Source organism: Bubalus bubalis, chromosome 11, assembly GCF_019923935.1.
Source record: "Bubalus bubalis isolate 160015118507 breed Murrah chromosome 11, NDDB_SH_1, whole genome shotgun sequence".
NCBI lineage: Eukaryota > Metazoa > Chordata > Mammalia > Artiodactyla > Bovidae > Bubalus > Bubalus bubalis.
This window is the reverse complement of record NC_059167.1, coordinates 59,588,070-59,728,981: the sequence shown is the minus strand read 5'-3', so window position 1 is coordinate 59,728,981 and position 140,912 is coordinate 59,588,070. Positions and strand designations below refer to the sequence as shown.

Here is a 140,912-nt window from a genome sequence, read left to right as displayed (position 1 = left end):
GAGCCAAAGCAAAAACAATACCCAGTTGTAGATGTGACTGGTGATAGAAGCAAGGTCCGACGCTGTAAAGAGCAATATTGCATAGGAACCTGGAATGTCAGGTCCATGAATCAAGGCAAATTGGAACTGGTCAAACAGGAGATGGCAAGAGTGAGCATCGACATTCTAGGAATCAGCAAACTAAAATGGACTGGAATGGGTGAATTTGACTCAGATGACCATTATATCTACTACTGTGGACAGTGGAGAAGTTAACTACATGATTATGATGAGATGGTAAGCCATGACATAAGCTGCCATAATTCTGAAAACTGGCCTCAAAAAATGTAAACAAACCAACCCTGGAACTGAAGACTAACTGAACTTAATCAAGATGATGCTGGTCAGACTGCCAATGTCCAATTTCAAGACGACTGTCAGAGCTGACTGTACTGTTTCTGCATGTAGCACCCCTCTCTGTCTATAATAGTACTTGCCTCAGATTGTCGGGTTGGGGGTGGGGAGCTGACCTTTGGACAGACATCCTCACCTCCTCCTTCCCCATTGCTGGTATCCAAAATAAAGCAAACCTACAAATTTTCCTTTCCACCAACCTTGCTCTTTATTGGCTTTTGAACTATGAGCAACCAGACCCTACTTTCGGTAACAATGTTAATAACTAATATTTGAACTGCTGGCACTACTGAGTATAGTTGAGGATCCATGGTTTGAATAGTTCAAATAAAGTACAAGCACTGTAACTTCTGTTACGGATATGGAGAAATTCCTTCTTCTAGGATCAAATCAAGATTTGGTCCCTCATGTGAATACTCCTTATAGTTGAATTCCTGTAAGCATTTCTTTGGATCAAACTCTTAGAGGCAGAATAGCTGAGTCAAAGAGTATATTAGGCTAGATAATGGCACCCCAAAGATGTCCACACCCTGATTCCTGGAACCTGAGAACATATTAACATAATAAAAAGGACTTCACAGGTGTGAATAAGTTGAGTCTCTAGATGAGAAGAGCAGCTTACATTTTCCAGGTGGGTCCAATTTAATTACAAGTGTTCCTAAGGTACCGAATTAAGTCATGTGGACTCTGCTCAGGACTTATCCTACTCGGGGCTCTTTGACTTGGTAGGAGAGTTCTTTTTCTGTTTAGGTTCGAGCAACCGCAAACAAAACCAAAGCTGAGATTTGACATAGCACAAGATTTATTTCATGGGCAAAGAATGAAGAAGTGGGAACTAAGTTCACAGATCAACTTCTCACCCACCTGGCAAGAGATATTTAAAGAGTAAAGATGGAAGGATGAGGATTGTGAAGCTAATGATGGGGAGGTATGTACACAAGTTTGTTGGGGCAGGGACAGTGTTTTTCCTGTTGTGTAGGGTGCCACCCACTTTAATCCTTTTTCTGGTGCTTAATATCTGGTCATGGCTACCAGAAGGTGTGTCATTTAATATGCTAATATAGTAAAATCAATAGAGATTCAGGATCTGTTGAAGGTGAGATTCGTCGCCATCGTGGTCTCAGCTGATTCCATTTTTGTTTGTAGTTTCCTTTCTTATGTCTGAATTATTTAACTTGAAGACTTATGTTAACCCCTACTAAGGTTGATATTGGAAGGTTCTGAGCAAGGACACTCTTTCTAAAGGTGGGGGTTGGCAGATTTTGAGCAAAGGTTTGGAGCAGCTCTGGCAACACTTACAAGAAGTAGGTGATATGATGATGAAAGTAAGAGGGTGCGAGTGATTGGAGGAAGGGGCCATGAGCTAGGGTGTGCAGTTAGCCTCCAGAAGTTGAAAAAGCCAAGGAAATGAAATCTTCCTTCGGAGCCTCCGGAAGGAACCACCCCTGCCAACACCTGGACTTTAGCCCAGTGAGACTGGTTTTGAACTTCTAATCTCCAAAACTGTAAGTAATAAATTTGTACTGTTTCATGCCCCTAAGTTTGTAGTAATTTGTTACAGCAGAATAAGAAACTAATGCATAGGGTTTGCAAATAGTTTCAACGCTTTAATTGTCAAATTTCCCATCAGCAGTGTATGAGAGTGTCTCTCTCTGACCTCTATTCTTTTCGCTTCATGTCCCTTCTCCTAAAGTAGTCTGTAAACTTTTCTAGGGTGTAGGCTATGTCCTCTATCTCTCTTTTCATCTCACAAAATATCCTGAACCTGATAGATCCACAAAACTCTATACTAACAATGTTAAATGTTAATGAATTTCAGTAGAGTAAGAAGGCATGAAAGAAATATTTGACCTGAATTTTTTGAAGAAAAATGTTCCACTTTGAGTCTTCTGAGTTAGGTTGAGTATCATATCATGTGTTTTAGAGTTAAAAGAGAAAAGCATCAAGTGGTAGGTATAAATATAACAGTTCAGTTCAGTCGCTCAGTCGTGTCCGACTCTTTGTGACTCCATGGACTGCAGCACACCAGGCCTCCCTGTCCATCACCAACTCCCAGAGTTCACTCAGACTCACGTCCATCGAGTCAGTGATGCCATCCAACCATCTCATCCTCTGTGGTCCACTTCTCCTCCTGCCTTCAATCTTTCCCAACATCCGGGTCTTTTCCAATGAGTCAGTTCACTTATTTCATGGTAAAAGGGCAGGCTTAACAGACCCAGTATGCTATTTTGTTACCAAAATGAGACAAGCAATTGGAAAAACATTATAGAAAATAAATAAATATACTAAAAATAAATATACTACGCAGATCTGTATACACCTGAGTATAGATTGTGATTAGCACATTCTTCCAAATTCTTTTTGCATCTGCGTTCTAACACAAACTTCTATCAGGTTTACCCTTCATTTTTTCTCAGTGGCTTTATTGAAATATGATTTACATAAAATTCACATGCTTAAAATTGTATAAATTTTATAAGTTTTTACATATGTATAAAACTGAGAGACCATCACCATGATGAAGACGATGAACATAGCCATCATCCCTATAAGTTTCCTTGTCTTCTTTTGTATCCTACCTTTCCACTCCTTCCCACAACCTTCCAACTTGTCAGCTTTATGTCACTACAGGTGATTGAAGTTTATATGAATAAAAACTTAGTTTGCAGGTGATTGAAGTTTATATGAATGAAATTATACATATATATTCCTTTCTCTGATTTCCTTTACTCGAAATAATTATTTTGAGATTCATTCATGTTGTTTGTACAATAACTCATTGATATTTATTAGAATATTCATTCTATGGACATACCACAGTTTATCCATTCATCTGTTGATGGACATTTCAGCTGTCTTCAGTTTTGGCCATCATAAATAAAGCTGCTATGAATACTCATGTATGTGTCTTTGTGTGAACATGTGCTTTCATTTCTCATGGTTAAATATCAGGAAAGTGATGACAAGGTAGACATATACTTAACTTTTTAAGGAACTGCCAAACTGTTTTCCAAAGTACCATTTTACCGTCTTACCATCTGTGTGTGCGTGTGTGTGAGAATTCCTGTTACTCTACATCCTTATCCACACCTGTTTTGTTCAGCCATTTTTCATTAGCCATTCTAGTAGATATTGTCAACTACAAATTGGCACTTGCCATTGGGACTTGCCACCTACCTCAACAACAATTAAATCACGTGCTGCTACAGTTACTGCTTTTCAACACCCCCTGAAAGGAGTTCAGGATGGAGAGCAGAAATGAGGCATTCTGTGCTGTGGCAGGGGCAGTGGTGAGGGACTGACAGAACAGGTCTTCAGATAGATAATTTTAGGAACAATTTTATGAGCCTAATTCTTGTATCACCTTATATCTAGAAAAGCTCTAAAGTGCTTCATGATGATGACTGCTTCTTGTGACTAGTTGACCTCCCCCCACACACCCCCACCCTCGCCTCTTTGGAGCAGTTTCTCAGAGCTATCTGAGGTGCTGTCTCCTGGGTTGCAGTCCTCGTTTTGCCCCCAATAAAACATAACTCGCAACCTTCATGTTGTACAATTTTTTACGTTTACTGTATGTAGTGATATCATATTGCAGCTTTAATTAGCCTTTCTCTAATAACTAATTATGTTGAGATTTTTTTCATGTGCTTCTTTGCTGTTCTTATATCTTATTTGGTGCCTGATCAAATCTTTGCCATTTTTATTGGGTTTATTTATTATTGAATTTTGAGAGTTCATCATACTTGGTAAAAGTTTTTTAAAAGAGATTTTATTTTATATGACTTGAATCCCCTTAAATGTATTGAGATTTGTTTTATGGTTCAGAACATGGTCCATTTGGTAAATATTCAATATGCACTTGAAAAAAATGTGTATTCTGCTGTTGTTGGGCTGAATGTTCCGTAAATGTTAATTCAAATTTGTTGAAAGTGTTCAAATCTTCTATATCTGTGGTATAATCCCCTTATAATCCCCAAAGATGCCCATATTCTAAGCCTCCAAATTTGTGAATATGTTACTTTACATGCCAAAAGGACTATGCAGACATGATCTTATAAAGGTATTGAGATAGACTATCCTAGATTGTTCAGGTGGGTCCAATTTAATCACAAGTCTTTAACAGCAGAGGACTTCTCCTCCTGTAATCATGTTAAGTCCAAGCTCATACTGCTCCCTGCACAACAGGCTAATACATCAAGAAGACAGTTGTTGGGATGAAGGATCGTGACTTTATTCAGAAAGCCAACAGACTGAGAAGATGGTAAAGTAGTGTCTCAGAATCATCTTACCTGGGTTTGGATGCTAGTTTTTTACTCTTTTATGGAGCAAAGAGTGGGAGGTGAGGAGGTAATATGAAAAAGGTGATAAATAGTTGCAAATATTTCTTGGTTCCCTGGGAACCTAGGGAATCTACTCTAGAGCACCTCTAGAGAACCTGTGTTAATTTCTTCTTTCCTACAGCCACTCATAGGTGGGCCTGGTCAGGATGTTTCCTGTGAGTAAACAAAGGTATTTCAGCTTAAGCTCTGGCATGGGAGGCCAAGTTCCTGGAGGTGGGTCATTATGTATATTTTAAGATATAGGCAACATCCCTTTAGAGATTCACTTGTAGCAAAAGCAATAGAATACAAAGGTTAATGTCAAAGAAACAGATCTAATATGGAGTCATATGTTCTACCCTGTTACAATCAGAGGGAGACATGACTATGGAAAAAGAATAAGAGAAATTCAACATTGCTTGCTTTAAAGATGGAAGAAAAGATTCATGACCAAAAATGCAGGTGACCTCTAGAAACTGGAAAAGAGCAAGAAATGGGTTCTCTCCTAGCAGCTCCAGAAAGGAATACAGCCCTGTCTTCATCTTGACTTTTAGTTCAATGAGACCTGTGTTGGACTTCTGATTTACAGAACTATAAGATAAATTTGTATTGTATAACCCACTAAATTTGTGCTAATTTGCTCCAGCGGCAAGAGAAGAATAATGTATTTGCTCATGTAGCTGGCATTTCCAGTGCTCTTCATTTTTTTTTTTGGTTAGATCCAGATTTCTAGTTGGTATTGTTTTCTATTAATGTAAAACTTTGGCACTTTTTGTAGTTCAGGTCTATTGATGATGTAATATTTCAGCTTGTTTATGTCTGAAAAAATCTGTTTCACTTTTTTTGAAAACAAAACACTGGTAAAGAATTCTAGGCTAATAGTTTTATTTTCTTTCATATGTTCTATTGGTTTATCTTTGGAATTTATCTTTATTTAAGTATTATTTTATGATCTTTTTTATGTGTTATTGGATTAGTTTGCTAATATTTTGTTGAGAAGTTTTGCATCTATATTCATCAAAGATATTAGCCTATTACTTTCTTTTTTGGTGGTATCTTTACCTGGTTTTGATATCAGGGTGAAGGTGGCTTCATAGAACATCTTTGGGAGTGCTCTCTCCTCTTCAATATTTTGGAAGAGTTTGAGAAGCATTGGTATAAGTTCTTTTTTTATATGTTTTGTAGAATTCACCTGTGAAGCCATCTGGTCCTAAACTTTTGTTTATAGGGAGTTTATTTTAATTACAGATACTATTTCATTTCTAGTGATGCTTATGTTCAAAATTATTTACTTCTTCTTGATGAAATCTTGGTGGGCTGTTTATTTCTAGAAACTTCTCCATTTCTTCTAGGTTGCCAAATTTATTGTCATATGATTGTTCATAGTATTTCCCCCCCCCCACTTTTTTTTGTATTTCTGCAGTCTTGGTTGTTATATCTCCTTTTTCATTTATTTTCATCCTCTCTCTTTTCTTCTTGGTGAGTCTGGCAAGATGTTTGTCAATTTTGTTTACCCTTTCAAAGAACCAGCTCTTGGTTTTATTGTTCATTTGTTTGTTTTCATTTTTTAATCTCTATTTTATTTATTTCCTCTCTGATCTTCATTATTTCCATCCTTCTGCTGACTTTGTTGTTCTTTATCTAATTCTTTTAAGTGGTAAGTTAGGTTGACTTTTGAGATTTTTCTTGTTTTCTTTTGGAAGGCCTGTATCACTGCTAGTAACTTCTAAGAAATCCTTTTGCTTCATCCCACAGATTTTTTTTTTTCAGACAGGGCTTTATTGGGACTCCTATCGGAGAAGGCAATGGCACCCCACTCCAGTACTCTTGCCTGGAAAATCCCATGGATGGAGGAGCCTGGTAGGCTGCAGTCCATGGGGTTGCTAAGAGTCGGACATGACTGAACAACTTCACTTTCATACAGGCTGCAGAAAGGAGAGAAACAAGTAGCAAGTTCCCTTGCTCATCCCCCAAGGGGGAGTAATATTGTTCCTTATGTGGGATGAGAGCAGGGGTGTTTCCAGGGGTTGGGCTGGTTTGCTTACCCCTTTGGGGTGTTGAGTGCAGGGGTCATGTGTGCATCTTATCGATTTTATGCAGTTGTATTTTTACTGTCTTTGTCTCAAGGTAGTTTTAAATTTCGTTTTCAATTTCATAGTCAATCCATTGGTTTCTTAGTATCATGTTGTTCAGTCTCGATGTAATAATATTTTTCTCATTTCTTTTGCTGTGATTGGTTTCTAGTTTCATGCCTTTGTGTTTAGAAAATGTGCTTGAGATAATTTTGTACTCTTAAATTAGTTGAGGCTTGTTCTATGCCTAGTATATGGTGAGTCCTAGAGAATGTTCCATGTGAACTTGAAAAGAATGTGTATTCTGTTTTTCCTGGATGTAACATCCAGAAAATATCGATTAAATCTAAATGTTTTATTTTATCATTTAGGATGTCTGTTGACTTACTGTTTTTCTCTCTAGAAGATCTGTCCATTGATGTGACTGGGGTGTCACATTAACACTTTAACACTAAAGTCTCCTGCTATTATTATATTCCTGTCAATTTATCCCTTTACATCTGTTAATATGTTATGTATTTGGATGCTCCTATATTAGATGCATATATGTTGACAAGTATAAAGTTCTCTTTTTATATTGATCATTTTACCATTATATAGTGTCCTTTATTTTTATAGCCTTTGCTTTAAAATCTACTTTGTTTGACACGAGTATTGTGATTCCCCACTCCTGTTATTTCCATCTGCATGAAGTATCTTTTTCCATCCCCTTATTTTCAGTCTGTATGTGTCATGTGCCCTAAAGTGGGTCTCTTGTAGGCAGGATATTGTATACTCTTGTTTTTTAATCTAATCTCCCACTCTGTTTTTTCCCTTTTATCTTTTAAAAAATATTATATTGGAATATAGTTTTTATATTGATTTACAATGTTGTTTTAGTTTCCAGGTGTACAGCAAAGTAATTCAGTTAAACATACGCATATATCTATTCTTTTCACATTCTTACTCCATTTAGGCTATTATAGAATATTGAGCACAGTTCCTTGTGCTGTACAGTAGGCCCTTGTTGGTTATGTATTTTAAATATAGCACTGTATATGTCAATCCCAAGCTCTCAATTTATTCCTCCACACCACCTTTCCCCATAAGTTTGTTTTCTAAATCTGTGTCTGATTCTGTTTTGTAAATAAGCTCATTTGTCTCATTTTTAATATTCTGTATGTAAACAATGTCAAGATACTTATCCTTCTTTGTCTGACTTACTTTACTTGTCTGCATCCATCAATATTGCTGCAAATGGAATTATTTCATTCTTTTTAATAGCTGAGTAACATTTCTTTGTATATATGTACCACATCTTCTTTATCCATTCTTCTGTCAATGGACATTTAGGTTGCTTCCATGTCTTAGATATTGTACACAGTGTTGCAGTGAGCATTGAGGTTCATGTATTCATGAACCATTTATCCATGTATCTATCTTTTGAACAATGGTTTTCTTTGAATATATAACCAGGAGTGGGATTGCTGGCTGATATGGTAGTTCTATTTTTAGTTTTTAAAGAAACCTTCATACTGTGCTCCATAGTGGCTGCATCAATTTACATTCCCACCAACAATGTACGAGGTTTCCTTTTTTCCCACAGCCTGTCCTGCATTTATTGTTTATAGACTTTTTGACAATGGCCATTCTGACTAGTGTGAGGTGATATCTCATTATAGTTTTGATTTGCAGTTCTCTAATAATTAGTGATGTTGAGCATCTTTTCGTGTGCCTCTTCGCCATTTGTAGGTCTTCTTTGGAAACATGTCTATTTAGGTCTTGTGCATTCAAATGTGTATATCTTTCTTTTTCTCCTTTGCCTTTAGCTTCTTTTCTTTTCTCAGCTATTTGTAAGGCCTCCTCAAACAATGATTTTGCCTTTTGCATTTCTTTTTCTTGGGAATGGTTTTGATCACCACCTCCTGTACAATGTTACAAACCCCTGTCCATAGTTCTTCAGACACTCTATCAGATCTAATTCCTGGAATCTATTTGTCACTTCCACTGTATAATCATAAGGGATTTAAGTCATACCTGAATGGTCTACTGGTTTTCCCTACTGTCTTCAATATAAGTCTGAATTTGGCAATAAGGAGTTCATTAAATGAGCCACATCAGCTCCTGGTCTTACTTTTGCTGACTGTATAGAGCTTCTCCATCTTTGGCTGCAAAGAATATAATCATTCTGATTTCAGAATGACCATCTGGTGATGTCCATGTGTAGAGTCTTCTCTTGTGTTGTTGAAAGAGAGTATTTGCTTTGACCAGTGCGTTCTCTTGACAGAAGTTGGTTAGCCTTTGCCCTGCTTCATTCCGTATTCCAAGGCCAAATTTGCCTGTTACTCTGCCGGTGCCAGCCGGCAAAGTCGATCAGGTCCCGAGAACGTGCACGGCAGGGCTGAGAAAGGAAACTATAGCAAGAGAAATCTACAACAAAGATGGAGTCAAGAGGTTCAGACATGTCTCCACGAAGGGACGCTGTCTGACACCAATTTTATTCAGCATCTCATATTTATACAGAAGAGCGTGAGAAAGACAAGACAGTTAACCTTTTCTTTGTTGACCTATACATCTTACAAACAGTCACAAGAAATCTTGAGAGCATGGGAATGGCACCCTGTTATTATTTCTTACACCAGATAACATTTCTCTGTGCGTGAGAAGTTTGCACAGAACTCCAGGTGCCTGCAGTAAATAAGCGCCTAATCTCTGGGGTGGCGGGACAGAGAGCTATGTTTGCAAGAAAACCCTCAAGGACTGAGGCAGCTCCCAGAGCTGTGTCCTTCGGACAAAGGACCCCGTTCTCATGGGCAGCTCCCCGCATCTCCCCCTTTCTTTTTATATAGGCACACGCTTATGTTCCTTTAACCGCAGACCATTTCCATAGATGGAAGCCTTTATCATCCATAGATCATCAATCAGTTTTTTAATTAAACAAGGTGCAAGAAATAAAACAGTTAAAATTATTAAGAATAGTCCTCTTATGGCTGTTTCCAAGTACCAAATACTATTGACGGTAGGTACATGTCGAAAAAGTTCTTTAACAAAAGACTCAGCTCTTTTTGCAACATCCAAATCAGGTCTGGGTGCATGTTCAATGTTCATTATTTCCTGATGTAGATGCAGCAAATCTAAGGAAATATTTTCATTATGCCAAATACCTTCTAAATGAGCTTTCACCTTATCCCAAGCAGTTTTACTACCATTATATTTTTTGGGGGTAACACAGATCCATCGAAAATCGGCATGACATTGTACCCGTAATCTCAACTTTATACTTTGAACCTCTTCACCTAAAAATTTTACAACATCATAAAGGGCATTCTATCGATCCTCTAGCTTTTTGTCAATATCTTCTCAAGTCCCCAGGGTAACGGATACATTTTGTGCCAGATTATTAACAAAAGTTGCAGTTTGCACTGATTGTACCAGGGTCAGGGCTGCAGTAATCAAGGAAGCAATAAGGGTTACCAAAGCTACAAATCCCAGAATTATTAACCCTATTCCCCTATGATAACACATTAAAGCACCCTCTACTTCTCTCCAAAGTTCAAGTCCTCTTTCATCATACCAAGACCCATTAATCTTTACAGGAACCATAACAAAAGCAGGCTGTCTTAAGACTAAAACCCTAGTTTGATTAGTAATTTCCCTAACGTAGTTAGTCAAAGTACAACTGTTACAAGTTACATTATAATTTCGTAACCCAGGTTGTATATTTACAGATCCTACTAGTAAAGCATAAGGGTGAGGCACACATGTACAAGGGTACCTCATGGTGAGATTCCATAAATAACCGTGTCTCACTTTCAATCCCACCTGAAGGTAGGAACCCTCACATCCAAGGGCAGCAGCTAATTTCCAGATTTCTGTTTGGAACACTTTAGAGCCGCCTAAATTCCAAATACGGGATGCAAAGTTTCTATTGTCCTGAGCTCCAGGGTTTCCGGCCGAGTCTGGAGACCAGTCCCACAGTGACTCATTTGTCCCAAATATGTTATAAACCATAGCAGTTCCATCTCGACACAGTTTCCATGGTGCAGCAGTGACTCTTCCCCTTGTTCCAAAGTCGCAGAAAGGGATATCTAAAGGACCAGTTCCATTACAACATTGAGGAGTTCCAGATTCTTTCGTTACTCCAGGAATATATAGGCTCCAACCATTGTCATAATCAGCATATCCTGACTCCCCAACAAAAAGACATCCTGTTGAATTTAAATATCTAGACAGACAAATAGGTAAGCGATCAAACACTCCATGATAAGAGAAATTAACTTGATTAGGAATAATATGTTTATCTGAAAAACCACCCAAAGCCACAGTATCATTAGTGTATATGGGAATGGACCGACCCTCCCAGCCCACTGGTTGGAGAAGGGGAGGATCGGGAAAATAAGCCCAGTAAGCATTTGAATATTCTTTAGAATGTGCAGTATTAATCTGATTTAAGATAATTAATAAGGTTATCAGGAAGCTTAAAGGCGATATCGGATCGCCCTGTACAGCAACACGATTCTGTGCCTCTCGCATCAATGCCTGAAGTTGTTGCAAGATGGTAATTCATCATGTTCTTGAATTGTCAATCTCCTCATCTGGTTTACTAGAGATCGTCTTTGCCGTGCGTACCAACCTTTCAGGCAGCCAGCTCGGAGCTTCGGCATCCTGTGGGAAAACACAAACATGCCCTCGTCCCCAGATTAGTACAGGATCTGGTCCATACCATTTTCCCACAAGTGGGTCTTTCCAAAAGACTTTAGGTCTTATTGTTTGCGCATCAAAATTCCAAAATCGCTGTGCTGCTGAACGGCCACTTATATCCAATTGTAAAAAATTTGGAACAAATAAAGCATGGTTTAGAGAGTTGGAGGTGGTATTGGGATACAATTCCCCCTTCTTGAGTTTTTGCAATTGATGTTTGCGAGTTTGATGTGCCCGTTCAATGATTCCTTGACCTTGAGGATTATAAGGGATACCCGTTTTATGTGAGATAGACAATTGCGCACAAAATAGTTGAAAATTTTTTCCAGTGTATCCTGGACCATTGTCTGTTTTTATGGTCTTAGGGGTTTCCATAACAGCAAAACATTTAATGCAATGAGCTATACAATGTTTGCTAGCTTCTCCGGATTGTAGAGAGGCATGTAAAAAGCCGGAGAAGGTGTCAGTAGTAACATGAACAAATTTTTGTTTACCAAATTCAGGAATATGGGTAACATCCATTTGTCATATGTCGTTTGGCAACAATCTTCGGGGATTAACTCTATAATGGGGGATGCTAAAAAATTGAGGACATGTTTGACATTGCTTAACAATCTGTCTGGCAGCTTCTTGAGTAATGCCAAATTGAAGTCTTAAGCTATTACTGTTTTGATGGTGTAAGCTGTGAGAAGTTTTTGCCATTTGTTCCAATGAAGGAAATATCATACGTGTAGCTTCGTCAGCCAAAGCATTGCCTCGTGCTAAAGGTCCAGGAAGTCCAGAGTGAGCACGAATATGACCAAAATAGCACTTATTAACTCTGGAGTAAATTAAATGTTGTATATCACGAAAAAGAGTTTGGGTAGTAGAATTCAGGGTACCAATAAATGGAACAGTCTCAATAGTGTTTAAGGCTCTTATGATATATTGACTGTCAGAATATAAATTAAATGGAGCAGAAATTTGTAATAGAGCCTGAAAAATGGCAAATAGTTCTACTTCTTGAGCTGACTTATAATTAGTACGCCAGGTGACGGTATTGTCTTGTATAATCAAACTAGCTATTCCATTAGAAGAGCCATCAGTAAATACAGTTAGGGCGTCAGCAAGGGGCTGAGAAACAATGATTTTGGGGAAGAGAAATTGGTGATAGTGAGCAAATTGCAAAATTTTATCCCTTATCTCGTTTTTGTTGTTGATACAGTACTTTTTTGATTGTCTTTTTTTGTAATGTCGTGGCCAAAGTTATGTCTTGGACATACGAAGGGCTGATATCGGCACAAATCTGTACATAATCGGATAAGCCTCCCTTTTTTCTGTAAGGTCTCAAGGCAGCTTGACAAGCCGAATTGGCATTTTCATAAGCAAGCTGTTTAGCCAACACCATCTCTGCCTGCTTATCCCCTATCATTTTACCAATTGCCTCAAGCAGGCGGGCAACAAAATCCTAATATGGTTCATCTGGCCCCTGGCGAATTTTAGATAAATCTTTAGTCTTTTTATCAGAATTTGGAAGCTTTTTCCATGCTCATAAAGCCGAAGCACTAATCTGAGGGTAGGCTCCAGGCAAATAATTGACTATTAGTGTCTCGATAATCTCCCTCCCCCACCATCATTTCATAAGTGGTGTTCAGTCCCTGTCGCCGATTGATATCAGCTGTGATCCCACACTGCTCAGCAAACTCAGATTTCCATAGTAAATAATCTCCTCCAGATAAACAAGCCCGAGCAACCTGTTTCCAATCATTAGGTGGCAGATTTTGATTTCCTAAAGCCTCTATAATAGCTTGAGTAAACGGCACAGTCGGGCCTTATTGTGCACAAGCCATTTTTAACTCTTTTAGTTGCTTAAAGGGCAGCGGTTCATAATACCTCTGCTGTTGAGCATTTTCAAATACCGGATAGATTTCTGAAAACCCGGGAATATGTTCTCCTTCTTCATTAGCTCGCTTAATCGCTTGTTGAAGAGGAGATAATAATATCTCACTTCTAATTTTTATGTTTTCACCGGGCAAAGAAGCAGGGATAGATATAAGCTCTCGCAGTTCTACGAAAGGCGGAGGTGGATCGAGTCCAGCAAGAACTGAGGGAGGATATGTTGGAGGCACAGGCTGGCTGGAGTGGGAGTCTCCCTGTGCATCCTTTTTTACTGCTATAACAATTTTCTGAATTAAATTCTCCAGCTGTTCTTCAGAAAGCCCTGAATGTTTTAATTCCCCTTTTCTCGAGGGGGATTGCATGTTAACCATCATTTCCCAAGGCATATCCTCTCTATGGTACTGAGCCGCTTGTTCATTTAACTCTTTCTGTTCATCAGAGCTTAACACATCATCACTCCCTCCAGCCTTACAAACTGTTCCCTCAGGCACAGCATAAAGCGGCACAGGTGGAGGGGCGGAAGGCTCTGTAACTTCAGGTTCTGTGGAATCCCTGAGAGCCGTTTGAATTTTATGTCCCTCATGTTCAGGATCCAGACAGTCTCTTATGAGAGTCCACAAAGAAAAAGCATCTACAGGGACACGATTGGGACCATGTAAGGAATAATATGTCTGTAATTATTTTCTTACTTTTTTTCAAGTTTCCAGACTGTTCCTTCCTCTGGAAACCAGGGACAAACCTCTTTTATAAAAAGTAAAAACTTCTCTAGCTGTAACTTATTTACATGTATTCCCCTACCTTTTAACATAGTTTTCAACATATGTACAAATAACTGGCAGCTATTGCCTTGTCCCATGATTTATTACTCTCGACAATAAGACTCCCTGCCCTTTACTTCATTTAATTAATTAGGAATTCCTTGTCACTTACCTCAATCTTGGCAGGCAGCGGCCGTCGTCGAGCTCTGATTCCCGAGTCCCTGTTCGGGCGCCACCTGCCAGTGCCAGCCAGCAAAGTCGATCAGGTCCCGAGAACATGCATGGCGGGGCTGAGAAAGGAAACTATAGCAAGAGAAATCTACAACAAAGATGGGGTCGAGAGGTTCAGACGCGTCTCCACGAAGGGACGCTGTCTGACCCCAACTTTATTCAGCATCTCATATTTATACAGAAGAGCGTGAGAAAGACAAGACAGTTAACATTTTCTTTGTTGACCTATACATCTTACAAACAGTCACAAGAAATCTTGAGAGCATGGGAATGGCACCCTGTTATTATTTCTTACACCAGATAACATTTCTCTGTGCGTGAGAAGTTTGCACAGAACTCCAGGTGCCTGCAGTAAATAAGCGCCTAATCTCTGGGGTGGCGAGACAGAGAGCTATGTTTACAAACAAACCCTCAAGGACTGAGGCAGCTCCCAGAGCTGTGTCCTTCGGACAAAGGACCCCGTTCTCACGGGCAGCTCCCCGCATTACTCCAGGTATCTCTTGACTTCCTACTTTTGCATTCCAGTCCCCTGTAATGAAAAGGACATCTTTTTTGGGGTGTTAGTTCTAGAAGGTCTTGCAGGTCTTCATAGAACCGTTCAACTTCACCTTCTTCAGCGTTACTGGTTGGGGCATAGGCTTGGATTACTGTGATATTGAATGGTTTGCCTTGGAAATGAACAGAGATCATTCTGTCGTTTTTGAGATTGCCCCCAAGAACTGCATTTTGGACTCTTTTGTTGACTATGAGGACTACTCCATTTCTTCTAAGGGATTCTTGCCCACAGTAGTAGATATAATGGTCATCTTGAGTTAAATTCCCTCATTCTAGTCCATTTGAGTTCACTGATTCCTAAAATATCGATGTTTACTCTTGCCATCTCCTGTTTGACCACTTCCAATTTACCTTGATTCACATGCTTAACATTCCAGGTTCCTATGCAAAAATTGTTCTTTATAGCATCAGACTTCACTTCCATCACCAGTCATATCCACACTGGGCACTGTTTTTGCTTTGGCTCCATCTCTTCATTCTTTCTGGAGTTATTTCTCCACTCTTCTCCAGTAGCATATTGGGCACCTAGCGACGTGGGGAGTTCATCGTTCAGTGTCATATCTTTTTGCCTTTTAAATAGAATGGGGAGGACTAGAGATCTGTTCAAGAAAATTAGAGATACCAAGGGAAATTTCCATGCAAAGATGGGCACAAAAAAGGACAGAAATGGTATGGGCCTAACAGAAGCAGAAGATATTAAGAAGAGGAGATATTAAGAGGAGGTGGCAAGAATACACAGAAGAACTATACAAAAAAGATCTTAATGACTTTGATAACCACAGTGGAGTGATCACTCACTTTGAACGAGACATCCTGGAATGCGAAATCAAGTGGACCTTAGGAAGCATCATTACAAACGAAGTTAGTGGAGGTGATGGAATTCCAGTTGAGCTATTTCAAATCCTAGAAGATGATGCTGTTAAGGTGCTACACTCAATATGTCAGCAAATTTGGAAAACTCAGCAGTGGCCACAGGATTGGAAAAGGTCAGTTTTCATTCCAATCCCAAAGAAAGGCAATGCCAAAGAATGTTCAAGCTACAACACAATTGCACTCATCTCACATGCTAGCAAAGTAATGCTCAAAATTCCCCAACCCAGACTTCAACAGTATGTGAACTGTGAACTTCCAGGTGTTCAAGCTGGATTTAGAAAAGTCAGAGGAACCAGAGATCAAATTGCCAACATACATTGGCTCATTGAAAAAGCAAGAGAATTCCACAAAAATGTCTACTTCTGCTTTATTGATTACACCAAAGGCTCTGACTGTGTGGATCACAACAAACTGCGGGAAATTCTTAAAGAGATGGGAATACCAGACCACCTCACCTACCTCCTGAGAGATATGTATGCAGGTTTCTATAAGCAGCAGCTAGAACTGGGCATGAAACAATAGACTGGATCCAAATCGGGACAGCAGTACGTCAAGGCTGTATATTGTCACCCTGCTTATTTAACTTATATGCAGAGTACATCATGCAAATTCCAGGCTGGAAGAAGCACAAGCTGGAATCAAGATTGCTGGGAGAAATATCAATAACCTCAGATATGCAGATGACACCACCCTTATGGCAGAAAGTGAAGAACTAAAGAGCCTCTTGATGAAAGTGAAAGAGGAGAGTGAAAAAGTTGACTTAAAACAACATTCAGAAAACTAAGATGTGACGGCATCTGGTCCCATCACCTCATGGCAAATAGATGGGGAAACAATGGAAACAGTGAGAGATTTTATCTTTTTGGGCTCCACAATCACTGCAGATGGTGACTGCAGCCATGAAATTAAAAGACACTTTCTCCTTGGAAGAAAAATTACAACCAACCTAGACATCATATTAAAAAGCAGAGACATTACTTTGCTAACAAAGGTCCGCTTAGTCAAAGCCATGGTTTTTCCAGTAGTCGTCTATGGATGTGAGAGTTGGACTGTAAAGAAAGCTGAGCACTGAAGAATTGATGCTTTTAAACTGTGGTGTTGGAGAAGACTCTTCAGAGTCCTTTGGACTTCAAGGAGATCCATCCAGTCAATCCTAAAGGAAATCAGTCCTGAATATTCATTGGAAGAACTGATGCTGAAGCTCCAATACTTTGGCCACCTGATGTGAAGAACTGACTCATTTGCAAAGACCCTGATGGTGGGAAAGATTGAGGGCAGGAGGAGAAGAGGACGACAGAAGATGGGATGGTTGGATGGGATCACCAACTCAATAGACATGAGTTTGAATAAGCTCCAGGAGTTGTTGATGGATAGGGAAGCCTGGTGTGCTGCAGTCCATGGGGTCGCTAGGAGTTGGACACGACTGAGCGACTTCACTTTCACTTTTCACTTTTATGCATTGGAGAAGGAAATGGCAACCCACTCCAGGGTTCTTGCCTTGAGAATTCCAGGGACAGGGGCACCTGGTGGGCTGCCGTCTATGGGGTCACACAGAGTCAGACACGACTGAAGTGACTTAACAGCAGCAGCAGCAGGGAAGCCTGTCATGCTGCAGTCCATGCAGTCATGAGTTGGACGTGACTGAGTGAGTGAACCAAACTGAGGTCATCTGCTCATTTTTTTTTTTCTTTTATATTGAGCTACATAAGGTGTTTGTAAAATATGGAGATTAATCCCTTGTCGGTTGCATTGTTTTCAAATGTTTTCTCTTATCCTGTGGGTTGTCTTTTCATTTTGTTTATGGTTTCTTTTACTGTGCAAAAGCTTTTAAGTTTAATTAGATCCCATTTGTTTATTTTTGGCTTTATTTCCATTACTCTAGGAGATGAATCAAAAAAGATATTGTTGCAATTTATGTCAAGAGTATTCTGCCTATGTTTTCCTCTAAGAGTTTTATAGTCTGGTCTTAAATTTAGGTCTTTAATAGTTTGAGTTTATTTTTGTGTATAGCATTAAATATGTTCTTAGTTCATTTACATGTGGCTGTCCAACTTTCCCAGTACCACTTGCTGAAGAGACTGTCTTTTTTCCCATTGTATATTCTGGCCTTTGTTGAGGATTAATTGATACTAGCTGTGTGAGCTTGTTTCTGGGTTTTCTATCCTATTCCATTGATCTATATTTCAATTTTTGTGCCAGTTTCATTGTGTTTTGATTACTATAGCTTTGTAATGTAGTCTGAAGTCAGGGAGCCTGATTCCTCCAGTTCCATTTTTCTTAAGGTTGCTTTGTCTATTCAGGGTCTTTTGTGTCTCCATACAAATTTTAAGACCTTTAGCTCTAGTTCTGTGAAAAATGACATTGGTAATTTGATAGGGATTGCACTGAATCTATAGATTGCGTTTGGGAGTATAGTCAACCCAAGAACATGGTATATCTTTCCATGTGTTTGTGTCATCTTTGATTTCTTTCATCAGGTCTTGTAATTTTTGGAATACAGATCTTTTGCCTCATTAGATAGGTTTATTCCTAGGTATTTTATTCTTTTTGATGTGATGGTAAATGGGATATTTTTTTCTCTCTGATCTTTCATTGTTAGTATACAGAAATGCAACAGATTTCTGTGTATTAATTTTGTATCCTGCAACTTTACCAAATTCATTGATGCGCTCTAGTCATTTTCGGGTAGCATCTTTAGGCTTTTCTATATATAGTAGTATGTCATCTGCAAACAGTGACCGTTTTACTTCTTTTCCAATTTGAATTCCATCTATTTGTTTTTCTTCTCTGATTGCTGTGTCTAAGCCTTCCAAAAGTATGTTGAATAAAAGAAGAATGGGCATCCTTGTCTTGTTCTTGATCTTGGAGGAAAATGCTTTCAACTTTTCACCATCAAGTGTGATGCTATCTGTAGGTCTGTCATATATGCCTTTAATATGTTGAGATATGTTCCCTCTATGCCTGCTTTCTGGGGAGTTTTTATTATAAATGGTTGTTGAATTTTGTCAAAGCTTTTTATGCATCTATTGAGATGATCATGTAGTTTTTATTGTTCATTTTGTTAATGTGATGTATCACACTGGTTGATTTGGGATGTTGAAAAATCCTTGCATCTCTGGGATAAATCCCATTTGATTATGGTTTATGCTCCTTTTAATGTGTTATTGGATTTGGTTTGCTAAAATTTGGTTGAGGATTTTTGCATCTGTGTTCATCAGATATATTGGCCTATCAATGTAATCAGTGATATTGGCCTATGATTTTCTTTTCAGTGGTATCTTTGTCTGGTTTTGGTATCAAGGTGATGGTGGCCTCATTGAATGAGTTTTGGAATGCTCCGCCTTCTGAAATTTTTTGGAAATAGTTTCATAAGGTTAGGTGTTAACTCTTTTCTAAATGTTTGATAGAATTTGCCTGTGAGGCCATCTGGTCCTGGATTTTTGTTTGTTGGGAATTTTTAAAATCACAGCTTCATTTTTAGTACTTATAATTGGTCTGTTTATATTTTCTATTTCTTCCTGATTCAATCTTGGGAGACTGTACCTTTCTAAGAAATGTATCATTCTTCTAGGTTGTCCATTTTATTGGCACGTAGTTGCTTATAGTAGTCTCTTATCATTTTTTGTATTTCTGTGGCGTCCATTGTAACTTCTCCTTTTTCATTTCTAATTGTATTGATTTGAGCCTTCTCCCTTTTTTTCTTGAAGAGTCTGGCTAAAGGTTTATCAATTTTATGTTTTCAGAGAACCAGATTTTAGTTTCATTGACCTTTTCTATTATTTTCTTCATCTCTTTTATTTCTGCTGTGATCTTTATGATTTCTTTCCTTCTACAACTTTGGGTTTTGTTTGTTCTTTCTCTAGTTGATTTATTTGTAAGGTACGGTTGCTTGAGGTTTTACTTATTTCCTGAGGTAAGCTTGTATTGTTATGAACTTCCCTCTTGGAAATGCTTTTGTTGTGTCCCATAGGCTTCGGATCATCATGCTTTCATTTCCATGTGTCTAGGTATTTTTGATTTCCATTTCTTCAGTGATCCATTGGTTGTTTAGTAGCATATTATTTATCCAACACATGCTTGTTTTTTTTGTTTTTTTTTTTTACATTTTTTTTTCTTTGTAGTTGATTTCTGACTACTTTGGTTTGTGGTCAGAAAAAATGGTTGATATTATTTCAAGTTTCTTAAGTTTACTAAGGCTCACTTTGTGGCCCAGCATATGATCAATCTTGGAGAGTGTTTCATGTGCACTGGAATATATATTCTACTCCTTTTGGATAGAATGCTCTATAAATATCAATTAAGTCCATTTTGTATAATGTGTCATTTAAGGCCTGTACTTCCTTATTTATTTGTTGGCTGCACTGGGTCTTCATTGCTGTGCAGGCTTTTCTCTAGTTGTGGCAAGTGGGGACTACTCTCTTATTGCAGGGAGCAGGTTTCTCACTGTGTTGTGGAGCATAGACTCCAGGGCATGCAGGCTTCAGTAGTTGTGGCACAATGGCCCAGTAGTTGAGGTTCCTGGGCTCTAGAGCACAGGTTCAATAGTTGTGGCACATAGGCCCAGCTGCTCTGCATATGGGATCCTCCTATACCAAGGATTGAACTTATGTCTCCTGCATTGGTAGTGGATTCTCCACCACTGAACCACAAGGGAAGCCCTGTATTATTGATTTTCTGTCTGGATAAAGTGTCCTAAGTCATGTTAAAGATCAAAGATTAAGCTTGAGGGCATGGGGAGCCACTGAAAGATTTTAAGCATATATGTGAGGTACAGTTTTATTCTTTTAGGACAACTTTTGGAGGCTGTGTGGAATAGGGCAACTTTAAAAGATTCACGATGGCATTGGCAGGCAGATTTGATGAAATGATGGGGACAGGCATCTGACAAGAAAACAGTTCCAAATCTTGGACTTTCAGAGCCTCAAACTTCCTATTTCAAGTCTGTACTCCCAAACACTGGCTCTGTCATGTCTCAATATACAGCCATCGCTCAGTTTCCATGGGATATTAGTTCTAGGACACAACACTTCCAACTCAGATACCAAAACCTGTAGATGATCACCACCTTTACAGTTGGGCCTCTGTATATCAACTTACATCTAACTTCTGTCCTCACTGACCTCTTTACCTAGCTTAGATTCCATGTTCCTTGTTAAACCTCTACCTTAGACACATACCCAATTTTCTTATCTTTTTCTCTTTATCATGACCATTGTTTCTGTTATTCCCTTCTTTTCCACTGGCATCTTCTCACAGCATTTAAACTCAAGCATTTCCTATCTGAAAAACAAGTCTTTTTCCCTAGGCCGTATCTCCCTCTACCACCTATTCTCCTTTCTCCATTTCACAGCCCAACTTATTTATGGCCTAAGCTCTTTAATTCCTCTGTTCTTGTCATTTACATGGAAATTGAAGTCACCAAGAAGGATAGGAGGGGCTCTCCTCATTGCTCAGTGGTAAAGAATCTGCCTACAAATGCAGGAGATGTGGGTTCAATCCCTGGTCTGGGAAGATCCCACATGTGTGGAACAACTAAGCCTATGTGCCACAGATATTGAGCCTGTGCTCCAGAGTCTGGGAACCACAACTACTGAGGCCCACACGCCCTATAGTCTGTGCTCCACAACAAGAGAGTCACTGCAGTGAGAAGCTTGTGCACTGCAACCAAAGAGTAGCCCCCACACTTCACAAATAAGGAAAACCCTTGCACAGCAACGAAGACCAAGCACAGGCAATAATAAATAAGTAAAATGATAGGAATATTTGTTGAAGACAGTGACACAGGTGCTAAACTCTTCAATAAACAAGGGTAGAGAAGGATGGTAGTTTAAAAGTCAGGAGATGGTAGTCTTATGCATTCTTAAAGAGGAGTAGGGCCATTCAATTATGCCCTATCACTGACATCAGAGTGAGGAACTTGAAGCCAGTTTTACACTACTTAAGGCAAATAATGTGACATTTTTTACATAGGTGGGGAAAACCATTGTGGAAGAAATCATATGTATATTTGTGTCTATAAGTGTGTATACACATATATGTGTGGTATCATTTATATAAAATTGTATAAGTATAAATGTGTGCATGTATTATATCTGTAAACACTGTAAACATAAAATTGTCTGCAAGAGAGTTCACCAAAATGTTAATAGTGGCTACCATTGAGTGGTAGAATTTGGGGGTAATCTTTCCCTTTTTTATAGTGCTCTTTTCAAATGCTTGAATATTCTTCTAAAGCATGTATCATCCTCGAGTGCTTCCCAGGTGATCCTAGTGGTAAAGAACCCATCTGCCATTGCAGGAGGCATAGGAGATGCAGGTTTGATCCCTGGGTCAGGAAGATCCCCTGGAGGAGGGCATGGCAACCCACTCAAGTATTCTTGCCTGGAGAATCCCATGGACAGAGGGGCCTGGTGGACCACAGTCCATTAGGGTCTCACAGAGTCAGACACGACTAAAGCAACTTAGCCCACATGCATATCATCTTTGAATTTAGAAAGATGCAAAGTTACTTATTATTTTGGAAGAAAATTTTAATAGATTGTTCTGAAGTGGCTCTGGTCCTTGCCCTGTCTTCTTCTATCTATATGTATCATGCTGCTGCTAAGTTGCTTCAGTTGTGTCCGACTCTGTGCGACCCCATAGACGGCAGCCCACCAGGCTCCCCCGTCCCTGGGATTCTCCAGGCAAGAACACTGGAGTGAGTTGCCATTTCCTTCTCCAACATGTATCATGAGGAGACTAGAAATAAAGAGCAGATTGGAAGTGGCTTAGTCTTCTTGTATCATGGGATTATTAGATCTAAGCAGGTGGTGATACTTTGTTGTAGGAAGATATTTAACTATCCAGACACAAATCTGGAAGCTAACCCTACTTCATGAAGTCAGAAAATGAACCAACTTTTCAGTTTTTGCATCTAGCAGAAAAATGATAATGTTGGAATTTATTGAGTAGCAAAAACTAAACATTGCAAGGTATGTGAGATAACATAAGCCAAGCACCTATACCAAAAAAAAAAAAAAAAAAAAGCCATTGAAATTTTGTCCTTTTTCTTTAAAAAAGCTGATATTTAACTTGTTACAGTTGTTACAAGCCACTAATCTGAGTAAATGTCATGGGTTTGTACTACTTATTGTCAGAGTTATTAAACTGTGATCTATGAGCCCAAAAGGGAAACGTACTCTTTCAACTTAATTTCTATCACACTGAAAGATGATTTTTCCTTTAAATTAATTGGAAAAATTTCTTAAACTTCTCACTAATACATTAAAAAAATTTTGATCCTTTAAAAATAATAAATACTATTATTAAATCATATACATAAAACAATTAGCATCTATACTCTCCTATGAGTGCCAGTCAGTCAGTTCAATTCAGTTGCTTAGTCAGTCGGACTCTTTGCAACCCCATGGACTGCAGCATGCCAGGCTTCCCTGTCCATCACCAACTCCCAGAGCTTGCTCAAACTCATGTCTATTGTGTCGGTGACGCCATCCAACCATCTCATCCTCTGTCGTCCCCTTCTCCTCCCACCTTCAATCTTCCCCAGCATCAGGGTCTTTTCCAATGAATCGGTTCTTTGCATCAGGTGGCCAAAGCATTGGCGTTTCAGCTTCAGCATCAGTCCTTACAAAGAATATTCAGGACTGATTTCCTTTAGGATGGACTGGTTGGATCTCCTTGCAGTCCAAGGGACTCTCAAGGTCTTCTCCAACACCACAGTTCAAAAGCATCAATTCTTTGGCGCTCAGCTTTCTTTATAGTTGCACTGTCACATCCATACATGACCACTGGAAAAACCATACAGGATGACATTCTCAAAATGTTCACACTCTTCCATCTGTATAATGAATACTGACCACCAGTTTGTTTCCAGCATTGAGCTGAGAACTGGGAACAGCACTGTGACTAAGACAGCAGTTATTGTCTTAAAAGATCTAAGTCTAATGGAGATCAGACAAGTCAGCAGGCCGTTACATGGAGTGGTATCTGCTTTACCTGGGAATGCGCAGGGTGCTCATGTGAGCACATAGGAAGGGCCCCTATCCCATTCTTCAAGAGTAAGGGAAGGTATCTTGAAAAAATTCAATATAATTTCTTTTATGCATGGTCTTAATACAAAATTCAAATTTCCTCTAATTATATTTTTTAAAAGACGTCTAACTTCTGCTTTCTCTAGCAATATTTGAAATAAGATATTGCAGAATTGTGTGACGTAAGTAGTATATGATAGGTGACATTTATTATACCCTCTGTGACTTGGATGAACATCTTGATGAAGCTCCATATGTGATATCTACAGAATATGTAGTAATCAGGACAAAGGATTAGGGGAAGGGGATAAGAACAAAAGATTGGATAACATGAGCAATTATGACATTTGTCACCAGGAGGCATTTTAAGATGGTGCTTCTCTTTGAGTAGCCATTATACTTCCATAAAAAATGTGAGTAAACAGGGAAATCTATCTTTGAGGTTTTTATACCCACTGTCTACACATCTTAAGTTTAGATTTCCATAACTGCTCTAACCCCTTATCTGTGAGAGTATTCCCTGTGATGTGGTGGCCTCTGAAGCTTGTACCCCCAAGACTCTAACCCTTAATGGCCATAGTTGATTGGATTATGGAAAGACTGCCTGGTCAGATTCCTTAAAATTTTGGAATTGTGACTTGGAAGTAATTGTTGGACTCTGGCACTTAAACAGGAAAGTCAGATAAAGCAGGAGAAACAAACAACAACCCCACCCCACTAGCCTTAACAAACAGGTACAGAGAAGCAAAAACAAAAGGCCAAGTGATGAGACATAGGGATAGAGGAGGAGGAAGGTAAGGAAGAGCATTAAAGTCTTTGTTTTAATGCCTGATGAAGTCTTTATTTCCTGCCCTTTGGTTCCATGAACTGAGTATTATTCCTTACAGTAAATCCCCTTTCACTTAAGACTAGCCAGAGCAGGTTTCTGTTTCTTTGAGTTAAATTCTTCCTAAGGTAGCAAGCACCACTTCATGGGAAATAGATGGGGAAAAAGTGGAAACAGTGTCAAACTTTATTTTTGGGGGCTCCAAAATCACTGCAGATGGTGACTGCAGCCATGAAATTAAAAGACACTTACTCCTTGGAAGGAAAGTTATGACCAACCTAGATAGCATATTCAAAAGCAGAGACATTACTTTGCCAACAAAGGTTCATCTAGTCAAGGCTATGGTTTTTCCTGTGGTCACGTATGGATGTGAGAGTTGGACTGTGAAGAAGGCTGAGTGCCGAAGAATTGATGCTTTTGAACTGTGGTGTTGGAGAAGACTCTTGAGAGTTCCTTGGACTGCAAGGAGATCCAACCAGTTCATTCTGAAGGAGATCAGCCCTGGGATTTCTTTGGAAGGAATGATGCTAAAGCTGACACTCCAGTACTTTGGCCACCTCATGTGAAGAGTTGACTCATTGGAAAATACTCTGATGCTGGGAGGGATTGGGGGCAGGAGGAGAAGGGGACAACAGAGGATGAGATGGCTGGATGGCATCACTGACTCGATGGACGTGAGTCTGAGTGACTCCGGGAGTTGGTGATGGACAGGGAGGCCTGGCGTCCTGCGATTCATGGGGTCGCAAAGAGTCGGACACGACTGAGCGACTGATCTGATCTCTGAAGGTAGTAAGCAGAGAAGACAATGGTACCCCACTCCAATACTCTTGCCTGGAAAATCCCATGGATGGTGGAGCCTGGTAGGCTGCAGTCCATGGGGTCGCTAAGAGTCGGACGCAACTGAGCGACTTCCCTTTCACTTTTCACTTTCATGCATTGGAGAAGGAAATGGCAACCCACTCCAGTGTTCTTGCCTGGAGAATCCCAGGGATGGGGAAGCCTGGTGGGCTGCCGTCTATGGGGTCGCACAGAGTTGGACACGACTGAAGTGACTTTGCAGCAGCAGCAAGGTAGCAAGAGAGAGAGTAAAAGACATAAAGTGTCTTTCACCTCAAGAAAAATACTTGTGTAGCTCTATTAGGTGTAGAGATAGAGGAGGGGGCACTGTATACTAGAGATCCTGAGCCTCCATTGGACTTTTATGTGTTGTTTCATGATGGTCATTTGTGTGGGTGTGTGGGGGAGATTCATTTGCTCAACAGCCCCTCCTGTACCTTATAGGCCCTCTTAATGCTTCCTTTTGGCTTTTAAGTCTGCCCAACTGCCTGTTTCCCCATTTTCTATGTGCCCAGGGAAGTAGAAAAGTTTCTGATTATGCCGAACTTTTCATCAGTTCATTTCAGTTCAGTCGCTCAGTCGTGTCTGACTCTTTGCGACCCCATGGACTGCAGCATGCCAGGCCTCCCTGTCCATCACCAACTCCTGGAGTTTACTCAAACTCATGTCCATTGAGTTGGTGATGCCATCCAACCATCTCATCATCCTCTGTCATCCCTTTCTCCTCCTGCCTTCAGTGTTTCCCAGCATCAGGGTCTTTTCAAATGAGTCAGCTCTTCACATCAGGTGGACAAAGTATTGGAGTTTCAGCTTCAACATCAGTCCTTGCAATGAACATTCAGGACCCCAGACATGTGGATAGGCTGCTATGGATGGTTTCTAGTGAGTTTCCTCTTCTGTACCATTAAAATATCATCTACTCTTCAGAGCTGCTATGAGTAAGGAAGGTAAAGTGCCTAGTACCACACTTCATAAATTTCTATAGCATTTTAAATGTTATAGATAACATTTCTATCTATAACAACACTTTAAATGTTATAGATAACATTTCCAAATTTTATTTGGAAATAATTTCAAACTTAAGATTGCAAGAATAAAGCAAATAATGCTTTCATACCCATTACCTATTTTCAAAAAACATTTTGCTTCCTTGATTTGTTTCTATGTAATTTTATTATGAATTATTTGAGAATAATTTGCATACATTATGGTTATATATTCCTAAATACTTCAGTGTGTACTTCCTTAGAATATACTGTTACATAAACACAGTACTTAAAAACTTCAGTAAATCAACAGATACAATACTATTTTATAATCTTCTATCTATATTCTAATATATTTATTGCTTGAGATCTTAAAGACAGATACTCAAACAAGAAAGAAAAATGATTGGTAAATGTTCATCTGGGCTGTAAGGACTATTCAGAGTGTTTACTTTGCCTTAGCTAGTAAAGTACATCTCATGTCATCATTTCTCAAAATTAAATATTATTTTAACATAAGGGTATCCTGTTCTATTTTTACACTGTTACCTACTCTTTATTTCACTGATTCAGTTTATAGTTCCTTTCTTGAAGTTTTAATTTTTTAATATGTCCATTTTTCAAAATTAGTCATTTTTCCTGATTGCAAATGAGGCAAAACGAAACAAAGAATAAACACTTTTTTGACTTGTAGTAACTATTGGTCTTTGGGACAAAATTCAATCATTATTATGGGAAAATGTGTATCAGGTATATATTGGAAAACTAAGACTTTTTTCAATGCAACATGAATAAGAGAGACTACAAAACAATGAAGTACAGTTATATTTAATGCTAGGTTAAGAACTTTCCCCATTTTCTGTGTTAAAATACCTGAGGACACTAATCTTGCTTATCTTAGTGCCTGTAGCACTGAGTCCATCAAGAAAACTGGATTGTTTTCTCATACTGATCTAATTTTTTCTATTTATTTTGTGTGTGTATAAATTTCACTACACTACCCCAGTTTATAAACAGAAAATCAATAATTTTTATATTTTTCTTTAGAGAGTAGTGCGCATGGTAGGTTTAATTGTTAATTATACCAATTAATTGAGCCAATTAAATGTTGTTTGCCAGAAGGAGAAATGGATACCTGTTACACTGCAAAATACTAGAACAGACAAACCTGCCTAGTGAGTCCTGAGTTCCTTACTGAGCTGGCTGTGTGGCCTTGAGTAAGTCATAACTTTGCTAATTTTCAGTTTTTTCACCTGTAAAATGGGGTTAATAATAGTTCCTGTAACATAAAGGCAGTGTGAGATTGGTATAAAAGCTTCATAAATAAAACATGGCTTGTGAGGTCTCATTTGGCCAATATTTCCATTCTATATTTCAGTACTCAGTATTATTAACTTAATGTGCTTTTAGGTCAATTTTTTTTTCCAGTAGTGGCAAATAACTGAAAATTATGAATCACCCATAAACATGGCCAAGTGAAATAAAGGCATGCCTGAAGCAACCAAAATCTCAAGTAGGGCTTCACCCGAGGTTGTCAGGATTTTAGAAGTAAATTATGAACCACCACAGGGGTCTCAAACTGGCTGGTGTGATGGTCGCTGATTCTGTGACAGAAATGGACAAGCAGTGCTCTAGATCACATACAAATCATTCTGGGATTTGGGGCGGCAGAGGGGTTTAAATGCAGGCTCTGAGTCAGTAGGTCTGGAGTGGGAGCTCCAGAGATGCTGCATTTGTAAAATGTGTTTAGTGCAATGTTTGGATGCTTTCACTCTAAAAACCGATGATAAACATACTGAAACTGTTTACAAAAGTTCAAGGTGTATAGAAAACAAGGGCCATATTTGCAAAATTATTTATTTACATTTTAAGCTCATGGTAAAATAATTCTAGGATAGAATGGCTAAGATGAAATATACCAAGTCAGTATAAACATACACACATTTATCTTTACATGCAAAGAATTCTAGCGATGGCTATGGATGAACTCAGGTTTTCCTTTACAAAACTAATGCTCCTTACAATCATGCTGTGATAATGTCTTCCAATAAGAACAGATTTAATGTATATCATTCAAAAAAAATCTGAGAAACAAAAAGCTGACTTGGATAGATTTATTATTAAACTGCTATCCATATGTCATAAAACCAAAAATGTTTTACAGGGCTGAGATGTTCAAATAGGTCCAAACATGATATAATTAATAACTTTTAAGTAAGGAATGCTTTGGCTATTAGGTTTTGACTTAGTTTTGGCATTACTTGCATAATTTATACCATTTCAGTTAGTCACTTGGTAATCCGTTCAAAACAAGACTTGCTTAATACTATCACAAAGCACTTAGCCTTACCTTGAGTGTGAATATCTTTAAGATCTGACAATAGCAACACATTTCTCTTTTCCTTCACTCAGAAAAAAAGAAATCACAAAAATAAAAAATTCATTTTCACATGTTGAAGTTTTACTCATTCTTAAAAAACCAAAAGTTCCTCATCATAATACCTACTCTGGGTATTGGTACGTTATCAAAATGCTAGACCTGTAAGAACTCCTCCTATACCTTGAAAGCCTATGACTTTGTGATCTACATATGTTTAAGGTTAAATATATAAACAATGCATTTGAAGCATCTGGGAAGAATTCACATTTACAATAGTTTTTAAAAATCTGGGTTTATTAAGTTTTAGAAAAATAAATACTGTGGTTGGTTCTACCCTCCCCATCTACTTTTCTCCCCTTACAAATTTGAGCTTCAGAGTTCAGGCTTCTAAAAAGCAGAAGAAAGCAAAATAGAACAATGTAGATTTTATAATTCACATTTCCCCTTTCTAAGGGTAACATATTATCATAATGGCAAACTTGATTCTCTTTCCTTGAAATGAAGATCCTATCTCCTAAAACTAATTTAAATAACTGTTCTTAAGAAAGCAAATGAATTTAACAACCAGTACTTTTAAATGACTATAAAATATATTACATGATTTTAAGGAGTTCTATTATAAAGTCTGAAAGCAAAATCTAAATATTTAATAGTTTAAATTTAATTTCTTTAAATTCTTTTAAAAGCTGTAAGCTATATTATAAATTGCCAGTTAAATTCCCACTCTAGTCTACAAAAATAATCTGCTGCACAAATATATAAATTTAAGGTAACTCTATTTCTTGTGTTGATCTTTTTTCCAGTCTTATAAGTTCAGTAAAACAAAAAGTAAGCACCTAGATATTAAATTAACTTTCATTTGAGCAGCATTTTGATTTTAGATAAAGGGATTCTAAATGTAGTCTAAAACTTTCCAGAAGTCATATTTACATGCATTGTACAGCACTTTATATACATATAAATACAGACTTATAAGAAATAAACAAATTAACCTACACTTTTCATAATGTAAAAAATAAAGATAAAAATACAACATATGTGATCATATGGTAAGCCATCTATTTGAGAAATATGCTTGGTTTTCAGTTCTGATGGCAAAAGCCTTGAATAACTTAAAGCATATCACATAAAAACACCACAGGTGCTTAGTTTATTTACGATCTTGACCTAGGCCTATCCACAGTTTTTAAGTGTTAGTCAATGCCATACAAGTAGTTGAGTTTACTAGAAATGTCTGCACTGGAGAAAAATGATTATGGAAGGTATGACAGCAGATATCAAATGTTTTTAAATATAACTATAGGGAGGGATTAAAATTAATTCTTTTCCGGGGGAAATCAGGGATTTCTGATAATAGAGCTTTCTTTAGCAGTTTGCTTCATGTTTTGTTCCTGCCCATAAGGTAGTGTTTGATTTTTGCTGTGATACCTCTTACAAAAAATTGATGGACTTGACTTTCCTCTAATGCAGCAGAGTGAATTTTTGTGATCTAATTACTCTTCCATAAAAACAAATAGGTGGCTGTGATAAGCTCTGTTTGCATCCCACACACAGTAAGTTCTTTACCAACCAATTCCTGGCTAGAAGCAGGGATTTTACCTGGGGAAAAAAAGTTACTCAGAACGTTTACTGTGCTATAATGTTCTAGTCTTGAGACTGATTGGAAAACTCTATTTGGCGCTCCTTTACCTCAGATGGCATGCCAGTTCTTATCACAGTATGAAATTCTTATGATCAGATTCAAGGTACAGAGGAATAGGAAGCATGGAAATTTTGACCCACATTAAACAAACAAGCAAATAATAACTCTTGCATAAGTTAAAAGAGGTTTTTAACTCTAAAAGCAAGGCCCTTTCCCCAGAAAATTAAATTCATTAAAAATGTAGAAATAAAAATCCCATTATGGCTCTAAATATACAACAAATAAATAGTCACGTATTTTATACATTTCAAATTTTTAAAGAGCCCTACAGTATTTCAGGAAGATGACTTAAAGTGTTGTTCCCTGAGTTTTTGATGCAACTCCAAATATAAGTTCACCAACTCCAAGACCTTAAAGAGAGAAAAATCCACATGGTTTGCTTCCTCTCTTTTAGGATTAGCTGTTTACTCCAAAGCAGTTCGTTCAGTGCTTACCCTATAGTTCAAATGCTTTAAGAATGTGGCTTTATCCATTTCTTAGAAGACAAACTCCCAAAGAAACTTCTCAGAAGGAAAAAAAAAAAAGATTGTTTAAAGAAAGTAAAGTTTTAACATTAGTTTACAGTGCAGTTGAGTAAATGAGTTTTATATCTGTAATACATCAAGAGTGGTAATACTGTCATATGTATTAGAAGGTAGAGTTCTATGAATTCTGCCTTTTCTGACCTCAGTGGTTATTGACTCTAGTTTCTGTTACCAAACAGAAAGTCTAACAATTAAAAAAAAACCCAAACTACTAGAAACAGAATGACTCTTCCATATTTAAGTGTATGAGAAGACATACATTTGGTATTAAAATAAAGATCAAAACAACCAATTAATAATATCTCAATTTTAAAAAATATTCAATTTATATAATAACTTATACATAATAGTAATTTTCAAAAACTCATTCAAAACTGGGGTTTTAAAATTCTTGAAGGTGTTTTCATATCACTTTCTTGATGGTTATTAAAATATTTTTTAAAAATTCAAAGCTTGGGAATAGTTCAGTGAAATAAATATTTGTTTGCAACTTCCATTACAGTCTATTTATAAAAACTAATTACAGTGAATAGGGACTTGAATTCTATTCCTGGAAGTTTTAGGTTAGGCTTAACTTTAAGCCACTAAAGGTTCCTAAGAAAATAACAACAACAACAACAGTTGAGAGAACATCTGAAATGTCCCGTCCATTTCAGTAAAGTGCACAATTGTTCATCCTTTGGCTTGGCTATGACCTCAAGGGAGGTGTAGAAGTCAGTGGTGCTGGTGTCAGATTCCTGACTATATTACTGAGGCTGGCAATCTTCTCTTCTAGGAGGTAATTTTTCTTCTCTGCTGTTTTTTGTCGCTGTTCAGTCATTTCCAGAGCTTTCAACAACTGGGCATTTTCCACATACAAATCCTTCACTATTGCATCTGCTTTAGTATTCTTGCAGAGCTGGAAACAGAACCAGAAACATCTTGACTCTATTTCTGTTATTCTTTTAAAAGATCCGACATAAGGACAGTTGTTTATAAAGGCAAATGGCTTCTATCAGTTATATTCTTTTATTTTACAATACAGCTTTAATATCAGACCTGGTACCAGGTATACAGGTAAAACAAATCCACTTATTCCAGGCTGTTTCTTTGCATAATTTGTTTGTAGAAATCACTAATAAAAGAACAAATTGATATTTGAGGGCTCAAACATGAAGGTATTTTTCAGTCTAGGTACTATTTCTTTATTCATTCTCTAAAAATATCACAATACTTTTATAATTTAAATTTCTGAGGCTGTGAACTGTTTACCTGTTATTAACAATAGATGCTTGTCTCCCATTCATAACTACATACAACCTACTGATTATTTTAAAATGTAGCTCATGTATTATAACACAAAGATTCAGCAGTTACTTCCTTTTAAAATAAAACCTTGTCTAGAAGAGATATTCTAATCTTTATGGTTAAAATATATAGTCTTGGTTAGGGTGGGAACACTCTTCAGCAGAATAGGATAATTTGATTTTTGGTCTCCTTAGTTAATATCTTCCAATCCCCTTTCCCTTATTATACCTTTAACTCCTCATTTTACACCCAGTTTCAGGCAATGCATCTACAAGTATGAAGGTTTAAGGTAATAAAGAAAACTTAAGGCATGGCTAATTTACATAATATCATTTCAAACAGCAATGCTAAAGACTATCACACAGAAGCCCAGGACCTAGGTGACTGGCAAGTTTAACATAAAACTAACATTATTTTCTATTAAACTGTTTTAGTGTATAACCTTTCCTCTTTCCCTTCTATTAAAAAACACTTCAGTGACTCTTATCCACTACACAACAAAATCCAAACTCTTGTGGTTTAGCACTAAGACCCTCTACTGTCTACTCTTCCCTCTCTAGTTTCTTTTGCTTCTCCCAGAATAGGATGAACTGTTAATGCCAAAGTGTTTGTAGATGTCCACACCCCATGTTACCCATTTTCTTTGTTTTTGAACTGCTACTGGAAGTACTGCCAAATGGTCAGTACCATGTACGTGAACTACACTCCATATTATGGGCAGGGATTTTGCTAGTATTTCTAGTACTTGGAACAGAACCTGGCATGTAGTGACTATGTGTTGAATAAATGATTAAGGGACTGAATCAATAAATGTAAGAACAGGACTTTCTCTTTCTCTCCATTCTGTATACTAAGATTTAGGACACAGGAAAGTTCCTGTCCACCATTCTTCTCAGATTCTACATGTCTAAAAATCCAGGTTGGGCAGTTTCTACCCTCCTACCCCCTGCCACAGTTTGTCTCAATCTCAGATTTCAGAGAGGTTATAACATTCCCTAGAAAGTAGTCTTTTCTGTTATGTCTCTTCAGTGGATGCACAAATAATTTATAAGCACTCAGGCCACATCTGCTGCCAGCAGGAAAAAAGGATCAGCCTACTTGGTGGTCCTGAATTTGAGAGTCCAGATTTTTATTCAAAACAGAGCCTTTTGGGGTCTGGCTATAGCCACAAGTTAGATTTTGAGGTTGTCATAGTTGCTGCAAACAAAAAAGCTAAAGTTACATTTATTATCCCCCATTTTTTACAAATATAAAATTTCTGTTTATTTGGGGGAAAAAATCTATAAAAGTTCAATTTGGATTGAAGCTCATTAGAAATGCTTTAGAAATTCTTCTAATTTAGGAGTTTATAATAGAGTTTGCCTTTATTAGACAATAAAAGTTAGCAAGTTAGTAGCAATAAAGGAATTTAAAACTGGAGTTAAAGCAGAAGGTGAGATGGGTGGGCAGATATGACCTGGGAAGCTCACTTGTTCTTTGAGCTGATTCACTTTCTCCTGAAGAAGCCTTTTCACCAGTTTCAATTTCTGTTCAACTTCCAACATTCGTTCCTCCATGACAGTTACCAGGTATTCCTGGTTTCCCTGAAGGAAAAGAAAAAAAATTGTATTGTTATTTGAAAATCATGCCATGAGAAAGCACTAGTAGCTAATTTTCCCCATAAGATGCCTAGAGAAAGGACAGCAAATGTTTGCTTTTGAATAGCAAGGGTGGATTTCTGAACAGTGCATGTGTTGCACAGGTTAGAAAGGTAACCCTATCAGAGAAAGAAATCAAAGATAAAAAAAGGACTCTTACCTGTGCTACCATCTTCCCCCGAGATAAAGCAAAATTCTTAAAACCAATACTTTAAGATCTATGTGTACTTATTATAGTAAAATAGGTATCCAAAGTAAATTAAAATATGGTTATCAACCTTTCATCTGTGATTTGGGTCTTTGCAATACTGTGGGACTTTCAACAACAAAATGAATAAAAACTGAGTTTATTCAGGATCAGCTAACATTTCCAATCAGCTTGCAGTATGTGTGTCTGTTTTTATCTTTGAAATGGCTGGTTACTGTGAGGGTGTTAGTGTTTCTAGTAGCCTCTTCCCACTAGTTCTTCTAATTATTGGTTTCCTAATTTGACTTGTCAATGTGCAGCAAATACCTGAACTGGAAGAGGGACTTATCATTAGAACATATTTAAAACTGAAAATTTTCTTCCCATAAAGAGCTCCTAGATGAAACAATAGGGCAGAAAAAGGACGCTGGCTTCTCCTCCTCTCCTTATACCACAGTGATGGATTAAGGTGTGTGTGGGTTTTGGAGTGCAGAGGGACCTAGAACAAGATTTAGAGTGCAACTGACTACCCCTTCTCCCGGTCTACCAAAATGTTCACATAAAGAATTTCAGATTCTTTAAAAGGTTTAAATTAAAAGATTCTTCAAATGTTTACGCAAGACTCAGGTGTTAGTAGCTGATGGCATAACCTGTCCTTAAAAATATACCCCAAAGTGTCCTTTAAAAAGCACAAAGAATGACCAAATGTGAGGTGAAAGCCAACAGTTTGTGTATTAAATAATAGCATTTATTCAAACATAAAAGAAACAACTAAGCCATGCAACTAATTTAAAGATAAAAACTGTAGTAGGGAAAAGAATAATGCAGAATTTTTAAGAAACCAGGTCCTAAGAGCATCTAAAAATCCTATATTTTAAAAGGTACAATGGCTTTTTAAAATTCAAACATAAATGGAAAATGCCAGATTTCCACTTGCCTTAAAAAAAAGAAAAAGCAAAACAAAGCAAAAAACCTGGATAATTAATTCAAAGAACATGGGGCATGGCAAAAGAGTGGGGAAAGAGGAAAAAAAAAGCAGTCATATATTTAAAATTTATTTTATTCCATCAAAAATTTCCTTTTTCCTGTCAAAAAAGTATTATACATCTTATATAAAACATTATAAATAATCCTGATTTTCTTCAAATTCCATATATAAAAGCAGTACCTTTTGTTAAAAATATTTACAATGTATGGAATGAGAAAATATATAGAATACATCAAGAATCTCAAATCTACACTCTTTAGATAGTATAAATAATTAAGTGTAACAAGCTGAGATTTGTGAATTTGATTCACATAAATAAGAAACATAATACTGCAAAGGCTTAATAATAAAACTTAAAAGAGCACTTGATTCCAAAACATTTCTCAGCTTATGTCTATATTTGTGTGGTGTGTGTGGGTGTGTGCATTTGAGTATCTGCCATGGTAAGAAATGCCATCAATAACAGCCCAGTTTTCACAGGTGCCCAATCCTTCTGTAGGAATCTGCATGCACTGCTCGCTGCTCCGGTAGCAAGGCCTAGAGAAAGAAGGCAAGTGGTACACTTCACCCTGATGTCAAGATTATGCTTTTGGGGGGAATCTAAATTCACACGTTTATAATGCAAACAATTTTTAAAAGCACACAGCAATACTACACATGCAAGCGAAGCAACACAAGGCAGAAGAAATCATATCACTCCACACACAGAGACAACATGCAGATTCTAACAACATTCTGTATTCTTAAAATCGGTGTCAGCTCAGTTACCAGAAACAAAGAGAGCCTGCCGTCACCTTCTCGTGAGAGCAATAAGCAGTCCACTCTGCCATCTGGCTGGAGAAATTCTCTCTCTTTTTAAGTACAAAAGTCTTAACAGTTTTTGTCTATCTAATCCTCAAGTAATTGAAGTAAAGGGATACTTTTTAAACACTGGTAGGTGGGTTGGGAGGAGCATGTTTTTAAAGTAGTATATATGAGAATAATGAATAGGATCTTTGATCATTTGATTTAAAATGTCTATTAAAAACTGAGGTCAAAAAAAATAAATAAATAAATAAAAATAATAATAAAAACTGAGGTCAAGTTTTACGATTCACTTCTATAATGAAGCATCTGTCCAATACCTACCATCACAATTTTACTTCTGGAATTAACTTTTAGTACTTGGAAATTGAATGTAGGAAGCTTCCAAAAACATGGATTTTAAGTCTTTGTTAGAAAGAATAGATGATGACTACATCATGCAAAAGCATAGATATATATTAGTAGGCAAAGAAAACAAAATTGCTCCAATGTACAATTAATGGTGCTAATATGACTTTGCAAAGCCAGTGTGACCAGATTACAGGAAAAGAGTTGGGAAATTCCTTGTCAAATGTCACCTGATAGGCAAGGTACATTTTGAAAACAGAAGAGTTATTCAAACTAGAATGAACTAATCTAGAATTCTGCAAATTAAGGAGTGTTTTTAATTTTATTCCTAATTCTGAGGAAGAATTAAGAGACTTCTGAAAGAAGAGAATCATGAATGAAGCACTAAAAAGAAAATTTAACTATTTGAAAACTTAGGTAATATAAGATAGTGTCTGGTAGTGAGCTGGGATAATGCTAATTCAAAGGGAAGAAGAAGAAGATCTTTATTTTCTTAAAAATAGTTTTTCAAACTAGATCATTTAAAAAATAAGTTAAATGAACTTTGGTCAACTTAAAAAAGTCACTGATGACACTTTCTACTTTAATAGTTGTGAAAAGTCCCCATTTGTGAATTCCAAGGAACTCAGCAGGCCACACCCTCTAGTACAAGAAAACCCAGGATGCTTTGTTAGTAATACATATCCTAGAGTTGCACTTGAATTCTGTAATATTTTTGGCATCAGACAAGAATGTTAGGTCAATTGCACAGTATGCTCAAGTGAGCCTGACACTTCATCATCGCTTAGCAACTTGCATGAGACCCAGAACTCTTAATTACCCAGCTTAGAAGCTGAGAGCTCAAAAGTAGCACTACAAAAACCAAGATCAAAGCCAAAACAGCACTGAAGTTCTGTGGATTTGTAATACAGGTAAGGTGTAACTGACAAAAGATTGAGGTTCTTCATCCCCACCTTTGAACTGGTGTAACTTCCAAATAGGTAAAATTGAATTAGGTGATCTGCGTTTACTATTAGAAAAAGGTCATCATACCTGTGGTGTGCTGGTTTCAGAAGTCCTATTTTCAAGTTCCTCCTGCAGGCACTGGTTTATCCTTTCTGCCTGCAGCAGCTGACGTTGAAGCTGCAGAAACTGCTCCCTGGGAACCACTGGACAGGCTTGCTGCTGGAGCAGTTGCAGTTCCCAAGCATGAGGGGATGGGCTAAGCATCACAGTGGACCTCAGGTGCTGCATCTGGAGAATAAGAGCAAAGCCCTAGTCAGCTACCATGCCTTCAGTCACAGAGCTGCCTTGAAAGTAGCCGGCAGAGAGAAAGGAAGTCTATGGATTCATATTAATGGCCTCTCAGACTTACTGATAACTTGAAAACAGGCAGCACATGATCCCAAGTAAGAATAAAAAATCATTTTGCAAAAAAAAAAAAAAATCATTTTGCTTAGGAGGTAATACATTTAATGAACAAGCAGGCCTTAAAAGTTTTAGACTTAAACTGTACTTCCTCAATCTTAAGCGACAATTGAACATGAGGTACATGGTGCACATGTCTGGATTTTCCTTTTTTCTTCCCACACTAGAACATTAAATTAACCCTCTTTAAAAAAAATGGTGGAATACGCAAAGGGCAGAAAGAGGTTATGCTCTAGAGTTTTGCCACTTACCATTCATAAAGATTCTTAAAAGCAGTTCAATGACTACTTTTTTTCTAAGTTAGCAATTTGTTTTAAAAATCTCACCTTGCATCTCAAATTATTTTAATCTATCTTAGTTTATCAGACAGGCAATTCTGGGACATAAGGTGATATTCCAGAATATTTGGGAATCGAAGTACATGGAATGAAAGGATTTATTCAAGACAATGAGGAAATGGTATGTGTATCACATGCCAATCAAAAGTGGGGCAAGGGAAAGAAGGCACTGCATTTGGTCAGTGAGGCATGCCACTTCATATCTGTGGACACATTCAGCAGACACAGAGCTCAATGGAAGACATGCAACAAATATGACCAATTACTAAACTCATGAGGAAGCACCCCCAGGCATGTGAGAAGGGAAAAAGGCCCTCCAAGACACAACTAGAATTAAATGTTATCATGAAACTTCAGAGCCACTATCCATTTCCTTAAATTTAAATTTCTGAGGTGGGTTGTTACCCATTTTGAAATATTTCTAGTTATAGATTTAGAAAACCCACCACTTTATGATCCCCTGATTTTGTATCAGTGGGATGATTTTCTTCACTATGTCTTTAAATACTGAGGAAAATCCTGATGGAAATGTAAACAGATGTATTCCAGAGTTAAATGAAATTGAATATTGGCTCTTAAGTATTTATTAACTGTCATAGTAGTAGAAATGATTACATGAAAAAGCGGTTTAATGAGATGTCTCCATGCTATGAAATTCATTGAAAGAGAATGTTCTACCTTCACACACTATCTCAGGCAGAGAACTGCACCCTTCTCTGCTAGTTCCAACCACAGAGTTCTAGGTACAGGTTAGCCACAGATAAAACAAAAACAAAAGAGAATTACAGGAGTTAGAGAAAGAAAATATGAGTTATAAAGAGAAAGAACAGTACAAAACAGGGTATATTATATACCTTAACACATATGCTCCAGTCAGTAGGAACTTAAAAAGACCAACATTTACATTTCTCTGTATATAAATTTTACAGATATTAAAATGTCAAACAGCTCTTAATTTTGTAGCCACTTCCTCATCTATTGTAATTTGGTTGGTTTATGAGCTTGCTTCTTTACCTCAATTCATTCCAATACAATAATTCAGAAGATTTCAAGTGCAGTATGGAATAGACCTGATGTTAAATACCTTGCCTTGTGGAGATGCAGGATATAAACCATAAAACATTTTTATTGTTAAAGTATCTGAACTATTGACTATCAGAGGTACACACCAAACTATAAGAACTGCTAACAGTCTTTAACTTTTTAAGTATTCAAAACAAATTGTTTATGGAACATTGCCTCATATAGTTGAAAAAACCATGGAGTGGGTGGCAAATTCTTCCATTTCCTTGTCTAATAATTTGGGATCTTTAATTGCCCTGGGGTAAGGGTATGTGTCGGAGAAGGCAATGGCAACCCACTCCAGTACTCTTGTCTGGAAAATCCCATGAATGGAGGAGCCTGGCAGGCTGCAGTCCATGAGGTCGCTAAGAGTCAGACACGACTGAGAGACTTCCCTTTCACTTTTCACTTTCATGCATTGGAGAAGGAAATGGCAACCCACTCCAGTGTTCTTGCCTGGGGAATCCCAAGGACGGGGGAGCCTGGTGGGCTGCCGTCTATGGGGTCGCACAGAGTCGGACACGACTGAAGTGACTTAGCAGCAGCAGCAGCAGCAAGGGTATGTGTTATATTAATCAGTGATTTTAAACTATCCTATAGGGGTGAGAAGAAATTCCTTCCCCCAAAGGAGTGCATACATCAGATAGAATCACTTAGAAAGCTTTCCCTAAATTCCTTGATACCAAAGATTCTGATGTAGGACTATCTCCCTGACTGCCTACTGCCCCTCCCCCAAACCTGATAAGAATCCATGCTGGAGTGAGAGGAATGTACCTATCCCCAGGTAAGCTGGGCAAAAAAAAATGGTGTGAAAAACCACTGTACATCCTCAAATTTGCCCTAATCTTTAGATATCACAGTATAAATAAAAATCCAATTTATAGGTCCAGTGGGAAGGGGACATGAAGAGTTATTGCTTAATGTTTAGAGTTTCTATTTGGGGTGATGAAAAGGTTTTAGAAGTAGCGGTGACATTGTGAATGTAATTAATGCCACTGAATGCCACTTAACAAAATTTGCCATTTTAATCGTTCATGTATATATATATTTCTATATATATATATATACACACACACACACATAGTATAGTTTAAAACACAATGTCATATACCCAAACCGCTGAATTAGACACTTTAATGAATGAATTGTGCAGTGTGTGAATTACATTTAATAAAGCTGCTAAAGAATTATATGTCTGCAGAGTTCACAGCTCAGTCTTATTTCAATGGAAGTTTCATTAGAATAGTGTATGAGGTGTTCTTTACAGTGTTTCAATTAAAAATTCATGCTTTTTCTTTTTTCAGCTCCGGTGCCAAGAACACTTAATTTCCTTCATCCATTACCAAATATTTACTACTAGATCAGGGAGAAAAGTAATGAGGGGAAATTGCTTATGATGACTAATCATGTAAAGTATGATTGGGAGAGAAGGGAGCATATGAGGCCAAAGAGAGCAGGTGGGAGAAGACTCAGCCTGTTGGAAGGACATTTGCAGAGGATCTAACAGTGATTAAGTATACCCTGTTACTTTTCAACTGGGTACTAGACATGTCATGTGTGGCTTCAGATATCTCATTCATTAGAGTATATAATTATTTCATCAGAAAAGCATTTCTACATATAAACACAGCCTGCAGCTCAGAGTTTTAATAAATTCATTTATTATATGCAGAAGGAAAAGCAAATATGGTTTGGATTTCATTCTTTATAGTTTCACTAATCTCCCTATTAGTAGATAAATCAGAGAACATAAAATTGACAGAAACTTTAGTGGTCATTTAAATGTAAATGCGATATGTTTGCCCATATTTCATATTTAAAAACCAAGCATCTATTGAAATGTAATTACCTTTGCATGTGTCCAGCTTCATGAAAGAAAATATTTATATATCTCTCTTCCTATGATTCTGGCTTTAAAATATTTGTATACACAGAACTTTTTTTTTCATTCATTGATTTCTTTATTAAGTGTCTTCATGAGCCAGACACTATTCAGATGCCTTATCTGACATATCAACATTTACAATCTATTTGGATAATAATTACACCCTTGCTGATTTAAATTTCTTTTCTTCTTTTCTTTCTCACTTGTTTGTTTCCAAAAATACAGCTGAGTTGGGCTTTAAAAAATGAAAGTTCAGTTCAGTTGCTCAGTCGTGTCCGACTCTTTGCGACCCCAAGGACTGCAGCACGCCAGGCTTCCCTGTCCATCACCAACTCCCGGAGTTTACTCAAACTCATGTTCAATTGAGTCAGTGATGCCATCCAACCATCTCATCCTCTGTTGTCCCCTCCTCTGCCCGCCTTCCATCTTTTCCAGTATCAGGGTCTTTTCAAATGTACACAGAACTTTATAATTGCACTCGGTGTTCAGAAAGCAATCTATTAGACTAGAAACTCAATGTCCAAGCTGACAAGTTTTACAAATCCAATTTTATATTTAACAGATGTACCTCTTCCAAGGCAGTGCTGAGTTAAAAATGTAGAAATGAACAATGGCAACACTGAAAAACTGTCTAAATGCTAATGCTCTTAAACTCCTGGAATGTACTTCCTAACCGAATAGGCTGTAACAGAGCACATCACATCTATAATACACTACACTGGGGGAGGTATCAGGAAACTATTAAAACCACAGCATTGGCAAGAGAGCTCTGAGCCTCTTGGTCAGTACTGGACAGAGTCCCTGCCACTTGAATTTGTTGAGGCACAAATCCTTGCATTTCAGGATAGTCAACATTATTATTATTATTCCTTCTTCTGTGAAGCAGTATATATCTCTCTGGCTGTGTAATTAGCAAAAATATCTATCAAACTTGGTAAGACAAACCAAAGAGTCCAGCCTGGCAATGTACTTAGATTTTCACTGTTTTCGTATAAGGAATTTAATGCTATGTTAGCCTCTCTCAACAAATGGGTCATTCATGGATTAAAATATTCTTCATCAGATCAGATCAGTAAGGTCATTTCCCTTAAAAACTTACCTCCATTAGCTGTTCATCCAGTTTTACTTGTTTCTTTTTCAGGCCTTCATTTTCCAAATGAATTGTTTCTAATTCTCGTTCAAGGGATTTCATCTGACTAACCTGTTGAAAAACATAAAACTCCCTTAAAAAAAAGAAAACAACCTGAATCTCTCTACTTTTTTTTGACAAATTTACTCTAATCAGAAATCTCAACTCTTGGAAGAAAGCTGAGTTCATTCATCAAGGGAAAACAACAAATAATTCAGTGCATTGATTATATTTTAGTCTAGCTTAAATCACCACTCCTCACATAGAACAGAGTCCTAAGGCAGGTAGCTTTCAAACTTCAGTGCCACTCACTGTAGGAAATACATTTTATCTTGCAACCCAGTACACCCACACCCCCCCCCCACCCCAAGTACATATGCATGCATAATCAGTTGTAAGTATACATCACTAAAAGAAAACTTCCATGAAATAATACTTATCCCTACTACAAGCCATGCACTTTGATATTTTATAGTATATTTTATTAAAGATGCTGTCACAACATTGTAAAGAAACTATAATAAAAATTTTTTGAAATGCTGGTATTTCATTAAACTGAATTCATGATCATCTACTATGGATCTGTAGTAGGGAAAAACGTCTGAAAACAGAGTACACAAAACCTGATTTATTTAACTCTTTTCTCAATTTTAAAGAAGAAATTTGAAAATTTTATGAGGATCCACTTTTGGAATTCTCTTTGGTACAGAATCTTATGAGAATCTAATGAGTTAGAGGACACTCAAGGATTCAGAATATTGCTAAGTAGAAAACATATGACACAATTCTAGAATGCTGATCTTTGCCTCCATCAAAACAGCTGAGAAGAGTAGCAAGAACTGTTAAATGGAATTCGGATGTATGCTTTCCAGACACACTTAAATTCATTGTTATTTTAAAACCTATCATTTGACTTTCCCCTTGGTGAGCAGCTGGATGAAACCCAACATCTTTTTGAAAAGTTTACTTGAATATAACCTAGACTTTAAATGACATAATTATGGAACCATAATTTTATTTGCACCGGGAAACTAAAAAATTTGTGTGACTCACTTTATTGTGGTTGTCTGGAACTGAACCCGGAATATCTCCAAGGTGTGCCTGTAGTGAAAACTCTTGAGATTTAGTTTAGAAAAAGAAAGAAAGGAAAACAAATACCAAGAACTCCCACAGTAACACTGGTCTAGAACTCAAACTTAATGTAACAAAGAATACAAAGCAAAGGGAATCATGTTACAGAGGTTTAACCATGTGGTAGCCAGCCTCTAAGCAGGTCCCCAGTGATCCCTATCTCACACCCTTGCCTGGTCCCCTCCCCCCACTATGCCTGAGTTAGTCTGTGTGACCTATAGAATACAGCAGTGATGTTGTGTGACTTCTGAGATTGGTTTATAAAACATATTACAGTTTCCATCGTGGTCTTCTGGAATCTCTCTCTTGTATCACTCATTGCGACATCCTGAGAAAAGGCCCAGGTAGGGAAGACCTGAGCCTCTGGCAATCAGCCAGCAAAAAACAGAAGCCTCTTCCTAACACGTTATCTGAATAAATCTGGAAGTGGATGATCTCTAGCACCAGTGAAGCCTTTGGATATTGCAGCCTCAGCTAATAATCTAGACAGCAACCTCAGGAAAGACCCTGAGTCAAAATCATTCCATTAAGCTGCTTCCAAATTCCTGACCTACAGAAACTGAGACATGAATGTTTTGTCTTTTTATTATACAGCAGTAGTTAACCAAATTAAAATGTTCCTAATATTCAGGTATATATGTTTTACTAACTTAGAAAGGTTTATATACTACTGAAGATGATTAACCATCTTCTTTATGAAAACTTAAATTGCTCCTTTTTAGCGATCATTCAATCAAAAAGAACTATGATACTGCTTTGACAAGATGACAAAAGTGCAGATAAAAGGAAGAACCAAAATATGCCATTAGTCATTTCTTTGGAAGCACTCAGGGGAAGAAACATACATTTAGGGATGCATCAGAGTCAGCATATAGCCACGTGGTATTAACTCAAAAACTCACCTTCCTATTAGTAGGAGATCGCTCCTTTTGAAACTGTTCACATTCTCTCTTTAAGCTCAACTTCTCCTGCTCTGTGGGCTTCACAGTACCTGATGAATTTAGATGTTTTTGGTGCTTAGGAGAAGGAAGGTTGGATTCCAGCTGACGAACCTAACAAGAACCAGTATAAGGGGAAGAAATGCTAATATAATCACTCAGCCAGGAAAAACAAAAAGCTAGCATAATGCAAGTTTTTATTCAGTGCTTGGGTTTTGTTGTATTAAAAAAGCTTTTTCCAGTCAAGTCTGCCAATTTTTGAAGCTTACTTTTTTGGATTTCAAAAGATCCTTTCTAGGTTAATCTATTTTTAGCCTGATCCAACACTAAGCATCAGACAGGAAAGAGGGGACTTCTGGCTCAGCCAAAGCACTGGGAGTCAACAGAGCAATGTGGCCGCCAAGCAAACAGACGTAATCTGTAGGCCCCTGTGTGCCTGACGTGAGCATAACTTTTAGGAGTGAAGGGGGTGACAGTTCCTCTGAGTCTGTATTGGACTGTTCACACCTGAACAGTGCATTTACATCAGCTAAGTTCCATGAAGACAGCGACCATGTTTAGTCTTGTTCAACACTGCAACTTTAGTGATAGCAGTTTCTGGCACAGGGTAGGAGTTCTAGTGAATATCTGTGACTCCTAAGAGTTCTTTCTCAAAAGATTTATTTAAGCATAGGTTAAAAATAGTTGCTCGTTCATATTGATGTATGGCAGAAACCAACACAACATTGTAAAGGAATTATCCTTCAATTAAAAATAAATTAAAAAATAATTGCTTGACTACTCAGCAGAGGTAAAGCATTTAAACATCAGCCGAAAAAATGATCTTTAAATACCATTCTAACCTTGAAATGCTGAGTCTTTAAAGAGGGGCAACTTTTCCTCTTACAAGGAGTTAGACCAACAAGATTTGAGTTTAGTTTTGCCATTTTTGTACTACCAGTCTTGGTGGCTAGCCTATTTGAATGAGGGAGGAATGTATGGTTAACATAATTTCCATTTATAAAGTCACAGATTTAATATAGAACTGCTTATACAAAAAATAGTATATAAACATATCATGATAAAATTATATTGCAAGTAAATGATAAATTATACATTCTTAAAATAAGTTTGCCACACCAGAATACTCAAATCCATACCCTAGAATCACTGCAATCATATCAAACATTGACTTACAAACCTAAGCTACCACGTGCAACTTTTCAAGTTACCTTCTCCCGGGAGTGTATGAGTTCCGGTTTGGTGTTCTGTACCATGGTTTGGACTCTGTCATTCTCTTGCCAAAGTAGCTGTTGTTCCTCATTTATCAGGTGATCCAGCTTGTCCCAGGACAGCCTTTGCTGTTGGTTATGGAATCCTGATGGATGGATGCCTATTTCTGGGGCCCGGTTCTTAAGAGAGAATTAACAGAGTTAAGCCTTAAAAAACAAGGTGATTTCTTTTTTGAGTGTCTTCTAATGTGAGCGAGCACAGGTGTATATAGATAAAAGTAAAACAATATTCTTGAGTTTTTTATTTTAAAAAAAGGTTTGGAAATTCTGTTTTAAATGGTCTTTGGCAAAACAGCTCTATCAAATCTAATAGCAAAGCTGATTGTAGGGCAATGCCCAGTTCCACATAGGACCCAAGTGCATGGAGACTAGTGTCCTTAAAGATTACCTCATTCTTATGAAGTTATGCTTTGAATCCATATAAACATTATTTTGGTAAACATAGGACACAAAGAGAACTCTGAAATGCACAGCTAACTTGAAAGGGTTCACATGCCAAACTCTACTTTCATTTTCACGTATGCAATCATATTCTTTTTTAGAATCCAAAGCACGTATCATCCATATAATTGAGGCTTGAACTCAGGAATATGCTTTAAGCTACCACAGTGATTTTTTTGATACTGAAAGATGCTTTAAAAAAAATTTTTTTTAAGGTATCACAACTGATAAGCCTTTTGCTTTTCAAGCCAAAACATGAAAACGAAAACGGTACAGTCTTATTTTGAAAAACATTTCAGCCCCAAAGTCATTTTTTAAAACGGAAACTATTTTGTTTTTTTAAAAAACCACAGTTAAAAAAAAGTATCAGCAAGATATAAAGTAGCTGAATTTAGCGCCAATTTTTATGGTAGGACAAAATCTTAACATCTACCCAAGGCTGACATACATCAATTCAGTTCAGTCGCTTAGTCGTGTCCTATTCTTTGTGACACCATGAACCACAGCACATCAGGCCTCCCTGTCCATCACCAACTCCTGGAGTTTACTCAAACTCATGTCCTTTGAGTCAGTGATGCCATCCAGCCATCTCATCCTCTGTCATCCCCTTGTCCTCCCACCTTCAATCTTTCCCAGCATCAGGGTCTTTTCAAATGAGATACTTCTTCACATCAGGTGGCCAAAGTATTGGAGTTTCAGCTTCAGCATCAGTCCTTCCAATGAATATTCAGGACTGATCTCCTTTAGGATGGACTGGTTGGATCTCCTCTAAGTCCAAGGGACTCTCAAGAGTCTTCTCCAACACCACAGTTCAAAAGCATCAATTCTTCAGTGCTCAGCTTTCTTCATAGTCCAACTCTCACATCCATACATGACTACTGGAAAAACCATAGCCTTGACTAGACGGACCTTTGTTGGCAAAGTAATGTCTCTGCTTTTTAATATGCTGTCTACATATATTATTCTTAATTTATTTGCAAACAGATTAAGCAGCATTGTGATATATTAAAATGAGACACTTTCTATAATATCAAAATGTTTTCACCCATGGTCTTTTGACTTGCACAATATAAAAAATTAGCTTGTCACTATGGTTCCATTTATGTGAAGTTCAGAAACAAGCACCCCTAACCTATGGTGGCAGAAGGTAGAAAAGTCATTCCCTTGGGGTTGTCAACTGAAGAGGGCACAAGAGAGCCTACTAGGTGCTGGAAATGTTCTTTATTTTGAGCTAGGAGGTGGTGACACAAACATACATACACACATTTCTAGGTAAAATGAACATTTATATATAGATACATATATATGTGTAAAAATAAGTTATAAACTAAAACTGTGTGCATTTTACTGTATAAAGTTATACCTCAATAAAGAAAAGAAATTACCTTGTCACTGGCATTCTGAAGTTGCTTGTGTAGAGACATCACTTCTTGCTTTAAAGCTTCCTTTTCCTGCTGAGTCACTCGTAGATCACATTTAATTCGGGACATTTGTAGGTTTACATTCTGGAGAGTGTCTTCTAAATTCTGAACCTACATCAGAACAAATGACAAATCCTCATGGTCTCAGCTATAGCATGTGCATGTATGAATGAACTAAGACAAAGAACTTCAAAGTCCCTTCTGTTTCTACTTACTACATCCAGCTCTTTTCAGTTGCTCAGGGCAAACCAGGATATTATGTATCTTTACAGGATGTTACGTTATATTTAAGAGAATAATGAAATATACCTTGAGCAAGGTATTGCTGGTCCAGTCATCTGGTGTATTATCAAGTGACATCTTACAGAACTAAGGAGTACCAGCTGGCATCACAATAGATAATTTTACTGAATTTTGTAGAAATTACATTTTAGACTGTGGTGTTGTTTTGCAAAGGACCTCTCAGTTTAAAATAAAACCATATCTTTGTAGAACCCTACTCCATGCTAATATCTCATTTATATTCCAATTTTTAAAAATTTAAATTGGTAAATGGAATGTCAACAGATATCTTTAACTATAATAGGGCATGAACCTGCCTTAGAAATGCTAATTCTAAATTAGAAATAAGACGTCATTTTTGCACACTATTCTTAACCTTTCATAAGTAAATAATCTCACAGTGATGAGATAATCTCATGATTATTTCATAATAATGAACTTTGGAGGAAACACAGTTCAACTTATTTTATTATACTGTAACATGTGTCAAATATTAGTTAAATTGAATCATTCTGAACTCTTTTAGACCACATCCACTTAGAATATTGTTTCGACTTGGAGTTCTGCTGGAAGATATAGGAAAAAATTAACTATGTGGATGAAACAAGAATTGTCCACATACCTTTTCCTGTGAAGCCACTAGTTGTGACTTGAAGCTTTCACTCTGGTGTTCCCAAGACTTCTGTTCTTGCTTCATAGTAGCAATTCTGTGCTCTAAAAGACTTGATTTTGCCAACTGTTTCAGGAAAAGAAAAGAGGAAACAGCATTTTTGCAAATATGTCTAGCCTCAATTCATATGCCTCCATCAAGTACCATCTCTTTACATAGTGGATTGGGGCAAGGTAAAAGACAAACGTTTCCTTGACTCTCTTTTCTACTTTAATTTTGAAGAGCCTCTTTTCTTTGGGGATTTCCATTTTTCTTTCTCATTGCCTCATGTTTTGTGGGTGAGACATGAAGGGCTGGAAGGCAATTAGAAATCCCTAGAGTGTGCCACAATAAGAAAACAGAGAGTGTCTATTAAGGCAGATGTAACAAAAGCAGTGTTTCTGGATTTGGCAGGGAAAATATTGTAGAAAAAAAAGTAACTATGTAATGGCTTCAGATTGTTAAATACATAATATTCATGTTATATGTAAGCAAACTAGTGATATATTTAAGTAATATATATTAAGTAGCAATAATTATTAAAATGAGACAATCTTTATATTACTGTATTTAACATTTATTAAACAACTAATCTAGACTCCTGTTAAAATCATGGCTTCAGCAAGCTACAGATTTAATGTGACTCCTATCAAATTACTGATGACTTTTTTACACAGAACTAGAACAAATAATCCTAAAATTTTTATGGATTATAAATACACATGTGGTATACAAATACACCACGGTATATTACTCAGCCATCAGAAAGTAAAATAATGCCATTTGTAGCAACAGGGATGGGCCAAGAGATTATAATACCAAGTGAAGCAAGTCAGACAGACAAAGACAAATATTACATGATATCACTTATATGTGAAATCTAAAAAAATAATACAAATGAACTTATTAATACAAAACAGAAAGAGACACACACATGGAAAACACACTTATGGTTACCAAAGGGGAAGAGTGGGAGGGATAAATTAGGAGTATGGGACTAACAGATATACACCGCTATATATAAAATAAATAAGGATTTACTATATAGCACAGGGAATTATATTCAATATCTTGTAATAATCTATAATGGGAAAGAATCCAATAAAAGAAGTACACACACACACACACACACATAGCCAAATCACTTTGTTGTATACCTGAAACTAACACATTATTGTAAATCAACTATACTTCAATAAAAGAAACAAAACTAATGGCTTCAGGAGCTCTAAGGTCACAAAATGCCAGCAAAATGCTGTTCCAGAAGACTTTTAGGCTAACAGAGTGGGCCCATATGCCACTGGCATTACAGAAATGTTCATTACGGTACATACCATATGATGATGGTAAAGTCTTATTTTTATTACCTTATCAACACAGATATTTAATTCTTCACTTAGAGCTTCCTTTTCTTTCAGCAGTTTTTCATTGTGGCTTAAAATACTAGAAATTTTTTGCTGGAAGTCAGAGAGATCAGGACATCTGCAGAGCTGCAAGGGATAAACAAATGAGCCCACCCATCACATCTCATGAATGTTATTTATAGACAGAACATTTTCATGGCTGTTGCCATTTCCCTATCTATTTCCAAGGACATATACACTCCAGGGGACTATAATTAACTTTGACAAAAATGTTCCCTGCTTCTCTCAATTCTCCAATTGACTGCTGAAATGTCTGCTCAGGCAAAATCTACCAGACATTGTTAAGTAATGGTCTCAGCCTTCTGTTTTACCTTCCGTATAAAATAAATAACATATTGCCATTCTGTCATCAATTTAACTTGGGTACATGTGACAAAACATTTTCCTCATTCTTAACTAGAAAAAAAATCTTTTTTCAATCAAGAATACAGAATTGGCATCAACCACATATAATGTATCAAGCAACACAAAGGCAAGTTTAAAGATAAATCAATCAGTCTTTTTCAGCTCATTTTACATACCCTTCACTTTGGGAGATGCTTAAATTGACTGGCTTAGGAAAATGTTGCTGGTATGGACATACTTGCTTCTTCTGCATTTTATGGAATCACGATAAACCAAAAACTTTTTGTTCCTTTTCATCATCAACTTCAGCACTACTGACCCTCAGGGCCAGGTAATTTCTTGTCATGGGGCACTGTCCTATGCACTGTAGGATGGCTGACAACATCCCAGGCATTATCTATTAGATTCCAGTAGCACATACTCCCTGCCTCGTATACCCAGTGTGGAAACCAAATGTGACCCCAGATACTGCCAAACATCTTGGTGTGTGGGAGCAGTCTCCACCCCCCACAAACACTGCCTTAAAGAGTCTGTTTCTTACACTTTTAGAGTTCATATGTTTTCCATCTCCCTCTGTTTCACCTGGCTTTCAATTTTCAATTATTTACTGTCATGATTTTATGGCCACCTTTAACATTTTATCTGAAGGTCTTTTGGAACAGTATAACAAAACAGACGTTAAGGATTGAATCTTGTCTTCAACTGGCAACAAATTCAGCATAATTTACAAATCTAAACAAGTCAGAAAGATGAAGGAAAATCTATGTACCTGGGCACTGGTTAATAAAGGATTTTTGTCCTTTATTCACTACCTTGCCTCCCTATCCCCAGACCCTCACAAAGCCTGGTACCATTTTGGGTGTCTACAGACTGTCATGTGACTACTGCCAGTGCTATTCGTGTTTTTCAGTGCAACAGATGATACAAACAAAACTATTTTGTGAACAAGAAATGATTATGTCATACAGAGCAGCATGTGCTTTCTAGGTCCAAGCTGTATGGCAGCAACAACAGGCTGACACCATCCTACTCCTGTGATCCAAGAGTCCAGGGACCATGAACAACTTCCTACCAAGAGCAAAAGGGCTCACATGCAAGAAAAATGTGCCAAAATGATGTCCTGATCATGTTGCTTTACTCTCAACTCTGCTCCTTCTCTTTTGATCCATAACTTGGCAAAATCACAGCACATACATTTCCCATGCTTGGACACGGGACCCATCATTATTGTCCGAAAGGTTGAACAACAGAAAAAGAAAAAGGAGAAAAGCATGCCCAAGTTAATTAGGATAAATTTGGTAATAACAGTCCTGGAATACTTATATAACACAGAAGGCCCTTTTAACTTCTGGAATGTTTATATGGGCCGACAGCTTCTGCTATGGCAGGACAGCTATACCTTGCACAGTAGCATCTGACTGGAAAAGGTTCTTATAAAGCACCTAATAGATACCCGTACTCTATTAGGCACTGGAAGAGATACAAATTCCCTGAGTCTAAAATCTTATTAGGAAATCAAGACTTATGGATGTCAATTAGGGATCAATGCAAACATAACATACCCAGTGGTACAGACTCTATTTCAGCATTCAGAGAAGGACACCTTTATGCTCATAGGTTGGATAGATACAAGAGAATTTTATAATCTAAAGATATCACGGTATTAAAGTACTCCTTTGGTGAAACAAATAAAATGGAAAAACTAAATTCTATTATACATCAAGATTGCATAAACTGAGAAATTCATGTACTCACTGAAAAATTCAGAATAAAGAATAAAATTGGACAATGTTCAGCATATAAATTTTAAGGTGGACTTAAAATTAGGTCTTTGCTTGAAACTTTGAAATATGCTTTTTAAAGCCAAATTCATAGGTGAGACCACATCCCTCATAATGCTCTAGAATCTATTCTTCTGCCCAAGATAGATGCCTCAAACTCACTATGAGAAAAAGGGAGAACCTGGGTCTCACAAATCTGAGTGAATAGTTATTAAAGTTATTAGCAAGAAAGTCACCAGTTTTTTAAGCAAATTTATATTACCTTAACACCTGGCTGGGCAAAGGTAGAGCAACACATTTCTTAAACTGAAGTGGCTGGGATTCATTTATAGTAAATTAATAGAATGTCAGCCTACAACACACATAAGTTATATAACTAGAACAACATTTGGAGAATTAGTGATAGGAGCTCTTATAAATTAGACTTGTATTGCAAGCCCTGAACTTCACTAAGCAATAAGCTAGTTAACAGGATTCAGTAAAAGGGACTCTCAATGGCTAAAATAAAAAAGACAATCTGGTGCATGTTATTCTATGACTCCCACACGTATCTCCTTGCCCCCACCTAAGCTGCACACAGTCTTACTTGTTTTACTTTCTCCAATTCATCTTTGAGAAGGAGGTTTTCCTGTTCCACGATGTGAGTCTGTATTTTAACTTCAGAAAGTTCTGCCTCCAAAGAAGACACTAAAGTGGAAGACTAAGGAAAAAAAATTAAAAAGTCAAATAACACACTCATTTAGCCTAGGGAAACTTAATAAGGTCACAAAAGGCAGCATTAAGGAAAAAATAGTACATACTCAATGACACACAGTTTTAAGATCATTTGTACTCAATGGAACTAACCAAAACTATCTTTTAACAAACTTTCCACTAAAATGGCATAAACGTGATTTCTTAAGTTTATTTTTGAAGATTCTCCACTGTAAAGTTACTATCTTTCTCTGGGGGGGCACATGCTTTGAGACCATGCAAACTGTGTTTTTTCTTAAGCATTTGCTTATTAATTTTAGTGTCTATCAGTGGATTTTATCAACAATTACTACTTTGGTATTTGCTTAATGAAGACTTGCTATTTCCTTCCTTCCTTCTATATTTATTAATTGGAATTCTATTGTAAGGAAGATCTGTTATTTCTCTCCCCTTTATTTACCTATTCTAACAGTACAGACCTACAGATACTCATTTCATTCTGTATTTTATAATTATGCTTATTTTGTGCTATGCTTTATTTTGTTGATCAAATTATTTCAGCTTTGGCCATTAGGAGCTTCTTCAGGTTGTGTCCTGTCCTTTTGACATGACCCATTTTTTTCAGGAGTACCTTTTTCTTTCTGGCACCATGAGATGTTCCAGGCTCATTTTGAATTGACCCTTCACCAGCCTTGGGATCAATCATCTCTCCAAGAAGCCCGGGTTTCTCATATAGGAGAACAGTGTTCAGAAACCAATATTTGGGTGCTCCATTCATATACACACATCTACATTTCTGTATCTGCCTATACACTAAACAAATAATGAGTTTATTCTATTAACTCAAATTCCAATCCAACATCAGAAGGTTCATTTTAGCCTTCCTAGTTTCCCCACTTCCAACCTCCTTGTCCCAAAATGAGAAACTCAGTTCTTACTATCTACAATGTATTTACTTATTTGTTCAATTCTGGTATACACAGAGTAGTTCCAGAATCACTAACATACACCCTCATGAGAAATACATTTAGTGACTATTGTGGCATTTATGTACACTTCCTTTTGTCTTAACCTTACTATGTACAGTCAAGATACTAATTTCTAAATTGCTTATTTTCTTCCACATCATGGTTACGTTATCCATTCATAACACTGTTAGGTTCACTTGTTAGTGTTTGTGTTCCATTTAGTTCCCCCCTCCCCTGATCTTTATTTTCTGGATTGGTTTTGCTTGTTTATTTGAGGGGGTATGTGAAGAAAGTGTGAAACATGACTATGGTTCTAAGCATCGGACTATATGAAAAGGTTCTCAGAAGTGGCACTCCCTTCCTCATCCCTGCTACCACATCCCCCTACCTCTCTTGCATTCCTTTCCCATTTGCCCCTATACAGAAGCATCTCTTTAGTTACCTGGTTTATCATTCCTGTATTTCTTTTCCAAAAATTCTATATTTCTTTTACACAAATACATGTGTGTTGTCTAATATCCCCTTCTTTCTTACATGGTTGGAGACATACTAGAGAGACTCTTAGATACGCTTTTCAGCTTTTCCTTTTTCACCCATTTCTAGTGTGTCCTGGAAATAATTTCATACCAAGAGATCTTTCTCATTCATTTTCTTTTTTTAAACCTGTATAATACTCCTCCATGGTGCGACTCCATTGTCTTTATCCAACAACTCTCCTATGTGTGGGCATCTAGGTTGTTTCCAATACTTTGCAGTTACAAACAATGCTGCAATGAATAACCAACCCTGTGCATGTGAATTTCATATTTTTGGAGGAATATCTTTAGGGTAAATTCCTAGAAGTAAGATTGCTAGCATACAAGTAAGTACATATATAATTTTGTTCAGTTCAGTTCAGTTCAGTCACTCAGTCGTGTCTGACTCTTTGCGACCCCATGAATCACAGCACGCCAGGCCTCCCTGTCCATCACCATCTCCCGGAGTTCACTCAAACTCACAACCATTGAGTCGGTGATGCCATCCAGCCATCTCATCCTCTGTCGTCCACTTCTCCTCCTGCCCCCAGTCCCTCCCAGCATCAGAGTCTTTTCCAATGAGTCATCTCTTCACATGAGGTGGCCAAAGTACTGGAGTTCCAGCTTTAGCATCATTCCTTAGATATTGCCAAATTTCCTTCCAGAAATATGGTACCAGTTTATATCCCACCAGCAATGTATGAAAGTGCCTGATTTTCCAAACTTGTGCCAACAGAATGTGTTGTTATATTTTTAAATTGTTGCCAATCTCATAGGTGAGAAATGAGATATCAGTGTTGCTTTATTTGCATTTCTCTAATTCTGAGTAACTTTGAATATTTTTTCATAGGTTTGACAGCCATTTTTATCTCTTTTTCTTTGTGTGTGACTATTTTGTTCATGCATTTCCCCCCATTTTGCTATCAGATTTTGATCCTAAGTCCTTTGATTTTTTAAGAGTTCTTTACATAGTAGGAATATTAGCCCCACTCTTTGTGGCATATGCGGAGAAGGTGATGGCACCCCAACTCCAGTACTCTTGCCTGGAAAATCCCATGGACAGAGGAGCCTGGTAGGCTGCAGTCCATGGGGTCGCAAAGAGTCAGACACGACTGAGCGACTTCACTTTCACTTTTCACTTTCATGCATTGGAGAAGGAAATGGCAACCCACTCCAGTGTTCTTGCCTGAAGAATCCCAGGGACGGGGGAGGCTGGTGGGCTGCCGTCTATGGGGTCGCACAGAGTCGGACACGACTGAAGCGACAGCAGTAGCAGCAGCAGTTGTGGCATATGATGCGAATATTTTTTCCCCCAGTTTATAAGCTGTCTTTTGACTTTAATTCTGAATGTCTATTGAGTTGTCCAGGCACCACTTATTAAAAAGTCCATGTGTACCCCAGTGATTTGAGAACCCATCTTTGCTATATACTACGTTTTCATTTGTATCTGGGTCTAGTTCTAGACTTTCTATTCATCTCTCTACTCATGTGCCAACACTACACTGTTTTAATTATTAGGACTTAAATGTATAAGAAATTAAATATAAGCATTTATTTTTTTAATTGGGATTTCATCCAGAAAGGCTATAGAGTAGCTGTAGACCATACCTGCAATTTACAGTGTTCCAGTTCTTCTTTGAGATTAGACTTTTCTTGTTCCCATTCCTCACATGCACTGTGTCCTGGCTCTTTGTCCTTCTGGCTTAGCATTTCTGCCAGACGTTGATTAAGTTCTTGCAGCTCTTTCTGATTCTGAGAGTTCTTTTGGCTAAGCTCCATATTTTCCAAATCCAACTGCTGGTTTTTGGTTTTTAATTCTGAAATCTAATTAAAATTGAAATAAGTGTTTAAAATTTGTTACCCTACTTCTGCTAAAAAAGCTTATTTAGAGATTAATTCTTTTACCCTCTCTATGTACATATATATATACATATATATACACACACATACACATTTAATAGCAGACACAATACATACTCATTATGACAAAGTCAATTAGACACTCTTGTCCAATCCCACTCCACAGGGGTAGCCACTGTCCACAGGGATGCATCTCCCTCCAGATTGTTTTCGATGCATATACAAACCCATATGAGGGCCTCACTGATAGCTGAGTTGGTAAAGAATCTGCTTGTAATGCAGGAGACCTGGGTTCAATCCCTGGGTTGGGAAGATCCCCTGGAGAGGGGAAAGGCTACCCACTTCAGTATTGTGGCCTGGAGAATTCCACGGGGTTGCAAAGAGTCAGACATGACTGAGCAACTTTCACTTTCACAGACACATATACACATAGTGTTTTTCTTCTTTAGATCGAAAATTTGCATAATTTCAGATGTTTGGATACTCTGCTTTCTCCACTTATAATATCTTATAAACTCTTATCTTTCCAAATCAGTGCATTCAGAAACTGGCACATGCTATATTTTTATGTGGCTGTGAGGTATTCCATGCAGCAAGACATTCCATACTGCATTTATCCATTCTCATATTGATAAAAAAACAATCTTTTGGAAAATTCATTTATACTTGGTGGCATTTTGTATTTAGCATCTCATTTTTGGAAGTGGGGCTGCTGGGTTAGAAGGTATGTTTATATATCACTGTTTTGATTGACATCCCCAAAATGTGTTCTTCATAGCACTACCAACTTATAGTTCTATCAACAATGTATAAGTAGATTCATTTTCTCACTCCCTTTTAATACTAGACAAGATCAATCTTTAATTTTTACTGATCTGATATGCAAAAACGGGAAACATTTAATTTGCCCTTCCCTAATGAATAATGAGGCTAACTTTCTTTTTATATGTGCTCTTTTTTCTGTCTTGACCATTCATATCAGTTATCCATTTTCAATTGGGTTTTGCAATTTGTAAGAGTACAAAATATATATTGGATGTTAACACCTTGTCTATTTCAAATGCTGAAAATACTCTTTTCCCAGAATGTCCTTGTCTTTTGACTGCTTCAGACTGATTCTCAAATGGCCTTTCTTCACACAACTGCACATTGTTGAGATTATACAAATTGGGCATTGAATGGCACACACTATCTAAATAAATCATAATTCTGTGAAAATATACATGGACTAACTAGTACTCTATATCTGTAAAATTCTATTCTTAACCTACTGCTTTTAATCATGCTGAAGAAAGAGGAAGGGGCTAACCTAAATGAAAACCACAAGAGGAGCTGCAGTCCTTGAGACAGTATGGTACTGGCACAAAAACAGATATATAGACCAATGGAGCAAAATAGAGAGCCCAGAAATAAACCCAAGCACCTATGGGCATCTTATCTTTGAAAAAGGAGTGAAGAATATACAAAGGAGAGAAGACAGCCTCTTCAAGAAATGGTGCTGGGAAAATTGGACAGCTACATGTGAAAGAATGAAATTAGAACACTTCCTAACACCATACACAAAAATACACTCAAAATGGATTAAAGACTTAAATGTAAGGCCAGAAACTATAAAACTCTGAGACGAAAACACAGACGGTACACTCTTTGACGTAAATCACAGCAAAATTCTCTCTGACCCACCTCCTAGATTAATGGAAATAAAAACAAAAGTAAATAAATGGGACCTAATAAAACTTAAAAGCCTTTGCACGGTAAAGGAAACTATAAACAAGATGAAAAGACAACCCTCAGAATGGGAGAAAATAATTGCAAATGAAGCAACTGACAAAGGGTTAATCTCCAAAATATATAAGCAACTCATATGGCTTAATATCAGAAAAACAAACAGCCCAATCAAAAAATGGGCAGAAGCCCTAAACAGACATTTCTCCAAAGAAGACATACAGATGGCTAATAAACACGTGAAAAGATGCTCAACATCACTCATTATTACAAATGCAAATCAAAACTACAATGAGTTATCACCTCACTCCAGTCAGAATGGTCATCATCAAAAAATCTACAAACAATAAATTCTGGAGAGGAAGTAGAGAGAGTGGAACCCTTATGCACTGTTGGTGGGAATATAAACTGATACAGCCATGATGGAACACAGTATGGAGATTCCTTAAAAGACTAAATCTACCATATGACCTAGCAATCCCACTATTGGGCATATACCCTGAGAAAACCACCATTCTCAAAGACATATGTATCCCAATTTCTCTGCAGCATTTTACAATAGCCAGGACATGGAAGCAACCTGGATGTCCACTGACAGATGAACAGATAAAGAAGTTGTGGTACATTTACACAATGGAATATAACTCTGACATAAAAAGAAGCAAATCTGAGTCAGTTGTAGTGAGGTGGATGAACCTAGAGCCTTTTATACAGAGTGAAGTCAGAAAGAGAAAAACAAATATCGTGCATTAACACTTATATATGGAATCTAGAAAAATGGTACTGATGAACCTAGTAGAGAATGGACTTGTAGACACAGCAGGAGAAGGTGAGGGTGTGATGAACTCAGAAAATAGCATTGACATATATACACTATTATGTGTAAAACAGATAGTTAGTGGGAAGTTGCTAAATAACAGGGACCCAGCCTGGTACTCGGTGATGACCTAGAGATGTGGGATAGCGGGAGGGAAGGGAGGCTCAAGAAGGAAGGGATAAATATGTATATATAAAATTATGACTGGTTCATGTTGCTGTATGGCAAAAACTAACACAAAATTGTAAAGCAATTTTCCACCAATTAAAAAAAACAAACACATAAGGGATAGAGCTAGTTTTTCATAGGTTTGGTTTAGAGGTTATCATCTCCCCATTTCCACTGATTATATGGCTTGTATTAAATACCCAGAGTCTAGAAATAATGTATACACATTTTGAAAATAATAAATATATTTTCAAAAAATAGAAACTGAATTTAGAATTAGCATGAGGTAAGTTTCCATTTTGAAACTCAGAGTTACAACCTTATCATTACTGGCTACGTTTCCAGTGGCATGTGCTATAAATTTCAAATTTAAAAAAAGAAAATTTTAGAATCAGGAAACATTGAGAAATACCTCTTACCTGTTTCTTTAAATTTTCAACCATCTTCTGAACTGCAGCTTTTTCCTGTTTTACAGTTTCTATTTTTTGCCTAAAGGGACAATGAAAATATAACTTAAGAGTTAGGCTTTAAACACTGAAGTACCACAGTTTTAGTCCTTGCAAAAATGCCTTTAGAATATTTAAGTATATATCTTACCACATTTCTTCCTGAGATCCACTTAATTTCCCTAATTTCAGGTTAGAAATGCTGTCTTCTTCATTTAAAGTAGTAATTTCATTTCTCAAAATAGAATTTTCCTCTTGAAGCTTCTCAGATTCATATCTGCAGTACAGAGATTTTTAAAAAATAGTTATAAAAAGGCCATCATCTGGCATCTTTGGAAAACACTTTCTAGTAACTTCCAATTAAATCCATATTCCATACCAGTTAAAAAGAAAAGCCTAAATTAGTATGTCTCTTGGTACTTGGAAATCAAGCTATGACAGTGACTCATTCCTTTTGGGGAGTAAGAATTTTACTAAAAAACATTAGGGAAGTGTGACTAAAACACTTAAGCATTGAGATAGAAAAGAGACTCAGTACCCATCCTACTTGCTGACTTTCTCATACTGCTTTGAGCAAATAACTCTTTGTATTTCAGTCTCAAGTCCTCCCTGCTCCTCAAAGACAAAAGCCATATCACTAAGCTGTATGAGCTTTAGTTTTAAACCCCAAGGTACCTAGACAAAGAAAATTCACTACATAAATGAAAGGGACATATCAAAACATGTACACTAACAGTTACCTTCTAATTTCTTTCATCTCATTATGATTTTTGGAACTAAGAACGGTCTAAAATAAAAGGAGGAAAGACTACACCTAGAATTATTTTGTTTTTTTTCCCCCATATCATTAAGATATTTCAGACATGATGTAAATTCTACAATTTTTTTGAGCCAAATTTGTTAGAAGACTATTGCTATGATATTTTATAAAGTCAAGTGACCAGTGGTTCAAATTAGTATCATATTTGTCTTTGTTCTTTCAGCACATTAAAATCTGATAGCTCCTCAAAAAATTGTATGTTCTAAGATGAATTTCCAATATCTATAGAATATCAGCATGCGCTTTAAGTGATGTAAGTGAAAAACTATAGGCCATGAAACATTTTTTCCCCATATTAGTATAAGAAGAAAGTTCTTATCTACCAAGTAAGTTAATAATACACAAAAGGCATTCATTCTCATATAACTTGCTTCATCAAAATGAGGAAAATAACATTTAGCCAAAGGAAAAAAGTCTGTCCATCCAAATGAAGTGCTAGAAGAGAGTTAAAGACGACATACAATGATGATGCATGTGGTTAAACAGCAAACAGTCTCCATTATGAACTTTCACCCCCAAATGAACAACACTGATTTCCTATAGAGGAAGGAATGCCTCCTAGGCTGGGTTATTCTACTTGTTAATACAACACAGAAGCAGAAGGAAGTCTAAAGTACTGCTCTCTTTGTGAAGACTAACAGGTTAGTTTTTCTAGGCACAGCAAGCAGCAGAAGTTAGATTTGGTGAGGTGCTCTGTGTGACTCCGTGAAGTGCAGAAGGTGCATACATTACCTCAGAAGCTCAACTTTCTGCTGCATCTCACTGCATGTGATTTGCAGGTCATGCATCATTGCCTTCAGCTCTTCCTCCTTTTCTCCTTGAGAAGGTACATCCTTTTGCTTGACTAAAGCAGTGACTCTTTCCCTCAACTTTCTAGTCAGCTCCTGCAGCTTTTTTTTCTCCTGTTCTAACTCTGCGATGGTGGCCTGGTGCTGAAAATGCTTGTCTTGAAGGCCGAGGAGAGCAGTGTTTTCCTCCAGTATAACTCGGTTCTGTGCTCCAGGCTTGTCTCGATGTGTCTGGAGTGTTCCATGTAGCCAGGCAATTTCATGTGCTTTTACTTTCTCTAAGAGCTGTGTATTCTCTTGTTCTCGGTACTGGTTTTCTTGATACAAATGTTCTTCTATAATATGGTGCACGCTCATAACATTTGGTACGCGCTCATCCAGTGTTTGGTTTAGTTCAAAGACCTTTTCATCAGGTCCGACTTCCAGGTTATCTAAATGGGCTTCCCATAAGGAGAAGCAGTCACACTGCAGTGCTGCTCTTTCTCGTAGCTTCTCAATCTTGCCTTGAAGTCTCAAAACCAGAACATGCAGTTCCTCATTTTCTCTTTTGATCTCATTGTAACTCTTTTCCAGGCTAAGGAATGTGTCAGTCATTTCTTCAACCTTCTTTAGCTCATCCTGTAATCTGAACATTTCTGAAGTGAGCTCTTTGTTACTTTCTAGTGCTTCATCATAGCGTGTCTCCATCATCCTCAGCTCTTCCTGAAGACATTCATTTTCTCTACTGGCATCTTCGTATAACACTTTATACTTCGGGGAAGCCTCAGGAATTCTTTCAAGCATCTTCAGTTTCTTTTTTAGCACAGAAACATCAAACAGTAGGTCCTGTTTCTTTTCAGACGCTCGATCGCAGTCTGCACGTAAGATCATTAACTGTTCCCGAAGCTGGCCGACCTGATTCTTCAGGTCCCAGGTTTCAGTTCTGGTCTCCTCACTATTTTCAAGCTCGGAAAAACTCTCTATTGATGCTTCAGACTCCTCCACTCTGACCTGCCTCTGACCAGAGCTTGTCCCTGTACTTTCGAGGTCCCGGACCTCATCGCCTTGTAGGTCACTGAGAATACACTGCGTGGTTCCACCTTCTGCTTGTTTGATTCGGTCTGGCTGTAAAAATGGCTCTGTTTGTTCCACTGAACTTCCAAAGAGCCCAGTAGCTGGTTCATCTAAACAAGAAGACATTACTGACTCTGGTTCTAATTTTTGCAGCCTCTGCTGCAACCTAGAAATTTCAGTTGCCATTTTCACATTTTCCTTCACTGCTCGTTCATGGGCTCTTTGCAGGCTTAAGAGAACATCTCCATTCTCTTCCAACAGCTGTTCTCCTTGCTGAAGCAGGGACATGGCACCATTTTCTTCTGCCTCCTCCCCTCCTATCACCTGACAGCTATTCTGAAGCCTGGAGGGAGGAGACACTACCTGCTCCATCTCCTTGATTTTATTCTGGAGCCTGGAGATTTCTGTGCTCATCTCAGCCCTCTCTCGATCTGCTTTCTCACAGGTTGCTCTGTGGACACTCTCCATGACCAGAAGCTTGGACATCATTTCCTGCCTCTCCTGGTCATGTTCCCTTTGCAGCTGTTCAAGCCTCTGGCTGACCAGCTGCTCTGAGGTGCCTGCCTGGCACAGGATCTGCTCACGGTCCTTCAGGTCTCTTTCATGACTGCTCTTCAGCTCAAGTATCTGGTTGGACAGGAGACTTTTCTGACTTTCAGACACGTTTCTCAGATCTTCCAGGTCCTGTAGCAGCTGCTCTCTCTCAACAACCATACTATTCAAATGCTCCTTGTATGTTTTCTCCAGAATCTCTCTCTCCTGGGTGAGGACCAAAGAGGTTGCTTTCTCCCTCTGGAGAGTCTCTTTAAGCTGCTCCTGGGCTTCCGCACATTCCTGGGTGAGCTCGTCCTTCTCAAACTCCCACTGGGACCTCTCCTCACATTGTTGGTCCAGGAGCTCCTTCAGCTGCTGGCGGTAGTGCACCTCCAGAGTCCGCAGGGCGTGCTCATATCTCTCAGTGACTTTCTGACAATCAGCCTGAAACTGGGCTTCTATCTGAGAGGTTCTTCTATTACACTCAGTTTCCATTTTTTCCCTAAATGTGGTCAACATACAGCATTACTGAAACTGTCATCAACTCCAGAAGCAAACAAAAAAACATTTTCCCATGCATAGAAAAAGCAGCCAAGCAAACAATGTAAATGTTTTCTAAAAAATGGTCTTCACTTATTTCTATACTCAGAAGGGATCTCATTGCTGAGTGCCAAACAATGGCAGCCATAATTAATTTAAAAGACTCACTTACCTCTCTCTGCATTTAAAAAGAAGATTTAGAAACCAAATTCTCTGGCATATTCCCAGATATTTATGGAGTTTTAGCCAAAAACTCACAATGCTTTCTCATTAAATGTTCAAATACATATTACCCTAAACCCTAAATGGGAAATACATAAAATTCTTTCATTTTAATTATGTATACCCTGGTGCCTCAGATGGTAAAGAATCTGACTGCAACGTAGGAGATCCAGGTTTGATCCCTGGGTGAGGAAGATCCCTGGGAGAAGGAAATGGTAACCCACTCCAGTATTCTTGCCTGGAGAATTCCATGGATAGAGGAGCCTGACAGGCTACAGTCTGTGGGGTCACAAAGAGTTGGACAAGACTGAGTGACTCCCTGCCTGTCTATATGTAGTTATATAAACCATACATATATGTTTTGCTTTCTATTTAATGAAGTACCACCGAGATAAAGTATGAAGCACCAAAGCCCTCAAAAGCATCTGAGGTTTCACTTGAGGAAAGTAAGCACAAAATAGTGTTTCATAACTCTGGGAGAAAATGTAACTTTGCCCGAATCTAATAACTTATAAAAGGCCTTTCTCAGAAAACAACAGGACTAAACGAAGAAGAAATCACATTTGTGATAATTTTATCCTCATCCAGAACCTTAAAAAGTATATGTCTGATAAAAAAAAATGAAAAACTTTCCTCTTAAAAAAAAAAAAGTTTCAACAATCCCAAGGTAGGCTTATATCTAAACAAGGACAAAACAAGTTGAAAAACTAAAAAAGAATTCTAGTCAGTAAGTGGGCGCTTACAACCTTCTGGTTTTTCAAAGTCTCCTTTATTAACTGGGACTTGTGGTGCCCCTGAGGACTGGTGTCCCCTCCTCTCCTTCCCCCACTTTCTTACCTTCCCTCATGTAGTTCCCTTTGGTGTTTTTCCAAGAGCTCTTTTTGCAATTCCTCTTTCTCAAGAATGTGTTTCTCCACCAGGCTTTTCAGCTGCTCCTGGTGAACTTGTTCTAGTTTCTGAGTCAAGCCCCTCACCTTCTCCTCTGTCCAGGCGCCATTTTGGACGAGTCTTTCCCTCTCTCTGTTAAAGCCTTCCTCCACCTGCTCCAGCCTAGCCCTGAGTGCCATCTCATGCTCCAGCCGCAGCTCCTCCTGCACGTGAGCCTTCTCCTCATCCCACTTCATTTGCAGCTGTTTTTTCTCCTCCTCATGTCTGCAGATAGCCACGTGCTGTGCCTCCTTGAGTACCTCTGTCTGGCCCTGAAGTTCTGCAATTTTATTTTTAAGGTCACTTATTTGTTCTTCTAAGATGTGTACTTCATTCTCACACTTGAGCTTCATGTTCTCCTGCTCCTTTTCAAAGGCAACTTTGGTTTCATCTAGCTGCTTTTCATAATAGTTCACCTAAAGCCAGAAAGTGAAACCACCACAGTGTTATTCAACTCAAGGCCATGGAAAGGCGATGGGGCAGTAAAGACTTTTTTCTTACAACACATTTCTCAGTTTTCCTATTTTTGTTTTAAAGTAACAATTCAAACACATTAAATAAGATATTTTTAAGTCAGGCATGGTTTGATTTCCTTTGTAAATTGGTTGAATTTTATTAGTTTCTAAACAACTCTGTTAAAACTAACTAGACCTTCACATAGACACTGTATTTCTTCACAGGCATCCTTTCCAACTGCAAACTGAAAGTCTTAACATAGATAATTATATTCAAGTATTCGACTCTGCAGGCCTCATGGGGACACAAGTTGGATAAGACATAGCCCCTTCTCTAGACATGGTTATGACAAATATAAAGAAAGTGTACTACCAGTTAGAATAAAACATTTAAAAACATGTATAGGAAAAATACCTACAGTGTAACCTGGGGACTCCAAGGAGGTGAAAATCATGTTTGGTTGGGAGAATTCAGGAATATAAGAGGTAGCATCTGATGTAAGCTCTGAAGGTTAAGTAGACTTTCAAGAGGTAGAAAGAAATAATAACATAGCATGGAATAGCATGAGCAAAAGAGGACAGTTTGATGAAGAGCAGCAAACCACCTGGTCTGGCTGGAAGATGAAGTAACTCAAAGGATGATAAAAGAGAAGACTGCAAATATAACCTAAAGCAATACGGTAAAGGGTTTTGAAAACCAAGATTCAGAACTTGTACCTAATTTAGGAGGTAATGCTGTATCAAAGTACTTTTTTGGTTTTTTTAAAGTTTTTTTTTAGTGAGTTGGAAATAATGTAATGACCTTTAAGCTCCATGCTGGCTAGGACTGAAGATATTCCAGTTTTAAGAATCCCTCTCCTAAGAAGAAGAGCCCTCAAAGGCCCCTTGGCCTGTGAAAGCATCCTGAGGAAGTGAGTTCCTGGTAGCCACCCAGATGCATGAGGAAATGTACAGAAAGTGCTGCTCTGGGAGAAAAAAGAATGGACAGTGTCATACATGCAAAAGCTTGTCAGAGCTCAAAGAAATCAGAGAACAGGATTGAGAAGAAGGTCTTACTTTATCTTCAAGCTCCAGTCTTAGGTGACACAACTCCCTGTGATGTTGTTCTTTCATCTGTTCGATGACCAGCTCTGCCTCGATGCTCATATTCAGTGGATTGCATTCTTCAGAACCAAGCCCTGAAAACACATGGGAATCTGTTGACCCGGCTGCAGGTTCTTTCAATAACACAACTGGCATTAATTATGGAATCCTAAATTGTAATGATGATATCTACTAGGAAACAGCAGAATCCAAGAGTGGTCTCTTATTTTCAAGCATAAGAGAAAATGAGAAAAAACAAAGACAACAGATTTTTCATGTACAGGCAGGGTATCAAACCTTAATAGAAATCAATAGGACAGGAGGTGGGAGCAGATGGGGAAAATGTTTCTTAAAAGTGACCTCCTGCTAATGAAAATGCTACAGAGTGAGGCAGTATGATCAAACTAACCAGCCTTCTTTCCATCCAACAAATACTGGGTGAAAAATCAGCAGAAGGGAATGTGGCAGGAGGGTGAATGGCCAGCATACTTGCTACACTTTGAGGTGTTAACTTCATGGATCAAGATATCCAACCCACCACTCAACATTACAGAAGACTGAGCACTACAATGCTAATTTCCTGTAGTGCAGGTGGGGCCTCATCTTAAATTATCAGCTAAAGTTATTAAAAAGAATAGAGCATAGGTTAGGAACCTGGATATAGGCAGATTCGGTAGAAAACTATCAGCTCATTCCATAGGAGTTCACCTGTGCAACTGCCCACAGTGGTGACTGGGACAGACATTGAAATGTGAAGCATAAGCTGAGGGCTGAGCTAGTACACAGATGAAATGATTACATCTAATACTAAGACTGCTGCTGCTACTGCTGCTAAGTTGCTTCAGTCGTGTCCGACTCTGTGTGACCCCATAGACGGCAGCCCACCAGGTTCCCCCGTCCCTGGGATTCTCCAGGCAAGAACACTGGAGTGGGTTGCCATTTCCTTCTCCAATACTAAGGCAGGGGACTAATATTAAGGCAGGGGACTCAAAAAAAGTTTTCATGTGGAAGGACACAGGCAGATGCAAGAAATAGTGTAAGTCTAACAGCTGGAATTGACAATCTTTGGGCTTTCTCTACATCTGTCATGGCGTTCCCCATCTGAGAAGTGATACCTGGGGTATAAACCATCCCAAGATGGCACAGCCTCATGTACCCATGATTAGAACTCCCAGCCCTTGGTCATCTATGGAAAAGCCCAGAAAAGCTTCTGAGATATATCCTATCAGCTGGGCTCCATTCTTTTACCACAGTAAGGTTACAGAGTACAGACTTAGAGGAAAAGATTCAAGCCTCTTACTGTTCCCTCCTAACTCCCTTATATACTGTAGAATAAATAGGTAAGGAGAAGAATAAACAACCATTGTGAGAACCTGTACTCCCGTTCCAAGTAGCTGTGGGGAAAACTATTTATAATGAAGAATTTATCATAAATCCTTTCTGAAATTCATATTTAACACCCTGGAGGAAAGAAGCAGGATATGAGGAGGGAGGAAAAGAGCTGATAATGAACATAGGAGGGTTCCCAAACAGCTCTGCCTTCCAGCTGTATTACTCAAAATCCTCCCCAAGGCACAGGCACCAACATTTATTTATCTTATTTGTTGTTTTGCAGGCATTTAGCACAATCAGCATAAGGAAATCAAATTCTGGGGTTTCTGGCTGGCTCACTCTGCAAAACATGTCATACCAGTCAGGCACTCTTTTAGAAAGGGAGGATTCAGCAATAACTCAGTGACTGAATTCTAACACTCCCAAGGCCTGGATTCGCAGACTCGTAGCCAGTTTTTTTTTTTTTTTTAATATCCTTGTGGTTTGATTTTTCCATTTCTTTGTTGATGTGTATCAAAATCAGATGGAAATAGTCTCACAAAGACTTCAGGACAAATGAAAAAAACATACCACAAGTGAAACAGCTCAAGAAAATAGCATTGCCAAAGTCTTTTTTGGGGTGGGGTGGGGGTGGGGTAGTGCTGTGGGGGCGGAGAAGGCAGAGTTGCCAACATTTTGCATTTTACATTCAACCATGGTTTTTTTTTTTCCTTCTTCTTTTTTTTTCCTTCTTTTTTTTTTCTTTTCTAGTCAAGTGAAGCAGTGGGAGTGGAGAAGGAACAAAGAAATCTGTAACTGGCTGTCATCAATTAATTGTAAACACCACTGCACTCGGACCAGCCCAACCATGGTTTTAAAATCAAAACTCAAAGGCACAGACTCTGAAAAGATGGTGTCTGAATGGCTTACCCTGGTCAGGCTCGATGCAACCACTGTTAATATCAAGTTCTTCTGACAGTGAGTTCTTCAAGGGAAGCCTGGATACTTTGCCTTGTGTACGATATTCTTGCAGTTCAGACTGGAGTTCGTCTACTTGGTCTTGTAATAGCTGGAATTTAAAAACCAATATAAATCTTTGATGTGATATCAAAAACAAGCAACGGAAGAAAACACAGATACACTGTACATCATCAAAACTAAAAACTTTTGTGCTTCAAAGGACACCAACAAGAAAGTAAACGACAACCCACAACATGGAAAAAAAGTTTTTGTACCATATATATCTGATAAGGGACTTGTATATAGAATATATTAAGAACTATTACAACTCAATAATAAAAAGACAAAGAACACATTTAAATATTCAGCAAAAGATCTGAAGAGACATTTCTCCAAAGAAGATATATTGACAAGCACATGAAAAGATACTCAATATTATTAGCCGTCAGAGAAATGCAAATCAAAGCCACGATGAGATTCCACTTCATATCCACTAGGATATGAAGGATAAAAAGGACATACAGTAACAACTGTTGGCAAGGATGGAGAGAAACGGGAACTGTCTTACTGGTGGGAATGTAAAATGGTGCAAATATTTTGCAAAAAATTTGGCAGTTCTTCAAAGGTTAAGCATACAGTGATCATGTGATTCAATTCCACTCCTCAGTACATACCCAAGAGAAATGAAAGCCTATGTCCACACAAGAGCTCACACACAAATTACTCACAGCAGCCCATTATTCACAATATTTGGATAACTCAATGTCCATCAACTAAGGAATGGATAAATAAAATGTGGTATGGCTATGCTATGGAATATTATGCAGCAATAGAAATAAACAAAGTACTGATACACGGTACTACATGGATGGAGCTCAGAAACAATATGCTAAATGGAAGAAGCCAGTCACAAAGGTTGATATATTGTATAAATCCGTTTATAGGAAATGTAAAAAATAGGCAAAACCAAACAGACAGCAAATAGATCATTAGCTGCCTAGGGCTGGAGGTCACGGGAGAGATTATAGCCAGGTGGACTGGGAGTTTCTTTGCGGGTGATGAAAATGTTCTAAAATTTATTATGGTAATGGTTGTACAATTCTGTGAATATACTAAAAGAGACTGAATTGTATACCTTAAGTTGGTGAACTGTATGGTTATGAAAAGCTATTAAAAAATAAATAAGTGGATGAATTTGGGGAATTTTTGGAGGTGGAGCTGACAGATTCTACTGATGAAATAATTGAAAGCATAGGAGAAAAAAAATCTATATAACTGAAAGCACAGGAGATTAGAGACAAGAGCCAAAATGTATTTGTAAGAGTGACAAATATTTCATTTCTTTTCTCAAAATCTGCGTGTATATTTCCTGAGAAGGCAGACTATGAACAGCCTCATAAGGAGGTGATTGTTTTCTTCATTTTTGCCCAAGTACTATGTTCATCTAAAGCAGGCTGAACTCAGTTATGCTCACCATGTTAAAATACACAAGTGTTTTTGGTTTAAGGAAAAAAAAAAAAAAAATCCCAGATTCCCGAGCTTAGAAGAGTTACTTTTCTAAAAAAGTCAAAGATTCTTATTTATTAGGATGTTTTTGTGTCCTCTAGTAGTAATGACTTACTACTTAAAGACTTGAGTGTTTTCTGCTCTATTTGTATTTTGTAAATAAAGTAAGGAATGTATTCAGGAAAAAACCCCACAGAACAAAAGCAAATTATATCAGAGTAGGCCTGCACTCAGGAAAGGCTGGTATTGGAATAAGCATATCAACATGACCACAGTTTCCTTCTCTTAGAATAAAACTTTATTTTCCTCTAATTACTGGCAATTTCTGACCCAGATAAAACAAACAACCGCAGTTTGCACAACTCTCTCATATGTCAGGATACTAAATAATAACATTAATAGCAAGCACTTAGGTTAAGTGTTTTCTGTGTCTCAGGCTCTGTTCTAAGCACTTCACGTGTACTTCCTGACTCCCCACAACAACCCTATTTGTGGGTTCATTTATTTTTTGTCACCTTGTAGATGAGGAATTGAGATACCCACAGGTTATGTTTACCAGTCACTTGGCTGGTAAACGGTGAAGCAGGATCTGAATTAGGCACTCCTCCACTTACTAAGTTCTCTTCAGTCACTCACCCGGCACTGCTGCTCATATTCATTTCTCATCTGTGTCAGCCTTTCTTCTTGCAGGAAGAATTCAGCACTGCTGGGATCAAGGTCACCAAACTAGAAAATGGAAAGTGCAAAGTTGTCATTTTTCCCAAGTGTCCTTCTTTGACCTATAAAATACCAAAGGCCCCAACTTCTGGTGTTCACTCAGTCTCTTGAGTATGAAAGGAATGTGACTTTTGAACAGAAACACCATCCACTGGAAGATGGAAAGAACATTCTAGAGTGATGTGTTCAACTAAAGCAGAGATCCTTTCTCAGTGCCATGCAAAGTTTTCCTCGTATAAATTAAATCCCTGCAAAAGTTGACAACTTCCTTTAGTCACATAAATAATTCCATAACAGATATTTTCTTAGTGGCACTGCTTCTGGTCTTTTGAGTAAACTACATTTCAGGGTTACCTTTCAGGAAATCACGTTTAAACAGATTTACCTTTTCTGCCAAAACATTTTCCAAATTTTGCTGAAGTTTGTTTGTCAGACTCTCATACTCTGCCAACTTCTCTGTATTCTCCAGAAGCTCATTTTCTAGACGACTGTTTTCCTGAAGAAATTTGGGGAAATTATGTGGATTGAAAAGGAAGCTGTTGTACCATTTTATATCATGCATAAATCAATGCTCTAGATTGAGAAAGTTTCAGTACGTTAGAGGAGAAGAAGTAAATATTTTAAAAAAAACAATGTTTATCTTATAACCCCAAAGCGTGCCTCTTCTTTTTCTTGATCCTACAGAACCATGCTATCCAACAGCAGGCACTAGCAGTCCCAGGTAGAGGAGCTGTGAGTATGAAATACTCGCCAGATTTTGAGGATTTAGAACAAAAATAAAAAAAAAAAAGCTCAATAACAGGTTTTCTATATTAATTACAAGTCAAAATGATAATGTTTTAGAGATTACAGGTTAAAATGATTTAACATTAAATTCACCTGTTTCTTTTTACCTTTTAATGTGGCTGTCTGAAAATTTGAAATTACATATATGACTTGCACTGTACTTCTATTTGACAGCTTTGCAATTGAAAATTTAATGACATGAAAAGCGTTCTCATTAGGATGTCACATGAAAGACTGGCTGCAGAATGCCATGTTTATTTGACAGCAAAAGAGAACTCAGAGAAACTGCAAAAAGCAAAATAGCTCCAACAATTCTCATTTAATGATGATATACACACATTTATATTTAATTTACAATTTGATTCTGGTTTAAAGATATAAAAGCTACACATACAGTTTTTTCATAATTTATGTTTAAATTATTATAACAACATGTCAACCTAAGTCCACAAAATGTGGGTTTTTTCTGTGTATTTTCAAAGCATATCTTGCTAAAATATAGAGATGATATATTTCTTTTTAGAAAACTTCTTATTTTGTATTAGGGTATAGCCAATTAACAAACAAGGCTGTGGTAGTTTCAGGTAAACAGCAAAGGGACTCAGTCACACATATACGTGTATCCATTCTCCACCAAGCTCTCCTCTTATCCAGGCTGCCACATAACATTGAGCAGAGTTCCATGTGCTATACAGTAGGTCCTTGTTGGTTATCTATTTTAAATACAGCAGTGTACACATGTCCATCCCAAACGCCCTAACTATCCTTTCTCCCCGATCCTTCCTACCAGCACCCATAGGGTCATTCTCAAAATCTGTGAGTCTGTTTCTGTTTTATAAGTTCATTTGTATTAATATCATTTCTTTTTAGATTCTATATATATGGGATGTCATAGGATATTTTTCCTTCTCTGATTTACTTCACTCAGTCTGATACTGTCTAGGTCCATCCATGTTGCTGCAAATGGCACTATTTCATTCTTTTGAATGGCTGAGTAATAGTCCATTGTATATATGTACCACATCTTCTTTATCCATTCCTCTGTCATTGGGCATTTAAGTAGAGCCAATATATTTTAAATATATTCTTGTTCACACCCTCATGCAGTTAACATGGAGTAAAAAAGCATGTGCTTGAAGTGTTTAAAAAAGAAAACTACCTTCCCCTCAAAGGACAACTCTAGAATTCTAATCTTTCAAAGTATGTCTAAATTTAGATGTTAAAACAATCAGGAGCAATCTCTATGAATTGGGCCTGTGTTGGCACTTTGGAAACTGAGAAGTCAGCTTCTGTTGCCGACCACAGGGAACACACAATTGGGGCCATGGCAGGGGAGACAGATATGGATACAATTACCTAAGATGTGACAGAAAATATGCTATCTTCTGGCAAGAAAAAAAAGTAAGTGTAATGAAAACGAATAAGCAATTTGCCCTGCAGTGTTGGAGAAAGCAGTGAAGGAGCCTACAAGCCCACTGAGAAACTGAAATCACTGGCAGCAGGTGCAGCAGAGGCTGGGTGTGGACTTGGGGGTTGCTGGCAAGACCTGAGATCAGAAAGGTAGGAGCATGAACCCCCTTTCAGGGCCCTTCAGGCTGCCATGCCGCACTTTTACAAAGGGTATAGTATGATTCTTAAGTGTTCTTCAGTAAGATGGTACCCCACTCCAGTACTCTTGCCTGGAAAATCCCATGGACGGAGGAGCCCGGTGGGCTGCAGGCCATGGGGTCGCTAAGAGTTGGACACGACCGAGCGACTTCACTTTCACTTTTCCTTTCATGCATTGGAGAAGGAAATGGCAACCCACTCCAGTGTTCTTGCCTGGAGAATCCCAGGGACGGGGGAGCCTGGTGGGCTGCCGTCTATGGGGTCGCAGAGTCAGACACGACTTAAGCGACTCAGCAGCAGCAGCGGCAGTAAGATAACTCTGGTGACCAGGCGGAGGGAGTTTGGATAGATGGAAGAAAGAATGCACATACGTCAGTTGAGAAATTGTGATGAATTCCAAACCTGTTCAGAGGCTGTGGGAATGGAGAAATGGGATAAATCTGAGAAGCCTTTCAGAGCATCAGCAGGACTCAGAAAGTGAGAATCCAGGATGACCAAGGACGGTGACTTCTATGACTTACAGCACAGGGTGGTGATGGAGATTAGGGTGAAAATTCAGGAGAGGAAGCAGTTTGATGGTTAGGGAGGGAGAACTGGCTCAGTCTCTGATTTGTGGAGTTTCAGGAATCTTTCATAACCTCAACAAAACTAACTATTCCATAGATTCTTATTACTTTCAGATACTGTATATGTAGCAACTCACTCAATCTCCACATCAGTGCTCTGAGGTAGGTATTATGATGGTGATTCTCTTGTATATTAGGAAACAGGCTTGAGTAACCTGATGAATGTCTTCTGTAAGTGGTGGTATCCAGATTGGAACCAGGCAGTCTTGAGTCCAGACCCCTCCCAAGACCTGAGACGGTCCCACCCACCTTCAGCTCCAGCTGACACTACCACATTACCCAGTGTCAGAGCTCCATAAAGAGAAGCATCACTTCCTCTACTGAGGCACAAAAAAGAAGAGGAGGATGTGCAAGGGAAGAGGTAGATTTGGGAGCAGAGAAACAAAGTGGATGGCCTCGGCGTGGAAGGAAAAAAAAGCCATCTGCTAAGGATGAGGAAGGGGACAGCATCAACCAGGTATCAAACAGCCCTGAGGACTCACTTCCGCTTCAGCAGGTAAGAACAAGATATGCTGTTGGCAAACCAGAAGCCTGGACACCCCTGAAACCTGGGGCTCTACCATGTCCGGGTGTTGACCCAGACTTATGAGCCCTGTGCAGACCTGTCCTCTTACAGAGCTGTGGTTTTCCATGTGGTGTTCCCAGAAGGCACATAGACCACATAACTAAGAGGATAATTACCTTTAAAGAGAGTGCAAGGCGGTCCCGGATGTAGTTCTCTTCTGTTTTTGCCTTTTCGATTTCTTGCTCAAGTTCCAAACGCTGCTTGCCCACCTGCTGCAGGATCTGCTCTCTCTCCTTTCGAAACTCATTCTTTAAGGCTGCTATTCGCTCCTTGTACTCTTCATCCAGTTTCCTGTGAGAAGGAAAGACCGACAGGCTGCCATCAAGTCCCCAGAGGTCCCTCTGTAGAGCCACCAAAAATGGAGAGTCATAGAGATGGAAGCTTCTGGAGAAAGTGGCCAGTGAGCCCTGCTTTCCTGTAGGCTTGGCCACACCTAAGTCACCCCAGCCAGGTGTGGCCAAGCAGGCGGGCAGGCAGGCAAAACCCCACTGTTCTGGGCCAGGGTGGTGGGAAAGGAGGGCCCTGGCCCCACCCATCACACCTGAGGTTGTACTCGTTCCTCCGCTCTATGGCTGCATGGTGATCGTCCACCTCTGAGGCCATTAGAGACTTCAGCTTCTCAGCTTTGTCCAGATCAGACCGTAGCTTCTCTTTTTCTCTGAGCATCTGATCCACTCGCTCCCTAGAATCAGAAAGAAACAAATCAGAAAGAAACAAAGTTATAAGGGAGACTGTTACTAGGCAACAAGTAGACCCAAAAAAACTCTCATCTGGCTTACTCCTATACAAAAACAAAACCAAGACAACCAGAACCCTTCCAAAACACAAAGACATTCCACAGCCCTTTTCAAAAGCCCACATGCAGATCTAAGCTCCACCTCACTTTCACAGAAGTGAGATGATAGGCGATTAAGCCACCACCGCCTTCAGAAGGGAAGAATACGTGCCACAGGCGTCTGAGCACTTGCTCAACAAGTAGGAAAGGGAACAGAGCAGGTAAGCTTTCTGCTCAACTCACAGCAAATGCCGAATCTCAGCCTTAAAACTGGCCAGAGCTGCCTGGTGAATGCTGTTCTTGGTGACCAAAAGTTCGTTTTCAAGAGCCAGTGTCAACTCTGTCAAGTTGACATTTCCATCAAGGCTAAAATCCAAGGCCTAGAAATCAGAACAAGTTTAAGATAATCACTAGTTCTATCCTCAGAAAGCAGAAAATGTGAAGGTTATACAGACCTGGGGAACTGAATTTATAATCTACAAACTGGATGTTTACATTTAACGACTGCCTCGGAACAATATTCAACTAAGGTCTCTCTAAGGAAAACATGATTATTTACGTGTTTTTAAAAAATGCTGTCTGGCATTGTAAATAAACACAATGGCAAAACTCTAATCTTTACCAACAAGAGATCAGTTAAGAAATTTCTTGTGAATAATTTAGGGATTAAAAACATGAAGTCAGCAACACTCCTGGTTAAAGGGAGTAGGAAAAGTTATCTCTTATGTCTGAGATCTTGGGAACAGAAGAATCATTAAGGAGAAATCAAATCAAATCACAAAACAGAATTTTTCAACCCTTCCCAATTTGTCATTTGCCTCCCATTTCAGTTGCCACACCTTCAGGATCTCCTGGCTGTTTTCAATGCCTTCTTCCTGCCAGGTGTCAAGTATTCTCTCCACTGATGCATAGCCCATCCCATCATCCAGGCAGGAGAAGACCCGAAAACCAATGGTACTCATCATTGCAGATGGGGCTGTGGTCCGTCGTCCACTCTCATCAAAAGACTAGAAGAAGAAAGAGACTTGAGCAAGCTCAGGCATTGCAACATGACGTTGGTTGAGACCAAAAGTAGTCAGTCCTGACCACAAGGGGCAGAGGCATGCTTCTCTCATTTATACTGCTAGGGTAAAAAGCCAAGTGGCCCCTTTGATCTTCCTTTCCCAAGTCAGTCAAGAATGCAAAACTGATCAACAGCTGACCTGGCAGACAGATCCTGCATACAGATGAGATGCATCTCTACTCAACATCAGGTTCCTTCTGGCCCACAGCTAACAGGAAGGGGCATAATTAGTGGTCTTCCTACTGTAATTTATGGTCATTTCTCAAACCCAACTTCCCCAGTGGTTTAGTCTTTCATTTCTGCTCTTCTTTTGCTTCTCTTTCTCCTCAGTATTTTTCTTCAGACAGCAGATTAACTCACTAGAAATTATTCAAATGAATTTTAACTTTACTCCCAAAGAATCCACTTCTTACCTGCATGGAGATGTGCCTTTTCAATTGTCTATATGGGGTAGATGCTGATGGTGTAAGAGGTTTTCCATTTTTGAACAAGCCATAGAAAAAATCTTCTACACTCATCATACCATCAGGATCAAGATTATGGAAGACTTCTTCAAGCATCTAGAAAAGGGTAACCATACATCTTAACTATTTCTCTCAAAAAAACCCACAAAGCCCCAAGGGCACTTCTAGTCCCAAGAGGCTCAGTGGTAAACAATTCACCTGCCAATGCGGGAGACGCTGGTTTGATCCCTCGGTCTAAGGAAATGGCAACCCATTCCAGTTATTCTTGCCTGGGAAATCCAATGTACAGGGGAGCCTGGCAGGCTACAGCCCATGGAGTCACAAAGAGTCGGACATGACTTAGTGATTAAACAACAAAGCCAACAGATATTGGCACCACTCTTGATCCCAAGACTCCAGAAATATGACATGTCCCTTTATTCTCACTTCACTAAATATATTTTCCTTTCTAGTAATCTGTCCTTCCCCCTCACATAAACTAAACAAAATTCATTTTCAACATCTTCATAATTTTCTGCAATTTAGAAATTAACTGTTTTCTCTTTTGCTCATACTCTTAGAACAGGTTATCTTTAATGTTACTATGCGTTATCTTGTGAGTTAAAGAATTACTGAAAAATATAAAGATATAGCTTCCCAGTGTTGTAACAGCAGAAAACAGACATTCATTAAGCCACTATATTATGGTGATGCCACATGGTATTTTGCTTATATGAAATTTTGTAAACTAGCATAAATGGGTCTGGGACAGATTGCAATGATTTAAGAGCTTGGGTCTGAAACCCATGCCTTGGAATTTAGAACATTACTTGGAACCACACTGTGGTGTTTGGGGGTTTTAATTTCTTTTAATGCTTTTGCACAATCAAAATGAAGACTGGATAGGAAGAATTTCACGTGTGTGCAATAGAAGTGTTCCGAGACATGTGAAGAGAAGGAAATTCTGCCTGACTACTTTGCCCCCTCTGACAGTAATCAAGTGGTCCTCATCATATGGAGTCCCTTCTAGAGGCGTGCCTGGGAGATGGTTTGTTCCCTAACTCACAGAGGAATGGAAAAGGGAATAAAGCAACAAAATAGGGAGAGAAAGCAAAGCCCTCCATTCTCACAGTCAGCTTCCTATTTGGGGGGCTGAAATTTTTCTATAGGACATGACCCCAATGTACAAAGCAGAAATCACCTGAGGGTCTTGTTAAAGTGCCGACTCTGATGTAGTTAAATCTAGGGCTGGGGCCTGGGAATTCTACATTTCTAACAAGATAATGCCTAATTTGCTGAGTAGCAAGGAACCGAATAAGCAACAAACTTACCATTAGTGCCTGCAACTGGGTCCCTTCTAACAAAAGCCTCTTTGTAACAAATCCTCAAATTTTCAATATTTATTTCCTAAGTCTGGACTATTGCTGGGACTCCTGTCATCTCCTAATCGTTGATTCTATCCCTCAGCTAAGTCCTTGTGGCATTTCTTTTATTTTGAATGCTTTTTTTCCCAATCCATATCCAATGGGAAACATCTGTCTCTATTCTTGTTTTTCTACCAGTTCCTCTGGAGAGGATTCCAAAACAAAACCATTTTAAAGGGTGGAAATCTTTGGAAGAAGCAACAGTTCCTATAGAGAATCATAGGAAGAAACAGATGGAAAGATATTTTGGGCAAAATTCAGAGGTTGCCAAGCTCCCTTAGATTCTCTGTCTCATTTTTATCAAACAGAACACTTTCTTAGAGGACTAGGCTTTCAGGACTGTCAAGCCAGAAGTCACAGTAAAATCCAGCAGTGATGACTGAAGCTAACCAGCATATTTTGCCTTTAACATTGGAACATTCCAACATATTTGCCTTTAACATTTTAACATTTTGTTACACGTTGGTTAGCCCTGTGACCTTGGCCAAATCAATGTACAGCTTCCTGACTGCCTAAACACCCATCACCGGATCCATTCCAAGTGGTGGAGTAAGCGAGTCCTGCCAGTTATTAGACATGGGGGTGTGGGCAAGTGGTGAGTAAATGAACATGGATTCAGAAGAGGACGGATGGACTGGGTTGGCCTGATAAGAATGCTAGTCAGTGGGCAACTGGGACACACCCTGCAGCCTATGCAGGAGCTGAATCTAGAACCCTGAGGACATTCTTCCTCCCTATCACCAGCCAGGTCTTCAGATGGCTGATTTCCCAATGTGAAAGCTGGGAAATAGCCAGAGGGGCCAGGAGGGTGATATAAATGAATGAGGCAGGATGGTCTTGAGACATTTAAAAGGCTACTTGGAAGCCTTTTAAAGCAGTGAACGGAACATTTGAATGCATGCCCTGTCCAAAGGGGCTAGCCGTTTCTCATTACCAGAAAAATGGAGCCAAATCTTCTGATTTTCAGAAAAAAATCTCCTGATTTTAAAAAGTATAGCAAATAGTTCAATGTTTAAACATTGTGTAGGTCACATGGCCTTTGGGTCATATCAGGCCTCTAGACTTCCCAGGTGGCTCAGTGGTAAAGAATCCTTCTGCCAAGCAGGAGACCCAGGTTTGATCCCTGGAGAAGGAAATGGCAACCCACTCCAGTATTCTTGCCTGGAAATCCCACAGACAGAGGAGCCTGGTGGGCTGCAGTTCACGGGGCTGCATGAGTCAGGCATGACTTGGTGACGAAACAACAAGGAGGATAGTCTGCCTTCACTGCCCTACAGCCGTCTTGGCTTCTGGAAGGCAGGCACTATCTTCAGCTATAAGACAGTCAATCTAGTTTCCCTTCATGCTGATGGCAACATGCAGCAGTGACCTCTTTCTTTATCTATAAAATGTGGAGTGACTAAATCTAAAATTGCTTTCAGTTGTAAAATTCTAGGATTCCAAGCTGTGTGTTGGTGAGATCATCATGAACTTTCAGCTCCGCTGTGGTCTAGAGCTAATAGTACAAAAGCACTATAGTATTTCATGATTTTGGCAGGGAGGAAAAATACTAAGTAAAAGCTACATTCAATTAGCAATCCTTCACTCATCCTCACAGCAGAGGAGAGTAAATGTGCTGCTTCTTTTCCTGGATTCTGGAAACTCTGCCACAGAAGAAAATGCAACTCCTCATAAACAGCTACAGTTTATTCCAAGATTCGTTCTTAGATAAATAATCCAAGTTTGTGCAATATTTCTTGGCAAAAACAACCCAAGGTTCTGTACACTGCACTGGCTTATAATTTAGGAGGACGAATTTAATTTTATGACTCAACAGTCACCACTGATAAATAAATGACTGCGGAGCCATTAAAAGGTAGTCAGAGAGTGTGCAATGGTCACATACACAAGGGAGAAGGAGGAGGGAGAACTTTCCTGCAAGCTAGGCTACTTGGAAACTTTTGATAATAAATCTCATTCTGGTTTAGGAAAATAATACCACTTATCCTCTGAGCAAGCAGATAACATGGTTTCGAATATCATTATAATCCAAGTTTCCCAAAGCTTGTACAACCGTAGCCCTAACCTCTAAGTCCCTTCAATCCTTATTTTCAACTCTTTGAAAGACGTGTCTTGGAATTAATGACATTCTTTTGTTTCATGGCTGTTCATGCACCCAGTCCTGCCACCCCTCTTAATTTTTTAGAAAATGTAAGTTGAGAATTTTACCAAGCAAGAGCATCTTGGGGGCTGCTTCAAGATTCATCTGTTGTACGTTTTCAAAACCACCAACCTACCCTTTTCCATTTCCTCATGACCAGATTATTGTGATGACTCCTGGCTGGTGTCCTAATCTATGGCTCTCTTTACACCAATATACACCACAAAAGAAGTTCAGACCACCCTTAGCAAGTACGTTTTTCCAATGTATTATGTAATCTGCTAAAGAACCCAGGGATGATATGGAGATTGTCTCTCCAAAGACTAAACTCATCAGCCTGGGCTTCAAAGTATTCCCCCAACTCAACTCTCCGGAACTCTCTGCCTCGTCCTGCCTCCACACCTTTCTCACCTCTGACTCGGTGGGTGCCGCAGCTACAAACAGACTGACATCATGGCTACACTGAGCTGGGGCCTGACAATGATGTGGGGTACCATGCTTAGCACAGTGAGGTGCACACAGTTTGGGTTCAGTAATTCTCAGCTATTGTCAGTTCTTGTTTCCCAGGACAAACATGAGCTCCTCAGAGACACAAACTTGATGGCTGACTTGCCAGGAAAAAAAGAGAATGGAGTCTCTGTAACTTGCGGCAGGAAACCAAAACATGGCTGTCTCCAGCCTGTGGCCAGGTTAGCTTGTATCACGATTACTATCCCTGAATAAAAATACAACGCAACGCTCACCTCTCCATCGACATTCTGCAAACCATACTGCTCGCAGATGGAGACCAGCTTCTTTCGGTTTAGGTGACCATCACGAGTGATCCCCAAATCTTCACACACCTCCTGCAGTTTCTCTTCTATCCAGTCTTGGGGAGCCAAAGACCCACTCTGTGAGGCTTTTAAATCATCTGGGTTCCAAAATCTTAACTGGCCTAAAATAAAAGCATATATTATATTGTCCCTAAAAGAACTGCAGAGAGAGAGCACCTATACTCAAAGAAAAATTCTCTTTTTGAAAATAAATGCTATAAAAAAGAGACTACCAAGTGTTGATTTGATCCAGAAGTTCAAATGAAGCAGAACCATTGGTTCTTAGGCCGCAATGAAGGCCAACTGGCACTCTCTTGTTCACTGGCAGTTATACCCCTATAAGAAATATTCCAGTGCAGTCATGTCAAGGTTCTAGGTTTGTTTTATTTCAAAGAAAAATGTGCACAGGCTTAGGCTTTGGTGTGATTGAAAGAGAAGGCTGGTTGAGAGCCATTCTAAAGAGCTTTATACATCCTACTTCAACTATAGCTACCAGACTTTATTATCTCTACTCTCTTTCTAGTCTAAGCACTGTTTTACTGAGAAGGAAAGAATTTCATGGTAAATACCATTAAATAATGATAAAAGTCTCAAGAGTAGCCTGTTTCTAAATCTTTACACATGAATATTCTGACCTATAAGCAACCTAACTTAAAAAATAAATGGTTGCAAGTTATTAATTATCTGTATATTAAGGATAGTTGATCCCCTGGTGGCTCAGTGGGTAACAAATCTGCCTGCAATGCAGGAGACCTGGGTTTGGTCCCTGGCTCGAGAAGATCTCCTGGAGAAGAGAGTGGCTGCCCACTCCAGTATTCTAACCTGGAGAATTCCATGGACAGAGGAGCCTGGTGGGCTTCCATGGGGTAGCAAAGAGTTAGACACAATTGAGCAACCAAGCACATATTAAGGATAAATTCTATTTGAGGATACAAGGATCAACCTACTTATTTAAAAATAAATATTTATTCTCTATGAAAAGTTCTCACTTCTAGTTAAGATTTCTACTTTCACATTAGAGATTCTGTCAAGTCATTACTTAAACATGCGCTAATTATTGGCATGATACTGTGTGCCTCCAAGAACCTTGGAGGGTTGAGAAGAGTATTTAGTGCTACCCCTACTATTTATTAAAGGCATTAAGCCCATTACTGCTGTGTCTTTACAGGTTGGAGGCCTAGAGAATTTGTAATTACACTTAAGTACAGTTAATCCAGGGTAGGCTGTGAAGTGGGTGGAGATCTGTCAGCTGAACCACAGTGCCATCTGCTGGTGAGGAGATCACCATGAAACTTGTCAAGGGATGCATTTAATCAGTAAATTGTTTAGGATGGTTTATAGATTAATGTGAAAGTCTATATAAGACAGTAATTAACCTATAAGTAAAATTCCACATCTCAGTTGCCATATCTTGCATGATGTTAAATGCAATGATTTAAAACTATGAGCTATAAACTGGGAATGAATTTTTTGTTGCTGTTGTACTTCAGGTTGCTTCTTAGCTGGCCTCCAGCAGGTAGGGCTATTAGGAAGAAGGGAAGGGCCTTGGGAAGGGGTTGTGGAGAATGCCCTGTGAATGCAGCCCTTCCCTCCCAGGCCAGCCCGGCATACCCTCAGTTCCTACCTTCTGCTTCATACTCCTCGCTGCGCTGCGTCTTCCAGTGCTAGAAGAGGCAAGAGGAGGAGGTTAGTGTGCTTCAGAACTAAGCCTGCTTTTCCAAGACCAGATCACTCTCTGGCCTTGATGGCATCATCTGAGTAAGTCGCATGATTCAGGACCTTCTAGTGCATTTATCCAGGCAGGCTCTGCTCAATTGGTGAGCCAATAGAGAGCAGAGGCCTAAGAAATACCACACCGCCTTCTGCAGCATCTCACCAAGGATTTGGCCTGTGAGCTGACGTCACTTATTCAATAGCAAAACCTAGCACAACCAATAAAATCAGGCCAAAGCCAATATTCAGAATCCATCAACTGAGAAGAGTTTATACACATGCATTTATGAGTTTGTTCTTCAGTAAATGTTTAATAGGTGTGAGGTATCACGCTACATCTTTGGAAAACAACCATGAACAGGACAAGCAGAGCTCTTCTGTCATGAGGATTATGTGCTGACAAAGTCATGCAGACAAGAAAACAGAAAGAACAATATTGTAGTGTATTAAGTGCTATTGTGGAGGAGCTCAAGAATGGGTACCTAACTAGGGTATCCTTCAGCCTTGGAAGTTCAGGGTAGACTTCCTGAAAGAAGCAAGATCTGACTGAGACCTGAGGGGTAGGCTGGAGACAGCCAAGTGGAAAGAAAAGAGCAGAGACTGTTTGCTGACCCATGAGACAAGAATGAGACAGGTGTGTTCGTGGCACAAAGGAGACAGAGGTGCAGCCCCAAACAGCTAGGCTAGAAAGCTCAAGTTAAAATGTACTCTATCAGTGAATTACTACGTTAAAAACAGTGGAACTGATCTGCACTGGATTATTTTGCCCCTTATCATGCTATGTTCTACTTAGTCTTTTCCAAGTCATAGCATACAGGTGTAGTTTGTGTATTACACAAAAGTACCCAGCCCGGAGCACCCATCAGAATGAAAATCCAGCCCTTGCTCCATGAGCCAAGCATGGCACAAATCTGCTTCCAACCAGTGGCCATGAGTAGGTACACAGTGATCTTTGGCCTCATCAGCAAGCTTCCTAATTACTCTTGTTAGGAGGTTCTACAACCACCGCAGTCAGGTAACCCTGTGAGAAAAGTGTATCCCCCTTTTAAAACCTCCTGCTGTCTCAGCCAAGATCCAGCTTTATGAATGAAGGTACCTTTGATAAGTGATGCAAAGAATCAATTCATTGGAAAAGACCCCGATGCTAGGAAAGATTGAAGACAAAAGGAGAAGGGGGCAGCAGAGAAGGAGATGGTTAGATAGCATCACCAACTCAATGGACATGAACTTGAGCAAATTCCATAGTGGAGGACAGAGGAACTTGGCATGCTGCAGTCCCTGAGGTCGCAGCGTCGGACATGACTTAGTGACTGAACAACAGCCTTTGATAACACATAAATAACCAGTCCACTCTCCTTGGTGGCTGAACTGCACAAGAGGAACTTATTTCTTAGATTCTTGAAATGAACAGGAAAACAAACCTAATTAACTCCCATCTCCAGAGCTTGGATTCCTCATAGCAGGCAGTGAGCAATCTAAAATTCTTAGGTTAAATGTTGATTTCTTTTAGTAACTTGTTCAAGTTGATACGAGTTGAAGTTCCTACAGCCAACCTAGGCACATCTATTTTGTTCCTCTCTTCTTAACTGAAGGATAACCATCTACCAGGATTTCACAGCTCCATATTTCACTCAGAAAGGTACTGCATAGACCACCGATTCGAAGAGCTCACCAAGATCTGCCACACTAACCTGAAACCCCAAACTGCCAGTGCTAAGTTATCCTTGCCATAGAGAGACATTCAAAGGCTGTAACTCAAAATATAAAAGCTCACTACAACTCACATATAATTCACGGTCACTAAAAGGGATGGCAAGTTTAGGGACTGTGGCACAATGTGATTTTTACCTGATTGTGATTATAATTTTATTGGCCCACATTTCCACACTGCGAACCTGACGAATGGATGATGTGTTGGGGGGTGGGGAGGGAGCAATGGAGGAAATAGACCTCCATAGATTTTTCTTACACTATTGTTTCTAGGCAGAATTCAATTGTTTTTATTTGTAAAGTATACATTTTTATGCCTCCTAATAAAAGCACCCTGCCTCTCTACCCCTCCACATTTATTTCCTCAACCAACAGAGCAAATGCTCATATTATTGCAGCACCCAAAATGGTGAAAATTCATCATTCAGCATGTAAGTTGGAAACACCCTAAAATGAAATCCATTCAGTCTACCTGAAAAAAATAAAGTAGGTTTCTGTGATCTAAGAACCATTGGTCAAAATAAAACCTATCGAATTACATGCAGGGGATGATTTTTTAACAGCAGAAATGAAATGAGACGTGGCAGAATAGGTGCCACTGGACAAGCCGCTGCCGGGACAATAGTTGGAAAAATGCAAACACACACCTTCAAAAAATGCTCAGCAACAATTCCCAACAAAACAAAGTGTGTGTCTTGCTATAGAAAAATGTATTTCTTACCTTTTCTCACTTCTCAACTCATTAAAAATAGTGAACAATGAATTAGTTCAGAGGAGCAAGAGGCTTCAATGTACTATTTCCAAAATCTCATGAATCTATGCAACTGGGTGCCTCATCTGATTCCCGCTTCCCTGCCACCCCTGCTCCCCGATTCTCACGTCTGACTATTGAGGGTGGGAATCAGACTGCCACCTGGCTCTGAACCCAGGCTTACCTACTGGGTTTGAGCTTGAGCAAATTTCTTAATCTCTTTTGCCTCAGTTTCTCCATCTATAAAATGGGGATAAAGTAGTACATATTTCACAGAGCTGGGTAAAAATGCCTAGAATTGTGCCTGGCACTAAATAAGTAAATAAAATTCGATATTATTTCTCTTGGACATGTGTTTATGTAACACATGTTAAATTTACATTTGCAGTTTCTTTTCATTACCATGTTTAAACTTAAAGGATTAATTTGATTGTCCTTGGGAGGTACTGGTTATTTATAAAAATTTGTAAGAAAAATGCCAAGCCTCCAGCAGATATGCAAAGAATACAGACAATTCACATAAGAGGCAACCCAATTAAATATGGGGAAAGGTTCATTTCAGTAGCATTCAGAGATGCATAAATTAAAACCAAGCAATCATTTTGTTCCCATTAAATTAGCCAAGTATTTAAGATATGACTCCTATTACCAACAAGGTTATGATTTAAAATAGGCCTGTTTGGGAAAGAAAACAAAATAGACCTATTAATGTTATTGGAAACAATACAAATGGATATTACTTTTTACTAAAGGAAATGACTTTATGTATCAAAAGCCATGAAAATGTTCATGCTTTCTGATCCAATTTCATATGATTTCTGATGGCAAAAGTAAAGTATTGAAAACAATTTAAAAACAGTGGGGCATAAAGTATAATAACACATCATAATATAGTCATTATATAATTATAAAACCATGTTGGAGCATGAAATACATCTGATGAAATGTTAAATGAAAGACCACAACAAAAATGCCATCAACACTATGCCACTGGAAAAAAAACATTTATACAATTAGACAAAGACTGGAAGGAAACAGAGACAATAAATATATATTTAGTTGAGGGAATGTGGGAAACAATTTCATTTCCTTTACTGTTATAAATGTTGTTTATACCATATAAATAGGTACAACTTCACAACTTCTTTTGCCCACCTGCCCTCGAATTCTCACTGAATGAATTCCCTGTGACCTAGGGGTGGGGGAAAGGGAAACTTCTGCCCCCTGGGTATGTACCACTCTGCTAGTCAGCAAGGTCCTCCTGCACTATGACTTGTGATCAAGAGAACAGGCTCAGTGGGAAGCCCAGGTGCTTCCAGGAGGGTAAAAGCTGCTGGTGCCAATGCCTCCTAAATTTAGCAGAGTGTAGGAAGATCAGGGACACTCATCTGAGACATGCGTTGGGGACTGTGACCACAGTCATCCAAAGAGGCACCCCTCATTCAGCCTAACCAATGGCATCAGGTACAGCAATTTAAGTGATTTCACGCAAACTCTTAGGGTGAGTGGTGACAAGGTAAGGAATAACTTATTTTAACATCTCCAGGGGTAATGATTTTCCAAGCGTTTCTCTACAGCCCTGTATAAGAAGCACAGATCCAGCTAAGATCAGCCCTGTTAGAAGGGGAAGCAAACTTATCCTAAGGGCTATATTTTCATCCCAAGGCCACTTCAACTGGAGATTGAGTTCACCACCCAGATGTTTTGGTATGCTTCTTCCCAGTCTCCCCCACAGGTGTGTTCCTTTAAGGGGAGATAAGCACATCACATAGTGGCTGAATGTTTGTTATTAAATTGCAATTTCAGGGGGTGAGGGTGGGAGGGAGCAGATCCAATTCATTCACAGCTCATTTATTTTCATTCTCACTGCCTGGAACCAGTAGTTCCAATTAAAAAGCAGGGGGAGAGAAAGGGGAAGGCAGGTTAGAAGGTGGGGAAGAGGGGAATTAGATCTCTGGACTACAGGAATACCACCAATAAAAAGAGCCATCACTCTGGAACCAGGTCCTTTAATTGCTGATGCTTTCCCCAGCAGCAAAGCCTGGCAGGTAGCCTCCAGACACGTGTCTGCCCTGAGTGTTAGAGGGGAGGTAATCATAACACCTCTGGAAAAGTGGGAGAGGAAGGGGTGGCAATGGCTGGGATGTGTTCTCCATACTAATTAATGAAAAAGGATTTTCAACTTCTTTCCTTGAAATCTTATAATAGCCTCTTCCTGGAGAATGAATGGATATTAATAAATTTTTTAAAAAATCGTCCTGTGGAAGCCCAGCTATTCCTGACTCTGGAGGCAAAATGGTAGTGGGGGAGACTGCCAGGGTAAAGTTCTGCTGCTCTGTCTGCAGAGTGGGGCTGACCACCCCCTCCCATAGGAACATGGAGGCACATGCCTGGGTCTTAGGAAATGTTCAGTTCAGTTCAGTCGCTCAGTCATGTCCGACTCTTTGCGACCCCATGAATCACAGCACACCAGGCCTCCCTGTCCATCACCAACTCCCGGAGTTCACTCAGACTCATGTCCATCGAGTCGGTGATGCCATCCAGCCATCTCATCCTCTGTCGTCCCCTTCTCCTCCTGCCCCCAATCCCTCCCAGCATCAGGGTCTTTTCCAAGGAGTCAACTTTTTGCATGAGGTGGCCAAAGTACTGGAGTTTCAGCTTCAGCATCAGTTCTTCCAATGAACACCCAAGACTGATCTCCTTTAGGATAGACTGGTTGGATCTCCTTGCAGCCCAAGGGACTCTCAAGAGTCTTCTCCAACACCACAGTTCAAAAGCATCAATTCTTCAGTGCTCAGCTTTCTTCACAGTCCAACTCTCTCATCCATACATGACCACTGGAAAAACCATAGCCTTGACTAGACAGACCTTTGTTAGCAAAGTAATATCTCTGCTTTTCAATATGCTATCCAGGTTGGTCATAACTTTCCTTCCAAGGAGTGTCTTTTAATTTCATGACTGCAATCACCATCTGCAGTGATTTTGAAATGTTAGCTCTTGTTAATATTTCAGCAAGAACAATGACGTGGTAAAGGGTTTAGGCTCCAGAGATGGATTCTTCACTTATGGGCTATGCAAGCCTGGGCCAGTTACTTAATCCCTGCGTGCAGTTTCCCTGCTGCTGCTAAGTCGCTTCAGTCATGTCCAACTCTGTGTGACCCCATAGACGGCAGCCCACCAGGCTCTGCCGTCCCTGGGATTCTCCAGGCAAGAACACTGGAGTGGGTTGCCATTGCCTTCTCCAATGTGTGAAAGTGAAAAGTGAAAGTGAAGTCGCTCAGTCGCGTCTGATTCGTAGCGACCCCATGGACTGCAGCCCATCAGGGTCCTCCATCCATGGGATTTTCTAGGCAAGAGTACTGGAGTGGCTTGCCATTGCCTTCTTCGGCAGTTTCCCTAGGGGTAAGTGAATAACGGTACCTACCTCTGAGGGTGTGCTAGTATTTGGAAAGCACTTAAAACAGTGAATGCTACAAATTAAGTGCTAAGTGTCTGTTGAGTACATTAATGTTATAGTTATTATTCCTACGTGCAACACTAGGACAAAGGCAGAGGAAAGAAACAGACAGACCAGCATCAGCTTTAAGAACAAACCCAGAAGAGACTGTAGAAATGACAGCTTTGAGTGTGTTAGTTGTTATGGAGCAATCAACCTTTGATTCAGCGTAGGAGCAAGGCCTCTTTGGGGGGCCTCCGCACTCTGAACAGTGTCCCCGCAGCTGGCAGGGCTCAGCATGTCATGTGTGCTGGCCAACAGCCTCTGTGAGAGTGGACAGAGGGGAGATGGTCAGAAGCTGCCTGGCCCTAAAACGGCTGCTGCAGAAAGCAGCTCCCCCCACCCCCCACACACACTTAAGCAGACAAAGGGAGTCCCGCACCCACCCTGTGGGCTGCGTAGCTCAGTCACGCTGGTCATTGTGGTCAGCTCTCAGGCTGTCCTACAGCTGGACAAGGGTGTCCCACACATGTGGGCCATAGGCAGCCCTGCTTTCAGGAATGTTTCTTTTGGAAGGACACCTGCTTTGCTGGACTGCGGAGCAGATGGCCCGAGCCTCTGGGATCCAGGAGCTGCTAGCCCCGAGGCTGGGCCAGCATCTGCAGCCCGTGGGCCTGGCGTGGCCCCTGGCCACAAAAGCCCAACCTCAGCCCCCAGCAGCCATCTGCTCGAGTGCAGACCTCTGTGCCCCTCAGAATGTATGGCTAATTAAAACGATTATGGCGCACACACGGGGCTATTCTTTCCCAGCAAAGGTTGCTGAGCTGAGCTGATCTCAGCAGACTTAAGCAGATTTTTATTTTTTTATTTTTGGAAAGGGGAAAGTCTTGCAAGCCCAGAGAGAAGAGAAAGGAAATTTATTAAAGTAACAAAGCTCCCCCAACAAACTGAGCCATAGTATCTATTTTACAAGAAGAGCACACTTAAGTAAGCACAGGAAGTCTCTACACAAAAACAGGATCAGTTTAGAATATTTATGATGGAAACCTTAGCACTTTTAAAAGTGTAGCATCTATGGTATGGCCTATTTAACAACTCTAAATATTTATAAAGCCATGGTCTGGGCAGGTACTGGCAGCTAAGTGTGCCCAGCCAGGCTGCTACCATCCCTACAGGGACACACTTTGGAGAACTTCATCTCTAGCTCTCCAGAATCTGAAGGTGAAGGGGCGATGGAGGGCGCCCTGACAGCCCCACACTCTAATCTCTTAACCCAGGGACAAGCTGCCCAGTTGCAGGGCTGTCACAAGTAGAATGCAAATCAGTTCCTTTAGCTTTAAAAGCAATTAAAAGCTACAAGTAAGTGCTGGGGATAACAAGAGTTAATGTATGATTTTTAAATGCATGCATTTAGATAAGTCCTGCTGCAATGCCAAACAGCCTGCGGTACTGCCAGTGTGAAGAAATGTTGAATTTAAAGGAGTCTGAGCCTTAAGCCTTTTCTACCAAGTTTGGGGACTGGTTTCAGTTCACTGGATTTTAAAGTCCTCAAAGGAAAAGGGTTCTTTCATACATCTTCTTGTGGTATCCTGCTCATCCGAGTCACTCTTAGATAGTGGATACTGCTTTCCTATTTGAAAAATACTTTCTAATGCTATAGTTGGAAAAATGTTACTATTATCACTTAAATTAACTTGTTAATTTTTTTTGAAGTGTTGTTGATTCTGTTTTCTAGTTAGAAAATAAATATTAGAAATTGTTGACCTGGAAAGAAGTGAGAATGAGGGCTGGATTCCAAAGGAACCTCCTCTGTGATGAAGACAGGAGGACTTATCAGAACAACAAAACCTGAAAATCTGAGAGCTGTGTCTATGTTAGAATGAAAGCAACTTATTAGCTTTGAAGGGGTGTCTTTATATCACTTTTATGATCTATATTTGCATCTTGAATGAGTGTTTCATCTCTGAGAATAGCCAGATCTAATAATACTCAAGAAATATGAAGGGAATCACTGGAATTCCATGAATAAGGAAACCTCTCCTGATAATCTCACATCATTTGATGGAAGCAAATGGCATCAGTAATGCAACTGCTTATTTTATCTAAGACTAGAACAAACAATGTAACAGGCAAGGAACTGAAAAATAAGTTTGACTACAAAAGCTCTTAGCAGAACTTCTCTAAGTTACTAAGAAGTTTGCTCCAAAATTAAATATCTGCTCTATACAACACAAATGAATAATTCATGAAGTTCAACTACAAAGTTATGCATATATGAAAATGAACATAAGGAGAATTTAAGTCAGTTTCACACTTCTTGAAGAAGTTTGATTTTACGGAGGGCAGTAAAATCAGTGTTGGGGTTCTTCATTTCTGTTTTTGATTTTAAACAACCACCACCACTCAATCTCCCACTCCCACAGTCCTGACACAAAGGCTTGATTTAATGTCCATTCTTGGCTGAATGAAGCAATTGGCTTTAACTTTTCTCTCAGGTCCTCACTTAAACTGCAGGGTTTTGACTTACACTCCTATTGTCTGCAATTGAAGAAATCATTGTTTAAAGCCTCTGGCTCATGACAAGAATCTTACTAGACCCGATTTATACCCTGTGGAGGAAAACAGTTAACAAGGGGTCCCGTGTTTGGAATGAGGGCAGAAAGCAAAGTGGCCCTGCTCCAACTGTATTCATTGTCAACCTTTCCACTACATCTGAATAATACAGAAAAGAACCAAGAATTAGTTTTCTCCCCCACTTCCAGCTACTCTTAGGAGAAAAGTGAATATAAAATTCAAGGTTAGTTCAGTAGCCACTGCATATGTGCATATAAGGGGGGTGGGCTGGGTATGTACTCTTGGAATCTAAAAACTCACCTGTTTCTTCACAAAGTAAAGCAAAAACTACCACCACCAAAACCTTCTCGTTAATCATACCTTACGTGGGAATCAAGAAAGTGCCCTTTGTTAGTCTGGATTAATTCAGAATAGAATGTCCAACTGAACTGCCTTGAGTGAAAATGATCCTACGAACAAAGAAAAGTCACTATTTTCCCTTTAATACCCCAGAGGAGATGTCAGACTCCCAAGGGATCTATTTGTCAGATAAACACACTAAATTGAAAGGTGACTACACATCTCAACCTGATGCTGGAAACTTCCATCGCTTGTGAACTAGCACGTTTTGCCTTCAGGGTTTCTAAGTGAAATTCTAAAATATCATTTTAGTGCTAAAAAACTTAGCAGGATTACAGTGGTCTTTCCCTGTGCAATGGCTTTATGGCCTTGTAAAGTAAACTTGGTAGGGGAGGCATGCTTAACAGTTAGGTTAGGTATTTTCTGCTTCATCAGGAAAGAATCAAATTGCCTGAATAAAGCTGGGGAAGGTAGGATGGAGATGATTAAAACGTTGACAATTTATGTTAGGGTTTTACCTTATGTGAACTGAAACAAAAGTCAAACACAACCCTAAACACCTCATAACAAGGTGTTATAACTCACAGAACTCATGTATTCTATTCAAAGGATGAGGCCAAAATGTGATCCCACAGTCATAACATGGGTTCTCACCCAAGGCACGACACACAATGGTTGGTGCACCATGAATGGTCATGGGGGCAATTTGGATCTTCGCATGTAACTTATATTAAAAAATTTACGTGCTTGAAAGCAATCTCTACCATAACATCAGGCTTCCCTGGTAGCTCAGACCTTAAAGAATCTGCCTGCAATGCAAGAGACCCAGGTTCGATCCCTGGGTTGGGAAGATCCCCTGGAGTAGGAAATGGCAACCCACTCCAGTATTCTTGCCTGGAAAATTCCATGGACAGAGGAGCCTGACAGGCTACAGTCCACGGGGTTGTAGAGAGTCAGACATGACTGAGCAACTAACACACACACCACAACACCACTCTCACTTGCCAGCATCTCTGTTTTCTTGGGTGGGAGGAAAATGGTGAAGTTACAGGTAGACCTCAGAGAATTGCAGCTACTGAGAATTACCTGTAATCTGTTGAACATATGGGAGAAGGCCTTCCAAATAAGGATGCAGAAAGGACACTGTGCATAACTAGACCAAGAGCCTAGGAATGAAATGTCCCCTCTTAGCAACACCCCTACTCTGGAGCAACCCTAGAGGGAAAGTGTGTGTGTGTGTGTGTGTGTGTGTGTGTGAGCTGCTCAGCCATATCTGACTCTTTGCGACATCATGGACTGGGGCCCCACTAGGCTCCCATGTCCATGGAATTCTCCAGGCAAGAATACTAGAGTGGGTTGCCATTTCCTTCTCCAGAGGATCTTCCCAACCCAAGGACTGACCCCAGGTCTCCTGCCTTGCAGGCAGATTCTTTACCATCTGAGCCACCAGGGAAACAGGTTAGGGATTATTGTTTATCCCTTCAGATGATTGTTTGCTAACATATCTCTACAGGATGAGTTCCTAGAAAGAAACAAGTTACCCTGAGGCTAGCATTTAGAGGTGACTTGTGACACCATAGCTTTATTGACTATGCCAAAGCCTTTGACTGTGTGGATCACAATAAACTGTGGAAAATTCTGAAAGAGATGGGAATACCAGACCACCTGATCTGCCTCTTGAGAAATCTGTACGCAGGTCAGGAAGCAACAGTTAGAACTAGACATGGAACAACAGACTGGTTCCAAATCGGGAAAGAAGTAATGTATATTGTCTGTACAAGACTGTATATTGTCACCCTGCTTATTTAACTTATATGCAGAGTACATCATGAGAAACGCTGGGCTCGAAGAAGCACAAGCTGGAATCAAGATTGCTGGGAGAAATATCAATAACATCAGATATGCAGATGACACCACCCTTATGGCAGAAAGTGAAGAGGAACTAAAGAGCCTCTTGATGAAAGTGAAAGAGGAGAGTGAAAAAGTTGGCTTAAAGCTCAACATTCAGAAAACGAAGATCATGGCATCTGGTCCCATCACTTCATGGCAAATAGATGGGGAAACAGTGGAAACAGTGTCAGACTTTATTTTTCTGGGCTCCAAAATAACTGCAGTTGGTGACTGCAGCCATGAAATTAAAAGAGGCTTACTCCTTGGAAGGAAAGTTATGACCAATCTAGACAGCATATTAAAAAGCAGAGACATTACTTTGTCAACAAAGGTCCATCTAGTCAAGGCTATGGTTTTTCCAGCAGTCATGCATGGATGGGAGGGTTGGACTATAAAGAAAGCTGAGTGCCAAAGAATTGATGCTTTTGAACTGTGGTGTTGCAGAAGACTCTTGAGAGTCCCTTGGATGGCAGGGAGATCCAACCAGTCCATCCTAAAGGAGATCAGTCCTGAGTGTTCATTGGAAGGACTGATGCTGAAGCTGAAACTCCAATACTTTGGCCACCTGATGTGAAGAGCTGACTCATTTGAAAAGACACTGATGCTGGGAAAGATTGAGGGCTAGAGGAGAAGGGGACAACAGAGGATGAGGTGGGACTCAATGGACATGAGTTTGGGTAAACTCTGTGAGTTGGTGATGGACAGAGAGGCCTGGTATGCTGCGGTCCACGGGGTCGCAGAGTCAGATACGACTGAGCGACTGAACTGAACTGTGACACCATTCCATTCTATTGCCCACCTCTCCGAACTCCTTAAATAAAGAGGATTATTGCTTGATTCATCCTAGAGCTGAAAACTATTCTCCTGTTGGGTAATAACAGCCGGACTTCCTCATTATTGAACTTCTGATAACAGATTCAGGTCCTGTGGTCTTCATCAAAAAAAAAAAAAGAAAAAGAAAACTCTCAAGTCACTTTAGAAGAAAAAATGAGGCTTGTCTGAGGACAGGAAAAACTTCAGTCTACGGGCAAGCCAGGAACCCCTGAGCCAGGGCCCAGGAGTCAAAGAAACCTAGAACCAAACCAAGCAGACTTGTCTCTAGCTTCCCATCTGACTGCTCCTCATGAAATAGTCATGTCACAGGAGACCCAGCCCACTCCTGCCTTTAATACTGCAAAGCCACATGGAAATATGAGTCCCTGATAACAAACACACCCAAGGAAGAAATTCTTAACACCCAAGGGCAGGAGACAAAAGGGCCAGAGGCAACCAAGAGGAAGAAAAAAGAAACCAGCAGACTCCTGACAGAATGGCCATCATCAAAAAATCTACAAACGACAAATGCTGGAGAGGGTGTGGAGAGAAGGTAGCCCCCCTACACTGTTGGTGGGAATGTAAACTGGTACAGCCACTATGGAGAGCAGTATGGAGGTTCCTTAAAAAACAAAATAGAGCTACCGTATGACCCCGCAATTCCAGCCCTGGGCATATATTTGGAGAAAAACATCTGAAAGGAAACATGCACCCCAGTGTTCATTGCAGCACTGTTTACAAAAGCTAAGACACAGAAGCAACCTAAATGTCCATTTGCAGAGGAAAGGATAAAGAAGATGTGGTACATACATACTATGAAATATTACTCAGCCATTAAAAAGAATGAAATAATGCCATTGGCAGCAACATGGATGGACCTGGAGAGTGTCATACTGAGTGAAGTAAGTCAGACAGAGAAGGAGAACTATCCTATGACATCCCTTATAGGTGGAATCTAAAAAGAGATGATACAAATGAACTTGCAAAACAGAAAGAGACTCACAGACTTAGAAAACAAACTTATGGTTGCCAGGGGGAAGGGCTAGTTAGGGACTTTGGGAAGGACATGTACACACTGCTATATTTAGAATGGATAACCAATGGGGGACCTAGTGTATAGAACATGGAACTCTGCTCAACTGTATGTGCCAGCCTGGATGGGAGTGGGGTTTAGGGGAGAATGGATACATATATATATATGGCCGAGTCCCTTCACTGTCCACCTAAAACTACATTGTTAACTACATTGTTAACTAGCTATACCTCAATACAAAATAAAAATTTTAGTTTGGAAAGAAGTGATTTGGTAGCTTGAGATGCAATAAACCCCATTTATTCATACAAAAATCTGCAATCTGGCTGTTTGTATAGAAAAAAATAAAGACCTCCTGACAGATACTGAACTTGTAAGTTAAGAATAAATAAATCCCACAGTTCATTGAGAACATTGCCCTCCTCATCTTCCCCACCTGAGGGCCACTCTAGAATAGGGAAGATGCCCCAGTACTCTGAGGAGCCCCAGATAGCTTCTGTAGAAGAGACAAGGGTGTCTAGAGCAAGCCAGTGCTGCCCAGAGCATGAACTGAGTTGACCAAAAGAGTCGCTTTCGATTGCTGAAATGATTACAGAAACTGGCCAGGAAACCGGAGTGCCACCTTGACACAACCAGATGCAGTTAAGACCAATGGTGACGAAACTATGCTGCAGATCATGAGGGCAGCGAGTGTGATCCACAGCCAAGGTTACTGCATGAAGCGGAGGCCGGCCCGTCTCACTGCCAACAGGAACATCAAAAACCTCATGCATCATGCTGTAAATGTTGTGATGAATCGATCTGAAAACCAACAGGCTCCATTCAGTTCACAAAACACTTCACTTTTAGATAAGAAAGCAGCTGCATGAACTTTGAGTCCACTTTTAGCAATAAATAAAGAGGGAGGTAAAAACGTGTTATCTGATTTGCTACAGGTTTTCTGGTTGGGCTATAACAGACTCTCGAAGTCAAGTCAGTAGAGTTCTTGGGGAGAGCAGACAGAGACAAATGACGTTCTCCAGCCCTCTATTTGCTGCTCTTTGATGGTGGGTTATTACACCAAAGCTTCTATATAGTGTCAAAAGGTCACACCTAAGAGGTTTCTAGAGGAGTTAGGGAAGCTGAAGTTTATCAGGGGTGAAATGATTCTCCCAATATACCCTTGTACTAAGTATAAGCAGCAAGATTTTGCCCAGACTCTGGCCTCAACCCTTAACTTTATTTACACATAAAGCCAAAGTCGCACTTTTTAAACAGTAAATCTCACTGGAAATCAGTAGATGAAATTAAATAAAGACATAAGAAATATCCTACCAGCAAAAAAAATCAGTTCTGCCCAAGAACTTTCTGGGTATCCCCAGGTGGTAATTAGAAACTCGCCTCACAAAAAAATAAGTAACCATTTCATTTCTTAGCACCAAATAACAGTACCTCAGCACTGAAAACAGTTGGAGAAAGGAGATACTAGACTTAAAAGTGTTTTCCAAATAAGAAAATCTTCCCCCATCAAGTGTGGGGCCCTATTTTTACCAATTAGTTTTTTCACAGAGACATGTCTCAGATACATTCCACACTAGTTAGGGCTATGAAACAGGTTTAATGTTGCCATTTTGATACCCTTCCTGACAGCAAGATAAATAGTATAGACACTGCAGTGACTGAAGTATGCAGATCACCTGCTCACCTGAAATAGTAAATGGAGCACTTGTGAGTGCGAGCCTATGTGCTTTACTGTGGAAAGGGCCCTATCTAAATTCTCAGTGACCCAAGGAATGGTCTGAAACCGACTGAACCAAGATGGGTAGAGGTCTCTGCCCCAGACCCATGGGCCCCTATTGCTGTGTTTTAGTAGCAGCCTTGTTGCTTCTCAAAGTCTTTCCATTTTTATCCATCACCTCTCACCCACACTATTCACACCACTTTTGTGGCTTTTATCTATCTTACCCCCTTTTAGCTGCTTTTCTTCCTCTCTTCTCACTTGCATTTCTGCCACTGCTCCTTCACTTCTATTGTGAGGGCAGGTATCACTTGATTCTAAAAAGCAGTGCAAGCCTCTTCTGGTTAGCAGACCAGTCATGTGTCTTCTAAATTGCAGCCCTTGTGCTTGGTCTCATTTCTGCTCAGTACTGCAACTCTCTCTGGTTACCTTTGGGTTTGTGGGTATTCTAGAAAGTTGAAGATGCCAGGTATCGGCTTGCAGGGGACATTAATGGAGCAAGATTCTCATAGATAAATCAGCAAGCTGAACATGAAAGTTAATGGCAACAAACACATACTCCCTGCTTACACTATGATCTACAGACGACTTTAAGGAAGTTGAGGCTCTTTTGTCTCTTTCCCAGCTTATATGAGCATCTGAAGTATCTGCATCCCCAGACTAAGCTGGGATTTGCAAGAAATATTTAGAGCTTGCTCAGCATGGCACTTTCAATCATGTTCTATAAATGGGACGCTGGTAAATGAGCCATAAAGAAAAAAAAAAAAAGAAAATGCTACTGCTTCTTCCTTATTGGTAGAGTATAGCAAAATGTAAAATGAAAAGAGGGAGATGAGGGGAGCAGAGGGATATCTGATTGCTGGGGAGTCAGATGCGCCTGGGGGCGCCAGAACTGGTAAGAATCCTGGCAACTGCTGAGCCCTGTGACAAGGACAAAGTTGCAAAGCTGCTTTACCCCACCACAAAAGATAAGATGCTGGCTCCTGAAATGCCTGAGAACGGCTTTCACTTCTTACCTGTCACTGCAGCTGTTTTATAGTTTGCGGGGAGGGAGCTGATGAGCTTTTTACATAACTGAAAATGACACTGCCGTGGAGGAGAGAGAGATTCCCAAGAACAGCTAGAAGTGGCAGACCTCAGATAATACAAAAATAACTGCGTTAAAAACTATATACATAAAACACGCACAGAAACATCAGCTCTTCAAAAGCTGAAACAGAGATGAAACATATAAACAATAGAAAAAGCAGTCATAGATATCCAAAAGGCAAGTAAGAAGATTAGCATGTAGTTGAAAAAAAAAAGTGGCTGAGAAAAGCCATCAGCCCCTCAGTCCTCCTGTGTCTGCGCCACAAGGGTGTGGGTACCCACAAGTCTCCACACCTGTGGTCCAGATGGAGGCGTCTGTCCAATTTCTTACCTCGCTGCGCTCACTGGCTGGGATGTGTGAAGGCTGTGCTTCTTCATCAAGTGGCTCAATGACGGTCACCTCTGCAAATTCCTCCACGGATTCTTGAAATTCAGGTAAAGATCTGCGTCCATAACGCTTCCCACCTCTAACATATTTGGGCTGAGCTTCGAGAGTGCAGTCTGGGCAAGGAGACAAGAGTTGAGGCCACATTACAAGACAATCTCAGTCCCTATGTGACAACTCCCAGCCTTCGGACACAGCCTCTTATATACCAGCCCCAAAATAACCACCACCATTGCCAGTTGCAGTGGATGTGGGCGTCCATGAGCTAGCAGGTCAGATGCACAGCACAGCTTTTAATTCCGAATGATTTCTAGTGCCCTGAGTAGATCTCAGCATATGGTGGGAGAGATGCAGAGCCCACAGTGAGGAATTTGCTTAAAACTATGGAATTAAGATCAGGACAAAGCAAGCAGTCATATCTGTTCTTCTGTTTATCAAGCTCTGTTCACAGACACAGGGGAAGGTAGAGGGAGGGATCATACCACCAAAGAGACACGTTGGGAAATGATGATAAAATGAACACTCTATCCGCACTGTAAAGGTAGCATTCACACCAATTAGTCTGGACCACACCCCTCTTGTACCTCAGTGACTCCTTTGTTAACCATCCCACTTTCTGATCCATCAGACAAGCAAGATGAGAGAACAAAGAAACTGACACAGTGCATCCTCATCAATTAATGACAGCTCATCGCTTACACGAAACTTGGCATCAAAATCTCATTATAAAATTAAAAGCTGTGGAATAAAACAGCAACTGCAAAACTGCATTAAGAAGATTATATATATTTTTTCTCTTCATGAGCTTTGTGCATTGCAAAATAAAAAAGAATGTGCATATAAGGGGAGAGTCATCTCCTGACCTTGAAGAAGGGCTTCAGCATTGTGCAGAACATGTCTCAGGTTCAACCTTCACCACCTTCACCATCACCACCACCTTCACCACCACCAACCATCACCACACACTAATCTTCCTCTACAATGGTAGCTTTAAAGCAATAATACTTCACTCATTACGAATGTCAAATTAGAGATAGACTTTTTTTTTTTTAGCATCTTGAACAGAATTAGGAGAATAAAATATTCCATTAAATATAAGACTGGCAATACTTTGATTTCAGTTCTTATCACCCATACAGACATACTGTCTCTCTGGAGAACATATGTGTTCTGTTTGAACATGACAGTCTTAACAAGGTATGTCTGAACTCAGACATGCAGGTTTTTAGGTAAGGGCTGTACACATAGCAACAAAACTAGGGTAGATGATTAGATAAGAACTAAGAAAATAAAACCCTACCCCTTAACATGAAAGTGTTAAGGGGTAGCCGTTACTTTGAAGCTTCCTCGGGAGGACTGGTGACCCTATGTGACTAACTGTCCTCACTCCCCCAGGCCCTTTTCCTGGGATAAGCTCTGATTTCACAAATGTGCTCAGAAACATCCCGAAAATGCTCAGCAGAGCTCAGAGTGAAGTATTTATGCTTGTTCTATAAATTCTAGCGATATTTATATCCAGCTTTTTCAAAGTCCCAGCCAAGCCACTTTATTAGGTCGAGTGATTCTCTTACAGAAAGTGTTCAAGCATACAAAATGTATACTGAAAGGCACATGCATATTTGAAGGTACCTTTTATCAGAAGAGAGTGTGTCAGCTTATGAGCGTTCAGGAGCGGCCCAGACACCCGAGCTGCTTGTTGGCAGCTGACACCCACAGATGCTAGTCAGATAAGAGGCAATATAGAACCATCCTTAATTCATTACATATTCTTAAATTTTAGTGGAGGACAACAAGATACACCATTTAGTGATGGTGGGGGCTTAGAAAAAATTAAAGGGAAAACGTAAAACATCAGAAAATGCAACATGGGATTTTCCCACTGTGAGAAGATGGTCACAATCTGGGGAAGGAAGTGACAAAGGAACTCTTAATATATGCTGTACTTTTCCAGAGGGAAAAAAGCAGTGGGACAAAGCCACTGTTTCAAACCAAAAACCAAAAAACCAAAAACCAAAAAAAAAATCCCACTGTGATTTAATCTAAAACCCATCTGTGGATAAAATGGTTCCCTAGTTAGATAAAGTGTTAGTCGCTCAGTCGTGTATGACTCTTTGCGACCCCATGGACGCTGCCAGGCTCCTCTGTCCATAGGATTCTCCAGGCAAGAATACAGGGGTGGGTCGCCATTCCCTTTTCCAGGGGGATTTTCCTGATCCAGGGATCGAACCCAGGTCTCCTGCATTACAGGCAGATCCTTTACCATCTGAGTCACCAGGGAAGCCCTAGTTATTTACCACTAAATATCTCATGCTGTGTAGGGAGCAGTGGTAGATTTGAAACAGTTTTTTTCCCTACACAGTGAAAGGTAATACGTAGATTGTGAAACACTAGGATCCTTTGGTGTTTTTATATACGTACTTATTTTTGCATTGCCAGAAACTTTAATTTTTAAGTTAATTTTATATTTTAATTATAAAAACCAATTCTGAGTAAACTCTAAGTTAATATCTTTCACAGACTGTACATACACCACAAAGTCAATTTCTAGAGAAATCGATTAAATATAAAATCTTTTAGGAATAAAGATATTAACACAGCAAAGGAAAAATGAAGTATTAAAGTTTCCTCATAAGAAATTTCACAAATCATACAATAAAGTATCAGACTAATCACATCAATTAAAAATAGTTACATTTTAGACTTATATACTCACATGTCTTTTTTCTGTTTAGAGCATCAACCTCATTATATTTACAAAATAAGAAGGGGAAGAAAGACATTAAATGTAAGGAGGTCTAGAGAGAACATTCATGGCCAACAGTCATTGCTGTGTTAAGAGTTTGAAAACTCCAATATTCTCCTTATTCATCTCAAGCAGGGCTTTACAAGTGTTCAGCAGCAGTCCACCAAAAAGGAGGCCTTAGTGGGGGTTTCAAGACATTCTTGCTCACTGAAACTAAAGAACACCTTGCCCCTTCGTTACCACACCCAAGAAAGACTTGCCAAACCACAGCCCTGGGGCAAAGTTTCTTTACTTTAGGAGCACATCTGGATGTAATGTACATAATCTTTTCTATGTCAGATAATACATGGTCATTTAACCTATTAAGAAATGAAATTATGTACATATAGCTTCCTTTAACCTAAGTCTAAGTAACTGCTCCAATCATGAGCTCCAAGGAGGGACGTGAAATATCAGTGGTGGGGGGGGTGGATAAAGGACTGCTTTTACTTTCAGTGTTTCAGTCCCTTGAATGTATATTTATGATTCTACCTGGAGTGTCAAGCTTGTGAGCCATTTTCCCTTCTTTCCTATTTTCCATTTCCCCTATTTGGCATCACTACATAAAAGTACAAGTGAGCTCGGAAGGAAAGCAGACAAGCCCACACTGCCGAGAGGAGTCTTGGGCTCCTGGAGCTTCTGGAGAGCTCACGATGAGATGTAACAACAAGAGAAACTCCAGAGCTGTGACAATGTTCACTTTCCAGGATCAGGATGAACCACAGTGCACACGTTTAAAGTGACCAGAAGATCTTGTCTTCACAATGAAAGAAAAATTGAAATACAAAGTTAATGAGAATGACCACTTGGAACAGGCTAGCTGCAGGCAGGGAAAACAACCAACAGCCACCCACCCCCTCTCCCTTCCCCCTCTAACTGAGCAGGGCAGCGTACACTTTCTGCTGTCTCCCAGAACTGCCCCAGGCACCTGTGTGATGAGAATGGCCACTTGGAACACTCAGTTCTTGCAATGGCCAAAGACAAAGCAACGAGGACCCAAGAGGAAGCTGAAATGGTTACCCCAAAGCCTAAACACTATTTATTCCATCAATACTTTTCATGAAAAACACAAGCTTAGGACCTGGGATGAAGTGCCATCCATAGTACATACATGGGAAGTTAAAGGAGAGTTTCAGAGACGCACTCCAGTATTAAATACCAGACACCAGCCATGGCAGAGCATTCTGTTGTAGTTGTTGAGGGATCAGTTCAATTCAGTTGCTCAGTCATGTCCAACTCTTTGCAACCCCATGAATCACAGCATGCCAGGCCTCCCTGTCCATCACCAACTCCCGGAGTTCACCCAAACTCATGTACATCGAGTCGGTGATGCCATCCAGCCATCTCATCCTCTGTCGTCCCTTTCTCCTCCTGCCCCCAATCCCTCCCAGTATTAGGGTCTTTTACAATGAGTCAACTCTTCGCATCAGGTGGCCAAAGTATTGGAATTTCAGCCTTAACATCAGTCCTTCTAATGAACACCCAGGACTGGTCTCCTTTAGGATGGACTGGTTGGATCTCCTTGCAGTCCAAGGGACTCTCAAGAGTCTTCTCCAACACCACAGTTCAAAAGCAGCAATTCTTCAGCGCTCAGCTTTCTTCACAGTCCAACTCTCACATCCATACATGACTACTGGAAAAACCATAGCCTTAACTAGATGGACATTTGTTGGCAAAGTAATATCTCTGCTTTTTAATATGCTATCTAGGTTGGTCATAACTTTCCTTCCAAGGAGTAAGCGTCTTTTAATTTCATGGCTGTAATCACCATCTGAGTGATTTTGGAGCCCCCCAAAATAAAGTCTGACACTGTTTCCACTGTTTCCCCATCTATTTCCCATGAAGTGATGGGACCAGATGCCATGATCTTCGTTTTCTGAATGTTGAGCTTTAAGCCAACTTTTTCACTCTCCTCTTTCACTTTCATCAAGAGGCTTTTTAGTTGCTCTTCACTTTCTGCCATAAGGGTGGTGTCATCTGCATATCTGAGGTTATTGTTGAGGGATAAGATGGCTATTATTTTATCACTTTTTGATTCAAACTTTCCCTTTCCCTGAAATGACCTGAGGATATTTCCAGGATGAAGAAGAAAGCTACAGCTTTGTGGTGCTGATCTCCTTATTTTGGAATTGCTCCTGCAATCCATGGCTTCCTGCCTCCTTATCCTAGGAATTCATTCCCAGAGACCCCACCCCTTCTAATGGGCCTGGGGACAGGGGGTCGTCTGAGACCCACTAGACTACATTTCTGCTGACCTCACGGGATTCCTGAAACTCTTTTGAAAATAAAGCAGGTGTAAACCTCAGGACAAGCCTCCCCCACCACCCTACCCCACAAAGCTTCCCAGGAAGAGGCAGTCGTGCAGCAAATGAGCACCCCCACCCCCACCGTGCAACCCACCTCCTCGCCCACTCTGACACACTGCTGCACAGGGATCACACAGTCAGAGAGCAAGTGCACACCGATACTAAATAAAAGAAAAGGGAAGAGAAGAAGCAAAGTGGAGAAAAACCCAGACAGAGGAAGACACAGAGACAGAAAGAAAACCAACAGCAAAGGAAGCGGGTGAGGGACAGAAGCACAGCAGAGAGCGAGAGGCCCACGGAGGGCTGGGAGAGGGGAAGCAGGAAGAATTGATGGTTTGGGGTCCAACCGGCAGAGGAAGAATGAGTGAGAGGCCAAGAAGAAGAGGAAACAAGGGTAGAGGAGAACGGGAGAGGTGGGAAAAGAAAAGGGATGGAGAGGGAGATGTTCCAAGGAGGGAGGGGAGAAAAAATACACCTGGAAAGCCTTGGGACATTATATCCATCCCTTCCGCCTCCCAGTGCAACCCCACCTCTGCGGAGACCATCTGCAGGCAGGGTCCTCACTCCCATTTTTATGTCCACACAGCCCTTTCCAAGGCAGCTGCTTCCTGAACCCTAGCACCCCACTCCCCAATCATGCCTCTCTTCCAGCATCTTCACACAAGATGCAGGTGCCAACTGGAGCTTTAGTGTCCCCTCCCCGGATGCAAACCTGGAGAAGGAAATGGCAACCCACTCCAGTCTTTTTGCTTGGGAAATCCCATGGGCAGAGGAGACCGGCAGGGTACAGTCCACAGGGTTGTAAAGAGTCAGATATGACTTAGCAACTAAACAGCTGAATGCAAAGACAGAGTTTTAGGAGCAGTCTCCACAAGTTCTTAGCAGTTCAGTCTCCACATTTCCACTCAGTTCTTAGCAATCTGAGTGATGCTTCCTGCTGGAACACAGGGGCTTCTGGGCACAAAATGGGGTGGCTCTGATTCGCTTTGTCTGGAAGGGAAATGTCAAGGGGAAGGTCAGCACTCTGCCCAAGGGTGCTGAGGATGGTGGATAGGTGTGGCCTAACAACCCCCAGGGCTGACTGGTCTGACCAGATGATCTATCTAAGCCCTAAAGCAGGTGAAGACCTATCAATAGGAAAAAAAAAAAAAGGAGTTGAAAATGATGATGAGATTGTTCCCCAGCCTTCTTCTGGGAGGCTCAGCCTGCTAATTCCTGTTAGAAGGCCCTGCTTCTTGAGCCATTTGGGGGAAGAAGCCAGAGATTCACAGATCATCTAACTGAATCCTCCCCATTGTTCAAGGCTCAGCTCAAAACTGACTTCTTTCAAACCTGGTACAACTTTCATGGGACCTTTTTTCTCCTGTGAATTCAGTGCAACCCGTATATTGATTGCTCCATGCTTAATACTGACCATGGTCATATTTTTCTATAAACATTTTACTTGTTAGATTTACCTGCCCAGCTGGACTGCATGCTTTCCAGGGCAGCAGTGCTTCATGGAAAGAGCCCATGGGCTTTGGAGTCAGAGACCTGGACCCTTAGTCCTTACTGAGGTGAGGAGTACCTAACATCCCGAGGTTTAGGGAAAGCCACAGGAGCTTTGTGGGGCAAGGCACTACTCTGTCAGGTAGCTTCTGCCGGGGCTTGGGTCCTCCCACCCAGGGTCCTGGAGCTCATGGAGCAGGCTCAGGGAAGGCCTCACAGCCCCCAGTCCTGCAGCATGTTCCTTCTCGTCATGTGTTGTGACAGGTTAAGATTACTGGCAAATGCACAGTGACGGCATCCTGTCTGTCTCAGGAACTGAAGCCGCCTTCATCTCATTCGTGCCCTCATTTTCTCCTCCTTGTCATCTCCTTTCCCTTCACCACGGCACTGACATGAAGGCATGCATGCTAAATCACTTCAGTCGCGTCCGACTCTTTGTGACCCTATGGATGGTAGCCCACCAGGCTCCTGCCCGTGGGGATTCTGCAGGCAAGAATACTGGAGTGGGTTGCCATGCTCTCCTCCAGGGAATCTTCGTGACCCAGGGATCGAACCAGAGCTTCTTACATCTTCTGCGCTGGCAGGCTGGCTCTCTATCACTAGCACCACTGACATGAAAGGACACGCCAATTCTCTAGGACTCCCTGCACAAAACTACCATTTTCATGTCCCTGCTTTGGAAAGCATCGCATACACTGGAACCAAAATAAACATAGGTCAGCACGACTTCCAAACAAACTGTTTCATTAGCAAAATTCTCACCAGACTTATTTAATTGTAAATAACAGTAATATCCTTTTTGCACATACACACACACACACACATTCTTTAAGTGCCTTCTTGCTCCTTGGAAAGTCATAACAATAAGTATTCTTCTAGAGGACAACTGAATAGTTGCCTAGTCTTTGATTATACAGGTACATCATAGCTTGCCTAACCAAAATACACGGTCAAAGATTTCTGCTTGAGGGCTTCCCTGGTGCCTTAGTGGTAAAGAACCTGCCTCCCAGCGCAGGAGACATGGGTTTGATCCAAGAAGGTCCCACATGCCTCAGGGCAAGTAAGCCCATGAGGCCCAACTATTGAGCCTGTGCTCTGCAGCAAGAGAATCCACTGCAGTGAGAAGCCCGTACACCACAGCTAGAGAGTAGACTCCACTCTCTGCAACTAGAGAAAAGCTGTTGTAGCAATGAAGACCTAGTGTAACCAAAAATAAATTACTTTCAAAAAAATTTCTGCTCAAGATATATATATATATTAGTATTTTAATTATTTTAAATGACTATCCTTACACACACATAATTATTTCCATAGCATAAAATCTGAATCTGGCATTGATTGGCCAAAAACACTTTTATAGTTTTTGATGCTTATTGTTTTACAAAAATCCAGGAATGTCCCACTATTTTACATGATCATCAGTGGATGTGAACATTTCTAGTTCCCTCGGATCTCAGGAAATGAGTCCTCACACGGTCTTTTGATGGTGGTGGTGGTTAGTGGTAGTGCCTTTATGTTGCTTTTAACTTTTGAAGAAATCTTTTTGGTCCTCACTGATAGCATCCCATATATACCAAGGGAACCAGGGGCTAAGTTCTTAACTGAAGAGAGGATGAGAGGACACTCCTGCTGGCCATCTGTGCATATCTTCTAAACACAGGGCCCTCAGCCAGAGTTCAGGGCCTGGCCCCGGCCCCCAAATACAGCTGCAAGCACAAATCTTCAAGCCCTGCAAACCGGGATCTAGCCTGCTGTCTGCTTCAGTGCACACTTGCCAAGTGAATGAGGAGGTATTTGTTTATTATAGTCACAGCTTCTCCAAAGTACAAGGAAAATAATTAGAAATAGGGCAGTTTCTGGAGTGAAGAATGTTTATTACCAACAAAAACCCAATCATCTGCCTTACCTTATTTTTCTAAGGGTTTAGCTTTTCCAAACCTGAGATTTCCCTCACCAGATAAACAAAGGAAAGATATATTTACATTAACAGTGTGAGGGGAGGAAGCGCTTGCTGCATCACGGTTACATCTACCACAGAACAGAAACCTACTGCAAGATACAGCAGACAAGGACAGGAGTCTCTGGAGAACAGATCTGGACAGCGTAGGCATGTAACTATGTAGCTTACAGTCGTGTAGCTTGGAGCCCGTTACCCAAACCCTATAATCCATAAATAATAATGAAGGTGTCCCTCTCTCACTCTAGGAAAATAACTTGAAAATTAAGCTGCACACATAGATGTGGGGGAGCTCTGCCACCGGTGATGTTAATCAGCTTGGAATCCACAAAGGACTCCCTACATCCCCAACCCATTTTTCTGACTTCATCTGAATTTTAGTACCTTCATTGCATTGTTGAGTTTTTAGGGGGAAAAACTCTCTGTTAAGAGTTTTAGAATCATAAACATCAGAATTAAAAAGATGCTGCAAATATCTACGCCCTCTAATTTTAAAAATAAAGACACTGTACCTTAGAGATGTTAGAAATGACAGAACCCAAGACTGTGGAAATCATGACCTAATTCCATCTCCTCTGAAATCCTATTATAGCTTTGTTTTTGTATTATTTATATATAGCTGTCTTTTATTAGAAGAATAGGAAAGCATGAACTATACTGGGTATTTGCTCTTAAGAAGTAAATACCTTCTTAATTGACACCCTTGTAGTGTCAATTTATTTTGGGTGAAATTTTACAGAAACACAGACCTAGCTTTTTCATACAAGTAGATGTCATTTAGATATTAGGAGACAACACAGCTGAATCCTGGAGTTGAATGGATTTTAAGTATTTTCTAGTATACTTACCTTCACATATGAGGTGACCAAAGACCTCAGAAGTTTTAATGTATATAGTTCAGTTCAGTCGCTCAGTCATGTCCAACTCTTTGTGACCCCATGAATTGCAGTACGCCAGGCCTCCCTGTCCATCACCAACTCCCGGAGTTCACTCAGACTCATGTCTATCGAGTCAGTGATGCCATCCAGCCATCTCATCCTCTGTCGTCCCCTTCTCCTCCTGCCCCCAATCCTTCCCAGCATCAGGGTCTTTTCCAATGAGTCAACTCTTCGCATCAGGTGGCCAAAGTCTTGGAGTTTCAGCTTTAGCATTAGTCCTTCCAATGAACACCCAGGACTGATCTCCTTTAGAATGGACTGGTTGGATCTCCTTATAGTCCAAGGGACTCTCAAGAGTCTTCTCCAACACCACAGTTCAAAAGCATCAATTCTTTGGTGCTCAGCTTTCTTCACAGTCCAACTCTCACATCCATACATGACTGCTGGAAAAACCATAGCTTTGACTAAACGGACCTTTGTTGGCAAAGTAATATCTCTGCTTTTTAATACGCTATCTAAGTTGGTCATAACTTTCCTTCCAAGGAGTAAGCATCTTTTAATTTCATGGCTGCAGTCACCATCTGCAGTGATTTTGGAGCCCCCCAAAATAAAGTCTGACACTGTTTCCACTGTTTCCCCATCTATTTCCCATGAAGTGATGGGACCAGATGCCATGATCTTCGTTTTCTGAATGTTGAGCTTTAAGCCAACTTTTTCACTCTCCACTTTCACTTTCATCAAGAGGCTTTTTAGTTCCTCTTCACTTTCTGCCATAAGGGTGGTGTCATCTGTATATCTGAGGTTATTGATATTTCTCCTGGCAATCTTGATTCCAGCTTGTGCTTCTTCCAGCCCACCGTTTCTCATGATGTACTCTGCATAGAAGTTAAATAAGCAGGGTGACAATATACAGCCTTGACGAACTCCTTTTCCTATTTGGAACCAGTCTGTTGTTCCATGTCCAGTTCTAACTGTTGCTTCCTGACCTGCATACAGGTTTCTCAAGAGGCAGGTCAGGTGGTCTGGTATTCCCATCTCTTTCAGAATTTCTCACAGTTTATTGTGATGCACACGGTCAAAGGCTTTGGCATAGTCAATAAAGCAGAAATAGATGTTTTTCTGGAACTCTCTTTTTTGCTTTTTCCATGATCCAGCGGATGTTGGCAATTTGATCTCTGGTTCCTCTGCCTTTTCTAAAACCAGCTTGAACATCAGGAAGTTCACGGTTCACATATTGCTGAAGCCTGGCTTGGAGAATTTTGAGCATGATTTTACTAGCATGTGAGATGAATGCAATTGTGCAGTAATTTGAGCATTTTTTGGCATTGCCTTTCTTTAGGATTGGAATGACAACTGACCTTTTCCAGTCCTGTGGCCACTGCTGAGTTTTCCAAATTTGCTGGCATATTGAGTGCAGCACTTTCACAGCATCATCTTTCAGGATTTGAAATAGCTCAACTGGAATTCCATCACCTCCACTAGCTTTGTTCGTAGTGATGCTTTCTAAGGCCCACTTGACTTCACATTCCAAGATGTCTGGCTCTAGGTGAGTGATATAAGGCCACCCAATTAGGGGAGCATGGGGTGGCAGAAAGTTGGTCACCACTGAACACACATGCCGGTATTACATAATTCCTGGTTCAAGGGTCTTTCTACTATATCACGCTGGATTTTCTATATTATAGTCAGGTACAGCACTGGATATTTTTAATTTATAAAAATTTTGGATGTTACAAAATATCAATTCATGACTCATTCAGTGTCAAAGGCTGTGCACTATGGCCTTCCTATTTTTACTAACTTAAGAGTAATTTTCCTCTCAAAGTCTAGTAGGTCCATTGATCTCAAAATGTAAGACAAAAAGACCACAGCCCTGGCCCCTTACGGTGGAAGATGAACTAAGTGCTGAACAGCCAAGTAATGCTGAGGACATAGATACCCCTGTCACTGACGATTAGGTGGAACTTGCTCTTCTCTGCTCCTTCCTTCTGCTGCTGGCCGCTTGTCAGAATCTTTCTGGCCAGGCTGCACTGACTGAGACTGCATTGCCCGCAGCTCATCCATCTGAGGGTGAACACCCTAAACCAAAGCCTCCTGGACTCCCATCCCTTGGTAATAACAGGTTAGTGTTCCCCTCTGCCCCCATCTGTGAGACGTAATCCACATCCCTCTTTGAATCTCCGTTTGCTCATGGATAAAATGGCAGCATTCACTCTAGCCCTGCAGTCATACAGTCTATGACTTATGGGATTGTTATGTTGATAACAGTTCAAACCAGTCCATCCTAAAAAAAATTGGTCCTGAATATTCACTGGAACGACTGATGCTGATGCTGAAATTCCAATGCTTTGGCCACCTGCTGCAAAGAACTGACCCAGTGGAAAATACCCTGATGCTGGGCAAGACTGAAGGTGGAAGGAGAAGGGGACAACAGAGGATGAGATGGCTGGATGGCATCACTGACTCGATGGACTGAGTTTGAGCAAGCTCCGGGAGTTGGTGATCAACAGGGAAGCCTAGCGTGCTGCAGTCCATGGGGTCGCAAAGAGTTGGACATGACTGACTGAACTGAACCATGTTAATAAAGGGGAAAGAGGGGGTGAACCCAGGTGGCCTCTTGATATACAGCATTTAAGTCCTGATCCTTCTTTCTCCGCCTCTCTCTAGCCAAGCCAGGCAGCCTGTAGGGGTGGAGTCACACACTTGAGTGGGTGGGAGAATGTTTGAGTGAAAAGAAATGCATGATCCCCAGAAACAACTGGAAGGGTCAAGGAGTGACAGGCAAAAGTCAGAAAAAGCAGAGATGCTCAGGAACAAAGAAGGAATGACTCAGCCTCATATGAGATAAAACACTCTTAAGGCACAGGCTCAACCCTAGATTTTATCCTTCCAGATCAAATGTTCGGGAAGTCACATCCATGCTGGAGGAAATGCTGTCAGTAAGTACTTCGATGCTTTATTGCACTGACTTGGGGCAGCTCTGTAACAAAGGTTTGCGGTAGTCCACCCAAAGGATGGAACACACAGTCAACTATTAAAACCCCCTCTGGAAGACTTGTCCAAAGATGCCTCCTCCTGCCCAGCAGTGAGGCGCACATACAAACCTGAAACCACTGACTGGAGTTGGACTTACAAACCTTTCTTTCAAACTGTTACCAAGCTCAACCAGACTCTGTCTACCTCCTCATCCTATGATTCAGATCCCAAGATGGTACAGTTCTACAGGGAACCCTCCACATTTGTGGTCTATTTATTTATTATGACAATTTTCTGGCAGGTATCAAGAACAGGTTTTGAAGAAAGAGCAGCAAAAGGATGAGAATCAGGGCAGCCTATTCCAAACTGACATAAACACCCATTATGGGCAAAGGGAACACTGAGCTTAAGTGTATGTTACCTATGCTCGCATGAACAATAGATGGGGTGATGTCACGATAGCTCTAGTTAGGGTCCCTAGATCTTATACTATTTTTATCAAGAGGACAACCTTAAACAAGTAAAACTACTAACAAAATGCGAGACCCCATAAGAACAAAAGTCCAGGTTCCAGCACTGGGTGACCTATAGAAATTCTATTTTTAGTCTGGAAAACCTCTAGGATGCAATAAACTCCCTCCCAGGCTCGCTAGGGGCTTGAAGAGAGCTCTGGCAAGCGTCAGAATTAACAATAACCTTAATAAAAAGGGGGAGACTCAATCCAAACCCGAAACACTGCTAACCGCCGAGTTCATACATGTGACACAAATCTGGAGCATTTCAGAAGGTCTGATGAACTGGATCACCAGTGAGGATGAGACAAGAGTTCCCACCTGTGCTTCCAAGTAGGTCACACTGAATGACTGCTTGTAGCAACAAAATGTTAGTGATCTCTCCTCACTCTCAAAACTGGACTATATTTTTAGTGTTCTCTTTCAGGTTTATTGAGGTCTAATTTACACAGAGTAAGTTTCACCTGTTTAGAGAGCAATTCTGTGGGTTAGAAAAAAACTTACAAAATTTGTGGCCACTATCACAATCAAGATATAAAAATGGTTTCATCACCCCCAAAATTCCCTTGTGTGCCCCTTTATAATCAACCTCTAACCCTAGCTTCTAATTAAAAAAAAAAACAACAGACTGTATTATAATTTAAATTTCAACACTGTTTAGACTTCCCCTTAACTATTTACCATATATCACTGATCCCAAGACATTACCCCCAACACACACACTCTTAGATTTGAACATTCTCAAATTATGATGTGTTTTATAATCAATGGCATTTTATCATTATAACTGAGAAAAAATTTTCTTTTTAGGAAGGAGTATATAAAATAATGATGTGTCATAATCTATAGTGCCTTAAAAAATTCAATGAAGTATAATATTAAGTTTTCATTGAATACTTACTATGTGCTAAGCATCCTACTGGGCACTAAAAGTGCAAATATGAACAACATGGACCATAAAGAACTATCACTCAAGGGGAGAGAGAAAAACAATTATAATGTGGTCCTGTCTGTAACACAGGGCTATCCACTCACAGGGACTAAATAAAATTACCCACCCTTCTTTCAGACAAAATTCTGCCCCAGTTCATATTGTTTCATGTTCACGGGCAATGAGGAGGGAAGAAGGACCATTCAGTTCCACTCTGCTCATTCCAGGAATGAGTTATGGCCACACCATCTGACAGATCCCCTGGGAACAATCCAGTGATTTCTTCCCCAATTCGCTGCTGTGGTAGAGGAGGCTCTTCCTAGCGTGCGGCAGCTGCACGCCTTTTAGGGCCACGTCAAAAGACAAGTCACTCCAAATAACCGCTCAATCCGGGGGAGGCAGATACTCCGAAGCTTTCACACACATGCCTCAAAGTCCCCAGATTCTCCCCTGGACACATTTTAAAGCAGAAGGAAGAGAAGTTAGCGTCCTTACCTGGTTCTTGAAAGTGCTCTTCATTTGATAGAGTTCTAGACAAGATAAGTATTAATGCTTCTTTAAACTGGTCAAAATGCACCTAAAAATAAACAATTCAAAATAAATTAAAAATGTTTTCCATAGCCTTAAGGAAGCAAACCCATGTACAAGGTTCCAGAACCATTTGTTAGCATCCTGACAGCCTTGAAGGGAGTCCTAGAACCTGTTTTTGTTCCCGATTCTTCTTTTCTCTAAAGCACTAAAGGGAAAATGGGATGATCATTTTACACACCAGAGTCACCAACACCAGTATCAACATTTGTTCAACCCTGAGGGGGAAAATTGCACAGCAAAATCCTCTTTATAAACTCAGAAGAAGATAGGTTTTGAACTCAGTTCCTTTTATTTTTCTGAACAAGACCAGAAGAGAAAGATGTTAGGTTAGACACTAGAAAAAATTTTCCAAGTAAATGACCCTTTTTAACAATGTGCCAAAAACGCTTTCATCTCTTAAGATATTCTAGAAGAGAGTAAACTACCTTTCAAGGATGACTTGAAATACAGTCTTGCCTCAGGCAAGTAGATGATATTTATCTCCCAAGGCCCCTAATTCTATAAACAAGTAGAAATCAATAGCATACACAAAGGATAAAAGAACCTTGGGAAGCATGCTCCCGAATTCTTAAAAATACAATTACCTTGACTGAAGTAGGATGGAACCTGAGTTTTACTTAAGTTAATACTCAGAATTGGTTATTGAAGCTTTATTTAATGTTTTGTGAGTACAATTTTGCAAATATCCTTATCAGTTTCCTTGGCACATAAGGGAGAGTCCCTCTTCTCTTGGTGTGGTCCACAAAGGAGACTGTTGGTATCATTTGGAACTTTCAGTATTAAAAAGAAAAAAGGCGGGGAGGTTTGTACAATTCTTGAAAAAAAAAAAAAAAAAAACAAACTTAGAACTGGGATATTAAAGGAGTAAAATGGTTTTCTTTATAGCCAAGTATATTATTCTATAACTTAAATTCACATGATCTCACCATGGGGCAGAAGCAAGAGATGGTATTTCTTCTCACCATAATTATAGTTTAATAACATGGTACCTATTTATACAGAAGCCCATATGTAAATACAAAGTTGATAAATTCATAATGTGTGCTGCTGTGGGTCTCTTTGGGACATCATTACAAAACATTGCCTAGGAGTTTAAATATAGGTGACAGATAAAAACCACTTCTGAATTAAATGTGGAAAAGCAGCAAACCTCATTAGTTATCTAAACAACAAAGGAAACAAATCATATGTCTTATTCATGCAAATCAATGCAAAGGAGAGGAATCCACTGAGATTCATGTGTCATAAAACTGTATATGCTTGCAATTTACCACGCTCCCCCAAACGACATGTGATTTCTCTACCACATTCATTTTGATTACTTGAAATTGCTTTCTAAATCATATTCCTTTAGATCACACAGACTAAAAGTCGGCATATTTATGGAGCCAGAGCAGAAGTCCATTAAGGAAGGGCGGGCATCTGCTAAGGAGCCAGTGAAGGATTAAAAGATCATAGAATTATAAACTGTGCTCATTAGGTTTCATAGCTGACAAATCACAGAAATACCGGGGAGAGGAAAGAGGGCCAGCTTTTGCCAGTGGCGGCTGTGCTTCAGGCACTGCGGCATCCAGCCTCGGTTAGCCAGGGGAAGACCATCTTCCCCACCAGCCAGCTCACAGACATCTCATACCCAAGCCCCTCCTACTCAGGGCATCTCCCACACTGGCATCTACTACTTCCTACCAGGATCATGCCTTCCTCTCAGGGTGGGCAGGAGAAGGGTGAGGAGCGAAGGCTCTATATGCCGGAGCCAGTTGGCCAGAGGTTCTGACTCTGGCTCAGCCACTCACCTGCTTCTGTGAAATGGCTCAGTTACTAAACCTCTCCAAGCTTGAGTCTGCTCCTCTTGAGAAGTGGGGCTATGGAACAACTAATTTTTACGATTCATTCAGCAGATATTTATTGGGCCACTGCTATGTGCCAGGCCCTATCCTAGGCCCTGGTGATAGGGCCTCCATATGCTCAGGAATGGTCACAGGCAGTCAGGCAGGTACTTTGCCAAAAGCACTGCATGTGTTTTATGTTATGTATGCCACCACCTCCCTCATAACAGCTTTAGGGAGATAAAATGAGAGTTACATGAAGTGTCTCAAACTTCCTAGCACTTGTGCAGTTCAGTTCAGTCACTTAGTCGTGTCCAACTCTTTGCAACCCCATGGACTGCAGCACACCAGGCTTCACTGTCCATCACCAACTTCCAGAGCTTGCCAGGTACTCAGTAAGTGGTAGTAGCCACTACCAATAGGCAGTAATGGGGTGACTATTTTCACCACTTTCACAGAGAAATGGCCAAGTAAAGCGACTGACCATGAGAGTGACCCAGCCAACCAAGTGCAGGGTGGGGTGAGAGCAGGAGATCTGGGAGCCTGCCTCCCCCAGGATCTGTGCAGCTGCCCAGCACCAGAAAAGCAGATCTGGTCTGCTGTGTTCGGGGACCCCAACTCCTTGATTCTACTCTCTCTTAGGGAATCAGTAGGCATGACCGAATGAAACTGGAGTCCCTTGTTGCCACAGTTAGTTAATGAGTTGAAGAGAAGGAGGCTCCTGTTTCAAAAGGGTGGTTTCTGATTTGAGACTTTCACATCCTTTATACCTGACTCTGTGGGCCTCTGCTGGGTCTTCTCAAGGTGGCAGTTTTGATAGAAGTCATTGGAAAGAACCCTTCAGAATTTTGTCCTAATGTAGTTCAACCCGGTGAGGACTAGCCACACAGATGACTCAGGGGTCTCTGTATCTCAAATTTACTCCCCCAACCCCCACTGCTAAATGGGAAAGAGATTCAGTTACTAGAAAGTTATATTAATGCAAGTCCTGGGGGCACTATTGTAGGTTCATTCCCTCCTGGACATTTAGCCAGCTGACTCTCACAACATCCAGGAGAGACAGGCCCCTATAAGTGTGTTATTAGTCTGTTTGACAGTGTCCCATAAGTCCCTTCTGTTCTCTATGCCTGTTTTTTGCTCCTGCGATTAGATGAATTTTACTGCTCTATCTCAAGGCAGGCATCCTTCCACTAAATTGAAAGGAAAGAGGCTCAGAGAAGGCATGTCCTTTCCAAGGCTGCTGGTTTTGAAGTGACAGAGTACCAGGAGAACTCAGGCCTTCTGCCTGGACTCATCAAAGTCCAGCCCCCTGCCCATCCCAGTCCCTCCTTCTCTCCTGGTCTGACCTCTCAGGGAGATCCCTCTGTTGGTCCAGGTCACATCCTCAACTTTACACAATGTCACGAGGCGTAGAGCCGGAGACTGAGGCTTCAGGACACAAAGCCTGTCCTGAAGGACATGAAGGCAAGAGTATATATAACCTCTGCCCTCAAGTGGTTTACCAGCTACAGTCCAGATTCTAGAGGGTGGGAGGGGGGACAAGGGAAGAAAGTCGATTAGCAACTACAAGGCTGAAACTGGCAAACATTTTGAGACACAAAAAAATGAAAAGAAAAAATAATTCCACTGTATGTGCGTGATCTTTTATTATATATATATATATATATATATAAAATCTATCTATCTATCTATCTATCTCACAACTTCTTTATCCATGGACATCTAGGTTACTTCCATGTCCTGGCTATCGTAAACAGTGCTGCAGTGAACACTGGGGTACATGTGTCTTCTTGAATTACGGTTTTCTCAGGGTATATGCCCAGTGGTGGGATTGCTGGGTCATATAGTAGTTTTATTCCTAGTTTTTTAAGGAATCTCCAGCCATAATCATGGCTGTTATCAACTTACATCCCCACCCAGAGTGCAAAAGTGTTTCCTTTTTATTCAACCATGAAAAGGAACAAATGTGAATCAGCTGAACCGAGGTGGATGAACCTAGAGCCTGTTATACAGAATGAAGTTAGAAAGAGAAAAACAAATATCGTATATTAACACATATATGTGGAATCGAGAAAAATGGTACTGATGAACCTATTTGCAGGGCAGGAATAGAGACGCAGATATAGAGAACAGACTTGTAGACATAGTTGGGGGAAAAGAGGCTGGGACGAATTGAGAAAGCAATTGACATATATACTGTGTAAAATAGCTTGTGGCAAGCTGCTATGCAACACTAGGAGCCCAGCCTGGCACCCTGTGATGACCTAGAGGTGTGGGATGGAAGGGTAGAGGGAGGCTCAAGAGGAAGGGGATAGACATATAGTTATGACTGATTCATGTTGCTGTATGGCAGAAACCAACACAACTGCTGCTGCTGCTGCTGCTAAGTCGCTTCAGTCGTGTCTGACTCTGTGCGACCCCATAGACGGCAGCCCACCAGGCTCTACCATCCCTGGGATTCTCCAGGCAAGAACACTGGAGTGGGTTGCCATTGCCTTCTCCAATGCATGAAAGTGAAAAGTGAAAGTGAAGTCGCTCAGTCGTGTCCGACCCTCAGCGACCCCATGGACTGCAGCCTCCATCCATGGGATTTTCCAGGCAAGGGTACTGGAGTGGGGTGCCATTGCCTTCTCTGAACCAACACAACACTGTAAAGCAATTATCCTCCAATTAAAAAAACAAACAAATAAATAAACAATCAGCAGCTCTTAAAAAAAAAAAAAAAAAAAGCTGGTAGGGGGCTCTGATAAAAGAGTAGGTCCTAGTAGGCCAACAGGGAAAAGAAGGACAGGTTTTTGACATCTGACTTCTCCAAGATATTCACAGGCAGAGCTTAAAAGTTTCCAAAATGGACTTAGGATGTATTAAATCAGCTACATTTTAGAAGGAAAAAAGTTTATAAAAGACTAAACATGATTATTAACTCAGGGGTTCTTCATAATCCAACATGGTCTATCTGGGTAACCTCTTCTTCCTCCACAAGAAGAACCTACAGATCTAAAACAAGTACCTGGCAGGCTGATCAAACAACTGGAGCAGCTGTAAGTCTTAAATTGATCTTTATTTTCCTTCTTGTGAGGACAGAGACATTGGACCCTCTGCCTTAAACAGCAGTAAATTCCACATCTTTCAAGAGAATTCTCTAATAGAGGCAGGTGACTGCTATTTTTCATCTGCGCTCATGATTACTGATGGGGTGGAAAAGTCCCTCAGGGCACAACTCAGAACCAAAAAACGTGAATAAACGCCCTCTATTATGAAGAAATGCGCATCCAAGGGCTCACTCAGTTCAGCCCCTGAAATTTTTAAGTACCATTTTTATCCTCCCAGGGAGCTTTACTATTGTGTTCTGTTAAAATTTAGAAGTCTTCAGAAATATTCAATGTAATTAAATCTCACATGGTAACCAGCTTTGGTAGCCATGCATACCTTGATAGGTACCCCCTCATTTGAATAATAACTGCTGCCATTCATTTTACAAGCATCCCTATGCCTTGTATGCCTCAAAGGGCAGTTTGCAGCAATGGGAAAATTACCTGACTGACTAAAAACACCCATGACATTCAAACTAAATTAACAGGAAGACTAGTCAAGTCTGATATTTTCTGTCATGTGTCACCAATGCTTAATAGAAATTTACTTCATCTTTCTTCCTCCCCAAATTTCATAGGAATGCTTTTTGAGAAACACAATTTGCCTCTCTGAAAAAAAAGAATTTAAGCATGGCATAATAAAGAGATGCTATTTCAAACCACACACACAAAACCCTGCAACAGGAAACAGAAGGAGGAACTTAAATTGCATGAAATTGTCTCGTGCAATCATGGAGATCAGATGCACACAGGGTTCCCCATGTGAGCAGGCAGCACTTCAAACAGACCCGAGATGAGAGGGCTTAAGCCAGATTCAACATAGTGCACTTATTGGACCAAAGGCCTACGTAACTCTCATCACACGTAGGAGATTTGCATCTATTAATACAAGGAAGAATCAAAGAAAGGACTCTCAAAACGTTAAATGTTAGCTGAAATGGGTATAGAAATACGGACTCACCAGAAGGTTGATGTAGAGGAAAAAACCATTGACAGCATTATGCAAAGAGAAATGACACAGAAGAACAGAGAGACCTGGTTTCGTAATGTAAGATTCAGTTACAAAATATTTTCTCCTAAATACAGCATTTGGGTTATTGCAGCTTAAAAGTCATTTACTGAAAACAACGTGGAGAGAGGCCAAGGCCATTTTCAAAGGTGGGTTTGTAAAACCTAAAGCAACCATATAAAGTTGTACTCCAAGACAGTTCCAAGGAGTTCTGCCTACAGATGGAAATAGATACAAGCCACTGCCACTCAAGAGAGTTGCTAGTGATTCCATTCTCCACTTGAATGAGCTTTCTCAGAAAACCATTCCTGGGAAGTCATCATATATTAAAAACCTACTCTCAATGTGTAAGGGATAGAGGAGGGGAGTGTACAGAGAGACACAGGACACAGTAGTTACCTACTTGCCTGGCTCCAAAATCAGCTTCTGACACGCACAATCTAAGGCAACTTCATCACAATCTAATAAGGAGGATATTATTTTTTCCATTATACAGATGAAGAAACTGAGGCTCAAAGTATTTAAGATAACAGGTATACATGGCTAAAAAGCAGCAGGAATCAGTACCTGAATTCAGGTCTGATTCAAAGACTGCTTCTACAGCATATGGTCTCCATGTGGTGGGTGTGAGGGTGAGGGGTGGGAGGTGGAGGTCATGAGAGGTGGAAGGTGAGGGGTGGGAGGTGGGGGGCGAGGGCAAGTTGCAGGGAATGGAGAATGAGATCCATATTTGTATATGTGCAGTCTGAGGAGAGATGCATTCAAACTCAGGGACTGGAAAATCTAGGTTCCCATCTCAGCGCTGCTTCAAATGAGTTGCCTGACCTTGGACAAGTCATTATCCTTTTTCCAAGTTCTGGGTTCTAGGTTTCTCTGTCATACAGATGGACACTGAAGTGTAAAATCTGTGCTGAACACTGAAGAACTTTCAGTCCCCTCCATCCAAACAAGAAGCTACTCATAAAAGTATAAATGGAATACTGTAGAAACCTAATGACCATTCCAGATCATATCACTATTTTCTCTGGTGAGACTGACGGCCATTACTGAAACAGAGTAGGTAGAAAAGAACAGCTCTTCAGCACTTGCTCCTGCCTTTTGTTGAGAATGGAAGGTCTTTCCAAAGGGCTTCCCTTTGCTCTTACTTTATCAGATTAATGCCTCGCGAGGGTCACAGTATGCAATACCAAAGGCAATTTTGTGGTGAGGTTGATAAGAAAGTATTAATAAAGAAAAGTAGCAAGTCTTGTAATCTCTTAATCAGGTCTTCTTGTCTATAAATGTGAATTATAGATCCTTAGGAGTTCAAATCAACCCCAGATGACATGGTTGTAAAGGAATGGAGTGATGGTTTACATAAAGCCACAAGACCAAAATAGAACCAGAAAATATCCCTCAGAAGTACAAATTATCACCACCAGAAAGTACTGCCATACTTCTGATCCACTTTTCAAATGGTTAAAATGTGTATTGTTCCTGCTGTTCACTCACTAAGTTGTGTCTGACTTTTTGCGACCCCATGGACTGCAGCATGCCAAGCTCCTCCATCCTTCACTATCTCCTGGAGTTTGCTCAAATTCATGTCTGTTGAGTCGGTGATGCTATCTAACCATCTCATCCTCTGCCGCCCCAGTGAAAGAAATCTTAAAAAGCTCAATGAAGCAAACCAGCAGATCAACATATAAAATTAAATATGATGTTTATAAAAGAACTCCAGGTACTTGAAAATGAAAAGTGGGGAAACTGGGTGGAATTATATATTTGTACAGTTATCAACTTTTAATACAAAAATTCCAAAGTGCCTTTGATGACCAAAGTCCACATACGTCTGGCACTCTTTGGAGACCAGGGGTAAGTTCTGCTGCCATATGGTTTGTTCTGATTCTAGAGAGTGTCAAGGATGTGAGATGCTAATTCTTTATCATCCAGATTCATATTAAAGAAGACATCAGGGAAACTCAGGAGGCAGCTTGGTCTTAAAGTTAAAATGTTCCATGAGGAAAAGAAAATGTATTTTTAAAACTGGAACTAACTAAAGGCTTCAACAAAAGCAAGGTAAATTATCATCTTTATGTTCTAATTGCTAATAAAGGAGGAGAGAGGTATGTGGAAACTCATTTAAAAGACAATAAACAGGAAGTACCTACAACTGGAATCAACTGCTTAGATGAAAACTTGGTTAATAAGTGAGCTAATATGGTTCTCTTTCTTAAATGTCTGTAGCACTTACTCCCAGTACTATTCACCTACCAGGAATGTTACCTAATCAGTCCCTAAGTTCCTCAGTATCTTGAGGAATCCCTTGTCTTGGGGTCTGACCCGCCTGACATGTGCTTACCTGATAACAAAGATACAAGTAGAGCTCTTTTGATAGTCTAGTAGGAAATGCCTACCAGCAATGTCCTCTTTCCTTTAAATCAGGGATCCACAATCTCTGGGCATTTCAAACACTTACAAGATAACTGCCAAGTGTGTGCACGCTAAGTTGCTTCAGTCGTGGACGACTCTTTGTGACCTTACAGACCATAGCCTGTCAGGCTCCTCTGTCCATGGGATTCTCCAGGCAAGAATACTGGAGTGGGTTGCCATTTCCTCCTGCTGGGGATATTCCCAACCCAGGGATTGAACCTACGTCTCTTGGGTCTCCTGGATTGTCAGGCAGATTCTTTACCACAAGCGCCACCTGTGAAGCCCACCCACCATGGTCAGGGGAATAAGACTTCAAGTTATAAAGCAAGAGCAAAGAGGGCAATCTGAGGGCCAATTAATAAAGTATATAAAAATGGCAAGTTGATTTAAGTTAGTTTCCTTAATTACTGTCAAAAGAAACATTAGGCTTAAAAAAAAAAAAAGAACAAGAAGTTACAAAAGATGGATCTTAAGATAAAAAATAAACAGATAATATTCATATTCTTAGGTGAGGGGGGAAATGTTTTTACCACACTTCTTTTTCAAGAAAAAAGATTAAATCAGCCTAATTCCAAAGGAGGTAAAACTTATTTGTTTTGTTTAAAAATTATACTTGGAATTCTCTGGCGATTCAGTGGGGAGGACTCTGCACTTTCACTGCCAAGAACCTGGGTTCAATCCCTGATCAGGATACTAAGATCCTGCAAGTCAGGCAGTGCAGCCAAAAAAAAAGGGAGTAAATGCATCAGTTCTTTAAAAAAGAAATTATATTTGTTATGATATAAAAGACAAAATTAAAACCATGAGCATGCAGGAAGCTGGATATTAATGTACTCAAAAGCCAATTTAATGGAAAAGTTTACAATAAACATAAGCTGCACCCATACCAAAAGGCCATTAGAGTGCTGACATATGGGACACATACAATACATATTTGTCACATTAATGAATAGAGGAATATAGAGAGGTTGTCATGCTATTATTCTTTCTCCTTTTTTATTAAGCCACACTGCTAACTCTGACATATATTTCTATAAATACCATCTAAAGAGAGGGAAGATGCTGGCATTAGAAACAATTATAATATTATAATTCTACAACTTATGATCTGTATTTAATATATCATGATGGTAGAACTTAGAATTCTCCAGTGAAGTCTAAGGAATTTTTTTCCTTACAATTTAAAATTGTAGACCATATAGAGTATCTTAACAGCATATGGCGCAGTTTATGTGATCATCTGAGAATAATTCAGTTTCATAAAAAATGCAAATTGAACAGTAGTGCATTAATTCATGCCAACTCTGCTCTCAAGACAACCACCAGGGACCTTCCCCATGAAATCAATATGCATACATCTATTTAACTTTTATCACTGGATAAGTAAATATCACACTATAGACCACTTAGGTATTCATTATTCACAGGCCAAGAGCAAATTTAAAAGTGGGTTGGTAGTGTCAAGTTGTTAATGAATCAATCAATAACTGGTCCACTGCTTTAGTCTGCCAAATGAGGGCAAAGATGCACAACATCTGGAGAGTGGGCTGTCAGTCTGCTGCCAAGGAGCAATCTGTTTACAGCAGAGGGTTCTGTGTTTCACTGGCTCTCAAGGAAACCTGAAGTCATATTCTGTCTTCTCTGGCTTTAAGAAGCATGATACTATCCCTCAGATACCAAAAGGACTCAGATCCCTAAGAACCACAGTGGGAAATGAGATTCTGTTGGCTTCCAATAGTGTCTGAGATGGAGAAAGAACAAGAAAACAGTTGAATGCCTTACAGGATGAGGAGCAAGTGGTTTAATTCTCAAAGCTCCCATTTTGGTTGCTTTCAAAGCAAGATTTTTGCTTTTTTTTTTTTAGGGATCACATGTATTTATAAGCAGCTAATCCTCCCCCAAAGTTACCAAAAATGGTTTCACTTTTGCAAAAATCTCATACTTTCTTTAAGTATGAGTCCTGTTAGATGCCACCTTCATGGTGCCAAGCCCCCAAGAACATCATCCCCTGTACATTAACTTCAGGATGCTCACCACTCCTATTTCCCATCACAGAGAGCCAATACACTGCCCTGTGTCTGAGGTCACCTGCCCAATGTTTCAGTTACGAGACAGCGAAAATGAAATGAAGAAAAGGAAGTTTGGTCACTAGAATAAAGCTGAGCTTCACAGTTGCTTCCTCGATTTATACCATGTGATAAAAACAAACATCTACAAAGTGTCAGCAATGGCAGCAACAGAGCTCGAAAAGTACTGCCCATTTTTCCTTCTTACCCATTCAAAAAACCAATAGCAAGATTCAACCCAAAGCCAAACAAATGATGCTTTCAATTTTAATTATGAGAATTGAAGACACTAGCAGGTCATGACATCCTTCCCACTAATAGCAAGAGGAACCTCTTTTCGGCTCTTACTCATCTCTGTGACCTGATCTACAGGGAGAACATGACTATTTGTTTTCATAGGTAAAACTTAACATCAGCACATATGCACATGCCTGCTGGAAGCAAGTCATGCTGGGTTTTAAATGAATCTGCACAGTATTTATTTACCTTCCTGTCTTATTTCCTGGGTGAAAGGTTTAATTAATACTTTATTCTACAAACAGTCCTCACAAGAAAGAGCTTTATGTTTATAGTTTATAAACATCCTAACAGCGAGCTGCTCTTCCTGGGACGGCAGTTTTCTCCCTGTAAGTTCCTTCACTTCAGTGGAAATCTCAGCTCCCTCCCTTGATGAGTGTGGAGTCCATAAAATGCACCACAAAGAGTTGGAAAACATCCTCGGTACCTTTTTCTCTTCTCATCTAAGATGCTCAGTGTACACTTTCACTCCAGAGCACAAATTAAAGCAGGCCCTGGTCACCGCAGCAAACTGCGCTGCTGTGTCGCTTCCATTATATTCCCCGCCTCCCACCCCTCGCTGTTTATCAGGTTAACAGCTAAGAGCACACACGGCCAGAATGTTAGAAACAAGTTGCAGCGCCTGTGGTTTGCTCCACACCCCTTCCCTCCCCGCCCCCGACAGAAACCGCACCCACTTCCCACCGCCCGCCTCTCCGCGGGCCTTACCCGGCCCAGGAGGTTGTCCTGAAGCAGCGTCTCCTGCAGCACTGGGGCCACCTCCTCCAAGCTCAACATGTGGCAGAGGTCGGTGAGTTCCTCCTGTCCCAGGGACCCGGTGCCCGTCGTGTCAAAACTGTCAAACAGCTCCTTGAGTCGGGCCTCATGCTGGTCCTGCTCTGCCTCATCCATCCCATCGCCCGCAGCGCTCACCTGCACGGGACAGAGACAAGGCCTGGTCATGGCAGGGCCGGAGTCCTGCCGCCCCTTGCATGCCACCCCCACGCTTGCCAGTCCCTTGGGAATGCTGGGTGTGTCCTGGGCCCCTCACTTTGGTCGATCGGGGCCTTGTGAGGGTCAGCGGGGGAGGGAGGTAACACTGCACACCTCCCAGTGAAGCCTTTGGGCCTCCAGGCCAGGCCAGGGGAGCTCCCGCACACACTCACACCAGGTGCATACCCACGAGGTTGGGTCCTGGCAGGGTCACCAGAAGGAAGGAGTCTCCTGGGCAGAAAGGCGTCTTTCTCTCCTGCCCAGCCTCAGGCAGGCAGCCAGTATGTCAAACGCAAGACTGAGAGTGGTCAGGACTCAGAGAAGGTGAAAAGCCACTCCTGCCATCCAGTCCTTCCAAATGAAGTGGTAGTTAGTGACAGCAGACTGCAGGACCAGAGCTCCATGCAATACAGCAAGCTCCAGAAGACCTGCCAGATGTTGCCATCTGCCAAACTGTTTCCCTCCGCCCAGCCTAGCTGCCCCTCTTTGTAGTCAGACTGGAGGGCTGCAGCAAAGAGGCACTGGGTGAACATGTCTGATACAAAACCGCCCCTGTTTACATGAGACCAAATGCCTCTTACATGAGTTCCTCAAAAATGGCAACTCAATTAACTTCACTGCTGCAATTACGTGAGGTGTGACCGGAAGAGTATTCCCTGAAGCTTGCTTTAGCCCCAGGGAGCTTTAGGTAAGGCCTAGTTGCCTAGAGAAAGAGGAAAACACCACTTCAGCCTTTTAGAAAGACAGTGAGATTCGAAAGAACCACAGACCACATGTGAATCATGCAGAATCTTAGGACCCTCTACAATCTAGACCATCTCACCTCTGTACTCCTGGTGAAGAGGTTTTCCATCTCTCTGACCCACCCCAATTCCAGCCTTTCCATTTTTCCATCTTTCACAGGACTCATGAAAACACAGTTATCAATAACTCGCAGAATCATTTTTGTTAAAATATATATCGTAAAATTCTAGGTCCCTTCCAGTTGAAGAATGAAATTTGGTTTTTTGTTTGCATAATCATTCGCTTCTATTGTGTTGGGATTTCCAGTGAAAGCCTGAAACATTTGCATCTGAAGGTACCTTCACCATGACGCAATGGAAGCCAAACATGACAGACATATATACCCTTGAGAGGGTGACCTCAGCCATCTCAAAAACGACTTGTAGCATTAGCCCCTTGACTATAAAAAGCAGCACCCTAAAAAAGTAAATAAATAAATATTTATCTTGCCAATATAATTTTTCTTGGGATTAAAAAAGATAACATGGAATTCACTCTATTAACAGAATTTTGAGCGTGTGGTACCGTATTGTTCACTATATATGCACTGTTATCCAGCAGCTTTCTAGAACTTTTCCATCTTGCATGACTGAAACTCTGCACTCACTCCCCAGTAACCCTCTATGTCTACTCTGCTAGCCCGTGGCACACCAATATTCTACTTTTAAAAGCACACATTTAAGTAAAACAAGCCCTGGATCAGAAAACTGTAATTTAGAGGCGATGTTATAGGGCAGATCTTTACAATCACGGGGACCACACACATTAAGAAGCTGCACACAGCCAGACCTGAAAATAAACAAGCCTTCCAGAACACATGAGTGCTGCTCTAGGCTGGGTTGCCTTCTTTCCTCAGACAACTGTTCAAAACATGACAAGCTAACACAGAGCGAACGACCATCCCAAGGGTCTCAGCAGAACTGAGTGAACTCAGAAGATGGATCGAACAGCTAGGCTGCTCATTAAAGGGATAGAGGTAATGTTCAGCTCCAGGCTCCTGGTCTCCAAGGTCTCCTCTCCTAATTATCAGTTTCTCTATTATGGTGCTGCTAGCTCTGGCTGCCTTCCCAGGGTTGGTCTGTTGGCTTAACTAATCACCACGTAAATGTTTACAAAATAACTTGCGAGTGTGACATAAACATCAAAACACCAGAAAGGAACAACCAAGGTGTTAGGCAAAGCTATAACCCACTCCAGTATTCTTGCCTGGAAAATCCCATGGACAGAGGAGCCTTGCGGACTACAGTCCATGGGGCTGCAAAAGAGCTGGACACAACTGAGCACAAAAGTTAGGAATTTAGACAATGCCAAGGCTTGGCTAATGAAATTCACTTAGCGTCTGCCCATCTCATCATCAACTAAGATCTGTTGAGAATCCCCAAGATGCTCTGGGATTTTCAAGGCTGTCATAGCTCTCAGACTTAGTCTCTGAGTTTTACAGTCCCCTGGGCTAGACTTTTTTAAAATTTATTTATTTTTAATTTTTTTGGACATCTTTTTTTATCCCAAGAAAAATTATATTGGCAAGATACACTTTTTTAAGGTGCTGCTTTCTATAGTCGAGGGGCTAGTTCCCGTGGCACATGGGGTCTCAGTTCCCCAAGCAGGGATTGAACCCAAGAGCCCTGCAGCGGAAGTGGGGAGTCTTAACCACTGAACTGCCAGGGAAGTCCCTAGGCTAGAATCTGATCAACTTCATACAAGTTAGACTATTCTGCTTCTTCCTGAGTTTGCATATTTTTTTAAAATGCAAAAGTGAAAGAACTCTAACACTTCCCCTTTTAAAAATTACTTTTAAGGGCTGGAAACTTGTCTGTCTAAACCAATGAAAGAGGACCATAAAAATCACAACAGTTATGTGTATCTGAGTTTATTCACCCACTGGCAACTGTAACCATATTTGTTTTCTAGTCTGTGAGTCTGTTTCTGTTTTGTAAATAAATTCATTTGTACTTCAATTTAAAAAGAAAAAACACCTCACAATGTACTAAGAAGTCTCAATCTTATTCATGGCTTTGAACCTGATAAACTATCACATCCTGCTCTTTACAAGGCCATTGGATTTTCACTAATTCAAACCTTTCATCTCATAGCAATTTTCCTTTTTTATCTATTTCATCTCCCTCCTTCCCAAGAACTGTGCTCAGTAAAACATTCTGTAGACTTAACAGGAAAAACAGCCCCACCCCTGCAGAACAAATGATCATATGGAAACATCCAAAAGATGTTACATATGGTGACAAGTTGTCAGTACTCTTCTGGCACAAAAGGGGTTTTTACTGGTTGATATTATTCCCCAAATGTTCATCAGTTATTTCATGTGCAAGAATTATTTTTCTCCTCATTTGGCAGAAATTTCTTTAGCAGCAAGGTCCATGATTTCAGTTTCTTTTCTAGCTTCCCAATGTTTAGTACAGTCTATTCTTCATACCAGGGACTCAGTAAACGTCATGGAGTTAGTATACGAGATACCTTGCAAGGAAACTTACCCTGAATGATCATTATAGAAATAAGCATACGAAGACTTTGAAACACCTATTTCTTTCACAAGAAGACATACCTAAGCATAAGTTGAAGGCAAGCACTCACTGTCAAACTGCGCCATGAAGACCATCTTAAGTTTGATTCTACAAGTTAGTAATTAAGGATTCACAAACTTCAGCTGCATTTTCTTGTTGCTACAGAATATGATTTTGGAGGAAAATCTGTTAAAATACTTTCCCAAGTTCCCTTGTCTAGAGAATGAGAATAATAATACCCAGCTGGAAGGTTGTTTTGAGTGTTAAATATGGCAAGCAAGAGCAGCTAATCCCAGAGGAAATTGGTACAAGAGAGTTATTGAGAAAACAACCAAGAAAATACCTGCAATTTACAAAGGAGAGGTAAACTGAAGAGGAGTAACTTATATACATCAACCAGCCATAGTCCTGCCTTCCAAAAATCAAAACAGGAGCTGTGGAATACTCTAGAAAGCAAGAACAGGTTGGAGGCATATTATGCATATAAGCAATATCATATTACTAAATGGTAACAGCAGTAGGTAATGTTCAGGGCATCCTCAATTTTCAAAGGCAGATTATTGATAAATTTAATGTCAAACAAAAGCAAAAAGGCTGAACTATAGTTGAGAGCTCAGAAGATTTTTTGTTTTTCTTTTTAACTTCTGAGAATTTACTATAAGTCTGGCCCATGCTGAGTACTTCACATAAATTATCTCATTTAATCCTCTTAATTCTTTAAAGTAGCTATCATATTCCCATTTAATATGTAGAAACTGGGGCCTGGCAAAGTCAAGCTACTTGTCCGATGATTTAACACTAAAAATGGCCATGGGCCCGGGACTTGAACTCTGGTATGACTCTAAATTATACTATCTGTCAACCTTACACATGCACACAGAACACACGAATGCGACCTCTGGTACAGTTTCATTGACAAATCTATCATCTCCACTTTTATGTATTAACCAGCTGTATGGTACCAAGCACCAGAAACCATCATATAATACCTGGTGGCCACAGACTCCTCCAAATTGGAATGAGGAGGAATGGGGTGCCTTCCTCCCTACATCCTTTGATTCATTTATTGAATAACTATGGGTTAGATAGCATCACCAACTCAATGGATATGAATCTGAGCAAACTCTGGGAGATAGTGAAGCCTGGCGTACTGCAGTCCAAGGGGTCACAGAGAGTCAGGTACAATTTAGCAACTGAACACCACCAACCACATAGCCCATGAGGCTCTAAGGATGCACAGACTAAGCATTCTCTATCTTCTAAAGGAGCTTTAGGATTTATGGCAAAGAAGAAATACATTTTTACACAAAATGTTCACTGTGTCTTCAATAACGGGCATAGTCCAGAAACAGATAATTGTTAATACTTAAGTATGTCTAATCTGTGTAATTCAATGCTTTCCAGAGTGAGAGCCCAGCTGACACTCCCCAGTGACAGGAATCTTACTTAGAGATGAAGGAAGTTGGGTTTTGAGTAATAAATCATCCCTCAAATTTCCAAGGACAATTTCAGTTTTACGAAGGCTGCCACAAGCCTGGACCTCTACCATATACTTTTTCAATCAAACTGCCAGAAACCTTATGACACCTTTAGAATTAAACAGCCAGTGTGGGTAATATTTTGGAGTTCTAACCAGGGATGGTTAAATAAGAGGCAGATGCACCAAGCCATTAATCATAACATTTACCACCCAACAACCACACAAAATGAGAGTGATTCAGAGCATTTTCCTTCCAAATAACTCAAAACAAGGCTGCCAGGATGTGCTGTCTCTGACAGGGATGTCCATCAGAGACCGCTGTCACTGTGCTCCCCTCGGCAACCCCAGCTGATGAAATCACAGTGCCGTCTGGTATTGGAAAAGAGTGAGGTGGAGGTGCGGGTGGGACAATGAAGTCCCTAATATAAGGCCAGCATGAAGTAGAGCCGTGAACTTGTGAACTTTCCAGCATCCAAGGTATAGAAAGGAGCTTGTAAGAATGGCAGACCAGCCAAAGGGAACGTCTGCTCTGGCCAAAAGGATGAAAAGAGGACAAAGTCTGGCAAGAGAAAACCAAATAATAAATGAGCACAATGCCAGAGTCCCTAGCCCAGGCCTTTTATTTCACCTCCAGATGGTTCAGCAGCTGAACAGCTACAAGGAATGTCTGGATGGCCCTCTTGGCTCAGCAGCTTTCCCTGAGTATCGTAATAGATGCTTTTGGATCTGTGTTCAGACATAGCTGTTGGGGTCCATAGCCCAGGCAGTGACCACTAAGTGACTAATTTAGTTATTTTATAACTAAAGTGATGAACATAGACCAGCTCTGCTTTGGCTAAGCTTTTCATTCATGCCTTTTGCTTTCACTGTTTGTCACGTCAGAGCCTTATAATACCAATGGTCAAACTAGAATGCTTCTTTTTCTTCACTCTTTTCTGCAAACACTTTAATTTGTTGCAAAGATTTCCATTTTGGACCAATTTCAGCATAAAATGACACAGTGACAAGAATAAATTTAAGTTTAGCAGAAGCTTAACAGAAAAAGCAATGCGCCCCATCCCCCATTTATGTGTTGATGTAGAATATTTCTTCCAAAAACTGCTGCTCATCAAACCTATTACTGTCAGAGAATCTCCTCTCAGCTCGGATAGCACCTCACTTCTAGCTGGATACTAAAAGCACAAGAGTATCAGCAAGAATAAAATCGGAATGTAAAAATATAACACAAAAACTTAAATGTCACCACACAGTGGAAAAAATCACATTAAATTTGAAAGAAAATAACAAACTTTGCTAACTACAATTAAAAAAAATTTAACTAAGGATATTCCACTAGCATTTATTCTAAAACATAACAGGCTTTAGTATTTTACTTTCCTGAAATGATGTAACAAACCCAAGCTTTTGATAAACCTAGTAGCTAGGTGGATTACCCAATCAAGTCTTAACTCAGAATGGCTGGAGGAATAAAATCATTAGCCTGGCACAGGGTAGCTTCAATAGCCTGTAATCAGCTACTAAGTAAAATTTCAGAAATAGAAAACAGAGGTTCATGTTTGTTAGGCTCCTAAAATAGATAGCTTGTAACAACTTTCACTCCTTGAGCCACTTTTACTTAAATTAATTGAGAATGTCTGCAGCTCTGACTATGGGTCCCTGGAGTATAGCCTCGTTTTTGTTCTTGTCTTCTCATATCTATAAACAATATTTTCCTAGCTTTGTTTTTTAAGCGAGCATTAGATCATAAATAGTTTGTAATTTTTCCATCTAAAAGCTTGAACAAATGGTTAATTGATGATATGAACTGCAATTAAAAAGTGTCCTGATTTCAAATAAAGTTGCTCTCATATTTCCTTCTTTCAAATTTATATTTTATTTGTGAATAGGACAAAAATATCTTCTTGCAAGCTTCAGTAAATCTCTCCACAAGCCCCTGCCCAACAGATGTAAGTTCAATAGCCAGAATTCAAACCACATAATTTATTGGCTTACAAATGAATTGACATCTATAAAAATAAACCTCCTGAAAAGGCTGCAGGCTGATTGAATCGTTCTAAAATGCTCTAAATGTGCCAACCCTTTATCAGTATAAGACTGATAAAATGTATTTTCACTATCAACATAAAACAGAAGCATCAAGATTGGGGAAATGTTAGTTTAGAAAGTCATTTGCAGTGACATTTAAAACAATTTATTTGAATAACATTTGACATGATAAAAATGTTGCCTATTAAGACTGGCTGTTCAAAATTCATTGGCGCCCTATTCTCCGCCTCTGTGACAGTTAACATCTTTTGATATTAAGGCTCATCACATATCTAAAATGAAAAACGAACAAGAAAAAAGACACCCATGGCATTCTGAGCAAGTGCCTTATTATAAAAATGACTGATCCTGACATTTGACTGCAAAGACCATGCCTGTGATGGCCCCCTATAAAGCCTCTTCCTGCCTTGGCAATACCTTTGCTGATGTCCAACCCATTTGGAACATCTGTAACTCTTACCCTTTATCTACACTGCAATTCAGAATGCTTTCCTCTAAGGAATCACCAGAAACCAGCTGAAAATAAACAAATCTGCCAAGAAACTCCCCAGCAGTTCACTTCACCTCTCTGAGGACACTGACAACAGCTGAGGAGACCACAGTAAACTGTTTTGTCAGCCAGCCTGTCATGTCACTGTTACAAACAGTCTGGGAATTTTCACAGCCCTCTTCAACTCCAGAGCAAAACCTGCCAATATTTCAGGTCAATTACCAACACGCTAGCCATCAAAGAAGACTCAAAATTAAACTGACACTGAAACAAACAAATATGTCCTTGCAGACTGTCAAGCCTCAGGAAACAAGTAAACATATAAATTTATGTTAATATATTTTAGATTGAGAACCCTCCCTGGTCTCAGAAGCTTAGCCTGAGTGCCTCTGTGGACTTTTTTGGGATTCTAATCCTAAAAAAGCTATCACCTCAGTCACAACAGACAATGACGGTGATTGATTTTGATTTCACAAATCCAAGAGTTAATTTCTATGACAAGCTTATGTCAGGAGTTCCTCGACACCAGGAAGGGATCTGCCCCAGTCAAGTAAAGAAAGCAGAAGATCCCATAATAGCTAAGCTGTCTAGAAACAAGGTACAGGGTAGCACAATCTTTCCAGCTCGCATTTCATTTACACTTAAGCCTGGGTTTGTCAGGGTTGAGGCTGGGAAATCGCCCTTTCCTATCTCTATCTCTTTCAACTTCACAGAACGAGCTTTCAGCAGTAAACTGTCTCCATCAGCCTTGTCCTTTTGTCAGAGGCCGGTTTGGTAGCTGCAGAAACCCACCCTCTGGAACCCTGGAAGCTTCTCCGGCTACACTCTACACTTCATTCCGTGGGTCTGGCGGTCAAGGGTTTCAGGCAATAAACCGAGCGTCATTTTGTTCTTCCCGTTTTCTTAACAGTCGCACGGGGAAGTCTTTCTCTATGCACTGATCTCTCACACCTTCTAAAATGCCCACTTTACTAAACAGCTCTCCGCGACTCAGTCCAGACTAACACCTCGGGCTCCCCCAGGCAGGTTTCTCTTCAATTTCTCAGTCACAGTGTTGCCTGGGTGGCACAAGGCAACAGAACCACCACCCTTTCTGCTCCCTCCAGGATTCAGGTCCGCTCCTGGACCTGCACACAGTAGCCGCTTTCAGCCGGCGGTGCGGGCGGGGACCCTGCGGGGTGCGGAGGTGCCCAGCCCCGGCTGAGCTGCGGTGCCGGCGAAGGGCGAGGCGAGGGCGGAGCGCGGGTGCGCCGCCCAGGTGCCCCGCAACTCGTGATGCAGATGCGCCCCCGACCGCCTGCCTATCGCTACCCCCGGACACCTCGGGCACCCCATTGTGTCTCGAAGCAGCAGTTCCCTCGGCCCCCGCTGTCCTCGCTTACCTTCTGTCGGCCTCTCCGTTGCGCCCGCACAGCCGGCCGCTGCCTCCAGTGCTCTGCAAAGCGGGGAGGGACGCTTTGTTAGGGCTCCAGAAGCCGGACAATACTTCGCAGCCGGCGCCGGGGTTCCGGGCGGGCGTCCTTCAAAAGGACGCGAATGGGGACCAGAGCGAGCGTCATTTCCATATGTAAGAGGCCAGCACTCACAAAAGCGCGGCTCCCGGGGACTGCGGCGCGCATCCTCCGCGCCCGCCGACCCGCCCCCGCCGCCCGCGCTCCGGGACCGGCCCCTCCTCCGCCTCCCACGCCGCCCCCTCCCCGCCTGGTTCTCCGCTAACGCCCGGGTCCGAGCCGGCCGCCTGGCCACCCGCTTCCTCGCTGCCGACAGCCACCATCCGGCCGCAGCCCCGGAGGGGGATCCCCAGCTTGTCCCGATGCCGGGGCTGCCCGGGCGCGCAGGGCCTCGCCGACGGCGCGGGGGCAGCACGAGGCCTCCAAGCACCCCCAGGCCGCGGGACTGGGGTCCCCGGGAGCCGGCTGCGCGCTTACCGCGTCCCGGAGCTCAGGCGCCCGGTGCCGCCGCGGGTGCCATGACCGCGGGGGCACTCGGGACTCGGAGGCGGCGGCGGCGGTGGCAGCTGGACGGCCGCACCCAGCGCGCTCGGCTCCGGGCTCTGCCGCGGCCACCCGAAGCCTTGGACGGCGGGGAGGAAGGGCCAGGCCCGCGCGGGGAGGAGGAGCCAGGGCGACGCCGGCCCGGGCGCGACTCCTCCTACGCGGCCCGCGCAGCTGGGGCCGCTGAGGGAGGAGCGCTGGGCGCCGCCCGGGCCCTCTCGGAGTCAGTCCCCGACCCTCCTCCACGGGGACCGCTCCTCGTGCGGCCGAAGCCCGGAGGAGCTCGGTCCCGACCGCTCGGGCGGTCGCCGCGGAGATCTGAACTCTGAAAGTCCGGGGCTTGCTGGGACGCGGGTGGGGGAGGTCAGCGACCTGAAGTCGACCCTCTGCCCCTTTCTTCCTTGCAGAAACTCGTGCACACACCCCTCCGTGCCGAGGACACCCGGCCAGCAAAGTCTCCGGGTCGGGGAAAGGGCCCGCCTCCAGCCCGTGGAACCTTGAAATGGGGATTCAGGTGCCTTTTTTGCCCCAGGCGGCCTTGGATTTCTCGGCCCTCGAGCGCCCATTGGCGGTCATTAGAAGAGGGTCCCGGGAGGCTGAAGAGCTCCAGGCTTGACCCTGAACCCTACCAGTGAGTGCGACCCTCCTACCAATCTAGACTGGCTTCCACACCTGCCCACCATGTCCTTCTGTGGCTACATCCAACCCCCCTTCTGTGGCTACATCCAACCCTCTGTCACTAGCCACACCGGAGGGAAACTCCTTGGAGTCGGAAGTTCTCAGGCCTGTGATTGCTTGGTATTTATCGCCTCCTCCCTCCTACCCTTACTCCACCGGCTCCCCCAGAGTCGCTGCTTCTCACTTCCCGCATCTCTACACTTCTGATCTGGAGGCAAACCCGACTCCAGTCCGGGCCTAGAGGCGTTGGCTATGGGCCGGCGGTGACACCACTTTTCTCTCTGGGCTGCAGAGTTCAATGCGTTGCTCTCGAAGAAGGAGCCGCCTGATTTAGTATAAACCCACCAGCCTGGTCATTTCAGCTGGAAACTGGAAAATGTTCCCTTGCTACTGAAAGAACAAGGGGTAAACAGGAAGAAACTAGCATTTTCTGAGAATCCAGTGTGCTGGAAACTTGACAGGAATGATTTTATCCAATCCTCACAGCACCTTTAGGAGCCAAACCTTATTCCATCAATTTGCAAATGAGGAAACCAGGCCTCAGAGAAGTTAAGGAGCTTGCTCAGGACCACACAACTAGTTGGCACAGCTAGGCTTCAAAAGCAGATCACATTTGTGACAAAATTGCACAGAACTAAATATACACTCACAGGAACAAGTGAGCATAAAACTGGTGGCATTTGAATAAGGCCCTAGGATTGTTTTGAGGTCATTTTCCAGGTTGTGACATTATATTATAATTATGCAAAATGTTATCATTGGGGAGAATTGGGGAAAAGGTCTGTAAGGAACCTCTCTTGTATTATTTCTTACAATTCAATATGAATTGACAGATAACTGAAAATAAAGTTTGGGGTTTGTTTGTTTTATGCAGATCAGCTTTATTTTAGAAACCAAATACTATTCCCTCAACACATAGACATGGAGAATAAGAAAAAGGAGAGGGTCATGCTCTCTCCCCAGTCTTTAATAGTCTTGGGCAAACATGCACACACACACACACTCTCATCTATTTTATGCATGACTGTTCAGTCCAGTAATAATTATACAACATAATACACACTGTTTGTTATGGGAAGAGCTAACCTGTTATCAGAATCCTTACATAAATATCATGCTATAAATAAGAGAATATGTTTACTGGGGACTAAAACAGCCAACAGTCCTAGAAGGTAAGAATGAAGAGTTTTTGGGGTTTTTTTCCAGAATGAAATAATGCCATTTGCAGCAACATGAATGGACCTAGGGATTATCATACTAAGTGAAGTAAGTCAGAAAGAGAAAGACAAATACCATATAATATCATTTATATGTGGAATTCAAAATAAGACACAAATGAACATATCTATGAAACAGATACAACCCCACAGGCATAGAGAACAGACTAGTGGTTGCTAAGGGGGAGGTGGGTGGATGAGGGAAGGATTGGGAGTTTGGGATGCAAACTAATATATACAGGATGGATACACAAGGTCCTAAGTATAGCACATGGAACTATATTAAATATCCTGTGATAAACCATAATGGAAAAGAATATGAAAAAGAATATATATACATATGTAACATATATATATGTATGTATGTATAACTGAATCTCTTTGCTCTGCAGCAGAAATTAACACAACATTGTAAATCAACTATGTGATAAAATAAGATTAAAAAAAATTTTATTTTTTCTTGTTTCATCTAGTTTCTGCCATGAGAGTCGCACCATACAAGTTCTCTCCCCAGGCATCACTTTTTTTTTTTTCTCCCCAGGCACCACTTTTTAACTTGCAAGAATCCTTAAGGATGAGACTTTCATTTATTTCCAGCAGTGATTCTTAGGGTTGAGGAGATGTTCCCTATGGAGAAAACTCAGAATTGGCGGGAATTGTGTCATTTCAAAACCACAATATACTCTTTCACAAGGGGAGTAAATGGAGTGGAGTTAATGCTGAAAATTACACACAATTTCCAGCTTCGCTACAAAGGAGGGGGAAGTATGCAGCATGGCTACATCATGGTGTAGCTTTGCAATAACAATCCTGCCAATGAAAATCATTTAACACAATGTGCCTGCAATTTAGGTTGCACAGGGTGAAGGTTAGTCTTGGTCCAGACTGAGTCACTGGAAGAAAGCAGGGAATTACCTTAGAAGCTATCACTTGAGATTTTCTCTGTTAAACAAAAAATAAAGATAACAGCAGAAATAGTGGCCAAGCATCAACTGTATTTGCAATGTAAGAAAAAAATTAAAAGAAATGTAAATGTTTACCCAGAGTTAATACCCTTCACAACCCACATTCCTTATCTCTTGCAGTTTATCTACACTGATACCAGTTCTCACTTTAAGAAGAGCCTTGTTCAGGGACCTAGTATCCTTAAAGTTTTTGTAGTCAACACCTCCCAATGGCTTTCTGCTATATTTTCCAGTACTCGATTGGCTTTCTTAGATTGTTAAAATGCTGTAAAAAGTTAACTAAAAAATAGTCCAGGGAAAAGAAAGTTATTCTTTGTGTCTTCCTGCAGTAACTCTGTAATGATTAATTTAGAGTCAAGATAACAGAAGTTAATTAAAAGAGGGAGTAAGGGTGGGAGATTCAAACTTCATAAATGTCCTGGAATCTGCAGTTATCTTTCTCTGATTAAGAAAAGGCTACAGCTCTAACCAAACTGTGTACTCTCCCTTAAAGTCATAGTTGGCCTTATGTTATTTCATAATTGCAGAATAGTAAAAAACAAACAAAAAACCTAAACTAAAACTCTCCTGTCACTCTGGTAACTCCCAGCTCCTTCTATACTTAGTGTCTTTCTTATTTCTCTGATGGTTTGAACTAATCAGGACAGTGTTTGTGTAAGCAGTAGAGCTGCATCAAGGAGAGCCAAGTACATAAAGCAGATTATCAGTAATTACCCAAGCCAGGGACTGTCTGGGTGAAAAGGACATCACCCTCTCCCCAAAGGCCTAAGGAGATGGATGGTGAAAGGAGGAAGGGGAAAATCTGGGTTCCAGACTTACAAGTCAAAGATCACGAGTTTGCCTGACAAAATATTGATGGTAAGAACCCAAGAATATGCCAGCAAGAAACAAGAGACACACAGAAGAGGGATGGGAAAGAGACAGAAAGCAAACAGATTTACATTTGTGCCTATTTGTGCTCTAAAGAACGCAAACAAGACTTACATTTACATTTCCTAATTTGTACCTTAGGAATTAGGATGCTCTCTTTATCTTCCTCATTCAGCAAAAATAACTTATTTTTAATTGGAGGACAATTGCTTTACAATGTTGTGCTGTTGTGTTTCGGCCATACAACAACGTGAATCAGCCAGAAGTATACATATACCCCCTCTCTCTTGAGCCTTCCTGCCACACCACCCTACCCGCCCCACCCGTCTAAGTTGTCACAGAGGACTCTGTTGAACTTCTTGTGTTGTACAGCAACTTCCTATTACTTATCTATTTTTACATATGGTAATGTATATGTTTCAATGTTACCCTCTCAATTCATCCCACGCTCTCCTTTCCCCACTGTGTCCACAAATCTGTTCTCTATGTCTGTGTTTCCATTGCTGCCCTGCAAATAAGTTCATTAGTACCATTTTTCTAGATTCCATATATATGCATGAATATACGACATTTGTTTTTGTTTTTGTTTTACTTACTTCACTCTGTATAACAGGCTCTAGGTTCATCCACCTCAGTTTAAATGACTCAAATTCGTTTCTTTTTGTGGCTGAGTAATATTCCTTTGTATGTATATATGTATCACAACTTCTTTATCCATTCATTTGTCAGTGGACATCTAGGTTGCTTCCATGTCCTGGCTATTGTAAAGATTATTTTTTAAAAAGTAGGCATTAAACACCTATTTGACTTCACTTTCACTTTTCCCTTTCCTGCATTGGAGAAGGAAATGGCAACCCACTCCAGTGTTCTTGCCTGGAGAATCCCAGGGACAGGGGAGCCTGGAGAGCTGCCGTCTATGGGGTCGCACAGAATCAGACACAACTGAAGTGACTTGGCAGCAGTAGCAGCCATGTCCACTGCTCTCTTGGGAGTCAAGAGGTGTTCAAAAGAAACCTCAGCCTTGGTCCTTACCCTTGAGGAATGTGTTACTGTGCCTTGGGGAGGCAAAACTATGCACATAGGAGAGAGTGAGGGACTCTGTGAGGTGGTACTGGATTCTAGGCAGGTCCTGGAGTCGGGGACACACATGTATATAGCATAACAGAGAAGAGAGGAGTGATTTCCCTAAAACGTGTCTTCTATCAAGTCCTTCAGTCCATTGCCTTTCATATCAAGTCCTAGATCTTCTTCCTGATATTCAAGACCCTACTCGATCCACACAAATGTATGTACCTTCACTGTTTCCAGACAAGCGACCCTCCTCCCGCTATGCTTGTGAGTGTCCCGGCAGCTCCCCTCTGCTACTCTTTCTGCCCAGATCATCAGTTCAAAAACACATTTGATGCCCTGTCTCTGTCCACTGTTCTTTGTTTGACCCAGCAGTTCATACGCAGAAGGAAGTAGTTATTGAACATGTATCCTGGGAGTCCACAGATTAAACTTTGAGGTGCTTTCCAAATACTTGGACCTCACGTGAAGAAGAGATGTCTCCTGTGTGTGCATAGTGGGGTAGGGAGGCTGGTCTTCACTCTTGAAAAATATCTTTTTTTCATGTGTCTGGGATCTGGAAATACTCTACTATTCTAAAGATGTAAGGTCTAAAGACTGACACAGTTTCCTTCAAAGTAGAAGAGATTAAAATTCTAATTTAAGAACCATTGGTATTCCTTCACCTCACACTCTCTCAAACATTCAGTCATCATGACATGAAATCTCTACAGTTTTTTTTTCTTTAAAGAAAGAGACCTTTGAATGGAAAATGATACAGCATTTTCCCCCAAGCAAGAATAAGTTTTCTAGATTTGAGGCACACACAAAAGAAATGAGAATCCAGAAACATTAAAAAAAATAGTTTTTAAATAAATAAAACAGTTCTGTTGAAAGAAGGTGAGCTAAATGTGTAACTCAAAATTTTCTAGTAGTTATATTTTTTAAAGTAAAAATGAGCAAGTAAAATTTTTATATTTTATTTAACTCAATATATGCTCAATATTATCATTTTAACATGTAGTAATATGATCTGATTTATGTAAGTGGCTGTACTAAGTCTGAAATTTAGTGTGTATTTTGCAGCTCGTCTCCACTCAGACTAGCTGCCTACAGCTGGTGGTTGCTGTTTCAGGGAGTGTGATGTTAGAACAAGAAGAGGGTTCTTATTCATCCCCCCCAACACCTTGTTGTGATGAGGAGCCTGTGTTCAGGAGGGCTTGGCGATTTGCTCAAGATCATGTATCAGTCCCCTGGGCTGGGCTCATCCACACCTACACTCGCCCTCCTATGCAGGTTCATGGGTGATGCAAACCACCTTCTTGGAATGAAACACAGTTTTAAAATATTCTTAAAAACTACCACCCTCTAAAACCTTTGAACACCTGAAAGTATTTAAAAAAACAAAATTTCAGAAGAAAATAGCCCAGTGCGCCCTATTCTAACACTGGGAGATGACAACCTTGTAGGCCGTTTGCAGACACCCGCCCCACCACCTGCCTGTTTTGTGCTCAGCTGTGCCTCCACCTGCAGGGGACTCTGAGAGGGAGGGCTGGAGGCCCAGAAGGTAATCGCTGCTGTGTGTGCCTGTCCTCCAGGGATGAGTGGGAGGGGTGCACGCCATCCTCCAGCCTTCGTCCTGCCCACATCAGCTCCTGCCGGCATCCCAAGGAGCTGTGTTGTTTTCCATGATTAATATCAAAGGCTTTGGAACAACTGGGTGACTTTTGTCTTCCACTCTGCACATTTTGCAGTGTTTTATATTTGGAGCCAAGTCAAAGCTGAATGCAGGGAAAATGACCGTTTCAAATACAGAAAATGAGACCAATAGGAAGAGAATGTCACCTCCAATAATGAGGACATTTGGGAGTAAACCGAATAATGAGGTCATCTTTTGCACCTGGATTGATGAGACAGCAATGAGATCCTTCATTACCAAAAACAATATAAATCTTTGATTTTCATTTTGTTTTCAATTTGGACCAAATGTGCATAGTTCTCTAAAGATATAATCTAGATCTCTTCACACCAGAATACTGAGGTCAATGTGATGATAAATCTTATGGCAGTGAGTTCTAGGAGTCATATTTCAATCTGCAAAAAAAAAAAAACAAACAAAAAAACAAAATGCCATCTTGGAGATGAGGTTTTGGGATTATGATGAGATGTCCAGATGCCATGCTCAAAGCTTTAACAAAAAAGCACTTTGTCTGATTTCTGTATTATTGAGAAATTTTCTACTGCCTCCCCCACACATCATGCAACCTATTTCTGGATCCCCCAAAGTACAAATAAAAGGGGATCGGGGGACTAGAAATCATCAGGGGGAAAAAATGAGTACCTGTTTATGTGTATCTGGTCACACAGCAAAGGGAGTGTGTGTGTGTGTGTGTGTGAAGAGAGAGAGAATAGGTAGGTAGATGTGCCTGTTTGTCCTTCCAAATCCCCCTTTGCCTCCTCTACTTGCTCTATTCCCTAAGAAGCCAACCGAGATGTGCTGTATTAAGGGTATCCTTTGCACCTAGCATCCCATTAGGTTTGGCTGACGGGGTCAATGGCAAATGATTGGCTGGAGGAAAGAACATGAGGTTGGGGTATTTACTCCACCTGCTATAACCTCTAGGGTATCTATAGGCTGGCTGCATCCCTTAAGATCACAGCCCCTGTGGCACAGCCAACTCTACACAATGCTCTGTCACCAGTTCTGCCAGTGAAGCCAAGGGTTGGTAATGGTGCCCTCTGGTATCAGCTTCCAGGCAGGTACTACCCTTGCTTCTGTGCACTCAGCTCACCCCTTTGTAAGTAGTCCCTTTATTAACTGTTCTCCAAATACCTAATTTTAGTTTATCCACTATTTCCTTCTGAGACTTCGATTAATAAAGGAAGTATGCATACATACATTCCTTGTTCCAGACAAAAACAAAAACTGTCTTCCCTCTACTGCACAAATGCCTTGAAGTTTTTTACTGCCTAGAATTTTAGGTCAGTTCCCCAAAAGCAGACCCTGAGATAAGGATTTGTGTGCATGAGTCTTATTAAAGAAATGCTCTAGGAGAAGCCTGTAGGGGAGGGTTAGGAGGAAAAGAAGAACAAGACAGGGAGAGTAGAAGAGAAGTCAGCCAAGGGTACAGT

At 40.3% G+C, this 140,912-nt stretch overlaps 1 protein-coding gene and 1 pseudogene across 8 annotated transcripts; both read right to left on the bottom strand.

The window, feature by feature from the left end:
* Window positions 1–12,635: 12,635 nt before the first annotated feature.
* On the bottom strand, window positions 12,636–14,375 carry LOC112587852 (annotated as a pseudogene).
* A 13,902-nt stretch (window positions 14,376–28,277) lies between these two features.
* NIN (ninein) lies at window positions 28,278–133,018 on the bottom strand. Of its 8 annotated transcripts, XM_025295786.2 has the most exons (33): window positions 132,938–133,018; window positions 132,392–132,444; window positions 123,428–123,631; window positions 111,925–112,006; window positions 99,229–99,318; window positions 97,546–97,715; window positions 81,774–81,813; window positions 80,081–80,271; window positions 75,744–75,890; window positions 75,107–75,274; window positions 74,511–74,647; window positions 74,034–74,174; window positions 73,609–73,783; window positions 70,293–70,403; window positions 69,827–69,916; window positions 67,655–67,793; window positions 65,387–65,508; window positions 63,786–64,291; window positions 60,544–62,688; window positions 59,143–59,268; window positions 58,965–59,034; window positions 55,584–55,799; window positions 52,386–52,499; window positions 49,617–49,739; window positions 48,223–48,336; window positions 47,283–47,429; window positions 45,397–45,576; window positions 44,150–44,299; window positions 43,170–43,217; window positions 42,087–42,188; window positions 37,328–37,528; window positions 33,801–33,914; window positions 28,278–31,942 (listed from the first exon to the last, which is right to left on the bottom strand). In XM_025295786.2, the coding sequence occupies exons 3-33, from the start codon at window positions 123,608–123,610 to the stop codon at window positions 31,733–31,735; spliced, it is 6,552 nt and encodes a 2,183-aa protein (XP_025151571.1). In that variant the 5' UTR covers window positions 123,611–123,631; window positions 132,392–132,444; window positions 132,938–133,018; the 3' UTR covers window positions 28,278–31,732. The 8 variants fall into 8 exon arrangements, with proteins under 8 accessions (XP_025151571.1, XP_025151572.1, XP_044781063.1 ...); XM_025295787.2 differs by lacking the exons at window positions 132,392–132,444; window positions 132,938–133,018 and adding an exon at window positions 123,878–124,031; XM_025295792.2 differs by lacking the exon at window positions 132,938–133,018 and having other exon boundaries at window positions 31,850–31,942; window positions 33,788–33,914.
* Between the last annotated feature and the right edge of the window lie 7,894 nt (window positions 133,019–140,912).

Excerpts from the sequence above, each read along its gene's own strand:
- NIN (XM_025295786.2), bottom strand. The coding sequence starts at position 123,610 with ATGGATGAGGCAGAGCAGGACCAGCATGAGGCCCGACTCAAGGAGCTG. Across the intron at positions 45,577-47,282 it reads TTCAGAATGCCAGTGACAAG|AACCGGGCCCCAGAAATAGG; the intron begins GTAATTTCTTTT and ends TTCTCTCTTAAG. Across the intron at positions 42,189-43,169 it reads TTCCAGACAACCACAATAAA|GTTAGTCAGATGAAATCCCT; the intron begins GTGAGTCACACA and ends GTTTTTCAACAG.